At 42.9% G+C, this 104,863-nt stretch overlaps 2 protein-coding genes and 1 long non-coding RNA gene across 6 annotated transcripts; 2 read left to right on the forward strand and 1 right to left on the reverse strand.

The window, feature by feature from the left end:
* The first annotated feature begins 8,229 nt into the window (after window positions 1-8,229).
* LOC116835504 (testis expressed protein 56) lies at window positions 8,230-32,543 on the forward strand. The gene is made up of 4 exons (XM_032798380.2): window positions 8,230-8,267; window positions 14,236-14,594; window positions 22,389-22,572; window positions 32,275-32,543. Exons 1-4 carry the CDS (start codon window positions 8,230-8,232, stop codon window positions 32,534-32,536), a joined length of 843 nt encoding a protein of 280 aa, XP_032654271.1. The 3' UTR covers window positions 32,537-32,543.
* Window positions 32,523-95,283, reverse strand: ECI2 (enoyl-CoA delta isomerase 2). 4 transcript variants are annotated; one of them, XM_032798399.2, is made up of 10 exons: window positions 95,227-95,283; window positions 55,001-55,163; window positions 52,736-52,834; window positions 44,929-45,114; window positions 44,127-44,196; window positions 40,802-40,904; window positions 38,238-38,358; window positions 35,242-35,331; window positions 33,862-34,005; window positions 32,523-32,863 (listed from the first exon to the last, which is right to left on the reverse strand). In XM_032798399.2, the coding sequence occupies exons 2-10, from the start codon at window positions 55,106-55,108 to the stop codon at window positions 32,708-32,710; spliced, it is 1,077 nt and encodes a 358-aa protein (XP_032654290.1). In that variant the 5' UTR covers window positions 55,109-55,163; window positions 95,227-95,283; the 3' UTR covers window positions 32,523-32,707. The 4 variants fall into 4 exon arrangements, with proteins under 4 accessions (XP_032654290.1, XP_074918928.1, XP_032654287.1 ...); XM_075062827.1 differs by having other exon boundaries at window positions 55,001-55,166; window positions 95,227-95,269; XM_032798396.2 differs by lacking the exon at window positions 95,227-95,283 and adding an exon at window positions 95,131-95,220.
* On the forward strand, window positions 82,379-83,904 carry LOC142046368 (uncharacterized). Its single transcript, XR_012655316.1, has 2 exons — window positions 82,379-82,636; window positions 83,288-83,904. It is a non-coding gene; the product is annotated as an uncharacterized LOC142046368 (long non-coding RNA).
* Window positions 95,284-104,863: the final 9,580 nt, after the last annotated feature.

A 104,863-nucleotide genomic window follows, 5' to 3' on the forward strand; every position in this document is an offset into this window, starting at 1 on the left:
AGCTGTGCAACAGCTAAAGCTCCCTGAGCTACTTCCCCATGGCCTCCTCCCAACACCACCATTATCCTCACCACAGGACCTTTCTCCTGGTGTCTGATAATGCTTGTACTTCTCAGTCTTCCAGCACTATGCCTTCTCACTCTCAGCTCCTAGTGCCTCTTGCTGCCAGCTCCTCACATGCACATCACAAACTGAAGTGAGGTCCTTTTTAAACTCAGATGTCCCAATTAGCCAGCCTGTCCTAATTGATTCTAGCAGTTTCTTCTTAATTGGCTCCAGATGTCCTAATTAGTCTGCCTGCCTTAACTGGTTGCAGCAAGTTCCTGCTTGTTCTGGAACTGCCCGTTACCTTACGCAGGAAAAAGGTATCTACTTAATCTGGGACTAATATATCTGTCTTCTAACACTCTCCTGTAGTCATCTGGCCTAACCCTGTCACAAGTAACAAATAATTTGATGCATTACACCGTGCAATTCACGGTCAACTGGTAATGCCCATACACAAAGGTATTCTTGAACCAGTCAGGGATCTATGGCAGACACAACCTCCACCTTAGCTATCTCCCAAACAAAAAGAGCATCTGAACTGAGTCCTTCCAAAAGGTTTTGAGTATTTTTGTACTTCTCATGTTCCAGCTCTTTCACAGTGGCTGCTGTTCATGAGAAAGCTAAGCAATACAATTAGCCAAAGTCAACACCAAGGGGTAAATATTTGAAAAAAAAAACAGACCTATTCAGAAGGTCAATTCCTGCGCTAGCTTTCAGATTGCCAATTACCATGCTTTGCTAGTCAAATATGATTACTTCTAATGAGACAAGATCTCCTAGTTTATGGAAAAACTTTCAGAGGACTCAAGGGTAGAACTAAATTCCATGTCCTTAGATCAGTTGGTTGACAGGGTGGCTCTACTAACAGCACTGGATGAATCTGACAAAGACACAAGAATAATGGCCATTGCTGTCAACTTGGAGAGGACATCATGGCTGCAAGTCATCAGACATTCCAAAAGGGGTCCAGTCTACAATTGAGGACCTTTTGAAGGTCATGAGTTTTTTAATTCAAAGACCAATGAGGGACTTCACTAATTAAAAGATTCTAGAGTGACATTTGATCCCTGGACCCATACACTCCAGCCCAGAGGAGAAAGCAGATTAGGTCTCAGTCTTTTTCTAAAAGACAGGGATCACCTTTATCATAATTTTACCACGAGAAGTCCTCAGAACCCTCTAAGAAAAGACCTTATTATCAGAGGAAGAGCGGTTTGACACATATCTGGTCTGAAGGCAGCAAGTCTGTGGCCACAGTCAACAGTCCTGAACTAAATAAAAGGATCTATAACCGTTCTTCCATTTGGCAAACACCTATCTTTTGTTGTTGGCAACATCTTTCTTTTTGGATACATGGACTGGAATCACTATTGACTGCTGGGTCCTCAAAGTTATCCAGAAAGGCTACTGAGTTCAATTCTAGTCCTAACTCACTTCTCGCCTCCCAACTTTCTCCATTCTCAGGGATACTTCTCATGACAGCCTGCAACAGCAAGAGCAAGACTCTCCTCTACATCTGAGTGCAATAGAGAGGGTTTGGGGGCAGAGGATTTTACTCCCATTACTTCCTTATTCTGAAGAAGAAAGGAGAGTAGCATCCCATACTGGACCTCAAGTGACTCAAAAAGTTCATCCATAGTCTTCAGTTCAGGATGGTCACCCTAGCTTCTAAAACAGAGGTCGGCAACCTATGGCACACGGGCCAAAGATGGCACGCAAGCCAATTTTTTAATGGCACACTGGAGCCTGCCAGGAATTCAGCATGCCATTAACAATCCTGCCTAGCCCAGCCTGCTCTCCTCTGCCCTCTACTCCCCCCGTGGGGGCAGGGAGCAGAAGCATAGCCATGCGCACAGGGTGGGCAAATGCCCCCACTCTCCCGGCACAGCAAGCCACGGGGTCCGCACTCCTGGGCAGGAGCGCCGGGCCGAGTGCAGCAAGCTGCCGGCCCCTCCCCCGCCTTCTCCCCTCCCGTGGAGCCCTGCCGCCGCCGCGCGCAGCACTCTGAGGGTTGGGGCTGCGTGCTCCCGCTGGGCAGCGTTTGTCTCCGCGGGGAGGCAGACATGCTCCCCGCTCAACCGGAGGGGCGGGGCTGTGTGCTCTCACTGAGCAGCGTATCTAGCTCTGTGTGGAGCCTCATGATAAGGGGCCCAGGGCTGGGTGGGTTGGATAAGGGGTGGGGGCAGTCAAGGGACAGGGAGCAGGGTGGGATCCCGGGGGGGTGGCTAGGGTGGGGGTCTCTGGAGGGGGCAGTCAGGGAGCAGGGGGGGTGGATGGGGCATGGGAGTCCCGGGGTCTATGAAGGGGCAGGGGGTGGATGGAGTCAGGGCAGTCAGAGGACTGGGAGCAAGGAAGGTCCTGGGGGGGGCAGTTAGGGTGAGGGGGTCTCTGGAGGGAGTGGTCAGGGGACAAGGAGCTCAAGGGGTTGTATGAGTTGGGAGTTCTGGGGGTCCTGTCAGGAGGCAGGAGTGTGGAGAGGGGTTGGGGCAGGAAGGGAGTGGGGGGGGTTGGATGGGCATGGGAGTCCCGGGGGTCTGACTGGGGACGGGGGGTGTGGATAAGGGTCGGAGAAGTCAGGGGACAGGTAGGGGGTAGGGTCCAGTCTGAAGACAAGGAACAGGGAGGCTTAGATAGGGGGTGGGGTCCTGGGAGGCAGTTGGGGGTAGGGGTCCCAGGAGGGGATAGTCAGGGGACAAGGAGCAGTGCGGTTGGGAGTTCTTAGGGGAGCAGGCACCCAGTTCTCTCCCCTGAGCCCTGAGCCCCGACCTCCCCCACCACACACACACCACACCCTCTTCCCTGAGCCCTGCACAGCCCCCTGCCCTGAGCCCCGTACCTCCCTCATACACACCCAACCCTCCGCTTGACTCCTTCATCCCTGCCCTCCACAACTCTAGCCCTGACTCTGGCACCCCCGCCCATACCCAACCCCCCCTCTGCCGTGACACCTACATCCCCCCACATATCCAGCCTCCAGCCCTGACTCCAGCCCTCTGCCCCCAGCCCTCTGGGTCCTGGCCACTGGCCCTGCACAGCCCACTGCTGGTCTGGGGTTCTGGCTGACGACCCCTTGCCAGCCGGGGTCCCAGCCGCAGGCAGCTCAGCCTGCTGCCGGCCTAGGTGAACAGAACCCCAGACCAGCAGTGGGCTGAGCGGGCCAGCAGCGTAAAGATCAACATTTTAATTTCATTTTAAATGAAGCTTCTTAAACATTTTGAAAACCTTGTTTATTTTACAATACAACAATAGTTTAGTCATATAATATATAGACTTATAGAGACAGACCTTCTAAAAAACATTAAAATGTATTACTGGCACGTGAAACCTTAAATTAGAGTGAATAAATGAAGACTCGGCACATCACTTCTCAAAGATTGCCAACCCCTGCTCTACAATCTCCTCCTTAGAGCTACTGGATTGGTTCATGACTCTCAATTTGAAGGATGCATATTTCCCAATCTCCTTCTCTCCACCCCTCAGGAAGTACATGTAATGGTGAAGGAAATTCATTACCAGTTCCGAGTGCTACCATTTAGTTTTTCTGTGGCACAAAGGATGTTCATCAACTAGTGGTTGTAGTAGTGCATCTTTGAAGACAAGGTCTTCACTTCTATCCTTATCTCAATGACTTCTTGATTCAAGGGAAATGGTCACAGCAGGTCACCAAGACTCTGTAGGTGGTTCTCCATCTATTCTCCTTGGTAGGCCTCTGGATTAGTCAAGTCTGCTCCCACTCCTATTCTGTCAATAGAGTTCATAGGAACACTTCTCAGCTCAAGATCAGCACTTTCCTCACAACCAATTCTGCACCATAAGGCATCTCATATTAGCTCTTTACACTCAAAGAAACCCATCAGTCTCAGTGTATTGGGTTATATATTCTTTTGCATTTATGCAATACCGCATGCCAGACTTCATCTTTGTCCTCTTCAGGATTGGTTAACATAGATCCATCAGCGAAGCAGACACATCAAGAATATACAAGTCCTTCCCCCTGGGGTTCTATCATTTCTGCTGTAGGGAAGAATCTGAAAAATGTCTGCCAAGGTGTGATGTTCACATCACCATCCCCTACAAAAACTCTTGTAACAGATGCCTCCAGACAAGGCTTGCAAGCACACCAGGCCCATCTTCAGACAGACACAGGGATGATGGTTCTCAACATAATCTCAGCTACATATAAATGTGCTAGAACTCAGGGTCATTAATCTGGTTTGAGAAGCATTTTTACTTCTCATCAGGGGATCACCATCCAAATCCTGATAGACAATATTGCAGTGATGCACTATGTAAACAGATAAGGAGGAATAAGGTCATCACCTCTGTGTCAAGAGATTATTTATCTATGGGTGTAGTGAGTTCAGCATTGTCAGTTTGATAGCCCTGTGCTTGGTGGGGTTCAGGATAGTTTAGTAGGCCAAGTCAACCAGAAGTGCTCTTCCATTCATAAATGAACCCTGGACCAGGACGTTTCCACCACAGACTTTTTTGCAACCAACTCGAACAAGAAGTGTTACATTATTTTATTCCCAAGGAGGTATGCGCCCAGTCTTCCTTTGGATGCATTTCTTATTTGGTGGAACACAAATCTAATATAAATTTTCCCTCTGATTCCATTAGTTCCCAGAGTCCTCAGAAAAATAAGCCAGAGCAAGGCCAAATTAATTCTGACAGCACAATCATGGGTGCACTAGTTTTGGTACTTGGAGCCAATGCATCCATCTTCATACTCCCAGTTCTTCCAGAAAACATTTTGCAGAACCTATTCTACATCCGGACCCATTTACATCATTTCTACATCTGATAGTATGGGACAGCTGGCTAAGTTTGGTAGACATATGTTGTTGTTCTACAATGCAGGACATTCCAATTTATAGCAGGAAAGTTTTGTTGAGGTTTACATAAGTCATAAACAGATAAGAAAAGTTAATAGCACAGAAGTACTTTATATCTCTTTGACCATAAAGAGTTAACAAGTTCAGTAGGCCTGGCTGTCACCTGACCGGAGAACCAATCAGGGGGCAGGATACTTTCAAATCTTGAGGGAGGGAAGTTTCTGTGTGTGCTGTTAGTTGTTCTCCTGGGGGTCAGAGGGACACAGATGTTGCAACCAGGTTCTCTCAATCTCCTTGATACAAGTTCTTATAGATTCCAAATAGTAAGTACTAGATAGATAAAGCAAGTTAGGCTTATGGTTGTCTTTATTTGCAAATGTGCATTTTGGCTGGAAGGAGTCAAATTTGTATTTTGCTGAGGATTTTTAATTTGTACTTGAATACTTCCTGGGAGGGTATTCCCAGTGTCTATGCTGAAAGACCCTGTACCTATTCATTTTAATTTACAAAAGAATTTTACTATTTTCTCTCTGCTTAATTAAAAGTTTTGCTTGTTTAAGAACAGATTGTTTGTATTCTGGTGTGAGACTTCAGGGGACTGGTCTGGATTCACTCAGTGAATTGGAGGGAGAAAGGAGGGAAGGGGAGAGAAAGGCTAATTTCTCTCTGGTCCAGGATTATTTCTCTCTCAGGGCGAGTCTGGGGGGGAGAGAAGGATGGAGAAGGTGAATTTTCCTCTCTATTTGTGATTCAAGGAGTTTGAATAACAGTAATCTTCAGGGTACACCAGGGAGGTGAAGCTCCTCGTAGCCTGGGAGAGGCAACGGTGGGGGAAAGGGTTTTCTTTCCTTGTGTTGAGATCCAGAGGGTCTGGGTCTTGGGGGTCCCCGGGCAAGGTTTTGGGGGGACCAGAGTGTACCAGGCACTGGAATTCCTGGTTGGTGGCAGCGCTATAGGTTCTAAGCTGCTAATTAGCTTAGAGGAGTTCATGCTGGTACCCCATCTTTTGGACGCTAAGGTTCAGAGTGAGGAATTGTACCATGACAACATATAAAGCCAACTGGAAACATTTTTCATTATGAGCTGCTTAACATCCTCTTCAATCCTTGGAGACTTCCATTCCTATCACTCTGGATCATTTGTTAGCCCTGAAACTCTTAGGTCTTTCAGTCAGCTCCATAAAGGTTCATTTTGCAACAATGTCACCCTCCCATTCAGGGTCTCAGTATTTTTACAGCTGACTGGGCCTAAATTTCTAAAGGGGCTGGTTCATGTGTTCCACCAGTTAAGGAAATTCCCCCTCCCTAGGACTTAAATGTAGCACTTCTATCTTTCATGGAACACCTATTTGAGCGTATGTCATCATATATTTTATACCACCTTTTCTATTCAAAAGGCATTCTTGGTGGCTTTTACATCTGCTTGGTGGATGAACAAGATTCAGGCATTAATGGCAGGACTTCTTTTCACAAGACAGAGCTACTCTTTGACCTCACCAAAAACTTTTACTCAAAGTCGTTTCAGATTTTGCTTGAACTAGTACATACATACATACATACATACACTAACCAGTATTTTTACCTAGGTCCTCACTCATCTCCTGCAGAAGCAAAACTCCATACATGGTGCACTGAGCACTCTTTCCTATTATCGCCATAGGATAAAATCTTTCTGCAAGTCACCCAGTCTGTAACTTTTGGAGACTGTCTAGAAGGCAGGCTATTTTGCCTCTGAGATTCTCAAAGTGACTGTCAGACTTTATTAGGATCTCACATGAACTGAATAAATTAGCTTCTCCTTCTCAGATCAACGCACACTCCTAGAGCTCAGGCAGCCTCCTTAGCTTATTTGAGGAGCATCTCTAGATCTAAAATCTATAGGGCAGCTATTTGGAGCTTGATAAATACCTTTACCAATCATTATTCCCTAGTGGTAGACTGTACACCTGATATGCAATTTGGCAGGGTAATCCTACAGTCCTTATTTAAATAGGACTCCTGGCAATTGCTAGACCAGGGGTCTCAAACACGCGGCCCGCAAGGTTATTTTCTGCAGCCCACGAGCTCCTTGCAGCCCCCCCACACTCCCCCAGCGTTTACCTAAAGCGGCTCCGTCCCGACGCGCACCAGGTGCAGGCCAGGCTCCCTGCCCTGCCCCAGCACTGCTCTGGGAAGCAGACAGAACTTGGGGAAGGAGGGGTGCGGGGGTGTGTGTTGCTGTTGCTTCAGGCACTGCCCACAGCAGCTCCCATTGACCGCGGTTCCCCATTCCCAGCCAATGGGAGATGCTGGGGGTCGTGCCTGAAGCAACAGCAACACACACATGCAGAGTGACCCTGCTCCCCCAGGTTCCAGCCACTTTCCGGAGCAACGCGGGGGCAAGGCAGGCAGGGAGCCTGCCCTGCCCCCGGTGCGCGCCGGGCCAGATCCTGCCCCACCGAGCACCTCCTGCAGTCAAATCCCCTACCCTGAGCCCGTTGCTGCACCCTGACCCCCGCCACACTCCTCCTACACTCCTACCCACTGCCCTGAGCCTCCTGCCACACCCTGCACCTGATCCCCTGCCCTGAACCCCCTGCTGCACCCCAACTCACTGCCCTGAGCCCCCTGCCACACCCCTCCTGCACCCCAATCCCCTGCCACACCCCTTATCTCTCCTGCACCCCACACTCACTGCCCTGAGCCGCCTGCCGCAGCCCTCCTGCACCCCGATCCCCTGACCCCCTGCCACACCCCTCACCCTTCCTGCACCCCACACCCCAACTCCCTGCCCTGAGCCCCTGCCATACCCCACACCCCTCCTGCACCCCCTGGGGGAGGGAGTGGGCAGAGTTAGGGTGGGGATTTCAGGGAAGGGGTTGGAATGGGGGCCGGGAAGAAGCGGGGCCGAGGTAGGGCCTCATGGAGTGGGGGGGGCATGAGGGCGGCGGGGGTGTGTGTGGGGGGAGTTGTCAGTAATTCGGCCCTCGGGCAAATGTACTAGTCCTCATGTGGCCCTTATGGTCATTTGAGTTTGAGACCCCTGTGCTAGACAATCACCTAGAGTTGGATCCATATGAACAAATACTCGAAGAAAGAACAGTTATTGTAATGTAAGTAACAGTGGTTCTTCAAGATATTTTGTCCACACAGATCCCATGAGCCATCCTTCCTCCACACTAATGCAAAGTCCTTTAGCTTTGGAATTCTCTTCTGTGTTGGCATTTGGGGCTGCTGTACCCTTTATGCCCTTGAGTGGAGGGTGCAAGGATATGTAGAGTGCATGCCTGGCCCCAACAGACACTACTGGCTGAAAAAAATCCAATCTTGGGCAGCAGGAGCATATTCGTACCTAGAATGGGATCCACATGGAGAAATCATCTAGAAGAACAACAGGTACTGTAAGGTAAGTAACAGGTCTCTTCATTGAATAAACTGTAGGTCTGTCTAGGCATTTACACCAAATCTAACTTCACATTTCAATTCAAACATATTTCTTCCTTTGCCTATGTCTCTTCTCTTTGCCACAGATGTTACTTTTAATTTTAATTCTATTACTGTATTCTTTAGTCTGCACAAAGTATTTTGGGATACAATATGCGTGGATGGCACTTGTAAAAAAAGCAAGTGGTTGGTGTTACAAGCAGTTCCAGAAGTTAAACCATTTGTAGCAGTTGTGCATATTCTTTTACGTAGTAAGGAAATTGGGATTCTCCTATACTGTAATAGTATTTATTGCTGGAAACGATGATAGAGAAGATTGGAAAATATTTCACTTTTGCTAACTGCCAGGTTTTTTTACTCTGTTATCTTAAAAAAACAACAACTTTGTTTTGTGATGCAACATGCTTACTCCCACCCCTCTATTTTTTTTGATGAGTGATAAATGAAGTGGGTGTGAGTGCTTAGCTGAGACTAAACATGTTTCTGCACAAAATAAATCCACTGGCACGCCACAACTAAATCTTCAGAACCTCTTGCAGTTGTGTACTTCTCTCACCTGAGTCCACTGTTCCTTCTATTGGTGAATTTCAATACTACGCAATTTGTTCTTGCTCCAAGAGAATTATGTAAATAGAATTAGTCCCAACGACAAGTACTGGAAGACAATACTTGTTACCTTTCTCCATGTCTACTTGTTTCCATTTACTATTTGTTTGCGTTATTCTGCTCAACTAGATTTATATCTGTAGTTTTGCTCCCTACAAATTTCCTTGACTTTTCATATTAATGCCATATTTGAACTGCTATTAAAATCTCTACTAAGTTCCTTGTAAATGTATTCCCTGTTCTTCAGATACTTACTAATATCAATCTCTATTTTTTTTAGTCAATAATCTTTTATGCTTTATTTTAAAGCCCACACAGTTTCAGTTAAATTGAAACTACTGCTCATTGGCACTAAAACACAATCTAGAATCCTCTTCCTCTTAGTGAAATCTATCAACTCTATTGTCCTGGAATAAAATGTTGTCCTCCAAGCAGCGTGATCAAGTATTCTTGAGATCATCTTCTCTCTTTGCACATTGCTGAATCTCTTTGTGGCTGAGATCCAACTGCTTTATAATAAGAAGCAGGATAAATGGAAGGTTCAGTATTGAGAGAGAATACAACTGTTGCCTTTAGTACAATAAATAGTATCTGCCTTAATGGCATGATTAGAGGAGCCTTACTAGAAGAACAGAGAAAATTTGACAAGGACTATGCACATAGGATCATTTAAGTTAATGATATAGCTTAAGTTTAAATACATGGAATATTGCCATCAAATCACAGAAACAAAATATATAGCAGTTCAGAGTTTATTGCTATCTGTTGGGGGGGGGGGAATAAATGTTCGCTTAAAACACCACTTTCACATCCTAAAAATATCAATAATAAACCAAGTTAAGACCTTGAAAGTATAATAAAGTTGATGAATGACAAAATAAAAGCTGAGTCTGAACATTTGTTTCCTGACAGCATAGCAAATCCTAAATCATGATTACAATTGAATAATCTCACAATGTGCTGCTGTATAGTTTTTATAAGTACAAGTTTATCAGAACTCTGTTCTTCAGAACTTTACTCTGTCAATCACCAAGACATTATGACCCAATCAAAAGGTCTAAGGAGGACTTACAGCTTAGGGTTTGAATTAATATGTGGATTGCAGCAATGTTACACTAGACTGATAGTACACACTGTTCAGACTGAATTTACACTAACTAGGTAAATGAAGAATATATTATGGTGTACATTACTTTTAAATTGTGGGCAAACCATTTTGGCTAGGCTATATGTTTAACATGCACACATCTGAAAATTGTTGTTTTCATAGGTAGTAATAGCCATATTTTGAGTTTTAAAGAGCTAGGTGTGTTTTCATGCTTATTAAACACATTTTTTTTTTATGGTCAGTGAGTGGAACCAAAATGTTCAATGAAAAGGCTCCATTATCCCACAACTACTCCTTAAACCAATAAATGTGGCCCAGCTCTTAGCTCCACTCCACAGTTACTTTGTGAGATAAACAACCCTAAATATAAAACAAATCAATGTTTGTTTCACACTTGATCAGAATCTTCAGAATCGGAAGAACTGACAATGACCACATCAGAGCGGCCAGGTCTACACTACAAACTTATACTGGTAATACTACATTGTTCAGGGGGTATGAAAAATCCACACCCCTGAATGACACAGTTATACTGACCTAACCCAACCAGTGTAGATAGCACCATGTCAACGGGAAGCCTTCGCCTATCAACAGAGCTACCACCTCTCATGTAAATGGATTAATCATGTCGATGGGAGCAGCTCTCCCATCAGCATAGTAACATCTTCACTGAAGCTGTGCCACTGCAGTGTTTTAAGTGTAGACCTGCCCAGAGGCTGTCATATAAAAGCTGGCATGGTAGAATTGGTCCAATACATATGCAAGAAAAAAAGCCCAGTTTCTTTCTCACAAGATTTATTAGGTTGTAATAACCAGGAATTATCTTTTGAAGACCTGGGTATAAATCCTTGCATGTTTGCCCACGTTTTTTTCTTCAGTTATTAATGAAGGAGTCACTAACACTGACCAACATAATTAAGGTTTCATAATCATTTCCATTATAACATTGTTTTCATGTACTTTTAACTATCCACAATTTCTCTCTTTGGGGTTGAATTTTTCCAAGTTTCTCCTCTGCTTAAAAATTATTTCTCCTGAAAAGCTGAGGAAAAATTGTGTCAGTCACTTCTGAGTTAAGAAAATGAAAACCTAATTTGTTTCTGTTGTTCACAAGTTTCTCTTATGCTTTTCCACATGGAGATAAAATAACTATATTGAGTAATTTTGTATCATCTGCAAATTTTGCCACATCACTGTTCACTCCCCTTTTCCAGATTATTTATGTTGAACAGCACAGGTCCCAGTACGGATCGTTGGGGGACCCCACTATTTACCTATCCCCATTGTGAAAAGTGAGCATTTATTCCTACCCTTTGTTTCCAATCTTTTAAGCAGTTACTGATTCATGAAGGGATGTTTCCTCTTATCCCATGACTGCTTACATTGCTTAAGAGCCATTGGTGAGGGACCTTGTCAAAGGCTTTCTGAAAGTCTAAGTATACTATATAGACTGGATCACCCTTGTCCACATGCTTATTCACCCCCTCTAAGAATTCTAATAGGTTGGTGAAGCCTGATTTCCTTTTACAAAAGCTGCGTTGACTCTTCCCCAACATACCATGTTTTATTTGTGTCCGATATTTCTGTCCTTTACTATAGTTTCAGTTAATTGGCTTTGTACTGAAGTTAGGCTTACAGGCCTGTAATTTCCAGGATCACCTCTAGAGCCTTTTTTTAAAAATCAGCATTACATTAGCTACCCTTCAGTCATCTGGTACAGAGGCTGGTTTAAGTGATAGGTTACATAGCACAGGTAGTAGTTCTGCAATTTCATATTTGGGTTCCTTCAGAATTCTTGGGTGAATACTATCTGATCCCAGTGACTTATTACTGTTTAATGTGTCAGTTTGTTCCAAACCTCCTCTATTGGCACCTTAATTTGGGACAGTTCCTGCGATTTGTCACCTAAAAAGAATGGCTCAGATGTAGAAATTTCTCCCACATCCTCTGCAATGAAATCCGTTGTAAAAAATTCATTTTGATTTCTCTGCAATGGCATTGCCTTCCTAGTGTGCTCTCTTAGCAACTCAATCGTCCAGTGGCCCCAATAACTGTTTGGCAGGCTTCCTGCTTCTAATGTAAATAATTTTGTTGTTGATTGATAGTTTTTGTGTCTTTAGCAAGTTACTCTTCAGATTCTTTTTTGGCTCACCTTCTTCTATTTTTACGCTTGATTTCCCAGAGTTAATACCTGTTTCTATTTTCTTAATTGGGATTTGACTTCCAATTTTTAAAATATGCCTTTTTGCCTCTAATTGCCTCTTTTACTCTGCCGTTTAGCCATGGGGGCATTTTTTTGGTCCTCTTACTTTTTTTTTTTTAAATTTACTTGGAGAGTTTGTCTAGTTTGAGCCTCTATTCTGATGTTTTTTTAATAGTCTCCATACAGAGTGTAGGCATTTCACTCTTGTGACTTTTCCTTTTAATTTCCACTTACTAGCTTCCTCATTTTTGCACAGCTTCCCTTTTTGAAGTTAAATGCTACTATGGGTGGGTACCTTTGGCATTTCCCTCCGGCAAGAACGTTAAATGTAATTACATTATGGTTACTGTTACTGAGTGGTTCAGCTATATTCACCTCTTGGACCAGAACCTGTGCTCCATTTTGGACTAAATCAAGAACTGCCTCTCCCCTTATGGGTTGCAGGATGAGCTGCTCCTAAAGGCATTCATTTCTGTCTAGAAATTTTTGAGGTGACATATACCTAGTCTATATAAGTATAGCCAAAATCCCCCATTATCACTTATTTTCTGCCTTTGTAGCCTCTCTTATCCCCCAGAGCATTTCACAATCACCCTCACCATCCTGGTCAGGTGGTATTTTCCTACTACTATACTTTTTTTTAATACTCATCAGCTCCTTCTCCTCCTCCCCCCAGCACCTCCCGTCTGCCAGCAGCCCCGACGATCAGTGCCTCCCCCCTCCCAGTGCCTCTCACCCATCACGATTAGCTGTTCCATAGTGTGCAGGAAGTGCTGGTGAGAAAAGGGGAGGAGCAGGGGCAGGAAGAGGTGGGGCGGAGCCTTGGAAGAAGGGATGGAGTGGGGGCAGAGCTGGGGGAAGTACCCCCCTGCACATTAGAAAGTCGGGCCTCTGCTAAGGGACTTCTGCGCCTGAACTGTGTACTGGTGCTTATCTGTCAGCTTACCCTCAGCCCTTAGTTTAAAAAATCCTCTATGACCTTTTTAAATGTCAGTTGCCAGCAATCTGGTTCCATTTTGGTTTAAGTGGTGCCCATCATTCCTGCATACGCTCCTCCTTACCCAAAAGGTTTCTGAGGCCACGTCTATACGATGCGCCATTTAGGCGCGTTAAAATCGAAAGCTCGGAGTTCGATATATCGCGTCTCGTCTAGACGGGGATATATCGAACCCAGAGCGCGCTTACATCGATTCCGGAACTCCACCAAAACAAACGGAGTTCCAGATTTGACATGGCGAGCCGTGCACATCCATTCGGCGCGGTGAAGACGGGTGAGTAACTCGATTTTAGATATTCGATTTCAGCTACGCTATTCTCGTAGCTGAAATTGCGTATCTAAAATCGATTTTCACGGGTCGTGTAGACGGGGCCTGAGTTCTTAATAAACCTAAACCCCTCCTCCCTTCACCGTCATGTCATCCATGCATTCAGGTCCTGCAGTTTTGCCTGTCTTTCTGTCCCTGCGTGTGGAACTGGGAGCAGTCCAGAGAATGCTACCATGGAGGTAGGTCCTGGACTTTAATCTCCTTACCAAGCAGCCTAAATTTGGCCTCTAGGGCCTCTCACTACCTTTTCCTGTGTTGCTGGTACCCAGATGCATCATGACCACTGGCTCCGAGTCCTCCCCAGCAATGCACATACATCTATCTAGAGGTCTCGTGAGATCCACAACCTTTGTGCCCAGTAGGCAATTAACCATGCGGGTTTCCTAGTCATCACAAAACCAAACTGTCTATATTTCTAATAATCAAATTGTATTAATAATCCAAATTACTATTACCTATAACTATTCATCTTATAACACAGGAAATTAAAAGATCTTGGAGCTCTTAGTGTAGAGGGAGGAGATAGCAATGTCAACTGTCAGAGTCTACTTGATGTTACGGACCCGTATTAGTCCTAGAACTTGAAGCAATAGAGTAGAAGAATGTAACCACTCAGCTCCTGAGCCCACTATCTAGTGTGTTGGAGCATACATTCTCTTCCTTCCATTGTCTTTTTGTGATGTCACAGAACTATTGTGACTTCTGTGATCCAAAGCAGCAAGGCCAAGGATGTGAGAGCCCGATTCCCACCAGGCGGGCACTTTGTTCAGCCTGTCTATAAAGGAGAAAGGAGAGTTCAGCCTACCTTGCAAGAGTGTTTACTTACCTTGTCCCATGAAATAAAGGGCCATCTCTCTTCAAGAAGGATGTCTGGGGAGCGAGCTTTCCTGAAACTGCCCCCACTAGGAAAGTGTCAGAAAGTTAACTCCTATAACAAGGAGGAGGATATCTACAAAATGTTTATAAAACTATCCAGACTTCACTGCAAACTGCAGGATCCACTGAAGGAGCTGCTCTATCAGTGTGCTAGTGAGGAGGAAGGAGAATGTATGTATATACATTTGTATATAACCTATAGTTATGGGGCAGGCAGGAGCGTCAAAACTTTGCCTTGCTTCTGAGAGAGAGATGTCAGTTGCCAATAGCACAGTAATAACAGCACCTAAAATATATTAAATGGAGTGGAGATTGCAGGTGCCCCCCTCTTTACCGATGAAGCACAGCTTTTGGTAATGACTAGTTCTATCATGTGATACCACTTGGATCAAGGTGGAACATCATATGCTGGGAACTGTCATCTCCACAGGCCACCCTCCATGTTAAAGATGAGGTGACTATAGCTGCATTTGGCTTGTGAGTTACATGTTGGCTGTTTGCAATGTGCTGCTTAATGTTAGGAATCAGTCAACCAGACATGGTTACAAAAGTCAAAATGGACCAGATTTGTGACTTGGATGACTGGAAAGGGTGGTTCTTCTGCTTCAGCATCCATACATTGTGTACTAGAATATTTTATGTTTTTAAAGATGCAGGATTAATTCATCATTAAGGGTTCACTTGGCAGCCATTTCTGCCTTTGTTTGATAGTAGATCATTGTTTGTACATAATGCCATTAAGAAATGTATGAAAGGCTTATATGTGCATCCTCCTTTGAGACATACTTTCCTTCCTTGGGATCTCAATTTGGTTCTAGCCTAGGGTGACCAGATGTCCTGATTTTATAGGGAAAGTCCTGATTTTTGGGTCTTTTTCTTATATAGGTTCCTATTACCCCCCATCCGCTGTCTCGATTTTTCACATTTGTTGTCTGGTCACCCTATTCTAGCCAGGCTGATGAAACCACACTTTGAACCTTTTGCTGAGTGTTCTTTACATTGTTTATCTATTAAAATAGCTTTTATAGTTGTTATAACATCTGCCAGAAGGGTGAATGAGCTCAATGCTCTTATGGCTGATCCATCATTCTCTGTTTTCGACAAAGATAATGTGGTTCTTGGGCCTGATCCCAGGTTTTTGCCAAAGGTAGTTTCAGATTTTCATGTCAATCTGTTCATTAATTTGCAGTTTTTTCATCCAAGCCACATTCTAATAAGGTTGAATTGACTTTATGTACTTTGGATGTAAGGCTGGTCCTTGCATCTTATTTAGACAGAACTAAAAGTTTTCATAAATCATCCAGATTGTTTTTGTTGTTCTAAAAAAATCACGTGGGATATGCATTTTTTCCCAGACCATTTCTAGATGAATTAAGCCATTTATTGTTGAATGTTATTAGTTGGCAGAGACTCCTATACCTGGGACAATACATCCATATTCCCCTAGAGCTGTGGCAACTGTTTTTGTTTGCATTAAACAAGTCTCCGCTCTGGAGATTTGCAGAGCTGCTACCTGGAGTTCTGTTCACAACTTTCACTACGCATTATGCTTTGGACTTGGCTGCTAATGCAGATGTTGAATTTGTTAGAGTGGTGCTGTAGTCTCTGTTCATTTACAACTTTGTGCCTAGCTCCATATTATTTTCAGCACTGCTTATTAGTCTATCCCATAAGTGGGAATATACAGAGCCATTCAAAGAAGAAATGAAGGTTATTCATTTGTAACTGGAGTTCTTTGAGATGGCGCTGCACATTCACACTTCCCACACACCTCCCTGTCTTTGTCAGAGTCATAGTCACTTTTTATTCTCTGCCATTGCAGTGGAAGGAATTGAGGTGATAGCGGGTGCTGCACCCCTTATATAGCCTTGCTCTCAGGACCTTCAGAGATGCTGACGGGAAAGGCTGGGGGTGCAAAAGGATGCTAACAGACACTGCTTGGAGAAGGTGCTATAATAAGGAACCACAAAGCAGTGCAGTACTTGTAAGTGTGAATATGCTGAGCTATCTCTAAGAACTCCAGGCACCAGTAAGAATCCTTCATTTATTCCAAATGCTTACCATGTTGTAAGCTTCTTTTTGTTATGTTCATTTGCAGTTGGCTAGGATCTGAATGTAAGCATTTAATATAACAATTTCCTGATATCCTTGTGACATGAATAGTGAGATGATTTATGTACCAATATGTAATCATATGAACTTGCCTATAACTGGTTACTACTATAAGAAGCCATTTGAGTATTAACTTGTTTATATTAATTGAGGAATTAGCAATCTGGCAATGTTTAAGCAACCTGCTTACAACACTCAGGAAGACAAGAAGAACCTCGCAAAAGATTGTTAAGAAGAAAAGACAATACCTTTGTTAATGATTTAAGTTCAAAGAGTCTAAGAATCTTTTAAGTTTAAAAGCACTTAAAGCTGAAAGACTTTTTTAGAAAATAGGAGCATGTGGACCCATTTGAAACAGAAGTTAAACTGTTATTAAGTCTGGATGGAACCAAGGGGATAATTCAGTAAATGAATTGAATAAAAAGTTAAAACTCCAACTTGAAAAATGAGAATTTCTTGTCACAAAGACAAAAGAAATGTAACTATAATGTTTAATTACAATCCTGCTACATGTGCATTAGCAGGTTGCATATTAAGTGAGCTGAGGATGCTACTAAAACCATCCCGTGAAGGTGCTGAGCCTATGAAAGGTGACAGAGGCTGATATTTGAATCCAGCCAAGCTCCTGAAAGCAGTGTGTCTTCCACTTTCAGGAGAAAGAGAAGAGACATTCTCATGTTCTTCAGCACTGAGTTCAGCCTGTTTATTTAACATCCTCACACCTTCAAACCAACAACTTACAAGCAAACAAATAGCAACGACAAGACAGTTGTAACAAACAAAGCAGCCAAAATCTTTTGGTCCTCCTTCTGCAACAGGACATGGATATATTTAACTTTACCACATCTTCCATCTACATGTGGGCTTTCATATGATGGTGTGAATGGGAAATTATTTATTCTGAAATATTCTCCAAGATGTCAGGACCAACTCAAAAGATTTTTTTTTTGGAGTGAATGGGCATTTCTTTTAACTGCCTGACTATTTTGGAAACTTGAGAATCTCTTATTTTGAGATTAATAGTGTAATATAGAAATGTCTAGCCACTGAAACCTAATATAAGATGAACAAAGATTTCTAATTTTCTTGCAACTCATAATGTAAAAAATTATGAAGAGACAGAGACACAGTAACATTGTCACCAAAATCTTGGTCAGAAAGAAATCCCAAGTAGGTATGTAGCAATACTTCCTAAAAAGTAGAAAAAGAAAGAGAAGTACCTCAACAGGCTAAAAGGAATGTGAGTGAAACTCACTCCTCTGCCAAAGCTTAGGCACTACTTGAGCCGTAGTTTGAGTGGGATTTAAGTGGTGCATTGCTCTTTTGTTTCATGGGGGCGAATTTCACCCCATATGAATTGGCAAATCAGAAATCTGTAGATCTTCCTCCAAAGCAAGACTATGGAACAACAAACAACTAGTTCTAAGGTTAGGGGGCAGAGACTTCCTTACAGCATAGAAGCAATTCGTTGAGCATTAAGAGATGACTATTATTCCCCTTTAATGATAATGTTCAAATGACTAGTGTAACCACATTTTATCATATCTGATTGGCTTGGAGATTGACTCTAAGAAAAGGAAATCCCAGGTTCATTTTCTCTCAGCAGCTGTAGCCTAAAAAGGTGTCTCTGCATTTTAACGTAATTCTTAATCAGTGCTAGTGATTGTTTTAATGCTACTTTGCAAAAGATTAAAAGAGAATGCCTGAAGGGGATAATGTAAGCATGGGCAGATTATATTTTAATAAAATTAATCCTGCCTATAAAAAGAGACCTGTGAGAGTGTCCATCTGGACAAATCCAATTGTACTTTTCTAAGCAGCAGCATTAAACTTGACACTCCAATCCACAAAACACTTGTGAGATTGTGTGAAAGGAAAGCACAAATCAAGGACTTTGGAGGATGCAATTAACAAAATACCCCTGACTTGCTAAAAAGAGATTTTAAATCCTGAAAGATTACTGCCAGAAATTTAAAATGAGTTTCAGGAGGCAGGTGAGCTGAGAGGCTGGGAACAGGGAGAATGGACACCCTTCTCAACTACATCTTACAAAGGAAAAAAATCTACGTAAATGGCAGAACACAAGTTACCTCACACCACTGACTGAGTCAGCTGATAAAGAGCCCAGATCTTATTGATTTAGCCCTTTCACTATCAAAGATGAAAATGCTCTGATCTGAACAGGCAGTTCTAGATGAACGGACAGTTCTAGATGCAGTCACTACAACATTATCCTACGGCTTCAGAATCGATATCAACTAGGGTAATAGTGCTTTGATTTTTAAAGTAGAACAAAAGTCCAAGTACAAGGAATTTTGTCTCTTCCCAAGGAAGGAGAAAGTAAGGTTGTGCTCAAGGTACCTTTAAAATACATGAGTTCCATCTGTACAGTTTTCTAAAGTCTTCAGAGTTTCTGATTTGAATGATTATATGAAATGTTCTTTGTAGGGAATGGAGAGTTCAACTTGTTCTCCTCCTCCTCAAACATGGAGATCAGGAGAATTGCTTGATTTCCTAGATCAGTAGTAAAGATGGGTCTCAACAGGAATACCAAATTTAAACATCCCATTACCTCTGGGTTAAAATCTGAACCCTTTCCAGATTCAGGTTGTGTGGCTTAGGCCCATCTCTGGTCAGTACTAAAGAGCCATGGGATCGGAACAGATCCTAATTAGAATATCAGACACACCTAATAAAGAAGTTTAACTAACCAGACATCTACTACCCTCCTCATCCCCAACTAAAGGAATAATTTACTGAAGGTGTCACTAAGATATACAGAAGGCAGGATTGTGGCCTAACAGTTCAAAAAAAATCTACATAAAACAAATACTCCATACTCAGCTCCCACAAAAGCAACATTTATGTCAGTCCAATAATATCCAATAGCAGGATGAGTTGGCTGCTTTCACTTCTATCTAGAGAAAAGCAGAGATGTTATCCTATAACTTTTTCCAGGTCAAGTGATCTTAACACCAAATTTGCTAATTTCTAATTTTAGTCTCTTCCTGGCTACAGAATACAAATTGCCTCTTCTCCTAAAATACTGTAACAATTTCTCAATGCAACATGGGCTGATCTCTGAGTATATCTCAAAAGGACCCTATTCCTATTCTAAACAAGGAACAAGAAGTTCACTGACTAAAGGTGTTCTAAATATCATTTGTTTTTTACATTGCTGTTCAATGGATGTTTCATTTTCTTACCCTGGAACGTGTAAGAACACGACAACACGTCCATTAAAAGGAAGTACCAGTTACTTAATAACAGTGGTTTTCAAACTTTTTAGGCTGCATATCCCTTTCCAAATAATGTAGTCTACCACGCACCCCCATCTGAGATACAGTCAGAATATACCTATGATTAGATTGCCAACTCTTACTTAATAAATTGCGCTGTTCACCATTACAGAGTTTGCGTACCTCAAGGGTATATGTTTGAAAACCACTACCTTAACATATTTATCAACTTTACATTTACCCTAAGAGAAAATAGTGTATATGATACTATAGTAAAATGATTATGATTTACGATCTTTGAACGTTCAGTAGAAAAACGTCTTGGGGGTGGTGAAGACCCCAAAAATATTCAGCTCCTGAAAGAAATTAAATATTAATGGTGCTAACCATAAAGTTAGTTCAAAATATCATAGACATTCAGGTAATCATGGTTAAGGCTATGAATACAGACCACACCTTGTACAAAAAATAATATACATTTATGGCATGACTTTCAAACTTGCTGAGCAACACACAGCAATGTTTGACTTTCATGGGAGTTATGGATGCAAAATACCTCCAAAAACCAGGTCCTTACTGTGTAGAGCACTGTTCATCCAAAGGAATCCAGAATCACAAATTGTGGACCTGATTCTGCAAGCTGGCCAGTGCTGGCTAATACTTATGCCTGCATGGAACCATACTGAAGTAAGTAAGGCTCTTAACAAGTAGCGGGATCCCAACCTGTTTAGATCAGCTTGTGGGATCAGGTTTATATAGAATGATCACTTCACCCACTACTAAAATGCAGCCCACTCTAAATCAAAATGCAGCAGCTGTTCAGCATAGTATTGCAAAGCTCTTCTGTATTCTATTCCCTCCGTCGCAGATGATGTAAAACAAATTTCCCTTTATTAAAGTATATGCTTACTAAAAAAAAAACCTTTTAAAACTTTAATTATTATCCTCTGGACATGATTAAGTAGTGTGGTTAGAACAGAAATATTGTATTACTGCATATAGATAAGTGAATGATTCTCAAATAATTTTCCCCTTCTGCTGTATTGCCAGCCTCAAGATTCAACAATCATGAGTCGGCACCCACAAAAAAAGATCATATCATTTTTAAAAATAATACATTTTGGGGTCTTTGTATTTGCATTCTGATTTAGGGGTCACATTTTCCAACTTCTCTCCACAACCATGAGGGCTAGAAACATACTACTTTAAAAAAAAAAAGTGATAGCTGTGATTCACATGTAGTGGCATGACTTCAGGAACTAGGGCTTTAAAAAAAATAAAACACCCAGATATTGCAGGACTCACAATAAAATCACAGGAGCTAGTAACAGTGCTGGCCTATTGCATGATCTGATGACAGTGGTTGACTTTAATGGTGTCTTTGCCTGAGCAAAGACCAATCAGGAATTTAATTATAGTATTTCACCCATAGTCATAATTTTGTTACCTCAGTCATGGAACTCCAGCAAACTCAAACTTTCACTGTTCCTGTAAATCCCCTACCTGGTGAACTCTCATTCTTCTAAATGCACCAGATAAACGTCTCTCTCTTCATTCTCACTCCTTGTGCTGTGGACTATTAATATTCATTTTCATACTTCGTTTTATTTCTGTTCCACTTCTTTGGTCTTTCATCTCTTCAGCTGTCCCTTAGTCTCTGCATTAGGGAACAAGCACCTAACCATGTGAATTTAGTGATAAGACCGTGTGAATTTAGTGACGTGCTTAGAAAGCAATTAGTGGGAAAACCTTACATGAATGACTGTTACTTGAACGTAGTCGGACATATTAAGGAAAGCTCTTACTCTAGCAAGTCAAATTGAGTTAGTTATTAATAATGCAAAGATGGTTACTGAGGGAAATACTTGCTCATAATGGCTATATTTATTAGAACAGATCCAAAAAGCAGAATTCAAACAGGATAAGTGAAGTTTAATGCTTCTGCTTAAAATATCATTGTTACAAGCCAAAAAATCCCAAACTTACATTCAGATTTAATTTCATTTGCTTGCAGCCACACCACTTAGATCTGTGATCTCTTTAGTTCTTACAAGCTAAACAGGGTCAAGTCAGGTCAATACTAAAACCTAGATGCTACTGAAAGTAATGTTGCTCGCTCAGTCTCAATCTTCCACTGTTGTCAGTACTGACCCAATACATTAGTCTGGTGTTGAGGGTCTCAGCTACTAGAGGTGCCATCTTCAGCATAAAATAGAAGAAAACGTTTCCAACTACTTCTGGTTATTAAAACTTCCAAGATGGCACTTTTCATGACAGGCATCAGTCCTGGATAGATTTAAGAGTCTCTGCCAACACAGCCACTCCATATAAAGAAGCAGATTCTGTGCTGCAATAGATTTTAAATATGTTTGAGGGCCAAGATTTTCAAAAATGACTAGTGATTTTTGGTGCCCAATTTGAGACACTTTAAGAGGTCCTGCTTTCCAAGGAGCTGGTGCACAGTGCTTTCTGAAAATTGGGCCCTCTTTAAGGTGTCACAAGTTAGTTCCCCAAACATTGAGGCAGCTAAAATCACTGTTGGTGACAAAAAATCTTGGCTAAGAGAACTGAAGGTTCAGTCTATATTTTTAATTTCTCTCTTGCTTGAGTTCAGGTTTCCACAGCTTCAGCTTTGAAAATCTTTTAACCGGTAAGGCGCTACACCGTGAGCTTTATTTTTCACCAGAGCCAGACCACGTACCACTCTGGAAAAGAAACATTTCTAACAGGCTTGCTGAGAAATACACGCAATTCAGATTTACTTTAAAGGACACCCCGATGTCAGCAGTAATTGTAAGGTAAAACTCATCAGTCTTATCCTTTCAGGATATTGTAGACAGAGATATCACTTTAACAGTGTGATTATATGTGGGGATATAGCTAGGAACACTATTTTAGGAGGTGTTAAGGGCCAAATTTTGCTCTCACTTGATGTAAAACAGAAATAAGTCAGTGGAGTTACTCCAGTTTTATACTAGCTAAATTTGGCCCCATTGTGGCAGTTTTATCTTCCTTTTGCACCATACACAGAGTGTCAGGTGGTAATTAAGACCCCTGGCTATACAGGCAAAGGGATTAGAGAGAGAGTTCTATAAAAATTAAAATACTAAGATGTATTCAAAGGTTCTGCTTCTCTACATATTTCTGGCAATGAGATGCCCAGGACTAGGTGCTCCGAGGTGTGGTGAGAGCATAAGAACTTAAATAGAATAGAACTTGCGAACATTTTAGAGGGACAGTTACCTCCCTGCTTTGATGCCTCATCATAGGTAACCCACAATTCCATTAGCTCATTTTTCTGGTTTCACATTGCACACTTTTCACTAATTTGCTGTGCACTCTCACACAACACTTTTTGCAGTCTGAGCATGTTAGAGGCTTCTCCTCCCATTTATTGTCTTTTTCTCCCCCATCCCACGTCCACTGATGGTTTATCCTCATACGCTTCTGAGATGAATCTCATGGTGCTGTTATTTCTTACCAAATGTATCTTTGTCCTTTTGTAATGTTTCTGACTATCTGGTGTTCACAGCATCTCCAAAATTATCTGTGAATGACATTAACATGCTACAAACGTCCTCTTCCAGATTATTAATGAATATCCTCTTTTTTTCAGTGCATCTGTGAGAACCAGCTGATATCGCTACCCATTGCCAGCTAATGTTTATTATATCCTATACTATATTTTATTTTTGAACTCCAAGCTTTGCAACTCTGACCAGAAAGCTTTTACTATAGTATTTTGAGAGGCATGTTACCTTTCAAAGTTGGCTGTTTTTTCCAATCACATGCTATTCTGATATCAAGATCCTCTTTCTAGGAAGCTTTTATTTGTTCTGAAGTCTACTCTTGGACACCCATATCCACTGTTCCAGTGCGTGAACCGGGAACTTTTGCACTTCTGCAAGTTATAAAAGAGAGGAGACAGCCATGTCTTCCTGAGCACACTCATTTCCTTGAGCAACTAATTCCTTGCTCTCTTGAGTAAAGGCAGTGTTGCAATTAGCCTTCCAACAAGGACTGCTGGACAAGGCATTAGCATTACTAAAGGGCATGACTGTGAAATCATAACACTGTAGTTTTTCCAACCACCTGGCAAGTTGCCCCTCAGGATCCTAAATCTAAAGCATCATGGCAGAGATGTGAGGTCTGCCCTGACCACAGATTTCCTTCAGTACAAATGGTGAAAATGTTCTATAGATTTAACCGCTGCCAAGAGTTTATTTCAGGTGGGGAAATAATTTCTTTCTGGAGAAAGATAAGCCACCACCCTCTCAAGTCCTTTGTTTTCTTGTGTCAATATTGACTCCAATCAGTAGTCACTGCTATCAGCATCCAATATGAAAAGGGTTTTGAAATATGGATAGGCCAAGACAGGAGCTGTGACAAAAACCCTTATTAGCCCTGAAAAGTACATTCTGCTGACCATTAAAATGTTTTCCCTGTCTCATCCATTCTATGTAGTGATTTTGCAATATTAGCAAATCCACACATGAACTTTCTATATTAGGAGAAGGGCCCTACAAAACTGCAGATGTGTGATTGTCTGAGGAGTTGGCCAGTTCTGCATAATCTCAATTTTCTTTTGTTTCTGTGGAAATCTCCCACACCCCAAACTACCTGTACACCCAAGGTAAATTACCTCTTTTTGGAACAACTTGCATTCAATTTTTGGTTCAATTTCTGATTGGCAGCTTTAATCTTATCACAAACCACTTGTAAACATCAGTTCCTGTTCAAAGATTTTAGCAGCAGGATAGCATCTGGTGTGACAGACCCAGGCCAGTGGGGTACAGGAGTCTGGTAGAGGGCAAATATACTGGTCACTGGATGAGTAGTTTTCTGTTCCCTGAGTGACCAGAGCAGGAGCTGCACTACAGTAATCAGGAGCCTGCTAGAACCAGTTAAGGCAGACAGGCTGATTAGAACACCTTGCAGCCAATCAAGGCAGGCTAATCAGGGCACCTGGGTTTAAAAAGGAGCTCACTCCAGTCGGGGGGAGGGAGGACGGAGTCAGAGGAGAGGAAGTGTGTGTGAGGAGCTGAGAGTGAGAGGGTGTGCTGCTGGAGGACTAAGCAGTACAAGCGTTATCAGACACCAGGAGGAAGGTCCAGTGGTGAGGATAAAGAAGGTGTTTGGAGGTGGCCACGGGGAAGTAGCCCAGGGAGTTGCAGCTGTCATGCAGCTGTTACAGGCAACACTCTAGACAGCTGCAATCCACAGGACCCTGGGCTGGAACCTGGAGTAGAGGGTGGGCCTGGCTTCCCCCCAAACCTCCCAACTCCTGATCAGACACAGGAGAAGTTGACCCAGACTGTGGGGAAGATCATTGAGGTGAGCAAATCTGCCAATAAGCGCAGGCCCCATCAAGGTAGAGGAGGAACTTTGTCACACTGGGTATAGCAAACTGATGGAGAATGGCATGCCATATAATACTCTGTCCATTCACTTCTCAAAAGTGTGATGCATTGCACAAGCTAAAAGTCATCAATTGCCACAGAGAGAGCAGTTTTTTCCTGTTTTTTGGATCCACTTCTACTTGCCAATACCACTATTAAGACCTAGTGTGGAAAACTATATAGAACCCACTAGAGCATCCTGGGTATCACCTATTCATGGTAATGGATAAGAGTCCTTTAAAGTGACTTAATTTAATTTTCTGTTGTCCACACAAAATCTGGTCCTATCAGCTTTGTCTTAACCAGAACTATGGGTATGGTCCAAGGACTGGTTGAAGGCTCAGTTATGCATTCCTGGTATAGGCCATTGAGAAAATGTAACCGGCCTTTTCTCTTTGCTGTTAGGAAATGATGAAGTGGCTGCTTGACAGGTCATTTCCCCTCAGTATCAATCTTACGCTGGCCCAGAACAGTACTACTTTTCTCTTTGTTGGACTAGGACTCCTGATTCCTAACAGAAAGTCCCTTAGACTGTTCTTCTGCCCCTCATTTAAATGTTCTGGCAGAATGCTGAAACAAGACCAACAAAAACTGCAACCTTTCCCCTTTGTAGCTTTTCTTCTATACCAGCATTTCCAGATCCACTGCTTCACATTTTGCAACTTTAGTTCCTGTTTTTGAGAAACATTCAGCAAACAAACAGGAATGTGTTCCTGCTTCAGATTCACAGGAGCTTTAGCGCTAAGATTTCCCTGAGAATCTGGGTCTCAGCAGGTCACAACCACTCCTCATCTTTCTTTTGCTGGAAAGTTACCACAGCATATAGCTGTTATTACTGTTTCTGACCCTGGAAGCAGGACAACTTGTTCACTGCAAACCCATTGCCTACATATCATTTGCCTCACCTGAGCCACATCTGTAAAGGGAATTTCCAGACAAATTTTGTAACCCTAACCTTGTAAGATCCCGTTCTTGGCATTTATTACACTGTTATTAAGCTATAATGAAGTCCAAACTTGCTGGTCCGTGGCAGTCAGGTTGCTGGTCACCTCATCAAGCCATCTTGCCATTCAGACAAGGAGCTCTGCAAATGGACTTCCCAATCTATTAAGACACTTTTTAGTTCCTGCTCCAAAAGAGATTTCATTTCCACCTGCAAGTCATTTCTCAGCTTGGTGGAACAGAAGATAGAGTCTGTCATTATGCTACAATGTATAATACTGTCACATCTCTGACGGGAGGTTCCAGGCAATCCAGCAAAGTGCTGAATGGAATGGGGTTTTACATGCAACAAAACTGTTCAGACTTCAGGGTTGGCCAGATCACAAACAGCAAGTGCCCACAGAGGTTACTCCTAACTCTCAGGTGAGGGATGAGCAAGACAGGATTTTGTTCAAAGGAAACCAAGCAATAATCCTAACAGTTTTAAGAGCTGACATCTTCAGATGGATACACACTTCACTCCTGGGATATAGACATGCCTGAGACACATCAGGATATGTGTATCTAAATTGGTCAAGTATGAATTGAGAGCATATATGGAACAGTGCGAGGTGTGCAAAGAGTGTAGTGATCAATAGATGGACATGCCACAGCCTCATTAAATCCCAGCCCAACCCTAGAAAAAGGTTGGAACAGATCGGTTTCCTTTTAATGACAGGAACGACATGGTTATAGGAGATAACAACTCCAATTTCTGAGAGGTGGATATCTAGAGGACTCCGGCAAGAACTATGATCTAGAAATTGAAGGTACGTTTTGCAAGATATAGCATATCTGACACACTGTTCTCAGACAATGGGCTACTGGAGCAAATTCAAATGATTCAGCGCCAAATGAGAATCTGAGCACAAGACAGCTTCCCCTTGAGTACCCACAAAGCAACAAGAAGGCAGAGTTGGCATTAAAAACAGCCAAGATACTGATGGCAGAGGCAAAAGAGATAGAAAGGGATCCATACCTGGCAATGTTGGACCACTGAAATACACCCTCCCAGGAACTAGTTAGTAGCCCAATAACAGAGACTTATGGGTTGGAGAACCAAAACCCTGCTTCCCATGAAGGATAGTTTGCTGCAGCCCAGCAGAGTCACAACAAGCAGTACACAACAGCACTTATGAGAATGCCAAGCTAAGCAGGCAGCACTCCACTACAAAAGAGCCAAAGACTTGAGGCCACTATGCACAGGTCAGCAGCTCTGGGTCTAACCATCAAATAGTCACACAAAGCAAAGGCCACAGGCAACAGTCCAAGCTGCAGTGAGATACAGGTCATAGGAGGTAGCTACAGACTCAGAACAATAGTGGAGATGAAACTGAAGACAACTGCTAAATAGCGGCAGACAGCAGGAGACAAGGCCAGGACTAGTGGGATGTACAAAGCACCTCAGACATCAGCTGACCTGAGGAAGACTGGTCAGAAGAAACAAGATATATGAGAAATACACAGCACTATAGGATGCCAGTCAACTGAATGAAGGCATCACTAGGGTGGAAGCAAGTTCCCTGCAAAAGCCATAACACAGACAAGAGTGGGAGATAGAGTCGCAGACCAGCACACTTGAAGGACTGAGGCTTAAGTACTAGTAAACCCTGGCCCCAGCTTGCACAAAAGACACAACAAAAAAAATTGTTAAGAAGGAAAGATGTAGCAACTAGGGCTGTTGATTAATCAGTTAACTCACGCAATTAACTAAAAAAAATTAATCATGATTAAAAAAATTGTGATTAATCACCATTTTAATTGCACTGTTAAACAATACCAATTGAAATTTCTTAAATATTTGGATTTTGTTTACATTTTCATATATATTGTATCCTGTGTTGTAACTGAAATCAGTGTATATTTTTATGATAAATATTTGCATTGTAAAAATGATAAACAGTATTTTTCAATTCATCTCAGACAAGTACTGTATTGCAATTCTTTGTTGTGAAAGTGCAACTTACAATTGTAGATTTTTTTTGGTTACATAACTGCACTCAAAAACAAAACAATGTAGACTCTGAAGTTTTACAGGTCCACTCAGTCCTACTTCTTGTTCAGCCAATTACTAAGACAAACAAGTTTGTTTACATTTACAGGAGACACTGCTGCCCTCTTCTTATTTAGAATGTCACCAGAAAGTGAGAACAGGGTATTTGCATAGCACTTTTGTAGCTGGCATTGCAAGGTATTTATGTCCCAGCATGTTTCGGCCACCATTCCAGAAGACATTCTTCCATGCTGATGACGCTCCTTAAAAAAATGTGTTAATTAAATTTGCAACTGAACTCCTTGGGGGAGAATTATGTCCTCTGCTCTGTTTTACTGGCATTCTGCCATATATTTCACATTCTAGCAATCTCGGATGAGGCCCCAGCACATGTTCATTTTAAGAACACTTTCACTGCTGATTTGACAAAACGCAAAGAAGGTATCAATGTGAGATTTCTAAAGATAGCTACAGCACTTGACCCAAGGTTTAAGAATGTGAAATACCGTCCAGAATCTGAGAGAGATGAGGTGTGGAACATGCTTTCAGAAGTCATAAAAAAGCAACACTCCGATGCGGAAACTACAGAACCCAAACCACCAAAAAAGAAAATCAGCCTTCTGCTGGTGGCATCTGATTCAAATAATGAAAATGAACATGCATCAGTCTGCACTGCTTTGGATTGTTATCGAGCAGAACCCGTTATCAGCATGGACACATGTCCTCTGGAATGGTGGTTGAAGCATGAAGGGACATATGATCTTTAGTGCATCTGACACATAAATATCTTGCATCGCCAGCTACAACAGTGCCGTGTGAACGCCTGTTCTCACTTTCAGGTAATATTGTAAACAAGAAGTGGGTAGCATTATCTCCTGCAAGTGTAAACAAACTTCTGTGTCTGAGAGATTGGCTGAACAAAAAGTAGGACTGAGTTGACTTGCAGGCTCTAAAAATTTACATTGTTTTATTTTTGAATGAGGTTTTTTTGGTACATAATTCTACATTTGTAAGTTCAACTTTCATGATAAAGGGATCGCACTACAGTACTTATATTAAGTGACTTGAAAAATAGTATTTCTTTTGTTTTTTGTAGTGCAAATATTTGTAACAAAATAAAGTGAGCACTGTACACTTTGTATTCTGTGTTGTAATTGAAATCAATATATTTGAAAATGTAGAAAACATCCAGAATATTTAAATAAATGGTATTGTATTATTAACAGTGCAATTAATCGTGATTAAGTTTTTAAATTGCTTGACAGCCCTAATAACAACCTGCATGGAGCTTGGAGGGAAGAGCACAGATGGCAGAAGGAAAATGTGGAGGAGGCACCAGGAACACACTTCTTATGCACATGGGCTAGAATGCTAGCTGCAGTATCTCTGAATCGTTTTCTGAATAAAGAGTGTCAGTTTAGTTTTAGAAACGTGGTGTCCCTTCATGTTATTACTCAGCATTTGGTACATGAAAAGTTCTACATCCTTTCCTGCAGACTTCTTGATTCCTCTCATTTGAGAGGTGTAGATGCCATGGTGGTCTTAACAGATATGCTGTGCTGGAAGCTGCTGCAACCAGCTTCCTCATAATTAGAAATGGTGTTTTCCAGCAACCTTGCTGCAAAATCCCAAGCTTAGAATCCAGTAAGCTGAAAGGCTCCCAATTTATGTGATTGATGCACCTCTTTGCCTAGCTATCAGATAACAATCACCACACGGTGCTAAAGGTACAGGAATATTGTAAACACGATTGGCGTGTCATTTTTATAACAATAAACAGCAGACTGAGAAGAACAATTATCTACCCTCTAAAAAGCTGCATCAGTAGTTCAGTTACAGTTTCCTGCTGCCTTTGGCTCTGATGATGTAATCAAAACATAACCCCTTGCATTAGTTTTGACTTTACAATAGTCAGTCTCTGCTCAGTTTCCCCAACATGATTGCTGGCATATATGTACAAAGTTTTCCCCAGCTGTGTCATTCTGTTTCATTCTAGTATAGAGGCAACAGTGAAATCTGCAAAAAGTAGGGGTGCGGGAAGCCCTAAGCATAACAGAAAACTGACCTCTTCATATTACAGAAAAGCTGGGGTGGTCACATGCAGGTATCTGCAATTACATCCTTGTGCTCCAAAGCAGCTCAAGAGTTTGACCTCCCAGTCTTCACAAGATCCTTTTAAATCGTATTATCCTTGAGCAAGTCAATGGAATTGTGATGAGCCAGGACTCTCACAGCCAGCAGATTTTCTGGGGCATATAATGCTACAGATGGTTCCGTTACTCCTGTTGGAGAATCTGAAGACCCACCAAGTGACCGGTTTAATAATAGCAGAGCGCTCCAGGGGATAGAATATGCAATTAGCTGTCAGTTACACTTATTTGCAAAAAGGTTAGCAGCATTAACGCACTCTTGCTCTACCAATCAATTTTGCTTTCCCTACAGAAACTATTGCTAGGATGGTGATGAATTTGGCTCTAGCTTGCTCAGCTGGGGAAGGAGAAGACAAAAAGAGAAAGGGCACTCTTCTTTTGCTTCAGTCCTGTTAAACTGAGTCTTTTATATCACAGTAACTTATTAACATAATACCCATTAGTCATTATGACTTCATACATGTGGTCAAGATTTTGACATAATAGGAAAATGTGCAGTTGCTTGTCAAAGAGACTAAGTACATCAAGTTTCTTATTGTTAAGTACTGTTAATTATAGTTATGCATGAAGGCAACTTTCTTGTCTGTTGAATTCTCTTGTCTCCAATGGTTTTTGTTTTTGTTTTTTTTTTAAAGTGAAATTTATGATAAATTAGCAGGATCTCTCTAGTTCACTCCCTTCTCCCTGTTCCTTTCCACATATTTCAGTACCACTAACATGGACCAAATTTATCCCATTGTAACTCCATTGCCTTCAGTGGAGATACATCAGGGATGAATTTGGCGCAGTATATTTATAGTGTTACGGTTATGATAAACTAACAAGAGGCTGGAAATTAACTGAAGGCCAATGCGCCTTAGAGCAGGTAGGTCAACCTACATTTTGTTGGCATGTCACAATCATATAATTTAAGGCTGGTTGGTGTTTTCCAGAACAGACACAACAAGAATTTTTTTCAATCTACCTATGTTGCTGAAACCTTTGATTATTAAAACAATTTATTCTTCATCTTTAGTGCCATTTACTTTTTGCACTTTGTTCATCTTATGTGTAGTTTTAGCACAGCAGTTTCTTTGACTCTCATGAGACAGCTCAATGCTGTTGAATATGGTTTCAACTCCCTCAGGAAACTGATTTGTTCAAAATACACTGGGTAAAATCCTGTTCCCACTCAAGTCAATGGCAAATCTCCAGTTAACTTAGAAGAAGTTAATGGGCAAAATCCTGGCCACATTTTTTAATCCGTGAAAATATTTTCTGTTGTAGTTAGGATTAGAATGTGTCCTTTTAAGATACAAGTCTTGAATAGAAGGAATTAAGACATCCTCAAAAAGCCATCAGACTTTTTTATAATTATAAATCTTTCCTGAACACACTCAAGTTGAATGAGCCGGTTTGGGCCTGCAGTTGAGAAAGTTATTCTCAAATAGCATTACTAGCAGCTACTGATAGGTAAATGGCTAGGGAGCTTGTCCTAGCTTGGACAGTCAGAATGAGGCATATGTGGGTTCAACAGTGGCCGTACTGGTCACAAATAGGCATGGAAACATTGCCTATAGTCATATGCTGAGATCTGCCAGAGCAGCAGCTTGCAGTGCAGGATGTGCTGCCTGATAGTATGCAGATATGCAACCACTTTTTCTAGTCTTTTGAAAATACCAGATTTGAGTCTTTATAGCATTTTAAAAAAATCTCCTGCAGTTTCAAGCTTTTTAGTGCTCCAGCCTTAGGCAAGAGGTTATTTCTAACATTGGAAATAAATATAAAATGAGAAGATCTCTATAATGCCTGCCAGGTGAACACCTTTTAAACAATAGTATTCACTTGGAAGGCCAAGAAATAAGGTACATCAACAAAACCTCAGGGAATTATTTAAAGTAATAGGGCCTTTACCCTTCATGTCACTTTACCAAAGCAATAATGAGCTGCAATTAATATTTATTTTTTACTTATACAATATTTCCTTTTCTATATTAGATGGACAAAAAGAAACATATTAGCATCATTTGACTATCACTCAGTTATCCAAGAACTATCAAGATTCGGTGCTATAGAATCCGTGACTCCTTCTGGAAGACAAACAGCTGTAGTTATATTCAAAGACATCATTTCAGCATGTAAAGCAATGAAAGCTTTCCCAGCCAACAACCGAGGCAGAAGGATCCAGTGTGTTTGGCATCACAAATTCATGTCTGAATACAGAATGTCAGGCCACAGAAAGATAAAACTTACAAGTTAACAACATTTTTATTAAATTGTTTCTATACAACAATACATACAGTAATAATCAACATCAATAAAAAGGCAAAACTAGGATTTACCCCCCCAAAAGAGTATTCACTTATTAAAATCCTTTCAGTGAGGATAAACAGATGAGCTTCAGGAGTCTGATCTTCACCAACAATAAAAATTAGAGTTTTGATTTCTTCCCAAAGAAGCTCATAACAGCATTCATGCATTCGTCAGATAACCACCTTTCCCTAAGGCGTTCACACTCTTGACAGTTCACTGCATGCAGCTTCTCCTTTTCCACACCTCGTATTAACTGCTTTGACAGAGCCAAGGACTGGGAGAAGAAAAAACAAACAAAAAGCTCACAATTTGTGAGGCATACACAGTACAAGTATGTTATTCTACACATTCCCTCAGTCCAGCATTCTGAAAAGTAGCATGTGAGAAGCACTCAATATGCAATATCTAAACTGAACTGGATTCCATTTAGATTTTTAATTTAATTTGGCATTATACACAGGGGCCTCTGCTTTAATTGCTGCTAAAGCTACTTAGCAGGGTGCGGTTTCAGGAAGAACAATACATCCATCCAGTCAATGCCCAGAATGTGTGTGGGCAGACAAGTGTGAATTGGGAATTTGTTAGACTACCTGCAGCTCCAAATATAAATTGAGTTTTTATAAACTGGTGGTATGAGAATGTCTATTGTGAGACCAGCTCATTATGTTTTTCTACACATTCCAAGCAGTCAGAAAAGAGACGGACTATGGATGTGTTTGCGGAGATTCAGGATTTTTTTTTCCGTAGGTTGTTTGTTGGTTTGTGTAGTAATCCACTTTTGAAGGTGCTGAAGGTACCACTCCTAGGTAATTCAGTAAAATGAATATCCCGCATGACAACAGTTGTAGCAAACTTGTAACTATTAAATAAATAAACAAACTGTTGAAACCGGTATCTCTGTCAACCCTACAGGAGTTAGCATCCAAGGCAAATGTACATAATTTTCAAGTGGATTAACAGCTAATTTCTTAAAGGTACTTGAATGAAAAGTGATGAGCCATAAATGCAAGTGCATCTTGCCAACTTCAACCAGGATAGCCTCTGGGACAGAGGCAACTGTGACATTAATTCCTGGAGGAAAAACCATAGGAACAACCAAGCTTGAGAAGAAAACTTAGGTTGAGGTTTGTTATTTTTTCAATTACCAATAAAGCCAAACCCCAAGATGGTAAGTTTGGACTCTATATAGTACCCTGTTACAGTGTCTGCTCATAAGAGAGCAGGAACTCTCTCTTGTTACAGACTGTATATACACAATTTTTAAATACTAACGTTTTTGGGGAGATTTGCATAAGCTTTAAGTCTTATCCAAACTTCCTTTTCAAAAGTCCTGTCAGGGAAAACCTCCGTCACAAGTCCTTGGGCATATGCTTCCCCTGCAGTCAACTTCTTGTTGAAAAGAAGCATCTCGTTTGCCTAAATGAAAGAAAACAAAAGGCTCTCAATCTAATAAAACACAAGAATTAAGAAACTAAAAAGAAAAATAGGGAAACACAAACCTCCAGTTTACAGTGCTCCTTTTCATAGTAGAAAAGGAAACTTAAATGTTGCCTGTTAGTTCTGTTCTCCGAAAAGGGTTTGGCCACAGGTATGCACTGAGGGATTGCATCCTAGAGCATTGTGGGTAGCTGTACAGCTGTCAGAGAATCTAGCACAGGAAGGGCCATCCCCTCTAAGATCACCCCAGATTAGCTAATGTCAAAACTAATTGTTACTTATTCAGCTACTCTAAATTCTCCAGAACAAGGACTGACACTCTGTAAATTGCTGAAGAGATAATTCTTGTCTTCCTAGTGACTATAAAGCTCATTTCCCTATGCACTATACAAAATCGTCGTAACTTATATTGAGAAATTTTGTTAACATAAAGGCAATATATACCTGCTATAGCTATTTAAAACTGCCAGAACTGTCATGGTGGCATACCTAAATAACAGCTATTGGGAATTATGCAACTTTAATAGGAAGATAAGATTTGCTCTATTTTGATTGTGTGCATTTAAGCCTTTTTATTGGGATTTTTTTTATTCCTACTGAAGACTCAGAAGAGAGAAATGCATGAGTCTGTTGATAGGAGACTAACAAATAACTCAGCCTTTGACAGGCAGTAGAGAAAGGTTCTGGAATTTGTGAAAAAGCTTCCTAACAAAACTGAGGAAAGACTGGATATATAGTTTTCCCAAAGGTTCAGCAGGAGTACCTACATCTACTGCTCCCTGCCTGACAGAGGTTCTCAGCTGAGGGGTGCTTTTTAGTGCAATGTCCTTCCTGACAACTTTACAACTGCCTCGGCATTGCTGGAGGAAAGATGCAAGCCCTCAGTGAAAGCTGAGAGATATGGTTTGGGGGAAAAACGGGAGAGAGAGAACGGTTGCATACCTCTGGCAGTGGATTTTTTTCTTTAGTTTTGATATTCAGCTTTCTCTTTATTTCAGTGACCATTGTGATACTATTTGACTACTTTCCTCATGTTTAAAAAATGAGTTTTATTAAGCATAGGGCAAAGAACAATGGGAGTGGGCTCCATTTAAACGACTCTCCCAGTGTCACCCTTTTCACTCATGTAGCTGGATGGCACTACTGAGGAAAACTGGAGTTCAGTTAACGTAGGTAGAAAGCACTAAATTAAAGTACCGACTTGTGTTCTCTTACCTTGGATAAGCCCATTATCTTTGGAAACATGTAAGAAGAACATCCTTCTGGACTCTGGCCAAGTTCACTAAATGGGGTGTGAAACGTGGCCTATTAAAGAGTAAATCCAACTTTAAAGTGAGGAATCAAACATTAATTTTGTCATTTTAAATAGAAGAAAAATACTAGAGTCTAGTTTTTATGTTGAAGTCTTGACTACAATGGAGTTGCACCAGAGAATAATTTGATCAATTACCTTTACAGGCTTTAAAACACAATTTAGTAACATGGGTGTTCACCCACACCAATCCTGAAGGGGTTAAGGTAGGTTAGATGGGCCAGTTAACCACACAGGCTGCACCTAAAGGGGAGCAAATGATCAATAAAGCTTAAGTATGAAGCTCACCTGGGCAGGAACAGGTGGGGGTGCTTATGAAGCTAAGAAGCTGAGAACAGAAGGGGGAGGGGGACAAGGGGAAATAGCATGTAATCAATCACTTTCTGACAGAAGGGAGGTTTGTCAGATTACAGGGTCCAGTAAGAAGCCAAAGGGGGAAGTAGTCATAGGGAGAAGAGGAAGCTTAGATAGGGGGTAAACCCAGAGGTGCCAGAGGATAGATGAAGGGAGTAGGACAGAGCCTAGGGAAGTAGTAACCAGGGCTGGGAGTAAGTAGATCATAGCTGCAGAGCACAGGGTCCCTGGGATGGCACTTGGAGTCATAGATGCTGGAACTAGGGGTTCTACCGCACCCTTTGGCTTGAAGTGGTTTCCATTACATACAGGGTTTATAGTTTGGTTCAATGGCTCTCGGCACCTCCACTATACAAATTGTGCCAGCACCCCCGCCTGCAGTACAGGGCAGGCCCGGTTCCCCATCAGCCACTGGGAAAGAGGCACAGACTTGGACATAGAACAGGGGACTGCCTGGAACTGCAGAGAAACAGCTTGTTCAGAGAGACACATACAGACCTCTGCAAGGGGAGAACTAAAGCGACACTGCCTAATAAGGAATCAATAATGGTACAACAAGCTCATTTAGAGGAGACCCAAGGCAGGAACCAAGAGTTACAAAGGGCCCAATTCTGGCAGTGAATTTTATGCACAGAGTGCGTGCAGGACTGAACCCTAAATTTGACTACTGAAAGCCTTTTGGGGAAAAAACCTAACAAACCCTAACTAATGCATATGTGCAGCACTTTTCCATATAGAATATTTACATACATTTCCCCCAGAAGTTAAATAGTGTAAATAGCATAAATACATGCAAAAATATCACTTCTGAACACAACAGTTCTTAATTTACAGCAATACAGATAAGTTGTCTGTAAAGAATCATAGCACTTTTTTTTTTAAAAAAACATTGTAAGACTTTTTTCTCCCTACTTAAATTCTATTACATACTTGCTTCAGAGCTGAAACCTTGAACATTTAAAAAAAGAAGTTATGGCAAAAGTGCACAGTGTGATGTCACATGGAACCCTAAACTAGCTCCAAGTTAAAACTCATTTACAGAGTAAAAAAAAAATTAAACTGCTGGATTTCACTGAGTATCTTCTATTTTAAAAACAAAAATGTACATGCAAACTGAGTATGAATCTCTAGTTTCTGCCAAGTTTCCAATACCGCACTCACTGTAATAAAAGGCTGGGCACCTCTACTCTATTACAAACAGTTATACAGTGAGACACTTAAATAAGGTTTCATTTAAAAAAAGACATACTGAATACCAATTTATGCAAGTAATATATCGAATCTTAGAATGATGAACTACTATCTAACAGATTGACAGAAAGAAGTTTGATTGATATAAACGTTGAAGCAACAAGCTGAGACTGGTACCCATTAAGAATTAGTTTTTTAGCTCAGGAGGTAATAAGTTGTCTTAAAAAAAAACAACAACTAGGGTTTTTATATTGTGGGTTTGCCTCAAATTTGATGTGGATTCATTTCTCTTCCAAAACTTCTTTTCTGTCTGAGTATGGACCTTCTGTACCATTAGATAATGGCAATAAATATACCAGTGATGTAAATTTGAGTAAACATCTCTCTCATTTTATTGGTATGGGGTATCACATTCAGTTTAAAATTTATCTTCTACTCACAACAAACCTGGACACAGCTTCTAGCACCACTATAGGACTCAGTTTTTGTACAATATCAAATATGAGATGGTAACAATACATCACTTGTTCTATTTAATGTTCACCAGATTTTTGTTGGAGAAGTTCAGCAAAGGAGTCAGTCAATTCAGGGTTTGTTGCCACAGTTTCCTTGGCACAGAGAACAGTAACCCAAATAAACAAGACAAAACCATAAAATTCTCCGTTCCACACTAGATGTTTAAGAGTATAGAACAGAAATAATATCTCTTGTTTGAGGAATGAGAAAATGGGCCTCAAGACCAGAGAGAACATTAATTATGTAGAAGCAGTAAAGAATAATTTACAACAAATGAATGACAGATGCTTCCTATTTTGTGAAGTAACAATCTATATTGTGTATGTATTTGGATTTTCTGTCAAGCTTCAGCATAGCTCTTTGTATAGTAAACTTGGTAATCTCAGTCATCTCTGAGCTCACTAAAGAAAAGCTGTCATGGGGTTTTACATTTGGTAAAGTTAGTTTATTGTATTCTGATTCTCTAATGGCATTGGTTATAGTGGGTTAAAAATGGCCTAATTGTTAACAAACTCATTAAAAGCGTAATTTCATATCATCTACCCTTTCCTGTGCTGACATGTAATGACTTTTTCCTCAACAGAGCTCATATCACATCTCATTGTTCTTGGTGGCTGTGTTCAAATTACAGGCCATATCTACATGAGAGAAATATCATGGGTGTAAGAACATCAGTTTAGTTACCCAAGCGCAAACCTCTACTGTAGATGGGCTGCACTGATGCAAAGCAGTGCTTACACAGGTGCAGCTTACTTTGGTAAATTTCATTCCCACAAATGTCTAGTGTAGACAGGGATTTACAAACACTGGATTGAGATCAGCCATGCAATCTACTTACTCTGTCCGTAGCATAGACAATGTCAAAGAGTCCAAGAAGAGTTACAGAGATTCCAACAGCTGGACCGTTCACCACTGCAATCAATGGCTTAGGGAAATCAATAAAATGGTTGACAAAGTTCCTGGAGAGGGGAAGGAGCAGAGTGTGTCAGGATGACACCTTACCTTTTGATGAGGAAGACCAAGTTTTTGCAAAACTTGAGACTAGTTACATAGTCTATGGTTGTGTAATGACGTACTATGAAACGTATGGTTCTCTCTCTTTCCCTATGTCCATTAACAAAGAACACAGAATCTACACTGCCTCTCTGGCTAGGATTCACAGGACGTGCTCAGTGCTAGTTTCTTAAAAGATGAACTGCAAATCAAATTATGAAAATGCCATCCATTCCCTTCAGAAACAGGTAACAGACAAAAAACAGGTACTAGACAAGCTAAGAAGGACAGGAAGCACATCATTGTTTAATAACTTACATTTCTCCCCATTCATCTCATTTCCATTCTTGAGATATGCATCCCTTCTTCAGCTGTTTAGCTTCTATTCTGCCATGATGACCCAGCATGCTCCAGGCTAATGATGTCATAACTACTATGGAGCCTCACTACCACTTGTCGATACAGGGTCATGTAAGGGCGTTCTATTGTATTCTACACAATTATTTTATATCCTGAAGGGTACAACACATGTTCGTTTTGGAATATCAGCAGCATAAGGAACAGAAGGGCACCACAAGAGTAAGAGGGAGAAGGCCTGACAGAACTTGAAAGAAAAAGCAAACAGGTGAAATTTTAGGTATTGTGCTGAATCCCCTACTTAGCATGATTAATGAGGGCATTTACCACGCACTGAGGTGAAAGAAGTTTACAAAATAGATCTGAGTATTCTTGTCTCTTGCCGGGGGGAGAACTGAGGTCCACAGGCCACTTGCCTAAGTGAGGACACAGTCCTGCAGCCCTTCACTTGCGGTTTATCTTTAAATATTGGATAGAAAGCAGCAGGTACCTATCCACTTTCGGGTTTTCTAGTGTGCATTACTGTAGTATCTGATGCTTCAGTCAGGAATCCAAAGCAAGAGTATTTCCCAAGTTTCCTTCTCAAATTTATAAGCACACAGAAGCAATGGTGAAGGTCAAAGAGCTCCTAATCCTCTTTTTGCTTTTAATATTCATCAGTTCCTGCCTGTTCTAAGATAGATTCCAGCCACAGTGTCATCCCACATACCTGCCCTATATTTGTCCTGCATCTTACTGCACTGTATTATCTCCCAATCTACCTTAAGACTGTAAACTGTAATTTATTTATTTATTTATTTATTTTTTACTGTTCAGCATATAGGGGGAAAGTACGGTCTTGTAGTGAAGGCATGAGATTGGGACTCAAGAGGTGTTCAGTTCCAGAACTAGTCTACACTAGAAAAAGTTTCCTGGTATAGCTACATGAGCAAACCTTCCCCATGGAGATGTAGCTTATACCAGCAAAAGAGTGCTCTTGCTGGTATAGCTTCTACTGGTTTCCTCAACAAAATAAGCTATATTGTAAAACTACATCTACACTAGAGCTTTTGCCAGTACAGAAATGTCATTTTAAAAAATAAAAATCCCACAGTCACCCCAGTGGCGTAGCCAGGTTTTCAGTGTAGGGGGAGCAAATATAAAAAAGGCGCCCTCCCATGGCTCCTCCTCTGGCCACGCCCCCCTTGGCTCCTCCTCTGGCCACGCCCCCTGACCGGACCCCTCAGCTCCCTCCCCCGCTCACCTTTCCTCCTGCGCCACTGCCTGTCCCCAGCCTGCTCCCAGCACTCGGCGCGCTCCACGCGGGGCTCGCCAGCCAGGTGGCCTTAAAGGCACAGGGGCCCTTTCGCCTCCCGCCACCCACCACATTAGCAAGGGGCGAGGGGGGCCGGGTAGTGCTTGGCCGCCGAGCCCTGAGCCGAGGAGCCGGCCCCCTCACTCCTCCAGCAACGTCTGCCACCCCCACATGGCTCCTCCAGCTGTGCTGCTGGCAGAGCCGGCCAGCAGGCGCCACTTCTGCGCCTGCCGCCCCACGGCTCCTCCAGTTGTGCTGTTGGTAGCGCCAACTGGCAGGTGCCACTTCCGCACTGGCCTGCCGCTGCCGCCCCACGGCTCCTTCAGCCGTGCTGCTGGCAGGCGCCACTTCTGCGCCGGCCTGCTGCTGCTGCCCCATGGCTCTTCCAGCTGTGCTGTTGGTAGCACCCGCCGGCAGGCGCCACTTCCGCGCCTGCCGCCCTGAGGGGAAGCGGCTGCTTCCACTGAACCCCGCTAGCTACGCTACTGAGTCACCCCTAACTGACATTACTATACTGGCAAAAGTTTCTAATGTAGACCTGCCTCATTTCCTGATCTGTAAAATGTGGTTAATACTTTCTTTCTCCCACTCTTGTCTATGTATGCTGTAAACTCTTTGAGACTGAGATCTCTATTAGTACGTATATGTACTATGCAGCCCTACTCTTGGCTGGAGCCAGTTAGCCTGAGTTAAGTCAAGTAAATATATCCTACCCTTTACAGCAGTGTATGCACATACAATATAAAAAAAATTCATACTCGAGTAATACTGCACCATCTTTTACCATCTTCTCTATTCCACCAGATGGGATATTGGTAAAGTTATTCAGGTCATTTCCACTACAGTAATAATCCCCATTTCCTGCAGACAATATAAAGACAAAGAATTCTGAATAGGCAAAATAAAGAAACTGAAGCTTTCTTCTCATGTTTAGAAGAGAAAGTTTAACTTTAGACATTTAGGTTAAGTAATTAAGAAGTTGCTTCAAAGCATAAACAATTCCTTGTTAAAGGATATCTTCAACCTAAAAATATTAGTTCTGATATTTTTAACCTATTATTGTTACCAGTAATGCCTAGGAGCAGTGAAAATGAAAGTTAAGGGTAAAAAAATTCAGTTTACTTTTTGCATCTGATCACACTTTGTGAATAGTCAGTTTCACTGTTTCTGCTGCATAGTAAGTCAGCTTCCCCTGTCTTTATGGGTCTTTTACACAGCACAAAGAAGAGAAAACACATTTAAAAACAAATAGGAAAATAAAATTCTAGATTTTTCCTCTTCCCTCAAAACTGACAGGGGAATCTAAATTACTTAACTAAAAAACAAACAAAACCCTAAATTTCATGTTGTGTCTCTTTAAAAAAAAAAAAAAAAAAAACTACAGTGAAGACTACAAAGACTAGCATCTTACAACAGAAGGCTACTGAGGACACAATTTTCAAACCGGAAGGGTGTGGTTAAAAGTTAGAACACACTGACTGGATGATTCTTTCCTGTTTCTAGAACATATTATATTCTATCATGATGGCTTAAGGCTCCAGTCCTGTAAACACTTATACACATTCATAACTCTGTGCCCAAGTAGTCCTTTTAATTAATCAGTGGCATAAAGGTATGCGCATAAGTACTGCAGGATTGGGCCCCCGCCAATTTTTATGGTTCTCTGAGAATATCACCCAGATACCACGCGATGGGTGGCCTACAAATGCCAACAGGAACTACCTTTCTTCCTGCTTTAAAGGGTAGTATGAGCAAAGTTACTAATATTGGTACAAAACCCAATAAATTGAATGTGTGTTGAAAAAGCAAATTTTAAAGGTGGACATGACACACACTCAGGGCTCACAGACCATATAAGAGAAGTTACGATCTTTTAATTGATCACTAGAAAACACGCAAGTGTAGTTTTTCTATTAGTTTATCAAGAACAGTTACTTCTGTTTTGTTGATATATATTATACATAACCAGATTGTAACTACAGCAGAGAATTTAAAAAAAAAAACCCAAAAAAACCCCCAAGAGCAACACTCCCATGCTGGAGATGAGGTATGCAAATTGTACAATATATCAAAATTGATATTTTCCAGTATCTTTCACAACTTAGCATCTCAGAAGAATATTTAGAGGCAGAAGAAAGTGCAAATCTTACAACATTATCTTGAAAGGACTCTGCTGAGACACTTTGGAAAAAAATTTAATCATGCGATTAATCATGCTGTTAAACAATAATAGAATACAATTTATTTAAAGAATTTTGGATATTTTCTACATTTTCAAATCTATTGATTTCAATTACAACAGAATACAAAGTGTACAGTGCTCACTTTATATTTATTTTTTATTACAAATATTGTTTTTTACAGTGCAAAAAGAAATAGTATTTTTCAATCCACCAAAATACAAGTACTGTAGTGCAATCTCTTTATCATGAAAGTTGAACTTACGAATGTAGAATTATGTACAAAAAATAACTGCATTCAAAAATTAAACAATGCAAAACTTTGGAGCCTGTAAGTACACTCAGTCCTACTTCTTGTTCAGCCAATTGCTCACACAAACAAGTTTTCAGGAGATAATGCTGCCAGATTCTTGCTTACAATACCACCTGAAAGTAAGAATGGGCGCTCGCATGGCACTGTTGTAGCTGGCGTTGCAAGATATTTATGAGGACATGCATCCATGCTGATAACGGGTTTTGCTCAATAACCATCCAAAGCTGTGCAAAATGATGCATGTTTCATCATCTGAGTCAGATGCCACCAGCAGAAGGTAGATTTTCTTTTTTGGTGGTTTGGGTTCTGTAGTTTCCACATCAGAGTGTTGCTCTTTTAAGACTTCTGAAAGCATGCTCTATACCTCATCCTGCTCAGATTTTGGAAGTCATTTCAAATTCTTAAACCTTGGGTCGAGTGATGCACCTATCCTTAGAAATCTCACATTGGTACCTTCTTTGCGTTCTATCAAGTCTGCAGTGAAAGTGTTCTTAAAATGAACACATACTGGGTCATCATCCGAGATCACTATAATATGAAATATATGGCAGAATGCGGGTAAAACAGAGTAGGAGACATACAATTCTCCCACAAGGAGTTCAGCCACAAATTTAATTAATGCATTTTTTTTTTAACAGGCGTCATCAGCATGGAAGCATGTCCTCTGGAATGGAGGCCAAAGCATGAAGGGGCATACAAATGTTTAGCATATCTGACACGTAAATACCTTGCAACGCCAGCTACAGAAGTGCCATGCGAATGCCTGTTCTCACTTTCAAGGTGATGTTGTAAATAGGAATGGGCAGCATTATCTCCCATAAATGTAAACAAACTAGCAACTGGCTGAACAAGAAGTAGGACTGAGTGGACTTGTAGGCTCTAAAGCTTTATACTGTTTTGTTTTTGAATGCAGTTATGTAATAAAAAAACCCTACATTGGTAAGTTGCACTTTCACCATAAAGAGATTGTATGAGGTAAATTGAAAAATACTATTTCTTTTGTTTGCCATTTTTACAGTGCAAATATTTGTAATAAAAAATAATAAAAAAAGTGAGCACTGTCTACTTTGTATACTGTGTTGTAATTGAAATCAATGTATTTGAAAATGTAGGAAATAAATTTCAAATAGTATTCTATTGTTTAACAGTGTGACTACAACTGAAATTAATCATGATTAATTTTTAAAATCACGATTAATTTTTTTGAGTTAATCGCATAAGTTAACTGCGATTAATCAACAGCCCTAGGAAAAAAGAGGAAGAAAGTGTTCTTATTTTAGTTTCCTTGTTTACACACAGTTCTGCCTTAGTCTGCTAAAGGTTATCTAGTTCAGTGGCGCACAAACTGGGGGTTCTCAGGGGGGCGAGAGAGGCGTGAAGAAACTTCAGCTTTTTGCTCTTTTACTAAAATATACAAATATCACTTTTCACAGCAGACTTATTAGCACCCCATTGTCACCCTTACTTCTGTGCTGCTGCTGGTGGCAGCGCACCAGTGATCTGTCAACATTATATTTAGGCATACGGTAAAATTAATCTCTTCAAAAAAAGAAAAATAAATTTTGTTGAGAAGCCGGTGAAATGTGATACCTGTTATTACAGTTATGACTGACTCATCCTTGGCAGCTTCTTCAAGTGCTTGAATAATTTCTTTATACATCTATGTAAAAGAAGGATTAAAAAAAGAACATAAGAAAAAAATGTGATGTCACAAAAGAAAACCCATTTCACAATCTCTGAAATCAACCACAGTAGAGTCTTTCTGCAGTTTACAGTCTCAATTTAGGATAGGATTTAGGTCAACACTAAGAGCTTTTGAAAAAAATCAAAACCTTAAAAAGCTGTTCATGCTAGCAAGGTGGTTAGTTTTTGTACATCAACTCAAAGCTAAAGAACAGCTTGAAATGGAAAACAAAGACGACACTGAATAGCAGCAGCAGAATTACATAAATTGTTTGAAAGAGCAGGGAAATGAAGGACACGCCAGAACTCGAGGGAAAATAAAAGTCAGCTCTCTGCTTTTGAAAACACACCATAAAGGCATTATGCTGAGGAGACAAATACCAAGAAGAAGCGCAGCTGCTGCTTTAGGCTATGATTGGGCATTAGCAAAGTATATTCTTCGAAGTTACTTCACAAAAATGTAGCTGCTTAGCGTTTGTCCACGTGCATCACTATAGCAAACTGTGGGTCTCATCTGCTCGGTGCTGAAGGTTTCAATTTCCATTGGCTTCAATGAGACTAGAGGAAGTCAGCATCTCATAGGATTGGGCCCACAATATTTGAAAGACACTCCAAAAAGTTGTTATAAAACTTCACTACAACATGTCAGAGAAACCAGGCTTTTAACCTGATGTAAGAGAATATTTAACCCTAATGTCAATGTCTTTACCTGTGTGGTGATAGCATTTTTCTTCTCAGGGCGGTTTAGCATTATCTTAGTGATGTGGTCTGTGGTGGTAACCTGTAGGGTTTCATATCCATGTTTGCTGTCAGGAGTAGTATCTTTCACCTGGCTAGAAGACTCAGAAGAGACCAAACTTGACACAAGGTCAACATATTTCTGTCTGGCATTGTCCTGTGGTGAGGAAGACCCAAAAACATTATTAAACAATGCTGGAGTCCAGCTCAGTCTCCTCTGCTTAGTGCAATGATGAACTGAAAATAGGATTTTCTTCTCAGTGTAAATCAAACTAGAAAAATCTGTTTAAATGGAAGTTATGTTCATCAAGGTGACCAAGAAGCAAATAAGGATGCTTACTGAATGAACACTTCATATGTTTTGTGTCTCGTGAGAGCAATGGCAAAAGTTTTGATGGTGTTGAGCATTGCCAGTTTGAGGGGGGAAATATCGGTTTTGAAAATCCTTATGGTAGGTAGAATATGCTAAAGGCAAGGATTGTCACTAGTATTTCCAGACTTGGGACAAGAGGTCTCTCAAGGTATTCTATACTGAGACACACATTGGGACAGTCCTTCAGCAAAACAAAAAAATTATTTCAGAATGCAAGTACAGATGGAAAATAAAATGCCAGAAAAAGAGGTTAAGACACATTTTAAACAGTAAGCTACAGACGTGAAAGAAAACTAAATATTTAGCTCAAACTGTTAACAGTGTAAAGATTAATAAGAATACTGTAAATTCTTGGATGTCTCAAATTATTATCCTGAATGAAATGCTGCCTTTGAATATTAGCATAACTGCTAGACAACCTCCATTTCTCTATATTTGAATTTCAAGAATGGATTATTCTCTAATAATATGAGTTGTTCAGCTCATTCTACAGGGTGTAGAGAGCCCATTTTAAAACAACCATCTACAAACACGCACACACAGATTTTGTAGCTCTTATAGTTTCATCAGAGAACTGCTTTTCTATATGCATCAGTCTTTTATTTTGATAAGATTGCCCAACAGATTTTTTATTTTTTTTTTTATTTTTTTTAACTTCCATATGTAAAATCTGATACCTCAAACTTTTACAACTTGGTAATCCGAGTTCTTTTATGGAGAGATAAGAGTCTTTATTCATTCTAGGGTGCAAGAATGACCCAGACTTGCTCTTCTCTCACTCTAAAAGGTGTGGCGAGAATAAACATTGTAAGTGGTAACCTTCCAAACGGAAAGATTTACCAACAACAATCAGGGCATAAGACTGGTCAGCAAGCTCAAAAAACAAACAAAACCCCACCTTCTCTCTCCCCTTTTCTCCTCCCACTTCCAAGTGATTTGGGAAACTTCTTCCTAATGATAGGTGGAGCTCAAAAGTTTCAATTCACAGAAGTACTAAAACTTCTGGATGCTTATCCAAAGGCTTCTTGGTCTAGAAATTGTACTGCAATCTCATGACAGACCCTCTATGTTTCTGGCAGAAACCAGTAAATGTGGAGACACAGGAAAAAATGAGAGGAGGGAAATTTAAACTAAATGTTGAGTTTTAAAACCGTTTCAGTTCAGTTCTAATTTTGCATACACTGGTTTACCTCATCTTTATGCCCCCATTCCCAAGGTTAAAGTTTTTTGTTTTCCCTGTAATTGATGATCACAGTATTAGCACCCAAAGAGCAAGGAGCTGCATTTTTTATATGGAGTTAGTCATTTGATCTCATAGAGAGCTACGAAAACACCACCACTGAACTTGGATTTCTCAGGAAAGAATAATTATCCAACACGTTTTTTATAAATTCAATTATATGTAATTTGGGGTCAATTTTTAAAAGAATTTAAAAGCCCAGCCTCCCTTCTGGGCAGGATAAATTAAATTGAAAAGATTTGTACCTGCATTTTTAAGCCTATAAATCAATTGCTGTCATAAATCTTAGAACTTTCATCTTAAGTACCTCTCTTGTGGCTGCAATTAGGTAAATAAACCATAGAAGCACATTTTGCAAGCACAAATTTGCAAGCCAAAAAGGAAAGGCTACTCTGTTGAAAACTTGGCTCTTAAGTCAATCAATGGCAAAAAAAGTATATTAGTATATATTAATATAGGTTGGTGGTATGTTGTCCCCTTTCAGAACACTGAGTTGAGCAAAATTCAAAGTCTGAAAACCAGGAAATGCAGAGTTAAGGCTGCACACACAACCTTAAACTTTGCCCTCTTTCAGCCATGCCCCAGTTTGCCTCATTAACACACATACTTTTACATTGCCAACCCCAGAGGCACTGCAGTGTACAAGCTCTTCACCTCCTCTTGCAACCCATTCACTCTCACCCTCAAGATTCCATCAAACACTATTAAAAGATAGACAAGGGGGGAAAAGGGTCCTCCTCCTCCGTTTTCCCTAACTTCCAAGGTCTCTCCCCTCCCCTACAAACCATCCCATTTATCCCCCTCCCACGCTACACCCCAAACCCCTCCCACCTTATTCCACCACTCCTCCACCCTCCTAATGTCCATCTCTTCCCAGGAAACATTGACACATTTAATTTTCCCCAACAAAGACTGATTACATTCCCCCAAAATAAAATTGCCACCCAGGAGTCACAAACTGTAGCAGCCTCCGGCCACTCAGTCAAAATCCTTTTGTCTTAGTTAATCACACACCCCTACCTACCTTTAGTTATGTTAACTGAAGGATGTTCACAGCCATCAATCCCGATGAGATCTGTGATTCATCTAGTCATTAGTATCGCTCAGGGCACATCTACACTACAAAATTAAGTCAACCTAACATACAGTGATGCAATAATTACATCGCTTGTGCATGTCTACGCTTTGCTTATGTCAGCGGTGTGCATCTCGCCAGGAGTACTTCACTGACTGAACTGTCAGTGTGGGACATTGTGGCATGGCTTTTGAAAGCCAGCAACAGTCAATGTAAGCAATGCAGCACGTATGCTGACACTGTGCCAACCTAACTACATTGACATCTCTCATGGAGGTAGAGTTATTAAGTCGATGTAGTTAGTGAATTACGTTGGCAGGATCTAAATATCAGTGTAGACACTTACAGAGTTAGGTCAACATAAGCTGCCTTGTGTCGACGAACTGTGGTGTAGAGCAGGGCTCAGTTTAACAGTACAAGGCAGCAGAAGGAAACTGGATTTTTTGTGGAGGCTGTAACTTGGGAACCTTTTAGTTAAATGACCCCGTGGTTGGACCACTAACGCCCCCCTGAGGCACATCAAATTTCAATGTAATGAAAGTAACTGTTCGGATTTTAGAACACTTAAAAGGAGTTGAGTTTTAAAGTATATAAAATGGCCATTTTTCTGTATTAGAATATACACACTGTAAAAAAAATTTACATTTTCTTAATTACCATTCAATTTGGGTACCCCAAAGATTTAGTGCTGCCATGCACTACGTTAGTTAAAACTTGTTAGATTAAGACTATTTTGACCTATATCACATCAGTAGTTTGATCTCTAGCTCCACACAAAAAAGTCCATCAAGAAACTTTTTGAAAAATGGCTAGTTCTGGGGAGAGGGAGCTTCTCTCTCTGCAACCCCTAGCTAAGATGACCCCAAAATTGGGTCACTAACCCTATCCAGGCACTCTCCTGATAAACGCCAAATTTCAAAGAAATCCAAATATGCATGTCAATTTTAAAGGTCTTGGAAAGGTTGACCTTCAATCAGAAACTGTGATGCAACCAACTATAGTCATGCTGCTGCTGTGATGTCCAGTTTTGCTATTGATAACTGGCGAGTGGCTCCTGCTATGCCTGGTTCAGTTTTGGTTGTTGCTGATTTGTGCTCTGCCTGGCCCATCTTGATTTGCATTAGGTTGTCTCTTATGGCCTGGTCTTTGTGGCTTATCACCTTAGCATTAATCTTGTCAGCATCTGTGATGGTTTTATGTTGTTGCAAAGAAGGAGTGTGCAGACTGATAGCTGCAGATTTGGGCTTGGTGCTGCATGAATGAACTCCTTCCAATGTTGCTGCTTCAACCCAGAAAACATGGCCAATGGTTCTACTGCTGGATGAACTGGGTCAAATATAGGCCAAGTAACAGCCAGTGCATGCTCACATGCTTCAATATCTTACAGACTTCCACACTGCACAGCTTGACACAAGATTAACTCCTGGGGACATTTCATGCTGTTGTTGAAATAACAGATGATGTCAATTAGGAGCTCATCATGAGTAAGGCTGCGTGTCTGTCATGGAGGTCATGGATTCCGTGACTTTCTGTGGCCTTCATGACATTTGCAGCAGCTGGCTCCAGGGCTGCCTCAGCACTCGGGAAGCCCCTGGGCCAGCAGCAGCAGCACTTTGGGTGTGGGAGGGGGCTCAGGGCTGGGGTAGATTGGACTGCGGGGCTGCAGTTCTCAGCCAATGGGAGCTGTGGAGCCAGCGCTTGTGGCGGGAGCAGCACACAGAGCCCCCCAGGCCTTCCCTCCTCCTAGGAGTTGCAGGGACATGCCAGCTGCTTCCAGGGAGCTGTGCAGAGCCAGATAGGGAGCCTGCCAACCCCACCAACCCTCTCCTACCTCCCAGCACCAACAGGGGTCCCAGGCCATGCGCCGCCACCCGTCCTTCCACCAGCAGACCTCTGCTCACCTCCTCCCTGCACCAGCAGGCCCCAGAGCACCTCTGGCTCAAGTTTTAGTCAGGGGTATATAGTACAAGTCATGGACAGGTAATGGGCTGCGAATATTTGTTTACTGCCCGTGACCTGTCCATGACTTTTACTAAAAATACCTGAGACTAAAATGTAGCCTTGATCATGATATTTTGCACTTCTCTCAGATATTGCACTTCTCTCTGCTGTGACGTGCACAAGGTGAAGTGGGCAGCCCACAAGAGACAGATGTTTCTCTTGAATAAACACTACAACACCCTTGTGCACGCCCATCACGACAGAAGCACTGTCACATCAAAAGCCAAGCAGTTTGACCATAGGACTTTCCTGGCATCCACATTTGAATTCAGAAGATGAAAAATATTCTCTCCAGTGGCACACTCTGTACAGGTTGAGACTGATAGCATCTGCACCATTTCTGCTGTCATGGGCTAGACTAGTCAATGACCACCACGTGCTTTCTGCTAGATGGTCCACACGGTCATTTGCCATCTCTTTGATAATGGCTGTCATCTTTGTGCGAATACATACATATTTCCTGGTGATTTCCAAATCAGGAAAAGCAGTTTTCAGCAGCTTTGACACACGATTGCTCACCACAACTGGCAAATTATGCTCAGCAACGAAGCCCTTTACTAACACTTCAGCACAGATCACATTCTCGTTGATGTCTGCAGTAAAGAATTGCTTTATCTGCATGCTGCTGGCTGGTGTTTTTGCTGTCTCAACGTGCTTTTTCGCACAATGCAAATTTTCACATTGTTACAACAGCCATGCATGATGTATGTGTCCATGTGACATAGTTCATGGTACACACAATTTTCACTCTCTCTCAATAGCTTAATCACTTCAAATTTGGTTGTATAGTCTATTTTGAACTTCAGAAACCATTCCACTTAGGACTTTTCTGGCATATTTGTCTCATTTTTATCCCCTACATCAGCCATTTTTATCAACAATGGCTGCTGGTGAACTCTGGGACAAATGGGGTGCAGCAAAAAAGAAATCATGCCTGCTTGCCCCCACAGCACTCCTTTCACTAGAGGTGCAACCAGAATTTTCATAAGAAGGGCACCTGAGAGGCCTGCACATGTGTTGGGTTACCCCTTTGCATAGCTATGACCTCTCTTCCTCCACACTGAGAAACCAGGACCAGCTGGCATGCTCTAAAAAGTTATCTAGAGCACATTAATATAGTCCAGCAGGGTCTACGTGGGGCAGTTAGAGCACGACACACATCTTGTAGCATGGGTTCTGCAACCAGCGCCACAAACCCCATTCAAAATTGCTGGGGCTTCCTTTCTATCAGACCCTCACCGTGCATCTACGCATGTGCCACAGGGGAGAAGAATGACCCCCATGGCCACGACACTATTTGCTGCATTTGTTGGATCCGAACGGTTGCAAGTGATACAAAAGTCACAGATTTGAGGCCTGAATTTATAAATACATGGAAAAATCAAGAGATTACGGAAAATAAGGGAGGGCTGGCATTTCTGCTATTGAGCTGGCCAGTTTCACAGTCAGGAACTAGGTCTGTTACATACAGTAATGTGGCTAGGAGGAAGCAGTCAGACATATGGCAGCATAGTGCAAAGACCTAACTATAGTTTGTACAAGGCAGCTCAGCCTTCAGTGTACTGATGCGGCTATCCCACTCAGACAAGGCACAAAGAGCCATTACTTTCTCGCACTGTGAACATCACTGTGTATGATTACTATTCTGAAGTACTGAAGTCTGTACACATTGCTTATTAACTATAAGTCCTTTTAAAAAATAGTGCATCAGTGAAGAGTGATCAACAGTTCATGATCTGAGAATCAGAACATGAGAAATAGCTCTTACAAGAGCTAAAACAGTATAATCAATATGAAAGAAAGAAATCATTACCCCTCTGACAATGATTGGTTAAGCGATGTTACCTATATTACTGCTAAGCTAAGTGAAGAAATTTTTTTTTCTGATGCAGCAGTTTTTCCGTTAGAACTAGAAGTGTTTCAGGAAAGTCCAAATTTTGCCAACGGACACGACTTAGGGAGAAGATATTTGGCTCTTAAAAGTACAGTTTTACTCTGAAAACTGACTCTAAAATGGCATAGCAGGAAATATTTTTATTCTCTCTCAATAGATTTCATATAAAAAAGTGTGCTTAGTTTAAAAATAAAAATATATAGTTCTATCAGTTTTGCAAACTCATCCTAGGGCTCTGGTAATCTACTAAGATTCCATATCAAAAAGTAGTCTATTGAGACAGAATAAAAATGGGATACAGCTAAGCTGTTTTTTAGAGTCACTTTTCACAGTCTTTTAGCCTATAAGTTTCCTATTTCATGTGACAAGTTACCAACATCCATGAAATGAGCATTCACGATGGAAGATTTCTTCCTCTTTTAAAGAAAGAGATAGAAACTAGCTTAATTCCACTTGTAAAGTCCACAAAGTAGGCACAAATTTGTTGCTGGGGTGGGTAGTTTTATCAGCTAAAACCAAATTAGACATTAGTCTAAAGATCCTCATCTTTAACTTCCTTATGGCAACACCCAATTCAGCCACACACACGTTTTACCCAGGCCTCCTGGCTAAGACTAGCATTTGGAACAAGTCATTTTCTGTCCTTGATCAGCTGATAGAATATTGTATAGAACTAAGGCTCTCTCTCTTTTCTTGGAACACCAGAAGTGCACGTGCTCTCTCTCTCTCTCTTTTTATATCTATTCAACAACTAAGAGAGACAGAGGGAGGCAGACACCCTTGTTCTGCCCCACATACACACACTCAGGGAATTAATCTGTATGGCAATGAAAAGTACTATAAAGCCCATTTCATTTTTAATTTTTTAAAGAAATGCTAAAATGTGACACAATTAGAATGGCACTTTTAAAAGCAAGCAAGCAAACAAACCTTCCTTGAATAAGTAATTACACCTAAAACTCTTGTAGATGAACATTTCCATCAACTGTTGGTAACACTTTACACCAAGTTTACAAAGCAAAAATATAAAACCAAAATATTTTAGGAGTTTGTAAGACATAATGCAGAATATGCTGATGTCTGAAATAGACTTTCAACTAACATGCAATATGGTTACACATTAACCCTTCACTAATCAGTATCAAATATCTGGTTTGTAAATGAAGTGATGAATTGAAAGCAGAGCTATATTCACCTTAGACAAACTGCCAAGTGAACTCCATGCATCCCATTTGGCCTTTTTGACAAAGTCAAGCATGCCAGGCTTCGGAGAACTGCAGGGACCCTCGGTAGCCTGTATAAAGCGTGGAATAAACTCATGTAAGCTTTCAAGTAAGCTCAGATTTCTCAGCCAGCAGGCTGGGGGCAAAGAACACAACCACTATCAATCATTACATGATCATGGCACAGAAGCTCTGAAAACAAGTATGCTCCGAAGAAAGGAGTACTGTAAAATCACTATGTCTATATTAAGTTTTTTAAGTATTTAAGATAAGCATGCAAGTTCTCAAGAACCCAATCTCAATATTGTACAGACACTCCAACCATTTTAATTAAATTAAAACATGTTTTTAAAAAGTGTATTTGTGTACACAGTTTACAAAAATATCACTTCATGAGATCAATCTTTCTTTAAGAAAGGCACATTACATGTACAGGGAGAGAAATATTTAGACCCCAGCTTACTAATGTCAGCTGTTACTGACAATAACAAGTAAGGGTCTATCTTTAAAAAGTGTGTGTTCTTGAATTTTATTAAAACAATAATTAGTTCCCTCAATACAACAAGATATGGCCCAGACTAACCCCTGGGCCTAGATTAATCTCTCCCCCACCATACACTTCATACCAGTGGTTTTCAACCTGTGGTCTGCAGACCTATGGGGGTCTGCAGACTATTTTCAGTCACCCTTCACAGACCCCTTAGACAAAGTTTCAGATCCCAGAAAAGGCAATCCATTTTTCTGATCAAAAGTATGTGAATACCTCCATCTGCAGGTCAAAACCTGCAAGTGTTGTTACCACAGAAGCCCAGTTTAACACCTTTTCTCACACAGCATCAAAGGCCAAGCATGTACAACGTTTATAGTTGAATTCTGCTCAGCCAGTTTTCAGTCTAAGACTTCTATGGGAGGGGTCCATGGACCATAGGATCCGCACCTCTATTTGAATTTTTTAGGGGTCCACAAAGAAAGAAAGAAAGAAAAAAAAAAAAAGGTTGAAAACCACTGCTCCATACCATTACAAAGAGATTCCCTTCCCCCCACCCCAACTATAGAGGGCTTGCATAATGCTCTCTGTCACGTTGTCCACTTTAAGCCTTAGTAATAAATAATATAATGGGTTGAAACTCAAGTTCCCTCTAAGCTGCTTGACTGTGCTGAAGCCTATCAAGTACCATGCAGGCACTCAGGGCTGCGGCAGGGAGGCACAAAGGCGCTTCTCCCGCAGCTCCAGCCCCAGATCTATCATGGCTGGGGAGAGGCAGGGAGAGATGCTCTCCCGTCGCTCCAGCCTCAGAGCTGCTGCAGCTGGGGAGAGACGCTTTCCCGCAGCTTCAGTCCCGGAGCTGCTGCAGCCGGAGAGAGGCACTTCTCCCACCTAGCCCAGGTGCAGCTGCGATGAGAGAGGACTGAGGGGAATCTTCTCTCCCCGCCAAAGCCCTGGGGCAGCCTGTACCCCAAACCCCTCATCCCCAGCCCCCACCCAGAGCCTGCACCCCAGCTGGAGCCCTCACCCCCCCACAATGCAACCCTCTGCCCCAGCCCTAAACCCCCTACTGTACCCTGAACCCCTCATCCCCGGGCCCATCCTTGATCCTGCACCCCTAGCTGGAGTCCTAACTCCCTGCACCCCAGCCCTGAGCCTACTCCCACACCCCAAACCCCTCAGCTCCACCCCCACTGCACATCACCTCCTTATTGGTGCACATAACAAAATTCATTCTGCACATGCATGGGAAAAATTAGAGGGAACATTGGTTGAAACTATAATCATTTCATACAAACTAAGTGGTGGATTAATTTTGAGTAATTTTTTAACTCAGAAGTAAATTCTGTAGGAATATAGGCCCTGTACACACTGCTAAAAGGAAGTGAATTGGATTCTATTTCTTCTTGTGCATTGACAATTCCACGCACACTCCCAGTCCAAATCAGGCACACCTCACAGCACACTGAAGGTAATGGAATAGTACAGGTGTCACTGAGGGCATAATATGACTCACAAACCAGTTACCAGTGATTATGCATGAGGTGAGAAGAACTTAGCTTGACGCTCAGAGCTCAGGCTGAGTTGGCAGAGCTGTCATTTATTAAAAAACAATTAAAAAGCATTTCTGAAATGCAATGAAGTTGCTCAGACACAAAATGTACAACCCTATAATGCCTTTTAAGAAGACTTCTTTTACAGTCACTTTTCAGACTATAGCCACAATTTAAACAAAAATTATCTGACCTACCTGTTTAAACAATGCATAGAGCTTCAACTTTTCTTCATTACCAGGGTCCTCCTTCAAAAGCTTCAGCTGATCTTTAGCCTTTTCAAAATCTTCCTGACTGACTCGCATGGCAGCTCCAGTCGTATGCAGATGAATTACAGGAAACCAGAAAGCATGCACTGTCCTACTATAAGGAAAACAAATATCCATTTAGAGGTAGCTGTTTAGTTTGCTTTAACTATAAATGTTGTTTTTCAAGATGTTTAATGTTTGCCTTTCTTTAAAAAAATATTCACAGGGTCACAACTAAATGTTAAAAAAACAACAACTCAGTAAATAAATACAAAAAGAAGTTACAAAAATCACTGCAGCTAATTAACCTTTGAACAACTAGTACAGGCAAGTCGCATCTTAGGCGCATTTAACATGCGCGAATTCAGCTTTGCGTGGTCTGCAAAAAGAGGGAAGAAAAATAACAATGTCAAAACTGCAACTGTACTGCGGGCAATTCCGCCCACCATTCCACTCAATGAAGGTTTCACTATACGCGGTTTTCGCTTTACGCACTAACCACAGAACGAACCCCCTATGTAAGATGAGACTTGCCTGTACATAAACTAGAGTGCCAGAGATAGGAGTCAACGAGGACACTGCCAGAAGAGAAAGGGGACAGAGGGAGAAAGTTATGTGATCAGGTGCCAGTCAAGCCGCAAAATACCGATCAGTTGCACTGGTGGCAAATTAAATGTTTGTTTTTACCTATAAATCCGTAACTCCATTGATTCCATCTGTTCTGGCTGGATTGGAGAATATATTGTTAATGTGTTCAATGCTGTGTATACAGTAAAACCTCAGTTACGAACACCTGAGGAATGGTGGTTGTTTGTGTAATAGCTTCCACCCAGATTTGAACCTTAGCGTTCGTAAACTGAGAAGCTAGCATGAAACTCCCCCAAGCTTATTACCAGCTTGGATCTGATATCGCTGCCACCAATCAGGATTCTGAGTACCTGATAAACTCTGAGTCTCCCAAATCTTACTCTGGGGGCCCCAAGACCAGAAACCTGAGCCTCCCCAAGGGAAACAAACTCCTCCCCTGTCCCTCACTTTACTCATCCAGCTCTCCTCCCTGGGTTATTCCTGGCGATATGTACTAACCCGTGCAAATGCAAAACAGGAGGCATTTACTTCCTCCCGCCTCCTCCCCTGAGGTATGATTCAACTAGTCCAACACACACTAAGCAGATCTCCCCTCTCTTCGTTCCTTAGCCTTACCAGAGAAAAACCTCAAACACGTTCTTAAAAAGCAGCTTCATATAAAACGAAAGAAAAAGACATAACATGATCTTCCTGTCAAGGTGACAATATAACAGAATCATTGCTTTAAAGCCCTCGACAAAGAAAAAGCCTTATCTCAAAAAGAGGATACAATTTAACACATCCAGCAAGTCTCCACACATGAGAACAAAATACATATAAACCTCGATCTTTCCCTTTGTACTCACAACTTGGGAACACGAAGGGTTAAGCAGACTTGGAGATAGAAAAAACCTTTCCCTCATAGCCGAGAGAAAACAAATAGAACAGAACAAAGACAAACACACCCAGAAGTTCCCTCCCTCACTTTGAAAAATCCAGTTTCCTGATTGGTCCTCTGGTCAGGTGTTTGGTTCCCTTTGTTAACCCGTTACCGGTAAAAGAAACATTAACCCTTAGCTATCTGTTTATGACAGTTTGTAATGCTGAAATGTTGGTAACCCTGAACAAAACATTATGGCCATTCTGTCAAAAGTTTACAACTAAACACTGACTTAATACAGCTTTGAAACTTTACTTTGTTAAAAGCAGCAGTTTTCTTCTGCAATCTTATTTTAAATGAAACAAACATAGAAATAGTTTCCTCATCTTGTCAATTTTTTTTAAACTTTACCTTTTTTTTTATTTTGGTAGGTTATATTTGCCACTGTACTGTAGATGCTTTTTTTTTTTGAGGGCGGGGAGGGGGGAAACAAGGGAAGGTCTCTGTTGTTGCTTGATTACGTGTACTTCCAGTTCCAAATAAGGTGTATAGTTAGCTAGTCATTTTGTAACTCTGAGATTTTACCGTATTTAGTTTACAAGCTATGTAAGTCTAAAAAGTCTATGTAAGTCTCTTGTAGTCACTGTCATTTTTTATAAATTCCTCAAGTCCAGATATATGTAACATCAAATACTGGAGTCTATTGGTCTGATTCTCCTGTAAGACGAGCGGGAATCAAGAGTAATTCCAGTGCGGGTGGTGAAGATGCACCACTCTCCTACATTGGTGTAAGAGAACAATCAGCCCCAAAATGTTTTGTTGATATTTGAGACTAGGCTTGGTCAAAATATCAGACTGAAGTTTTCCATCGGAAAATGCATTTTTTTTTGGTCACAATTGAAAAATGTTTTGCAGGAATGTATCTATTTCAATTAAATCTTTTCTGTGGGAAAAAAAAGTGTTCATTGAAACTAATCATTTTGACTCCTTTCATTTTTGTTTTCACTTCTACATTCTAATAACTTTCACAATTTATACAGCTATTTTATCTATTATAATATTATCAAAAGTGTTTCAAAGTTTCTGAATAAAAAATTTTCTGCATTTCTGTTCTGTGGGGGAAAAAAATGACTGTTCCAATTAAAGAAGGAAATAAATTTTGAAATGTCAGTATTTCCCACAGAATGGAAATTCCATTTTCTAACCAGCTCCAGCTGGGACATTAACAGGTAAATATTTTCCAGGTCTTAATTTAATATCATTCTTATTCATTCTGTTAGTACTTACATTACAAAAACATTCTTTTGCAGATCAGATCCACAGCAAGTAACTCACCCTTTTTTCCTATACATAGACACTCAGAATCTTAAAGAAATCTAGAAATAATGCCTTTCCAGGATGTTGCACAATGCAATATCCAACTCCCTTGATTGCTATATCCATCTTACATAAAAGATATTTTGTTTTTAAGCATGACAGAAAAAAATTACAGGCAAAGCATGCAAAGAATACTATTAAAACATTGGATATAGTGCCCCATGAGATGCAGTTATAAAGCTCCAGAGTCATCTTGTACTAAACTTTATAAGGGCTGTCAGAATTTCTATTTAGCTACAGCCCTTCTGGGACACTATCATTAATGTTGGCATTGTTGAATTTTAAATTTCTGGTATTTCTTTCTCTTTTGGGCCACTGAGTTTGTGTGTAGGTGGAACAACATACCCTTCATCAGTTACATTGGGAAAATGGTGACACTCAGCTTTGCCTGTTATTACAAATTGATGTAACTCATAATTGGCTCCAACAGCCTGAGTTTAAAAAAAAAAGCACCAGTAAGTCATGCAATTTGACATCAGAACCACCACGTCACAGGAAGCAAAAAGAATCAAGCCTTTTATACGAGCTAATCAACACTACGGCATTTGTTAAACTGTGTGTCATGTAGTCTTTCTACTGCTAGGTAGGGGGAAAAAAAGAGTATTTGAGATTCTGTTGCAAGGTACCACACATGTATTCAGCATCAAATAAGCTTTTGGGTTTGTTAAGTTAGAAATTTTGATCCTTAATAAGTATGAAAAAGGCAGTTGAATGGCAAAGAAATAACTGAAGAACAGCAGGAGGATTCCTTCCAATAGGTCTAGACTCAGCACTACAGTCACTGGCACCCAAGTGTTACACTGAGTCCTATCTTACCCAAACACTTCGAAGTTACCAGGTAGACAGATGACTTGTATTACTATTATACCACTTTCTATCCTTCCTTTTGTTTTCCTTCCTTTCCCCTTGTGCCACTTCTTCATTATACTTTTTGAAACCTTTTCCTCCCCCACTTGTATGTCAATTTTCTGTAGACCATTTGTGATTTGGTCCCTACTATGTGCCTACTCCCCCGTGTCTCTCGAGGGAATTTTCCCATGAAGAATTGGTTGTAACAGGGTAGCTCACCCATAAGGATTGGACTGCCGGGGTAGCCAATCCTGCTCAGAATGAGACACACTTGGGAGAGATCAGGGTGATTGCCCTATAGACAGCAGCAGGAGGCTACAATGAAGAGGGGAGAAACTTGGGAAAATGGTAGAGAGACTGTGGGAAAAGCTCCTGCAGGGAAGACTTTGAGGCCAATTGAACTATGACAGACCCTGACTGAGAGAAGGGTTTGGGCCTGGAAACCAGAACCAGAGCACTGAGAGTCTGAGCTTCAGCCAGATAAAGTCAGGGAGCACTGGGCCCCCAGCTCCTACTACAGACCGTGACTGGGAGATGGGTTTGGGAGCCTGGAAGCCAAAGGCTGAGTTCTATCCAGGTGAAGCCTAAGAGACTTAGCATTGCTCTAGGAAAAAGGGCTGGGGACTCCCTACCTGAATGGAGAGCATGAATGAACTTAAGAAGGGACAATATGCAAGGACTCTATAAATGGGACCCCAGGAGGGGAATGTTTTAATTACTGGTAGGCGGAGTTGAAGGGGCCCTGAAGAAGGGAGAAATTGGTAGCAGGACACTCCAGAGCAGTGGTCCCCAACCTTTTCGTCTGGCGGGTGCCAGACGAAGGACCATGGTGGTGGTCGAGCATCCACCAAAAAGCTGCCGAATTTCGGCAGCATTTTGGCGGATGCTCAACCACCAGCCAGGACGCGGGGGCATTCAGATGCCCCCACAGCACTGCGTTGGGGACCCCTGCTCCAGAGGGTTCTCTGGCCACTAGGGGGTGGTCAGTAGGTGGCTGGTCCTGTTACAATGGCCACAATCAATTCTCAAGATCTGATTGCTACTGTATTTTATAGGATTTCAGTAAAATACTATATTTTTAAAAGATGCAAATGAAGACAAAAAATTAGTTATAAAAATATCTGAAGCATATAAGCAGACTTAATAACGAACCTAATCAGAAACATCAGGCCAGATCTTATATACTTTTTCTCACCCTACTGAAGTCAGCAAGATACTACTCAAGATGAATAGAGGTATCATGTGACCTGTAGAAATCTATGGCAAAATTCAATCCTGCTCACAATGGAGTAAATGTGAGCCCTAGGGAGGGAGGGAAAGCACTAGCCTCCGCTCTTTCTTCTTATCTTTTAACACTACTATAGCATACAGAAAACTGTGTTGTTGTTTGTTTAAAGTTTTCAGCCTCTACTGTGCTTCTGCTGATAGTCATTTCCCCCCAATTACAGTTCACTTTCTCATGCAGCAGCAATGGACTCAACATCTCAGTACAGCTGAATAAGCAGATAAGTTACCATGGAGGCTGCCCAGTCAGTAGAAACAAAGTGGGATGAGGCAGAGAACAATAGTAGTCTAGGATTTGAACTCACCAACCTAGACAAAGCTGTCATTTTTCACTGGCACTATTGCAAAATACAATTTGCATTTGGCCAGTTGTATTTTCTCAACATGAAAGATCACTTTGGGCATCAATGCGAGAAACTTTAATATCCATGTTGACAATCACTTCAACTATAGTGCCTTGTCTCAGACCTGAAGTCCTCATACTCACTCTCGATCTCTTATAAACTATCCATCTTCCCACTCATTTTGACCTATCTCTGTCAAATGCCTTTTATCTTGGAAAACATTTGAACATAAAGCCTCTAATTGGGCTCACATCAGTTCTACAGCTAGTAGCATCTGTCTATTTAGCTGATGACTGACACTACTTGTCACACTAACAGCATGGCAGGCCCTTCCCTCCCCCATAAAAGGCTGTTTAAAATAATAGTCTCCCATTATGATGTAAAACTAGCTTAACATTGGTGTAAAGCATTTTTAGATGTTTAAAAACTAAAACATTAATAAAATATTTAAATGTTAACTTTTGGGGGGTTTTTTTGTTCTGTTTTTTTAAAGCAGGCTGGCCATTTGCTCAGAAACATTAAATATGTGGTCTACATGAAATTACTATAAGTTGGATGCACAACTGGTTGAAAGACTATACTCAAAAAGCAGTTATCAATGGTTTACTGTCAGACTGGGAGGGTTTATCTAGTGTGGTCCCACAGGAGTCAGTACTTAGTCTGGTACTAGAAAATATTTTAATTAATGACTTGGATAATGGAATACAAAGGATGATTATAAAATATGCAGATGCCACCAAGCTGGGAGGGATTGCAAGCACTTCGGAAGTTGTGTTTAAAATTCAAAAAGACCTTGACAAATTGGAGAACTAGTCTGAATTTAACAAGATGAAATTCAATAAAGACAAGTGAAAAGTACTTCACATAGGAAGGAAAAAATCAAATGCACAAATACAAAATTGGGAGTAACTGTCTAAGTGGTAATACTGCTGAAAAGGATCTGGGGGTTATAAATGGACCACAAACTGAATGTGAGGAGTTAATGTGATGCAGCTGCCTAAAAAAAAAAAAAAAGGCTAATATGATTCTGGGATATATTAACAGGAGTACTGTATAAAAGACACAAGAGGCTACTGTCCCACTCTACTTTGCACTGGTGAGACCCCAGCTGGAGTACTGTGTCTAATTCTGGGCACCACAATTTAGGAAGGATTGGACAACTTGAAAAGAATTCAGAGAAGATTGACAATAATGATAAAAAGGTTTTAAAAACCTGGCCTCTGAGGACAGGTTAAAAAAATTGGGCATGTTTAGTTTTGAGAAAAGAAAACTGAGGTGCAACCTCATAAGTCTTCCAATATGTTATAAAGAGGATGGTGATGAATTGTTCTCCATGTCCACTAAAGATAGAACAAAAAGCAAGGGGCTTAATCTGCAGCAAAGAAGATTTAGGTTAGCTATTAGGGAAAACTTTCTAATTATAAGGGTAGTTAAGTTCTGGAATAGGCTTCCATCATAGGAAACATTTAAAATCAAGCTGGACAAACACTTGGTCTTGCCAGAGCACAGGGGGCTGGACTTGATGACTTTCTTGAGGTCCCTTCCAGGCCTACAATTCTATGATTTTACACTCAGGGTGACTCTTCATGGTGTCCTACAAGGCTACTTGCCTGGAATGGAAGTCACCCAAGTAATTTCAAACAGCTAAGGATACATGCCTAGTGCCTGCAACACACAATTTCTGGATGATTCTTGCCCATCCAGTGGAGTCACCTTGCCTAGCTTAGGTAAGTCTACAGGCACAGAGTATTCCCAGAACAAGAAACTATGTATCCTCCCTTATTTACACCACTAAATGCTGCAACGCAAGCATGTGGGTTACATATACAGTATTATCATCATATACCATGTTAAGGATGACCAATAAGTCCTCTACCACTTACCTACTACTTTAGAATAAACTATGTAGCATGACTAGGGCCCTAACAAATTAATGGCCATGAAAACCGTGTCATGGACCGTGAAATCTGGCCTCCCCCCCGTGAAATCTGGTCTTTTGTGTGCTTTTACTCTATGCCTGTGGTGATCGACTTGTCAATCCTTGGGACTCTCCTAGTTGATTGCAATCTGCAGCCCCGGTGGTGAAGCGGGGGCTGCCTGCCGTGGCCCCACGCTGCTCCCAGAAGTGGCCAGCATGACCCTGTGGTCCCAGGGAGGGGTGTCCACATGTTGCTCTTGCTTGCAAGCATCACCCCCGCAGCTCCCATTGGCTGGGAAAGGGGAACTGTAGAGCCACATGATCCCCTGCCGCTCCCAGGGGCCGCAGGGGTGTGTTGATCCTTTCCAGGAATAGCATGGGGCCGCAGCAGGCAGGGAGCCTGCCTTAACCTTGCTGTTCTGCTGACCAAGCTAAGTGCTGCCCAGTGGGAGGCAGCACCCAACTCAGAGCCCCTCCTGCACCCCCAGCCCCAGCCCCAGGCTCAGCCCAAAGCTCTCTCCCACACTGTGAACCTCCAGCCCCAGCCCAGATTCCGCTCCCCCTCCCAAACCCTAACCCTTTGCCCCAGCCTGGTGAAAGTGAGTGAGGGTGGGGGAGAGCAAGCAATGGAGGAGGGGGGATGGAGTATGCAGGGCCGGGCTTTGGGGAAGGGGTGAGGCCTTGGGAAAGATCCTGGGTTGCCATTAAATTCAAAAAGTGATCTTGGGCATAAAAAGGTTGGAAACCACTGCCCTATAGTATACAGATTTCAAGGGAGAGACCAACGTTTCTCAAATTGGGAATCCTGACCCAAAAGGGGACCATGGGGGGGAAGGTTACAAGGTCATAAGGGGGGGGCGGTCACAGTATAGCCACCCTTACTTCTGCACTGCCTTCAGAGTTGGGTGGCTGGAGAGCAGCAGCTGTTGGCCGGTCACCCAGGTTTGAAGGCAGTGGCCTGTCGGCAGCAATGCAGAAGTAGGTGCAGTATTGCCACCCTTACTTCTGCGCTGCTGCCCTTAAAGCTGGATGGCCAGAGAGTGGTGGCTGCTGACTGAGGACCCAGCTCTGCAGGCAGCAGCGCAGCCTTCAGAGCTGGGCTCCTGGCCATCACCAACCTCTCCCCAGCTGCCCAGCTCTGAAGGCAGCATTGCCGCCAGCAGCAGTGCAGAAGTAAAGGCAGCAGTACCGGAACCCCCCCTACAATAACCTCGCAAATCCCCTCCCCCACAACTCCTTTTTGGGTCAGGACCCCTATAACTACAACACTGTGAAATTTCAGATTTAAATAGCTGAAAGCATGAAATTTACAATTTTGAAAATCCTATGACTATGAAATTGACCAAAATGGACCGTGTGTTTGGTAGGGCCCTATGTACAAATTATTAGTCATGTGCTACGCAGAGGAGGAGGAGGAGATCAATGATCGAATGGGAATATTTCTCTTATCAAATAGCTATGTGTGTTCTGATATTTTTTGTTTTAAAGTCTCTTTCTGGGACTAGGTATAAGTGGTGGCACAGTACAACAGTGACGAGTATAAAGTCAATGTCTGTCCTAGAAGGCACACAATCTACCCTAGGTAGCCCATGAGTTTCTAATCTACTATGCCCTGAATAACGTAATTATTTTTTGGGAAGAAAAATTGCATGTTGCTTTCTGGGACATTTACAGAGAGATTAATTGAGGCTTGCTTTATAGAAGAGTTATATAACTAACAAGTAGATTTCCAAGGCCTAAGAAAAAAATAAGAGGGACAGCCCCAATTATTTCTGGTTGGTTTGTTTGTTTTGGGTTTTTTTGAATTCTGAGTCAGTTTAGCACAGGCAATCTGACAACTGATTCTGTACTAAGAAGCAGTCACTCAATTTTTCTGTTTTCTAGAAAATACCCAAATACTTAACTGCCAGGCAAATTAAGTATATAAACAAACTCGATTTGGTGATTTGGATAGCACGAGACACATTTTGGAGAAAGTGTGCATTAAGATTCTATTCCACAAGTCTCTTTCTCTGGAGGGTTTGGTTTCCCAATAATACATTCTCTTTTCAATTGAATATCTCAGAGTTGCCATTAAACCAAATATAAGACCATCAAACATATACACATTCTTTCTATAAGAGAATGTCTTTTCCTTACACAATCCAAAATCCTGAAGACAGATCATGTTCCACGGGCTTTTAGTTTTGGTAGCAATATAAAAATTCTATTTCAGAGATATAGCACTTACAAACTGCATCTCCATTTTGTCTTGCCAAGCTGAATGCGACAAGGTGCTACAGTCATTTGTATGTTAGTTGCTTTGAGCTTTTCCCCTGCATCTCTTAACACATGGCATTGGTGAGTAAGTGAGGAAACTAGTCTTCATAATATGGTAACTACGTTTTCAGTCTTTTCCTGCTGCACTTGTACTGTGTTTGTGACAATGCATCATAAAATATGCCAATACTCCAGGTTGCTAACCAGAATTGTAATTTTCTAAAGGCTACAAGGGTGTTAACTCACTCCAGAGAGCGTTCAAAAGGCCTGCCACAGCATGAGCAATTACTTCACTGAAAAACTGCTGGCAAATTGAAAAAAAAGGAATAATTATCTGCATGGGAGTTCCATACTAGCAACTCTCCCTGCTGCTAGTACAGAACCGGACACGTGAACACAGAGCATCTCAGAAGCTGCTAACATGGCCCACTTCCTACCTGCTTGGCAGAGCTACAGATATGCTTCCCAGTGCTGTAGGAGTTGAGCATTTTTTAAAAATGTCTTTGTTTCTTCCCTTCCATTCCTCCCTTTCCTCCAGGAGTTATTGTGAGGTCAGAGGAGAAGAAAAGGGAAGTATCATGCTCTCACCACCTCAGCATCAATATGTTTGCTCAGGAGAGACAAAACGACTAAGGTTACACTACCACTTCTGTTGGTGTATGTCACTCAGGGCTGGTCTACACTACGGCCCTACGGTAAAATCGATCTCAGATACGCAACTTCAGCTACGTGAATAATGTAGCTGAAGTCGAAGTATCTAAGATCGAATTACTCACCGTTCTCACGGCGCGGGATCGATGTCCGCGGCTCCCCATGTCGACTCCGCAACTCCGTTCGGGTTGGTGGAGTTCCAGAATCGATATAAGCGCGTTCGGGGATCGATATATCGCATCTAGATGAGACGCGATATATCGATCCCCGAGCAATCGATTGCTACCGGCCGATAAAGAGGGTAGTGAAGACGTAGCCTCAGGGTGTGAATAACCCCCCCCAAGTGACATAAGTTACACCGATCTAAGCGCTGCTGGTGTCGACAGTGCGATGTTGATGGGAGAAGCTTTCCTGCTGACACAGTTATCACCACTCATTGGGGTGGATTAATTAAATTGACAAGAGAGCTCTCTCCTGTCAGCTTAGAGCAGTACAGTAGATTCTCTAGTGTAGAACTCTCTAGTGTAGCCATAGCCTGAGTTTAGGGGATGAGAAGGAGTGCTGGGTGGCTGCCCTGATGCAGCAATCAATTCAGAAAAGGAAGGGATGCTAGAAATTAGACTCAGGATTTAAAATAAAACTATTCCCATAGGAAAATAAAATAAAATAAATGGCTTATATGGAGAGGCAGAGTCAACCTTAGAAACTGATTTCACTTAAATTTTTAAGGCTTCATGAGTAATCAAGTGAAACTCTAACAAAAGGATTTAAAAAATGGATTCAAAGGTTGATAGCCACTTGTAAAAAGTGACAAATGACTATGAACAAATCATTAACTGTGCCTTTAATATGCAACTTTCCTGGCAGGCTAAACAGTTTTGCTAAAGCCTTTCACTATCCGCCTGCAGAATTTTGTACATTCAATACATTTACAATAGCTCTGAAGTATACATTTGCTTAGCAATAGACATGCTATACACACTGTCCTTGCAACAACAAACAGCGCCATCCAGGAAAATAACACTGTTACATTTTTTGTTCTCCCAGCCAGTCTCTAACATGCCCAGGAGCCACTCAGCAGTAGGGAGAGGCCTATTACAATATTTATTGGAGACCCAATATTGAGCAGACATAACAGCACCATCTAAAATGAAAGGGCCTCACCACAAGAGCTCAAGAGATTAACCAATTAGACACTAGTTCTTCCCCTCATCCACCCTTCTCAGGTTTAGTTTTGTTTTAAAGGGAGCCACTCTATTTCTTCTAGGAGGGTAAATTCACAGCTGGATATTGTAGGGCATAATCTCATTGTAGATAATCCTGTCAGAAGAATAGCATGCCTGCTGGACAACCTTGTCAGTATATTCTCAAATTGAAAGGAGCACCTCTTTTCAGCCTCTGATAAGATTGACCTCCACACCACTCACTTGTGTCTTGTTGGAGCCCTACTCATCCTCTTTGCTTTCCCTACAGTTGTCAGTAGTCATACGCAGCAGCCACCTCGCACGTGGTCTGATGCTGTTAGGACTAAGTCACATCAAAGTTCCTCTGTTTTGGGGGTATCTAAATTACAAAACAAATAGAACAAAACCAGAAAGGAGAACTGACCATTCCAGTTCCTGGCTGGATGCAGCCCTTCTATTCAATCTGTTTTTCTAGCTAACACTCCTCTGGACTCCCTGCTTCAGATCAAGCTTCTCTCAGGGAGGCTTTGACAGCCTGCAGTCTTACTCAGCTTCCTGGCTCCAGCCAGGCTTCTCTTACCAAGTGAGAGCTGAAAATCTGCTTCCCTTCCCAGTTAGCCACCAACTGACCTGGGTTCTCCTCTTTCACCTCCACCCTCTAGACCTGACACCTACTGCAGGTGTGGCAGGACATGGCTGATTGATCCCACAGGCTCTTGTTAAGCCCTTCTTGGCCAACGTGAGGTTTGCACTCCCCATCACAGAGCTATGCAAGTTTAAGTTACGTAACAATCAGTCAAAACATCCTATTGAAAAGATTTCAGCAGGAGAGCCATTATGTTAAAAAGTAGCATTTCTCCAGCTGATTTGTTGGTTCGTAGCCATCTTGTGACTTTCTTGTCTTGTACTAGAAAATGTAGAGTGGCTACAGAATGTGTGAGAACCTTCTGCACTACAGCTCCTACTGTCTGAAACTGCCTGGTGGTCAGGGGCGGCTCTAGGTATTTTGCCGCCCCAAGCATGGCAGGCAGGCTGCCTTCGGTGGCTTGCCTGCAGGTGGTCCCCGGTCCCGCGGTTTTGGCGGCACAGCTGCGGGAGGTCTGCCGAAGCTGCGGGACCAGCGGACCCTCCACAGGCATGCCGCCAAAGGCAACCTGCCTGCCGCCCATGCGGTGACCAGCAGGCCGCCCCCCCTGGCTTGCCGCCCCAGGCACGCGCTTGGCGTGCTGGTGCCTGGACACGCCCCTGCTTGTGTACCTGCCTCACCAACTCTCCCACCTCTTATGAAATCGCCTCTTCTCTCCTTCTTGAAATTCTTTCTGCTATTATGTTTATCTAAAGCATTTTAGGATGCAGTCAGTATGAAAGACTCATGAAATTACATGCCCTTAATCAGAAGATGGCTGGAGCAGAAACATTGACAGCTACTAAGCCCCTGACAAACCCTGTTCCTTTAGACTTCACCAACAAATATACAGTATAGCTTTCGCACAATGGTGATGCATGGAAGGAGGGAACGTTTAACCATTGCTAAGTGATTGACATAGCTTTTCAGTGACTAGCATCACATAAGACAAAGGCCTCATCTTCACTATATTTAAAAAAAAAGTGTGTTCTTAACGCTTAGTAGCTAATTTTAATGTGCTTGTGGTAAAATCCTAGAGAAGACATGGTACATTGTAGTTTTTGTATGAGTAAGAAGATAAAGACTATGGGGGATCCTAAGGTTTAATATTTCTTCTAATTGCAATTTAGGTCTCCTACACCCATGGTCCCTTAACATTTTACACTATTATACTGTCTTAGCATGTAAAATACACAATATAATGATGTGTCTCTTGGCAGACCAAAGTGCAGCTTTACCATTTTTAAGTGTGAATTGATCAGCTGCATTTGATAGTTTTCAGATCCAAAGAATAGTTAATAAACATTGAGATATAGTTTAGTATTAGAGTCAAAATGGGACTATCATATATAATGTGCACTTATTAATATTCTTTAATCACAGCTGTTACAAAGGAAACTGTAATTATTCCCTTCATCACTTTGTATCCCCACAAAAGCCTTCTCTTACACAATTCAAAGTGAACTGGAAAAGAATGAGAATATTATTGACTAAAACTAAAAGGCAAAGGATATTCTGTTATTTCTTTTATAAGATGCACTTTAGGCAAGTTGCAGAGTTTCTGAATGTAGATACTTTAAAAATTATTTTCATGAAAAAATTACAAACATGAAAATTGGTAGAATAATAGAATGTTGTTGCCACAAAAAGATTTGGAAGAGCCAACTCTGACAAATTGCTAGGTAATAGTGTCCTGTCGTCTATTTGTAACAACACGCAGGTAGAGGTTTGTGCGAGTATATATCTGAATTTGATACTCTTCAAATACTGTTTATGCTAGAAATCTGAGCCATTGATGAAAATGGTTTTCATGGCAACAATATCCCTGAACTGGTATTGAAAATGGCTTGATTACTAATGTAGACAGGAAAAAAAAAATATTGTCATATCATTTTAGAAAGCAAATCTCAATTACATGTCTACACTGGGTAAATTTACATACATCAATAAAAGCCCCCAAAAACCTCAGTGCATCCAGTTCAGTTCCATTAAACTTCCTTTCAACAGCTTTAACTAAAATGGTGGTGAAAATTATTCCAGATGCTGAAGCCTTGTGAATTCACCTCTTTCCTACCCTTCAGTTTTAAAAACACATTTACATCTTAATTACCCTCCTGTTAACATTTATCACATAACCAGATGCTTTTTAGGATAGTAAAACTATTTCAGAACCAGCTAAAGATCTAGGACTAAAAAAATAACTCTCTCAGTTTTGTCAATGAATTTCAATAAATACCTGCTTCAATGCTCATTAATTGTAACAGTAAGGTACTTTTCAATCCATATTCCAAAACAGATACCTAACTATATAATAATTGTCAGTTATAAAAGGCCAGTTCAGCTACAGAGTTGATGAGATCGCTGTTTTGTTTTTCATTGTTTTCATTTGATTTTTAACTGTTACAGGACAATTGTTTCCTATAGAAATATACACAAACAGCATATTCTCCTGTGCTTCCATATGGATCTAATTTATTAATTATTTTTGTCTGGACAGTAGGTCCGTAATATGGCTTCACTTTTTGTTTAAGCATGCAAATATAAACAGACTTTTTGCAAACTTGCAGATCCAGGGGAACAGAATGTAACAGTTCAGTTAAGATAAATTAATGTTAGTACCGTTGCAGAAAATCTGCCGTAGTTTGGCCTCACTAACAGATTTTAACTATTTGTCCCCTTCTGTAGTGCACTGCTGCAGAATTGTTAGGCTAAATATTCAAATGACAGTAGGCAAATCTTGCTGCCCAGTGATCATGTTACCACCTGAGCTGGAACAAGGGCTGTACCAGTGGAAAGGACTGTGCTCAAACTAGGAAGGTATCCAGTCTGTGATAGACGCTTATTGAAACATCTGAAGGTGAGATTATCTGTATTCAGTTTTCTTACTGTATTAGGCATAGACTTGCGTGTTTTGTTTTATTTTATTTTGCTTGGTAATTCACTTTGTTCTGTCTGTTACTACACGGAACCACTTAAATCCTACTTTTTGTATTTAATAAAATCACTTTTCACTTATTATTTAGCCCAGAGTATGCATTAATACCGGGGGTAGCAGGGAGCAAACAGCTGTGCATCTCTCTCTCTCAGTGTTATAGAGGGTGAACAATTTAGGAGTTTACCCTGTATAAGCTTTACAGATTTATTTGGGGTTTGGGGCCCATTGGGAGTTGGCATCTGAGTGTTAAAGACAGGAACACTTCTTAAGCTGCTTTCAGTTTAAGCCTGCAGCTGTTGGGGGACGTGGTTCAGACCTGGGTCTGGGTTTGCAGCAGACTAGCGGGTCTGGCTCAAACCAGGCAGGACACTGAATTCCCAAGCTGGCAGGGAAAGCGGGCTCGGGGTTGTCTCAGGACATCAGTTGGCAGCCCCAAGAGGGTTTCTGTGATCCAACCTATCACACATACCATCAGTGAGTTATTTGTTGTTGTCCAACAAATTGTTTTAGGATTCTTTAAAGCTTTCTGGAAGACACTGTTAGTCATAAAAGCCACACTACGTCCATGGTTCTGCAGAAACACACACACACACGCTTCTTTGCAGGATCAGGACACACATATGCAAATTAGCTACCTAAAAAGTCTATTTGCAATCATATTAAAATGCATCTCATGTGTCACCTGACTCCTTGTTAATCTTCATTTTAAAGAAGAGGCAGGATGAATTTACGTTCTCTGGAGGATTAAGCCTGGTCTTCACTTTTTTTGAAGTTAATATTAGGGTTGTTGTTGGTTTCCCTTTCCCTCCCTCCCTTTTCTTCTTCTATGAAGGAATAAACTATACCAACTCTATTTAGGCAGTGCAAGGGGCAGGACAAGAAATAACATAAGGAGAAAGCAAATGCGGCCAACAGACAACATGACTATCTGGAACAACAGTATCCTAATATGCACAATCATGTGAGAGGGCAGGAAAAAAGACAGGGAGAAAGAATATGATACTTTCTACACCAATGGTCTACTTACTCAGGCAGCAGTAGATGGCATAAGTTTGAAATCTTTTTTTTTGTTTTAAAGGCAATTTCTTTCTAACCCTAGGATCCTCTGGTGGACACCAGTGGTGAGGGGAGCTGTCAAGGTGAAGAAGACGACCTGCAGAGAAATGCTCAAAAACTGGACTCCTGATACAGCAGAGAGATACCGGCTGGCTAAGGGAGCTGAGGTGGTCATTGAAGCGAAAGCCTGGGCTTGGGTGGAGTTTGGAAAGATCATGGAGAATGACTATTGAATGGTCTCAAAAGGTGTTCTAGCAAACTGTTCATCACCTTAGGAGGGGTGGGCGGGACAGGCTGTTCTCAGCAAGGGTGATGAAACACTGACTTAGACTGAGGAGACTGTCGAGAGGTGGAAGGAGCACTGTGAGGAACTTCTTAACCCAGTAGACATGCCCTCCTTTCAGGAGGCAGCACTGGAAACCTCCAGTGAGACTGGATCTATTACTGTTGTTGACGTTGTTATGGTGGTAAAGTGCCTTCGTAGTGGTAAGTCAGCAGTGGTGGACGAGATTCGTCCAGAGATGATGAAATCACTGGACAACACTGGAGTGTTGTGGTTTACTCACCTCTTCAATCTTGCATGGAAGGCAGGTGCAGTACCTCTGGACTGGCAAACCAGGGTGGTGGTCCTAAGCATTAAGAAAGGAGACCAGAGGGTGTATTCCAACTATAGGAGGATGACATTCCTCAGCCCCCCCGGCAAAGCCTATGCAAGAGTGCTGGAAAGGAGGTTACGCCCGTTAGTTGAACCCAGATTCAGGAGGAACAATGTGGATTCCATCCCAGCCATGGAACAATGGACCAGCTCTTTGCTCACTTGCAGATACTCAAGAGGTCGTGGGAATTTGCTAATCCGGTCTCCCTTTGTTTTGTAGGCCTGGAGACGGCATATGACTGCATTCCCTGAGATGTCTTGTGGGAAATGCTGAGGGAATATGAGGTGCCAGTGCCGCATTTGTATGCTATCAGGTCCCTCTATTCTCCGAGTGAGAGTTGTGTTTGTATTCTTGGCATTGAGTTCATTCAAGGTGAGTATTGGACTTCACCTAGGATGCATCTTGTCCCCACTTCTGTACATAATTTTCATGGACAGGATATCAAGACACAGTCGAGCTGTGGAGTGCATCTGGTACAGGGACTCGAAGGTGGCTGCCTCTGCTGTTTGCAGATGATGATGTCCTTCTTACTTCTTCAGATTGTAATCTCTGAAGTGCACTCAAACATTTCGCTGCCAATTGAAGAGTTGGGATGAGAATCAGCATCTCCAGATCAGAGGTCATGGCCCTCTCCCAGAAGAAAGTGCACTGCTCTCTCCAGGTGAGGAGGAAGCAGCTGTCCTTAGTGGAAGAGTTCAGGTATCTAGGCATCTTGTTCACGAGTGATGGTAAGCAGGAGTGTGGGACTGATGGGCTAACTGGTGTAGCAGTGATGCAGGCACTATACCAATCCATGGTGGTAAAGCAGGAGCCCAGTTCTCATACAAAGCTCTAGGTGTACAGGTTGATCTATGTCCCTATACTCGCCTATGGTCACGAAATTTGGGTAATGACCAAAATGACAAGATCGCGGGTACAAATGGTGGAAATGAGGTTTCTCTGCAAGGTGGCTGGGCTTATTCCCCAAGACAGGATGAAGGACTCGGGTATTCGGGAGGGCCTCGGAGTAGAGCCGCTACTCCTCCGGATAGAGCGGAACCAGCTGAGGTGGTTCAGGCACCTAATAAGGATGCCTCCTAGGAGTCTACCTTTGGAACTCTACCAGTTACATCCCATTGGGAGGAGGTCCTGAGGCCAACCCAGGACATGCTGGAGAGATAATATCTCCCAACAGGCCTGTGAATGCTGGGGAACCCCTTAGGACCTGGAACCTGTTGTAGAGGAAAGGGAGGTCTGGTCCTTCCTACTCTCCATGCTGCCACCGCAACCCTCACCAGGAAAAGCAGCATAAATGAACAAGAAGAAAGAAGCAGCAATTTCTTTCATGCTGCCCCGTTTGGAACAGCCTCCCACTCCCAATGTTCCAATACTCCCCATCCTCTTTGAAAGCCTTTGTTTCCCTTTCAGTTTCTTTGATAACTCCTTGAGAAGATAAATTGTCCAAGTGTTTTGTACATCATGTAATCTGAGATGGTCTCTAACTAAAATAAAGTGGATAGTAATTTTTAATGCTATTTATGTTTAGTTTCCAATTTAAGATCTTAAACTGTTTACAACTAATACATTTTTGCTCCCCGCCCCCAGACATGGTAACAAGCAAATCTGTGGGCTATCAAGGCATGTTTTCTGACCTGGATTTGATTATTTTTTTTTATTAATCAGCTACATTAAATCAACATTGTTTACCTGTAGGAAGCCTGCTTAGAGAGTTGTGTTAAATGAAGGCAGAAGTCCTGCTGATCACAGAATTTGCATGTTCTTAAATTCCCCCCATATCTTAAGATGTTCAATCTGCATACTTCAGTTAATTTTTCACACAGCTTGGTAAGAAAAACTTACAATTTAATGGGCAAGCTACATGAATGACTATACTTTACAGGGCAAAACACTCTCCTCCCTAACTGAGCTATATACTACAGGCTCCTGAGTTTGTACATTTTACTGATTCAGGTGCACATTTTAGTAGCTGAACTTTCATGTTCTACTGATCAAACTTCATATTTCCCTGGTCATGTTAAAAACAAATATTTAGAGAATTGTATAATGTATTTGAAAATACCTCTTTCACTACTCTGCTTATGAATTTGCTTATTGAGCACATTTAAGCTTATTGAAGAGACTCCCATTTAAATTAGAAAATTGTTTTAAGTGCTGCTATTACAGGAAGAAGCGACTAAAAATGACATCTTCTAGCTCCACATTTATTCATCAATTTTTTATACTGAAGTTTGCTGCTTACCAATTTTAATAAAAACAAAATGGTAACACAGCAAATTCAATCATGCCTCTTTAAATCACGCTATTCTTTCTTCGTCATTCATCCCCCCTAAAATGAAGATTCATAGGTGCCAAGTTATATAGTTCCATGTAACACTTTATGCAACTTATTCAATGAGCCAATTTACGTATTTGCATGTAATTTGTACGTAACTATAAACTTCAGCATAAGAAAAATCACGTGGATGTAACGTTGGTGAAAAGCAGTGACTTGACTGCCTTGGTGAATGGAATCCTCTGTTTATTATTTACAAGACAGCATTAGAGTAAGCTTTTCACACACACACCAGAAGGGTCACTTCTTAAGGGTGGAGTACGTGTGAGGGGGTAGTGGGAAGAAGAAGATCTACTAAGGGTATGTCTACACTGTGAAGTTGTCAACAAAACTTTTGTCTATCGCGGAGAGGCTTTTTTAAGTACCTGTGAAAGACAAAAGTTCTGCCGCCACAAGTGGCAGTGTGAACACGGCTTTGTTGGCAGGAGCATTCTCTTGCAGACAAAGCTAACGCTGCTTGCGGAGCTGGAAGTATTTTGTTGGCAAAAGTGCCAACAAAGTACTGACAAAGAGCATTTACACATGCTGACTTTTGTCGACATGGCTGTGTCGATACAGCCTTGTCGCTAAAAGCTGCGTGGTATAGACAAGCCCTAAGATTGGCAGAGACAGTTCAGTTTCCATGGCTCAGCTTTTCTGCTGAGTATTCTAATTAGCGCAAAGCAAGGTAGTGAGTTTGTGACGTGGGAGTGAGAACTGAGTCCCGCCAGATTTCTCATATAGATTCCAAATAGCCATTAGATGGAAACAATGTTTAATCCCTACTGAATCTAATCTAGCCTAGCCTAGCTCAACCTGGTGACTTACAAATGAGAAGCTCTGTAGTTCCTTAGCAATGCAGTAAGGCCTCCAGACCCAAGTATGTACTAATGTTACACCTTTAACAGTAAGACTTGCCTTCTGGAAAGATAAGTTTACTAATCAAGTTCTTGCTTGTGGAAGCTCCAAAAGGCTAGATCTCCCACCATATGCTATTTTCCTGCAAACAAAGTCTACAGTCAAAGTCCCCACCCTGTTCAGCTGCCATTAATCAAAAAGTAAATATGCAACCTTTTCAGTCCCCTTGTGCATATTATGATACAGTCTTACATTACATATTCACATACTATTGTTTCCACAGCCCTCCTGTGATGGGACATCCACCCCACACCAGCATGTAAGGGGTGAACAGACCCCTAGGGAGGCTGCACAGGAATAAGCCAATAGTAGAGAAGCTGTGAGGAACAGCCAATCCAGGCCCAGCAGGCCCACATAAGAAGAGCCACAGGGGAGAACAGGATCAGTTGTTGCTGAGAGCCGAGGCAATGAGGACTGTGTCCCTAGCAGGCTAAAAGAAAGGAGCAGGGGAGCAAGAGAGAGTTCCTGGTGGACTGTAGGAACTGAGCAGCTGAGTGCCCTGAGGCAAGGGCGAAGAAGGTGCTGGGGCCATGGGGATCACAGCAGGATCACAGGGTCCCCGGGCTGTGACCCAGAGTAGTGGGTGGGCCAGGATCCCTCTTTCCCCCATTTGCCACTGAAGAAGTGGCATGATTATTGGACTGAGACACTAACCCAGGGGTAAGCAACTTATGGCACAGGTGCCGAAGTTGGCACGCAAGCTGATTTTCAGTGGCACTCACACTGCCTGGGTCCTGGCCACCAGTCCAGGGGGCTCTGCATTTTGATTTAATTTTAAATGAAGCTTCTTAAGCATTTTAAAAGCCTTATTTACTTTACATACAACAATAGTTTAGTTATATATTATAGACTTATAGAAAGAGACCTTCTAAAAACATTAAAATGTATTACAGGCATGCGAAACCTTAAATTAGAGTGAATAAATGAAGACTCGGCACACCACTTCTGAAAGGTTGCCGACCCCTGCATTAACCCCTGGAAGTGGAAGGCACACAGATGATGACACAGCTGTAGGGCTGAGTCACAAAGAGGGTGCTGTGGCTCCTGAGGCTATGAGAGGGGCTACAGACAGATGCAGTGACAGTGCACAAGCCACCGAAGGGGGTGCTGGCCTCAAGCTAATCCCCAGAGTGACCAAGAGGAGGCGCCAGTCTGGCGGTGAGTGATGCGCTCTGTGACACTCCTCACCTTATTCAGAGAATGGATAGCTATTTGATATTTCTTTTTATCCTCAACACTGAATGTGTGGTCCCAGGCTTTATTTAATGCACACCATCCAAATCCTGCATTGAACACAAAATTATTAATTTGCACGAGTGTTTCTCTGATGTTCTCATAGTATGAGTACTTCACAAACATTAATGCATTTATCTTCACAACACTTCTTATCTTCTGTGGGATTAAGTGGTGTTGTTATCCCCATTTTACAGCTGTGGAACCGACGCAAAATTAAGGTCAAAAGTATCCACTAAATTTTGGTGCCCAACTTGAGACATCTAAGAACTGACTTTTCAAAGTATTTAGCATTTTTACAGCACTATACGTGTTCAAAGCATAGCTCAAATCAACTTCAGTTGAAGTTCTAAGTGCTCAGCGCATGCGCAAATCTGGTCTCGTCTCTCTCAGCGGGAACCCAGAAAATGAGGAAAACACACAGGCCAACTGTGAAAACTGAGATGTGGTTAACTGACTTGCCTAGCACTTTGTGGCAGAAGCAGGGATACAATCCAGTTCTCCTGGGTGGTACTCAGCTGCTTTTTCCATAAGACTATTTGTATTCTTCCAGCAATCCTCTGTCTCTGTAGGACCCCTGCCTCTTCCATCTTCTGCAACAAATGAGGTAGGGGTCCTACAGACAAAAGTTTACTTCACTACACAACTCTGATTCACTTCCTGAGCACCATCCATTTTATATACAAATGAGACAGGTGTCCTCTGGAAAAAATAGTATGTGATAAGTAAAGACTATATCATAATGCATATGCCCAAGAGGGTAACATTAAATAATTTGAATTAATTTTAAAAAAGCTAAAACACCAGGAATAATTAAACTCAAAGTCTCTCCCAGCTCATTTGCTAATAATGCAAATGACAACTGCATTCCTTCGATCAACTTGTGTCCTTTGTTACATATGAGCAACCTCCCAATGGTCAGAGACAGGAGCGGCGCCAGGGTTTCTGAAGCCCTAGGCGGACGGCCATTTTGCCACCCTCCGCGGGTCCGGTGGACCTACCGCAGTCATGCCGGCGGACAGTCCGCTGCTGGAAAGGCTCCGGTGGAGCTGCCGCAGTCATTTCAGCAGGCGGTCCACTGGTCTAAAGGCTCCGGTGGACCTGCCGCAGGCATGACTGCGGTAGGTCCGCCGGAGCCTTTAGACCAGCGCACAGTCCGCCGAAATGACTGCAGCAGCTCCACCGGAGCCTTTCCAGATGCAGACTGTCCGCTGGCATGACTGCGGTAGGTCCACTGGACCCGCGTGCCGCTCCCCACCCCGGCAAAATAGCACCCCCCAAAAATTCTGGCGCCCTAAGCCATTGCCTAGGTCGCCTAAATGGTAGCGCCGGCCCTGGTCAGAGAGATTGCATGGGCTAACAGACAGCATGACTGTCTGACACTCAAATCCTAAACTACATCAGTCTGGGCCTCCTACTTGGAAGTATCCAAAAATAGCAGCTTACAGACCATTCACCACTCGGGAGAAAGTGAAACAGATATTTCTAAAACTTGTTTTGAAAGTATTTTTAAGATAGATTCTGAGAATAAAGGATGCAGACTATTAGTACAGCACTTTGAGCCCAATTCCACTCTTCTCACCTACATCCAGCATTCCCACTAAGAGTATGTCGACAGTGGAGGTGTAATTTCCAGCTCATGTAGACATACCCCACTTGCTCTGATTCAGCTACCTCATGTAAAAAACAGAAGTGTAGCCACAGCAGCACAAGACGCTAGCCACCTGCATATCTACCCAGGATCATACTTGGGGAAGCCACGTCATCCTGCTCATCACACTGATGTGACTACACCTCTTTTTTCAGTGTACTAGTTCAATCAAAGCAGGTACAGGTATGTCTGCTTGAACTGGAAATTACACGGTCCCACTCCAGTGTACTATACAAACCCTTATTATGGCTGCATATTTAGAGCAACAACTTCTTAAATAACCCACAGTCTCCCGCATCCCATGCCAGCTGATCAAATAATTGGTCCTATCAATGTTCATAATATAGTTTAGAGAAGTGCTTCCTCAAAGCCAGTCTGCTGTTTGTTGAGGGAAAGCCCCTGGCAGTCCAGGCTGGTCTGTTTACCTGCCACGTCCGCAGGTTTGGACGATTGCGGCTCCCACTGGCTGCAGCTCACCGTCCCAGGCCAATGGGTGCCACGGGAATTGGTGTGGGCCGAGGGATGTGCTGGCAGCCCGACCCACAGCCCTTATTGACCTGGAGCGGTGAACTGCAGCCAGTGGGAGCCACGATCCGCCGAACCTGCGGAAGAGGCAGGTAAACAAACCGGTCTGGACCGCCAGGGGCTTTCCCTGAACAAGTAGAGGCCTGACCTTGAGAAGCACTGGTTTAGAGTAATTAAAATCATGTTCTGCAACTAAGAATAGAGTTTGAAAGTTTGTAAAATAAAAATCCAAGAACAATCTTGCCTACACAATCTCTTCTGCTCTCTCTCTGCCTGTACATATTCTCAAACCCAAATCCTCATTAGAATTATATTTGACTGTACCATATGGGACTGTTTTGCTAATGATAAACATACAATTGAAATTCTTTGCTCAGAAATTGGTATTTTGAGAGCCTGGACTATCTCCCAACATATGAAATATACAAGGACATTTAAACAACTATTTATAGAGAACCAGATTATACCCATGGTTCCTCAAGGTTCTTCCCCAGAGGATCTTACATCTTAAAATAAGCAACTGAAACATAATATTAGATAAGGAGTCATGGCTACACATTTGAACCCCAATTCTGCAAACACTTATGTATATGCTTAACGTCATACATGCAAGTAGTCCCACTGACTTTGTCTGAAGTCATAGCAATTTTCCCTCATCCCCACTCCTGCTCCTTCTTCAAAAAAAATGAAATTGCCAAAACAGCTCTCCAACTGGCTTCACACAAGTTAAATACATTAGACAAGGAGAGCTTTTTGGAACGACAGAGAAATATAAATGCTTTACTCATCTAATGACCATCCCTACTTTATGAAAACACGTCATATATAGAGATGTGCTGTATAATTCTGCTTATGTATTTCATTACAATTTTAAGATGACTCAGAGTTTGTGCTCCATCCTTGGAATGGGATAAGTGGCTATGTAGCTGTTTTTACATTTAGAGTCATGTAGCGACACAATTAAACTTTGGATCAAATCTGCCCTGATGTTTGTTTGGGGACATACAGTGGCACTTAATTTTGGTATTTTGATATGCCTTTTCATGAAGGCTCTATTTAAAAAACAACAACAAAAACATAAGTTACTGACTTTGGCAAACTGATACAAAAACATACCACATAACAAAACAAAACTATGGAGCAAAGAAAAATAGGCACTACAATGGGAAAGATTTTTCCCAACTCTAATCCTTAGAACCACCTTGAAATCTAGAAGGGAATCTATCTGATCTGGGCTTTCAGACAATGTTTGGAATGTATGGAAACACACAGAATGAGAGTGTATTGCTTCACGGGAGGACTTAACGAGAAACTCTAAGACAACTATGAAAAGGATAGACTAAATACAGTTTGTTCTTCCCAAGAAGAACAATTTGCATTCCTCCCTGTATGTTATGCTAAGAGAAATCTAGCTTATCCATATAACAGGCTGTTAACACCTGTCAAACTGCTAGCACACATCTTGTTGGAAAAGATTTACCAGTAAGTTGTTTCTGCTGACACACTGAGCCCTGGTTTACATTAGAAACTTATGTTGGTACAACTATGCTGCTCAAGAATGTGGAAAATCCACACTCCTGGGCCATGCAGTTATGCCAATCAAACTCCCAGTGTAGACAGAGCTATGTCAACCAGAAGGCTTCAACACAGCTGCTGCCTCTCGGGAAGGTGGAGTCCCTACATCAATGGGAGAAGCTCTCCTGTCAGCACAGGTAGCCTCTTCACTATGCATTACAGCTGCACAGGTGTAAACTGCTGCAGTAATGTAAGTGTAGACAAGCCTTGAGAAAGAGGACTTGTTACTCCATCTGAATATAAACGAGGTGTAGGTGGATTTCAGGGATAGGAGTTTTCAGAGAGGGATTTTAGGTCCAGCCAAGCTTGGAGATAAGAAACGTTATCTTGTTGTTCTCTTGTGTGGGTTATACAGCAGGTTGAAAACGATACTTGCTCACAACCTGTTAATCTTTTTTTCCCCCTTATGTTGACTATAATAGATTATGTTAAAGAACATATGATGATAATCTTAACCACCTCTGAGAAGCTGCCAAAGTGGAGCACTCCCAAAATTATAACCACTATACATTGATGTTAAATAGAAACGGTTATGTAAAAGTTTCATCTATAAATCAGTGATTCTCAGACCTCAGTGATTCAAGAGCCAAATCAGCAATCAACATTACCCAAAAGAGCCACAGTAGTATGAATTCATTGTTTCATTTACTTTTTAAAATTTATTTATATATTCTCACAGCAAAATGACTGACCAAGTATTCTCCAATTGGTTAAAAACATATTAAAAGCATTCTGATTGGTTTACAACTTAGACCGGTTGATAATTAAGTCACATAGTATTTTAATATCATGTGCTGCAAAGAGCTACAGGAGACACATTAAAGAGCCAATAGCGGCTACCAAGCCTCAGTCTGAGTATCAATGCTATAAATGGTCAGAACTGGAATTTTTTTTCACCATTTGACAGAGCATTAGAGCATACAGACACCTTTAAGGATGAAGGCAATCCCCCATATGCACACTCTTAGCTATGATTAAATGAATTGTCAAACATGCACAGAAAAAAAACAACAGAAGAGATCAAAACAGGTAACCATTAACTGTCTCCTTTCTCCAACTCACGTGTGTGTCAGTTCTACAATAGCCTATAACAGCAAGATCCCAAGAAGAGAAATAACATATATACAGAACCAGACAGTTAAGAGGAATAAGCCTATTGAAACACTATGAGGATCTTCTTACTAAAGGCTGTGTCTTCAAAATCACAGGGTGGGTTCAACATGGTAGAGTCTTTGTGCAGAAAATGCAGAAGCATAACTTTGTGCTCATTAGTTGAAACTGTCCTAGTTGAGTGGGCTATGGGATGCACTTCAACCTTTGTTTCTAGGACGTATATTCTGACCTACCTTATTGAATTTTTAGGTTTTCTTCCCTCAGCTAGTCGGTCAATAAAGAACACATTAATGAACAAGTTTTCCTCAATGCTTCTGCTCATAAGATGTGGGTTTATATGGCCTGATATGCTGGGTTTATGCCAGACCTTGTTTTTCGTTAGGGTGGGGATGGGGGGGAAAAAAAAAGAGGCACAAGTTCTTGAGACTTATTAAAATGAGATTTTTTTTTTTTATCATGATGGAAAGATGTGAGATTATGGTTCCAAACAGACAGACTGACCCCTGACTCAGATTTCCTTCTGAATGAGGTAAAGGCAGTAATAGTAGACACTATAATTGTTGCAAAATATGATACCTGCACTCAGAGCTCAAATGGAGGCTTGATTAGTGTCATTCACACACACTAGTTTAAATCTCTGTACTTAGGGCAACTGTAAAAATAGGGATTATAATGCTTACTCACCCCCTTAAATTGGTTTGAGACTTCTAAACCAAAAAAAGGACTACACTAGGTAACTACAACTTTATCAATAGCTACAGTTGTCAGGTGAGATAACTAAGGGCTTGGCTACACTGAAGAGTTGCAGCGTTGGTGGTGGCTTTACAGCGCTGCAACTTACTCATCGTCCACACTTGCAAGGTACATCCAGAGCTGTATTTCCCTGGATACAGTGCTGGCTGTACTCTACCTCTGCCTGGGGAATAAAGACTGCAGCGCTGCTGATGCAGCACTGCTCCGCCAGTGTGGCCACCAAAAGCGCTGTTATTGGCCTCCACAGGTATTCGGAAGTATCCCAGAATGCCTGTTCAGCCACTCTGCTCATCAGTTTGAACTCTACTCAGGTGACCCGCCCTTTAAATGCCCCAGGAATTTTAAAAATCCCCTTCCTGTTTTCTCAGCCAGGTGTGCAGTGCAATCAGTGAATCTTTCCAGGTGACCATGCCTCCATGCGCCAAACGAGCTCCAGCATGGAGCAATGGCAAGTTGCTGGACCTCATCAGTGTTTGGAGGAAGCTGTGCAGTCACAGCTGCGCTCCAGCCATAGGAATTACGATACCTATGGGCAGATATCAAGGGCCATGCTAGAAAGGGGCCATGAGCGGGACGCACTGCAGTGCAGGGTTAAAGTGAAGGAGCTGTGGAGTGCTATTGCAAAGCCCGTGAGGGAAACCGTCGCTCTGGTGCTTGCCCCAAAACCTGCCGTTTTTACAAAGAGCTGGACGCGATACTTGGGGGTGACCCCACCGCCAATCCGAGGACCACGATGGACACTTCAGAGCAGGGGGGGGGGGGAGAGGGGGAGGAGGAAACGAGAGTGAGGGTACTGGGGTGGGGGAGAGACCCCGGAGTCCCTGGAGGCATGCAGCCAGGAGCTCTTCTCAAGCCAGGAGGAAGGTAGCCAGTCGCAGCAGCCGGTACTTGGTGGAGGACAAACAGAGGAGCGGGTTCCCGGTAAGCGGCTTTTATTTTCAGGATGGAATTTTTCGGGAGAGGAGGGAGGGTTAGGGCTGCATGCATGCATGCCTAGATGTGGAATAGCGCATTGATGTGGTCTATCACGTCGCAGGTAATCGGCCTCGGTAATCTCTTCAAAAGTTTCAGCCAGAGCGTGGGCAATGCGCTTGCAAGTTTATTGGGAGAGCCACTGTGGTCCTTGTCCCAGTCAGGCTAACGTGTCCGTGCCACTGTGCCGCGAGGGGTGGGGGGACCATTGCTGCACACACAGGCAAGCTGCATAGGGCCAGGGCGGAATCCGCATTGCTGTAGAAGACCCTCCCACTCTTCCCAGGTGACCCGCAGCAGCGAGATATCTTCCAGGATCAACTCCTGTGGAAAATGTTGGGAGAGTGTTCAGTGTAGGTGCCCCCTGCAGCTGTTTGCTTTCCCCAACGCACAGAGAAACCCGAAGAGGACAGTACAGCCCTGAAGCAATCAGTCCCCTTACTCACCATTTCGGGGCTCCTGTGGTTATGTGCGCTCTCTTTGGTATGGGAAAATTATGCTATTGTGAAGAATGTTACTCCTTCACTGTGTGGGAATAACTGTCTGAGATATAAACAATGCTGCCTCTGTTAAGTGTTGCCTTTTTTGCCTTTCCACAAGCAACCTTGAGTTCTCAGCTGCCCGTGTTATCAACAGCTCAAAGACTCCAAAACCTCTGAAAGAAGCCGCGAAAAAGCAAAGACGACCTGCTGCAAGCAGTTATGGATCACTCTGCCAGAGAGAATCAAAAAGTGCAGGACTGGAGGGAAAGGGAAAGCAGGATCCGCCAGAAAAACGCAGCGGCCAGGAAGAAAAGCACAAAGCAGCTGATAAGCATCCTGGCGCGCCAAGCGGACTCTATCCAGGCGCTCGTAGCCATGCAGGCAGAGCACTACCGTGCACCCGCCCCCCCCCCATGTCCCAAAGCTCTTTCCCTTGTGCCCCAATGTCAGCTCAAAACCCCCTTCCCCAGCATCCAGGTTCTTACCACCACCAGCTGCCTCCAACACCTGTACGTTCACCAACCAGCCCTGAGAACTACGACCCTTACCCTCTGCACTCAACCCCCATCACCATGCAGTATAGGCATCCTGAAGTGCAGCAGTCATTGCACAGCACTCCAGACAGGACATATTCAAACCTGTGACTGTACAGTTCCCCACCCCACCCCCTGCCCTTTTAGGTTCCCAAAATGTTGTGTGTCTGTCAATAAAGTTATTTTCTTTTCAATAAATGAATTCTTGGCTTTGAAAACAGTCTTTATTATTGCAGAAAGTCAAAGATACCTTAGCCCAGGAAAGAAACAGGCACTGCAAATCAGCTTAGGAAAAACAGATTCCTACTAACATTGTAACCACTGCACTTCACTCCCGTGCAAGGCACCAAACATTACTGTTGGTTTTCAGCCTCAAATTCCTCCCTCAAGGCATCCCTAATCCTTGAAGCCCTGTGCTGGGCCTCTCTAGTAGCCCTGCTCTCTGGCTGTGCAAATTCAGCCTCCAGGCGTTGAACCTCAGAGGTCCATGCCTGACTGAATCTTTCACCCTTCCCTTCACAAATATTATGGAGGGTACAGCACGCGGATATAACGCAGGGATGCTGCTTTCCCCCAAGTCTAGCTTCCCATACAGAGATCACCAGCGCCCCTTTAAACGGCCAAAAGCACACTCCACAGTCATTCGGCACCGGCTCAGCCTGTAGTTGAACCGGTCCTTGCTCCTGTCAAGCTTTCCCTGTATACGGTTTCATGAGCCAAGGCATTAACGGTAAGCGGGGTCTCCAAGGATCACAATGGGCATTTCAACGTCCCCTACTGTGATCTTCTGCAGTCTGGGAAAAAAGTCCCTGCCTGCAGCTTCCTGAACAGGCCAGTGTTCCGAAAGATGCGTGCATCATGCACCTTTCCAGGCCAGCCTGTGTTAATGTCAATGAAACCCCACAGTGATCCACAAGCACCTGGAGAACCATAGAGAAATACCCCTTCCGATTAACGTACTCGGATGCTAGGTGGGGTGGTGCCAGAATAGGAATATGCATCCCATCTATCGCCCCTCCACAGTTAGGGAAACCCATTTGTGCAAAGCCATCCACAATGTCCTGCACGTTCCCCAGAGTCACGGTTCTTCTTAGCAGGATGCGATTAATGGCCCTGCAAACTTGCATCAACACGATTCCAACGGTCGACTTTCCCACTCCAAACTGGTTCCCGACCGATCGGTAGCTGTCTGGAGTTGCCAGCTTCCAGATTGCAATAGCCACCCCGCTTCTCCCACGTCAGGGCAGCTCTCAATCTCGTGTCCTTGCGCCGCAGGGTGGGGGCGAGCTCAGCACACAGTCCCATGAAAGTGGCTTTTCTCATCCGAAAGTTCTGCAGCCACTGCTCGTCATCCCAGACTTCCATGACGATGTGATCCCACCACTCAGTGCTTGTTTCCCGAGCCCAAAAGCGCGTTCCACGGTGCTGAGCATTTCCGTGAATGCCAGAAGCAATTTAGTGTCATACGCGTCAGGCGACTCGCTATCATCGTCGGGACTCCTCATCACTTTGGATCTTAAGGAATAGCTCAACTGCCAAACGTGATGTGCTGGCGAGACTCGTCAGCATACTCCTCAGCAGTTCGGGCTCCATTTCCCACAGAAATCGTGCTGCACAGAAACCGTTGAGAGAGTCAAGATGGCGCCAAACGTGGACGGAAAAGCAGGGATTGCTGGGATTTGAAGCGATGCATCACGGGGCGCTGGGACAGGAAGCAGAATGACCCGCACCCTCCACCCCCTTCCCAAAACCCACGGCTCCAAAATGGGACTCTGTGGGATAGCTGCCCATAACCACTCCCAACACCGCTGCAAAAGCTGCAAACATGGCCACACTGCAGCGCTGGTAGCTGTCAGTGTGGCCACACTGCAGCGCTTTCCCTACTCAGCTGTACGAAGACAGCTGTAACTCCCAGCGCTGCACATCTGCAAGTGTAGCCAAGGCCTAAGTCAAAATGATAAGACCAACGTTTTAACCTGGTATCCAAGAGGTTAGGCTCCAATATCCACATTTAGGCATTTAAATAAAAATAGACTGATGTTTCCTAAAATGCTGAGTACCTGCAGCTCCCACTGACTAAACCTGAATTTTGTGAGCGCTATCCCTAGTAAAATTTAGATACTCAAGTTTGAAAATCTGGCCTTATGGAGTTGGCTGGGGTGCACTGGCCTAGTTTGTTACGCATTAATTGTGAAGCCAAGCAGCCAGGTCTTGATAATTAAATAGAGTTTTTAACGAATATGCAGTATCAAAGCAGGTGGTTCGGTATATGCATACGTAACTAACTTCAGCTATGTAGGGAACGATGCAGCTAGTAAGCTGTAAATTGTCTGAGGCATCATTAGCTTGACCTGCATCATACACTCAATTTACTAATCTAGTGACCAGTCCCAACCCATTTATTTAAAATTGTCATTTTTTGTGTGCACAAGAAATTAAAAATATAAAAACTGGGGAATATCAGATACAAAGACTTCATTTCAAATACTAGTAAATGTTACTAAGTGACAAGTGTATCATACCTATCTCATCCTTTACAAAACCCAAGCACTTAAGAGCAAGGAAATTAATTGACCTAAATCTTACAGTGCCCCGAAACTCCAATTAACGTCTATCAAATACATATTTCATCACAATGCCCCTGCTGACTTCAGTGGAAGCAGGACTGACCCCTTACTATCTTCAATGACTGTACTATTAGAGGGTGGGTTAAACAAAACCATTTTGCAGCTGGTGGGTGTAACTGCCGCTTTCCATCAGAAACAGTTCAACTCCTTTATGAAATAATCGTGGTCTCCAATTCAAAGGACAGGCACATGTCACCACCCAAAACAAAGGCACACCTGAGGCCACTCAGGAATGTGAACTATGCAAGCAGAGTGCTCCTTAAGTATTGGGGGTGGGGGGAGCAAGTGCGTGAGAGAGCGAGAGCAAGGGAACCGGCAGAGACTGTCACAGCCTGGAGAAGCACGGTGTGGTGCTGGCTAACAGTTCCTTTGCTTACAGCTTCAAGCCTTTATCACCTGTTTTTGGATCCTCTTGTGTTCAGGGAAAACAGGATTTTGTATATTCCTTGTAAATAAACAAGACTGATGACTCCATCATAAATTTCTCTTCCTAAGAAGAACAACCTGCAAGACCCCAACCTGCAACACTCTTCTTTACTGGTCCCTTCACATTAGGGATGGAAGATTGGTCTGTCATAAAAACTGTACTAAGGTGGGACAAATTTTCTAGCCCGCATCAACTGGGGTTATTAGTGATAAGGACAGAATGGAGGAAGACCAAAGGACATGTGGATAGGAGGAGGTTGTGACAGACTAATATCCTGGACAAGCCTTACTTAATGGAGTTAAACCTTGCTCAATTGAGCTTAATATCTTTGCATTTTTAATACAATTAATTTTTAATTTTCATCTATGTGTCATTGTGGGATTGTATGTATTTCCATGAGAAGGGTAAATAGGAGAAGAGCAGGCAGGGGTGATTAGTCAAATTCACTCAGGTTGTAATATCCCCAGAGAAACTCTGCTCCCTGGAAAGGTCCACATGTACTAGTCCAAACTGGATTCTCCAGAGACCAACAAACGATTTTTGGATAGATAGACTGGTTTTAAACTGGCTCAGGGCCTTCTTCCTGACCCAGCAAATGGACAAAACCTCTGGTCCATGAAAGACCCTAGTCCTTAGAGAAGGGTTGGAAGGACTTGGCCTACTGAGGTCCATAAAACTGGGTACTTGTTCTGAGACGAAGCAGTGTTGAACTTGTTACCACAAAGAAAATCGCTCGGCAGGGTGCTGAAGGATTGCTCCTGCCAGAGCCCATGTTAGAGTTGGGATGAGGCATGCTAATAAGCTTATATCAGAACTGTGCAGCCTGGAAATAGTTGGTCAGAAGTAACTGAGACACAAGTCCCACCAAAGAAATGCAGTGCTTGGAGAGCTGAGAGCCTGACAGTGGTGCCCTTGCTGTAGCCTCAGGGGAAATACTGGGGCAGTTGGGCTGAACTGTGACAGAGGTGACCTCTGTTCAGAGGTGGCTCATCAGCTTAAGCAAGTGAGGCACAGCTTAACCAAAGAATTCAGAAGCCAATTCCCAAAAGCTACATTTTTGTGTATATAAAGATTAAGGAGTTTTATATATATTAAATAAGTAGCATAGATCCATAAGAAGCACTTGTGATTTGATTTAAATGTCACGTTACTCATATTCTCTCCATGTCCGTAACCCAAAAAATGCAGTGCTGTGGATGAGGCTCAAATCACAGTATAGGTAGTGCCGCAAAGCTGCCTTGTAACTATGGCAACTAACCCCACTAAGGCCTTGTCTACACTTGCAAGTTGCAGCGCTGGTGAGGGGGTTACAGCGCTGCAACTTAGCAGGTGTCTACACTTAAAAGCTCAGCCAGCGCTGCAACTCCCTGTTTGCAGCGCTTGGCTGTAACAGCCTGGGTTCGCTTCGGTGTAGCAGAGACCGGCGCTGGTTGCATGCAGGCGCCTGGTTATCAGCGTGTGGGACACTCCAGAGTTTTTTTGGCCTCCAGGGTATTAGGATTATCCAGGCATTCTTTTCAGCCTCTCCGTCACTGCGTAGCAACATCCACTTGCTCATGGGCTTAGAGCCCTGGAGGAGGCGAGAGCGGGGCATGCCCCGGAGCTCCGGGCGGTCGGCCAAGTAGCAGGAGTATTATTTTGTTCGCGCTCGGCCGGCGACTGGATGCGGCGGGCTCTGCTGGAAGCTTCCGGCCGGGAGGGCAGTGCTGCTGGGCTTGCCCGCGGCTCCGGCCGCCCGGGGATGGCTGGTCTTTCTGGGTCCCGGGGAAGCACGGGGGCTTGCGCGGGTATGTTGCGCGTCCGGACCCGCTTTCTGGTTGCCGGAGCGGGGCTGCGGCGTGCTTGCCCGGCGCTATCCCGCGCGCTGGGCGAATCGGGCGTGGGCTTGGGGGCGCTCTGCCGCCCGTCCGGACCGGAATGGCATATGAATCGGCGGGCTTGCGGGGACTTGCCGCGCTCCGGCCATCGGTTCTGGAGCGGGGCTTGCGGGGCTTGACGCGCTTTACCCTGGCGGGTCTCTGTGTGTACATAGACGGCTTGCCGGTTCTTAAGGGCGCCATGAGTGGATCTATGTGGAAGAGTTAGGGGCACCCCCCCTGTGCTGGGTTGGCCTTCAATGCATTCCTCCACGACAAGTCGCTCCGGCCGGGAGAGCGGCAGCTGCTGGAGCTCGCGCGTGCGAAGCGGGGCTTGCGGGTTGCCGCGCTCCCGCCGGAAAGTAGCGGGCGCTTGCGGGGGCTTGCCTCGGCTCGGCCGGAGGAGCGGCGCTTGCCGGGCTTGCCGCGCTCCGGCCGGGAGAGCGGGGCTTTTCTGGAGCTCGGCCGGGAGAAGCGGCGCTTGCGGGTTGCCGCGCTCCGGCCGGGAGAGCGTGGCTTGCGGGTTGTTGCCGCGGTTCCCGAGGCCGGGAGAGCGGGGCTTGCGGGGCTTGCCGCGTCCGGCCGGGAGCGGGGCTTGCGGGGTTGCCGCGCTCCGGCCGGGAGAGCGGGGCTTGCGGGGCTGCGCGCTCGGCGGGAGGGGGGCTTGCGGGGCTTTGCCCGTCGCCGGGAGAGCGGGGCTTGCTGGAGCTCCGGCCGGAGAGCGGGGCTTGCGGGGCTTGCCGCGCTCGCGGCCGGGAGAGCGGCGCTTGCGGGGCTTGCCGCGCTCTGGCCGGGAGAGCGGCGCTGCGGGCTTGCCGCGCTCCGGCCGGGAGAGCGGCGCTTGCTGGAGCTCCGGCGGCGGGAGAAGCGGAGGCTTGCGGGGTTTGCCGTGCTCCGCGCCGACGGGAGAGCGGCGGCTTGCTGGAGGCTCCGCCGGGAGAGCGGCGCCTGGGGGCTTGCCGCGCTCCGGCCGGGAGAGCGGGGCTTGCGGGTTTTGCCGCGCTCCGGCCGGAAGCGGGGCTTGCTGGGCTCTGCCGCCTGGCGGGAGAGCGGGGCTTGCGGGGCTTGCCGCGCTCGGCCGGCCGGAGCGGGCGCTTGCTGGAGCTCCGGCCGGCAAGAAGCGGGGCTTGCGGGGCTTGCCGCGCTCGGCCGGAGAGCGGGGCTGCGGGACTTGCCGCGCTCGGCGGGGAGGCGGCGCTTGCGGGCTTGCCGCGCTCCGGCGATGAGAGCGGCGCTTGCTGGGCTCGGCCGGGAGAGCGGCGCCTTGCGGGTTTGCGCGCGCTCCGCGGCCGAGGCGGCGCTTTAAAGAGCTGCATGTATGTATTTCAGTTCAGACTTTGGCCTTTTACTGTTTTACACAGGGGTTGAAGAAAGGGACAAAACAGATATTGGCTAACCTGATGATTTTGGAGTTCATTTTTTTCCATGAACTGAGAACAAGGTATATACAGAAAGAAGAGAGATTATAACAAGGAACATATAGCACATGGGACTAGCAGGCTGTAACTTTAGGTTTCTCTTGTGAATGTAGTTATAAAACACTATCTGCAGTGGTGGCGTTTTTGACTCAGAGAAGATCTTGGAATAGAATATAGGCCTTGAAATCACATCATGGACGATAGACATGCAGAAACTCTATATCAGACAGAAACAACCTACAGGTTCTCATTTCAGGAGGGCTCTGTTCCTGAAACCCTATAAATGGTTTAGTGTATAATACTTAGTTTTGATCAGACTCCACCAATACACTCGGTCACATATTACAAATTTATACACCATGAGCGGATCAGTCTCCTTGGACCCTCCTCTTCATAGAAGAGAAACAAACACTAGTAATTGATAGAAAAAAGTAAAGAAATTAATTTTTGAAAACAACAAAATGGGTCTCTAAAGTTTGGTAAAATGTATAGTAATAAAAAAGTGCATAAGCATCCCACCCTGCATCCAAAGAACTGCCCTAGAACAAGCAGGGAAATAATCCCATACCCCCTTCCTGTTTTATGTACTGTATTTTAATAAAGGATTTGTTTTTTATTCACTGTTTATTATTACAAGAACTGTAACATGTATACAAGTAAAATAGGAGCTGCAATCAATTGAACCACTGCAGGTAATGCTGGAAATGCTCTTATACTGGGGAAGGCACCCAACATGACTGTTGCGCTTTCAGCCTCAAGTGCTCCTTTAGCATCCTAATCTTGAAAGCATGTGCTGGGCCTCTCTAGCGCCCTGCTCTGCTGGCTGTTTCAAATCAGCTCCAGGCGTTTGAACCTCGGGTCCATTCGTCAATGAAAGGTTCACCCGTTACCTTCACAGAAATATTATATGGAGGACCAGCACGCGGTTATAATTGCTGGGATGGTTGCTTTTCCCCACGTCAGCTCCCGTAGAGACTTCTCCATCTCCCCTTTAAATGGTCAAAAGCATGCTCCACGGTCATTCTGCACCGGCTCAGCCTGTAGTTGGAACCGTCCTTGTCTGTCAAGCTTCCTGAATACGGTTCATGAGCAAGCAATACGCGGTAAGCGGGTCTCCAAGGATCAGCATGGGCATTTCGACGTCCCCACGTGAATCTTACGGTCTGGGAAAAAAGTTCCTGCCTGCAGCTTCCTGAACGGCCTGTTCCGAAAGATGCATGCATATGACCTTTCCAGGCCATTCTGTAAATGTCAGTGAAACGCCACGGTGATCCACAAGCGCCTGGAGAACCATTGAGAAATACCCTCCGTTAATGTACTCGGATGTCGGTGGGGTGGTGCCAGATAGGTATGCGTCCTATTGCCCCTCCCGTTAGGGAAACCCATATTGGCAAAGCCATCCACTGTCCCTGCACATTCCCAGAGTCACGGTTCGTCTGAACAGGATGCGATTAATGGCCCTGAAACTTGCTCAAACACATTCCAACGGTTGACTTCCACTCCAAACTGATGCACGATCGGTAGCTGTCTGGAGTTGCCAGTCCGACTTGCAATAGCCACCCGTTCTCCACTGACAGCGGCGTTCTCAGTCTCGGTCCTTGTGGCAAGGGTTGGCAGAGTCAGCACACGTCCCATGAGTGGCTTTCGCATCCTATAAGTTCTGCGCCACTGCTCGTCATCCCAAACTTGCAGGACGATTGATCCACCCATCAGTACTTGTTTCCCGAGCCAAACGGTTGGCGTTCCACGCTGCAGAGCACGTCGTTACTGCGACAAGCAATTTAGTGTCGCAGCGTCAGCTAGATCTTTTCTCATCATGAGCTCTCACTGTCACTTGGAGCATAGGAATAGATCAACATGCCAGACGGGATGTGCGGCACCCTTCCATCAACATCCTAGCGTCGGCTCCATTTCTTATGAAATCACGCTGCAGAATCACAATGGACCAAAACGGCTGAAAAGGGAAGCGATGCACCACGGGTCGTTGGAACAGGAGCGGAATGACCGCACCCTTCCGTCCCTCTCACAACCCAGCAGCAAATTGGGACGAGGTGCTCTTGGGATAGTGTCACACTGCACCACTCCAAACAGCGCTGCAACTGGTGCAAGTGTGGACACACTGCAGCGCTGGTCGCTGTCAGTGTGGACACACTGCAGCGCTGGCCGTACACAGCTGTACGACCACAGCTGTAACGGCCAGCACTGCAAAACTGTAAGTGTAGACAAGGTCTAAGGAGACACTTTGAGGGCATTGTTGTGCTAGCCAAGGCTTGGTAAGACCGTTGCAGAGGTTAAGGCCAGTTCTGCTAGAATGGATGCACGGTTCCCTTCCAGCACTGATACAGTGGAAATGTAGGGGGTGCTCCCTACACCGCCAAGGGGCCTAAGACACAAGGATGCAAGTCAGGGGGGAAGCTGTAGACATCCTGGGTTGAAGGATTAGAGACTCCCAACCAGGATTACAAAGAACCCGATGAGCCCCTGGGTGTGGGGGAGGCCACCCCACTGCTGAACAATTCCTGCCCTGGAATTGACTGGGACGAGTCCCACACTCCTGGCTGGTAAGAGAGTGGGGTATGACAGCAAAGCTGCAGAGGGCTCTCTGCAGGACCACAGGGCCAGCGACACGGGACATCTGCAAATGAAAGAGGGAGGTTGCTGCCTTGGCAGGGCAGAACAAAAGCATTCTTCCTTCCCTCTCCCAGGCCAGGATTGCAAGGAGGAACACGTATATTGGAATGTGAGAGTTGTGATATGTGCCTCACCTGTCAAAGTCACCAGCTGCCACTAACTCAATCCCAGCTGAAAAGAGCAACAGAGTGGATAGTCCCCAGCAAACAGTGAAGAATGAATGAGGCAGAAAAATAGGTTTGTGAGCTTGACTGTCAAGATGACTTTGATATGTCAACATGTGTTGATCAAATGCCTCAAATGGGAGGATACCAGGCCCAAACCTCTTGTCATATCAAAGCTGACAAAGGATACAGAAAAAACAGCCACATTTTTGGCTTGCTATTAAGGTCATATGTGCGCAAAAAAAAAAACAACAAAAAAAAAACCCCCCACCAAAGCTGAACTCAGCTGTTTTATAGCAGAGCAATGAACTATTCTTAAAAAAGTACCTTTCAGAGATGATTCAAACCACCAAATTAGAATCTGGACTTCAAGCACTTCAATGTTCAGAAGTATTTGGATCTGAAGTTTTGGTTCAAGCTTATGTATTGTATAACTGCTTTAATATCTTTTCTAAACTTGACAGGCACATTTCAAATGAAGTATTTTTCAGTCAAAGTAATGGATTTATCCTCTCACATGCACATGTCTGAAGATGACAAAAATATCTACCAACAAATTGTTTCTGTCGGGTGCTCCTGGCTGTAGTATAATAGTTTATCTTGTCTGGAGGGTCAGAAGCCTCAAATTTCTCCCCAGAACCCATTTTACTTGCTCACTCCATCCTTGCATACCATGCTCTCTATGCAGACACATCATGTGGGAGAACTTGACAGAGCACTATTGGAGCTGAATTGTCAATTAGAACAAGAAGATAAAGGTCACAAGGTGAAGCAGCTGGAGTGCTATAGATTTACACCTCAGCTTGCCCCAGAGTAAGTGCTCACGTAAACAAACTGACAGCCTGTTTTGCCTGTTACTACTTGGAGCACTTATGTCATTGAGGATTATGTGCTATCTTTCTAAAAGATCTGCAGATCTCCTCTTAATTATTCAGCAGTGGAATTACTGGTTTAAAATAAACTCCTCTGTTTTGAAATAAAGGACCAGATTCTCTCTGAAAATTTACAACTTTAAAATATAGTGAATCTATGACTCTCATTCAGCACTATATGAAAATCTTTTAGAACTTAAAGGGACACTTTGGTGTATAAATCTGTTTTTAAAATCAGTTGATGTCACTAAGAAACCAAATTCATTCACTATTAATACTATTTAGCAATTCATTCAGCATTGATGAAGAAAACATTTGTCAGTTTCACTTTCTGGTTCTCAGGAGCTACCATAATACTGCAGGTTTTTTGGTTACCAACTCTTTACCAGAAAGTTTTAAATCTTAATTGAACAAGAAGGGTTCAAGTTCCAAATACTGCAACTATTTATACATATGCTAAATTTTAAGAATGAAATTAATTCCATTACCTTAATGAGCCTATTTATCTTTAAGTATGTAATGTTTGAAAAAGACCTAGCATGTTCTCATACCAATAGCAATTGTATCATTGCACAGAACGTCAGACAGCCTGTGACCCCCAGAGCTGTTTATATTAACTAAACACTGGGAATAAACTAGCTGGCAATGGAATGTCAACTTAACAAAAAACCCACAACTTGATGGCAAGACTATGACTTTTGACTTAGAAAATAATGTGTCTTTTAAATGACAAAGAAGTGGTTAAAATTCATCATGACTCCTTTGTAATAAAAATGACCCCTCAGCCTGCAAAACGAATTGAGGGAATGAATCGAGCAAAAACAATCTTTCTGGCAGCAGAAAACGCCTATTAGCATGTGTGTGAAAAGTGAGATGCTAAAAACAAGAGTTACACAGTCCTACTAGAGAAAAAAAAATTTTATACTTTAACATCAGCACTAGAATTTTTCCTCAAAGGCCAACCGTGGTCAGAGCCAGCAGAAGTGACTGTTACTGACGCCTCACTGTAAGGATGCCTGTTGCCAATGCATACACCCCCGGACCCTCTCCACTCCCTGCTGGGCTCCCTGGCCCCTATTGTTCACTAGTCCTCCCTCTCCTTGCGGGTACCTGGGTGTTCTCAGGGACTGGGGTGGGTGATGTGTCCTGTAGGGTAAGACCCTGGAGGAGGAAGCTGCAGGGGACCCCACAGCCATGCCCCGGGGCGGGGGAGGGAGGCTCCACGTTATTCTGCACAGGCCCCCGAGGGCGCCCCTGCACGTGAAACTGTCCACCCCTAATTAAGAGCCAGCCAGGCACTAGGTTGGGGTTTTCGGCGGGTGCCGCCTCGCAGCAGGGCAATGGGAGGCCCAGGCTCGCTGTGTCTGTGCTCACCCCCGCCCTCGCAGCCCGGGACCTCCCCTCCCTGCCGCCCCGCTCCTGCAGCCGCTCACCTCGCCCCCCAGACCGGGCGCGGCCGCAGGCTCCGAGCCAAGCAGAAGGCGGCGGCGGCAGCCATGCAGAAACAGGTGCAGAGAGGAGGCTCCTACCTGCGCGGGACTAGACGCAGGCACCACAGCCAAGCGAGCCCCGGCTCCTAGCGCGGCTGCCGGACAGGCCCCCGGTCCCGCCCCTCGGGGGAGGAGCCGCTGCCACCACCTCCTGCCGCGGCCGGTGAGGCGGGCTGCGGAGGGCGCCTGTGGCCGAACCGGGGCGGGTGTAAGGGGCGGAGTGTGACGTGTGAGGCAGACATGAGGGTGGATGAGGTGCTGACACTGTATGTGGGAGAGAATTTCCCGCTAAGCGCGGCAGAGAAGTTGGGAGGAGAGGAGAGATTGTGCCTATGGGGAGAAGTGTGAGCAAGAGAGATGTCAGCGTTGTCCGGGCAAGAAAGTGGTGGCGGTTTCAATAGTGACTTTAACCCCATTCAGTGGAGTTGGTCAGGTCTTTGCTGTCTGATTTTTTTGTTGCAGAAAATGCAACATCCACTGGAGTGAAATTTGCAGTGGAAGAAGAGTTCTGCACTAGTTCTACAAACCAGACGCAGACTCCAAGGGCATGTCTACATTTGAAAGGGAAGTCAACTTACATTAGGTCGACTTACTGCCACTGCAGTAATTATTGTGGTGATGCATGTCCACACTACCCTCCGTGGGTCAGTAGTGCACTTCATTACCAGGAGCACTTCCACTGACCTAAGAGGCCCAATAACTCCCTGCCAGAAGCCCTGCTGCACCACAGGCTCCTGGGGGGAAGGGGAGCATCCCCAGCTCCCCCTTACTCACAGGAAGCAGGGGATGGCAAATGGCTCCAGGGGCTTCTTGGAGTGAAGTCCAGATGCCTGGGCTTCTCGCCCTGGCTCCCAGCTGGGAACAGGATCCCAGCCACTCAGCTGGGCTGTGGTTGCCTGGGTTTCTGGTCAAATTCAGGGCTTCTGCCTTGAAATTGACAAGACAGCCAGCAGCCAATGGAAGTAAGGCAGTGTCTACAGAAACATTGCATCACTCATTGGTCCTGCTTTGAGCAGAGGGGTTGGACTAGATCAGTGGTCCCCAACCTTTTCGTTTGGCACCAGATGAAGGACCGTGGCGGCAGTGGAGCATTTGCCAAAATGCCACCGAATTTCTGCGGCATTTCAGCGGCGAAGCCTCTCGATGACATCACTTGTTGGCGGCAAGTGACATCATCGAGAGGCATCACTGCCAAATTTCTGCAGCATTTCGGCAGTGACACCTCTCGGTCACGTCACTTGGTGGCAAGTGGCGTCATCAAGAGGCATCACCGCCGAATTTCTGCAGCGTTTCAGCGGCGACGCCTCTCGATGACACCACTTGCTGCTGACAAGCAAAGTCATCGAGAGGCGTCACCGCCAAAACACCACAGAAATTCGGTGGCATTTTGGCAGATGCTCGACCACTGGCCAGGACGCAGGCGCATTTAGATGCCTCTGCAGGTGCCATGGCGCCTGCGGGCACCGCGTTGGGGACCCCTGGACTAGATGATGTCCCTGAGGTCCCTTCCAACCCTGATATTCTATGATTCTGTGACAGTAAGGCCACGTCTACGCTGAGCTGCACCACTGTAAGATCTCTTTCATGGCTCTCCCGTTGACATAATAAAACCACCTAAATGAGAAGATCTCCTGCCAACTTAGCGCTGTGCACACTACCACTTATGCTGATGAAACTTATGTCGCTCAGGGGGTATGTTTTTTCACACCTCTGAGCGACGTAACTTTTGCTGACATAAGTGGTAGTGTAGATATGGCCTAAGCCTTATGCCTCTCATGGAGGTAGAGTTATTATGTCAGTGTAGTAGAGCACTTACATCAGTGAGAGGAAGGCTGTAGTGTAGGCACTGACATAATTAGGTCACCATAAGCTGCTTTAGGTCCATTTAACTGTGTAGTGTAGACCAGTCTTAAGGCTAAAGCCTCGTCTACACCACAAATACTTTGCTAGTATAGAGGCCCTTAGTGTAGACACAGCTTATGCTAATAAAAGGAGCTTTTCTGCCGACTTAGGCACATTAGCTATGCCAGTGGCGCTCTTCGGTCAACATAAGTCTGGTGTACGCCTAAATATTAGGTCGGACCTATTTATATCACTGAGGACTGTAAAAAATTGTGTGCTCAAAACTCTGTAGTTATGTTGACCTAGACCCAGGTTTAGACGCAGCTAGGTTGAAGAAAACATTCTTCCATCGACCTAGTTACTGTCTGTTGGATGGGTGGGTTAGCTACATCAATGAAAAAATTCCTTCTGTCAATGTAGGAAGCGTCTACAGTACGGCACAACAGCGGCACAGCTGCAGTGCCACTGTACTGTAGACATGCCCATAGTTGACATAGATGCATATACACTGGCAGTTTACACTGCGGTTTTTGTCAGCATAGCTATCAGCTAGCAGTGGTGTTTTTTTCACACCCCTGACCAACAAAACTATGCCAAATAAGGGCACAACCAAAATATTCCTAAGGAGTGGGCCCAGAACTCTCCCCCTCCTGTCCCCACACCTAGCCGCAGGTTCTCCTTCCGCTGCTCCCCCATACCCAGTCTTGAGCTCTCTCCCACTGCTTCTGCACTCCAATCCGTGCTCCACTTCCTGCACCCAGCTCCACATACACACACACGCCTCCTCCTGTCCCACACTCAGCCCTGCGGTCTTTCCCGCACATTGCCCCACAGCCACAGCCAGCTCCATCTTTCCCCTCTGTGCCTAGCTCCGCAGTCTCCTCATCCCTCAAGCCCTTACCCAGAGAGGCACTCAGGCTGAAGACCGCCATCCCCACCAGGGGCCAGGCAGTTCTGGGATCCCCAGATTCCATCCTGCTTCTGTGTTTGCTTTCCCAGGAAGCATTAAAAGCCCAAATCCACTTGCTCCAGAACTCCTGGGTACTGGGGGTTCCTGATGCCTCCTGCTCCAGGGTTTGGGGGTGCACGGTACCCATGGGCACTGACTGGAAGGACTGCAAAATGTGTGGGAGAGTAGGTGTATGGGGTCACAGTACCACTCAAATTTGGCCTGGCCATCTCTCCATCATGCCAGCTCCAGTGAGGAGTTGGCGAGGGGCCGGGGAAGTTGGGCATCTTGCTCCCACCCCTCCTTGTTGCTCCCTTGATGCAAACCAAAGTTGTAGAGTTTATCTGGCCTTAAGTGATAGAGACCAAGGTGATCTAAGGACTCCAGTAATTGTCTGAGTTTCCTCACTGCCATTTTCTCAACCATCTTTCTCAAGAAGTGTAATTTTTAAGATAGTCAATTAAATTGGGGATAATCAGCAAAATTGCCAATGTCAACACTTGTTTTTTTGAGCAACTCTAATAATAATTTGCTTCAGGAATGCCAGCACCCTACTGTCTCAAAAAGAGACATTCATGATTTTCACCAGTTCATCCAGAGTTTTTCCACTTGATTTCACTAGCCATGAAGAGATTGGTCCAAGCTGCAGGTACCAGTGTGAATATCCTCCCTATATTTCTAAAACCTTAGTGAACAAAACTGGCTAAAACTCAGCAGGAAATGGTATTTTTTCTTCTCTGTGCACATATCTGTCATCACACAAGTAGCCAAGCCTAACTAACTCAGAGTAGCTTACAGTGTAGCAAATGGAAGATGTCTGTTTAACGGCCCGTGAAGACTAATGTAAAATAACTGGTTGCTGGAAGATTGAAAGTGAATCTCTCTAGGAAGGAACCTTGTAATAGGAATAGAAGTTCTAATATGACTTCATCAAAGAACTACTTCAGCAAGGGTCTCATCACCCGGATGACTTAACAGGTTGTCTTCTAAATCTGGATGACCACATAATCTGTTTCTGTATATTGTACCCAGAAATGAAGTAAAACTGGATCGAGAGATGTGCAAACAACATTGTCACAATGGCAATTAGGGGTCAGGGCACTGGGCTGGAAGTAGAGCTGGTCAGGGAATTTTCAGTCAACGTTTTTTCTTTGAAAAATATAGTTTCCACAAACTACAATTTAGATTTTGCTGACATTTTTAATTTTCTAATTTTTTAATCTAAATGAAATTGAACAATTTGGCCCAAATTGATATATTTCAACATTAATCTGTGCTCACTTGGGATTTGTAGTTTGGGTTTCAAATAACCCTAAAAGTGTTAATTACACTAGGAAGCACCTAATGCAGGGTATACAGGATAGTTCCTTTCTTTTATTAGTTGTGTGATGCCATAAACTCCCACAGGGGAAATTTAGAAACCTGAATTCAGGTTGTGACTGATAAAAATCTATTAAATTAATTTAAAAAACTTATCCACTTGTCATTTTGAAACTAGAATATGCATTCTGTTGGTGATTTGAGATCTCATCAGTTGATTTAGGTTTTAAAAAAGCATTTCTAATTTCCTTTAAGGCATAAACTTATTGTCTGATGTGCTTCCACATTCTACCAATGAAGAAATTCTTGAAGTTTCAGCATATACTAAGTACACTGACTATGAACCTCGAAGAAAAAAAACACAAAAAATGTTACTTTCTCAAAGAGTAAAAGGAATAACATGCCATCACACCATCTGAAACCTCATAATAGTATCATAGACGTGTAGGACTAGAAGGGACCTACAGTCCCTTGCACTCAAGGCAGGACTACGTAATAACTAGACCATTCCTGACAGGTGTTTGTCTAAACTGTTATTAAAAACCTCCAATGACAGAGATTCCACCACCTCCCTAGGCAATTTGTTCTATTACTTAACCACCCTGACAGTTAGGAAGTTTTTCCTAATGTCCAGCTTAAACCTAACTTGCTGCAGTTTAAGACCATTGCTTCTTTTCCTAGCCTCAGAGATTAAGGAAAACAATTTTTCACACTCCTCCTTGTAATAATCTTTTACGTACATGAAAACTATTATCATGTCCCCCCTCAGTCTTCTCTTCTAGACTAAACACATCCATTTTTTTCAGTCTTTCCTCATAGGTCATGTTTTCTAGACTTTTAATAATTTTTCTTGCTCTCCTCTGGACATTCTCCAATTTGTCCACATCTTTCCTGAAATGTGGTTCTCAGAACTGGACACAATACTCCTGCTGAGGCCTTATCAGCGAAAAGTAGAGTGGAAGAATTACTTTTTGTGTCTTGCTTACAACACTCCTGCTAATACATCCCAGAAGGATGTTCGCTTTTTTTGCAACAGTTGACTTATATTTAGCTTGTGACCCACTATAAATCTCAGATCCCTTTCTGCAGTATTCCTTCCTAAGCAGTCATTTCCCATTTTGTATGTGTGCAGTTGATTGTTCCTTCCTAAGTTGAGTACTTTGCATTTGTCCATATTGAATTTCATCCTATTTACTTCAGACCATTTCTCCAGTTTGTCCAGATCATTTTGAATTCTAATCCTGTCCTCCAAACCACTTGAAATCCCTCCCATTTTGGTATCATCTGCAAACTTTATAAGTGTACTCTCTTTGCCATTATCTAGATAAATTATAAAGATATTGAACAGAACCGGACCCATGACCGATCCTTGTGGAACTCCATTCAGTATGCACTTCCAGTTTGACTGTATACCCTCTGACAATTACTCTCTGGGAACGGTTTTCCAGCTATTATGCACCCACCTTATAGTAGCTCCATGCGAGACATCAAACCCTTACTAAAGTCAAGATATACATCTATTACTTTCCACTTATTCACAAGGCTTGCTACCCTGTCAAAGAATGCTGTTAGGTTGATTTGACATGAGTTGTTCTTGACAAATCCATGTTGACTGTTATTTATCGCTTTATTATCCTCTAGGTGTTTGCAAATTGATTGCTTATTTGCTCCATTATCTTTCCAGGTACTGGATGGTTGACATCAGTGGAGTTTTCATATTTAGTTAACAGAATTACATATTATTTGTCTGCACAGGTAATTTTAGGAAACTCTCATCATTTCACTATCATAGAAACATCTTCAGAAATGGTAGCAATGGTGGGAAAGGGAGTATAGACAAGATTGAGGCATTCTATGGCATGAAAAAAATGTAGCTGAAGCCTACTAGGCAGGCATAAAACAAAAGGAAGAATATGGCATCTCCAAACTAGGTAAAACCAATGCGACTTGACAGGAGGATGAGGAAATGAGAAGAATCTTCAGCTTTTACCTTCTCTGCAAATAATTTTAAAAAATCTTGAAGAAGAACTCAACAAGAGAGGCCACCATTTGTAAGATTTTGGGCCACGTGAGCTGAAAAATTTCACTTTTAAGAAGGGATTGTTTGATTGTTTAGTCTGACCTCCTGTATAACACAGGCCATTGAATTTCATCCAGTTACATCTATGATGAGTCCAATAATTTGTGTTTGAATAAAGTATGGTATATCTTCTAGAAAGATATTCAGTCAGGATCTAAAGACATCAAGACATTGAGAATTCTCTGCTTTGTTTGGTAGTTTGTTCCATTGGTCACTCACCCTCACAGTTAAAACATGTGTTCTTTATTTCTAATTTGATTTTGCCTGGCTTTAACTTCCAGCCACTGGTTCTTCTTATGACTTCGTCCACTAGATACTTTCCCCAAACTCTACAGGGATTGAGTTGTGGAACCTTCTCAGGTCCCCTGCTTGTCCCCTCCACCCCTTCCCCAGCTCCTTCAAATGACCACCACTTGCCTCTTCACTGTTGTCAGCCTGTGGGGACAGAGAATTTACAGCACACACTCAAATTGTGGTGTTTGTGAGGGGGTATTATAAACCTCTTTGGTTTTTATTACATAACATTTTTTATCCAATGGTTATGAGTATAACATATTACAATCATATTGCTAGAAACAAATTACCAAAATTAATAATATAATTCCAACAATAAATATGCATATTTATGAAAATTTATCAAGTCTCAGAGTTTTCTCAGATAGAATATAAGGGGGAAAATGAGGAGTACTCTGATTATGGAGACATTTAGACATGAAGAAAATTGAAGATTTTGCTATTTATATATAGTTATCTAGTACTAAGCATTATGAGAAAAAATATTTGTGCTTCATTTCCCTCAGCCACCCCTCTTCCCATGAGATAATACATTTAGAGAAAGGGTAGCACCTGAGTATAATTTTAAGTAGTTTTACAGGAACATTAATAAATATTTGATGGATCTGAGCAAACATCAAACGTGCTTTCGTACCCTACACAGAACTGTAATAATCAATGTTTTCATCCACAAATAGAAGAGTTCAAACGGTAAATTTACTCTCCCATCTAAAATACATGACTGACCTACTTATTAAAACAACTACCTGGAGGAAATAACAGCACTCCACAGAGATCAAAAGCCAAATCTCACTTGTTTGAAATGTCTGTGTATCTTGAGCAATATTATACAAGTGTCACTGTAAAATGCACTTGTCATTGCTTCTACCTACACAGAATACTGCTCAAGTCAAAGGCATCAGAGAGTTACTTTCTAAATTATCTTTAGTCCATTGTGGTAAATTTTCTCTCACTTGTAGCAGTGCAGTTCTATAAATAGAGGGCAGGAATATTAAACTAGGCTTTTTCCCCCATACATAAAAAAGGAGTGGGTGTACTTTCAATTAAATAACCTAATTTTAGGAGAATGAAAGCTTTCAGTTGCCTCTTCTGCTTCATGAGCATAGTGGTGTGATTATCTCCAAGTGGTACCTATTTTTTAGTTCTCTATGGTAACTGTACTTCTGGGTTGCAGAATTCACCTTCATCAACAATTAGGGAATGAATGAATGAAAATTCAACCCCTCTTTTTATCAGCATATTATCTAACTAAAGAACCAGCCAAGCTGGTTCATAATACCATGAGCTTATACCACAGCTAACTGTGGAAGCTGTTACTTTGAGAGCAGAATGAAACTGTGACCTTTATAAAAAATTCATAGGATTGCAGAACATAAAAGTGTAAACTGTGCTAACTGCAATGCATGTTGCCAGCTGTTTTTCTAATGCTGTGGGTATTGCTAAAAGCCTAGGAACGGGCTGATATGATGATGTCAAGTAACTGTGAATGTAAAAAACAGAACTCCTGAATGGGGAGTAAGCAATAGTCCATTTAATCTATTGCAGTATTTTATTATTTGTACATTATATTATTTAGTAAGTGTGTTTACTATACCTTAAGCACATTTATTCTGTATATTCTTCACAGCATCAAATGGCAGAGTTTTTCACATCCCAGTAATTCTTTAAGATTATAATAATGAATTACTTTTATTACAATAGTGTCTGCAGGCTCAGTGGTTTCCCCAGGAATTGAAATTAGAGGGGTTGTTCGAATTTACAGGGGGTGTGTGTGTCAAGGCTGATGAGATATGAATAAAGTAAATGTATTGTCAGGATAATGCAAATTTAACATGAGGATAATGCAAGTTACACCAAAACACATAACAGGTCTAGATTTCTAAAAAAATGTAATTAAAAAAATATATTTAATTTAAATTGACTTTTGAAAAGTAAGCCATCATGGCATAAGACAGAAGTCCTCTCATGGATCAGTAACTGGTTAAAAGATGGGAAACAAAAGGTAGGAATAAATGATCAGTTTTCAGAATGGAGAGAGATAAATAGTGGTATCCCTGAAGGGTCGGTACTGGGACATTACTGTTCAACATACTCATAAATGATCTGGAAAAATGGGTAAACAGTGAGGTGGCAAAATTTGCAGATGATACAAAACTATTTAGGATAGCTAAGTCCCGGGCAGACTGCAAAGAGTTACAAAGGGATCTCACAAAACTGGATGACTGGGCAACAAAATGGCAGATTAAATTCAATGTTGATAAAATGCAAAGTTAATGCCCTTGGAAAACAATGCGGTCAACTGCATACATACAAAATCGAAGGTAGTCCCGAGATTAGCTGTAACAGTGATCAAGATAAGAGAAGTCTTCGGCGTCATTGTGTGGATGGAGTTCTCTGAAAACATCCACTCTTATATGTACGAGTGGCAGTCAAAAACAGCCACAACAGAATGTTGGGACATCATTAGAAAGGGATAGATAATAAGACCGAAAATATCATATTGCCTCTATATAACCTATATAGACGTGTGCACCTTGAATTTTACTGTGTGGCAGATCTGGTCACCCCGTCCCAAAAAAGATATAGTTTGAAATGGAAAGGTACAGAGATGGGCAAGCTAAAATGGTTAGGAGTATGAAAACAGGAAAAGAGAATTAAAATAACTGGGAATCTTTCAGCGTGAAAAGAGAACGACTAAGGGGAATAATGATGAGGCTATAAATCTTGACTGGTGTGAAGAACAGTGAAGTAAGGGACATGGTTATTTTAAATCCTTCACATAAACAAGAAACTAGCAGTCACCGCAGTGAAATTACTGGGCAGCAGGTTCTTAAAAAACCAAAGAGGAAGTACCTTCTTCAGCACAAGCATAAAGTCAACCCATTGGAACTCTTTGCCCAGGAGAGCTGTGAGACAGACCAAAACTATATAGATTAAACAAAGAACTAGATAAATTCCTTGAGAAAGGTCCATGCAGTGGGTATTAGCCAGGATGGGCGAGGGATGCAACACCATGCTCCTGAGTGTCCCTGAGCCTGCTTTGCCGAAGCTTGGAATGGGCGACTGGGTGGATCACTTGATGAATTATCTGTTCCTGTCATTCCCTCTGAGCACCTCGCGCCTGACAGCTTGTCGGGAAGGCAAGGATCTGGGGCTATTGGACAATTGGTCTGACCAGGTATGACATTCTC

The sequence above is a fragment of the Chelonoidis abingdonii genome, chromosome 2 (genome assembly GCF_003597395.2).
Source record: "Chelonoidis abingdonii isolate Lonesome George chromosome 2, CheloAbing_2.0, whole genome shotgun sequence".
Taxonomy (NCBI): Eukaryota; Metazoa; Chordata; order Testudines; family Testudinidae; genus Chelonoidis; species Chelonoidis abingdonii.

What these genes read in the sequence shown, in the direction of transcription:
- LOC116835504 (XM_032798380.2), top strand. Translation starts at nt 8,230, where the DNA reads ATGGAGAAATCATCTAGAAGAACAACAGGTACTGTAAG. An exon ending in AGAACAACAGGTACTGTAAG is followed by an intron (nt 8,268 to 14,235) that starts GTAAGTAACAGG and finishes GTGATGTCACAG; the next exon opens with AACTATTGTGACTTCTGTGA. An exon ending in TAGTGAGGAGGAAGGAGAAT is followed by an intron (nt 14,595 to 22,388) that starts GTATGTATATAC and finishes GCTTGAGTTCAG; the next exon opens with GTTTCCACAGCTTCAGCTTT.
- ECI2 (XM_032798395.2), bottom strand. Translation starts at nt 95,195, where the DNA reads ATGGCTGCCGCCGCCGCCTTCTGCTTGGCTCGGAGCCTGCGGCCGCGC. An exon ending in TCTATGCATTGTTTAAACAG is followed by an intron (nt 52,835 to 55,000) that starts GTAGGTCAGATA and finishes CGCTTTATACAG; the next exon opens with GCTACCGAGGGTCCCTGCAG. An exon ending in AAAATGCTATCACCACACAG is followed by an intron (nt 44,197 to 44,928) that starts GTAAAGACATTG and finishes TCTTTTACATAG; the next exon opens with ATGTATAAAGAAATTATTCA.